Source organism: Passer domesticus, chromosome Z (genome assembly GCF_036417665.1).
Source record: "Passer domesticus isolate bPasDom1 chromosome Z, bPasDom1.hap1, whole genome shotgun sequence".
Lineage (NCBI taxonomy): Eukaryota > Metazoa > Chordata > Aves > Passeriformes > Passeridae > Passer > Passer domesticus.
Window position 1 is genome coordinate 13,547,263 of NC_087512.1, and position 139,469 is coordinate 13,686,731.

The 139,469-nt window shown below is 39.2% G+C and overlaps 5 protein-coding genes across 8 annotated transcripts; 2 read left to right on the forward strand and 3 right to left on the reverse strand.

The window, feature by feature from the left end:
• The first annotated feature begins 3,458 nt into the window (after positions 1-3,458).
• On the forward strand, positions 3,459-12,300 carry PTGER4 (prostaglandin E receptor 4). The gene is made up of 2 exons (XM_064404441.1): positions 3,459-4,424; positions 11,557-12,300. Exons 1-2 carry the CDS (start codon positions 3,594-3,596, stop codon positions 12,148-12,150), a joined length of 1,425 nt encoding a protein of 474 aa, XP_064260511.1. The 5' UTR covers positions 3,459-3,593; the 3' UTR covers positions 12,151-12,300.
• Positions 12,301-17,157: 4,857 nt separating this feature from the next.
• Positions 17,158-61,485, reverse strand: TTC33 (tetratricopeptide repeat domain 33). Of its 2 annotated transcripts, none has more exons than XM_064403510.1 (5): positions 61,337-61,485; positions 60,921-61,149; positions 37,105-37,186; positions 29,487-29,618; positions 17,158-20,464 (listed from the first exon to the last, which is right to left on the reverse strand). In XM_064403510.1, the coding sequence occupies exons 2-5, from the start codon at positions 61,139-61,141 to the stop codon at positions 20,120-20,122; spliced, it is 780 nt and encodes a 259-aa protein (XP_064259580.1). In that variant the 5' UTR covers positions 61,142-61,149; positions 61,337-61,485; the 3' UTR covers positions 17,158-20,119. The 2 variants fall into 2 exon arrangements, with proteins under 2 accessions (XP_064259580.1, XP_064259581.1); XM_064403511.1 differs by having other exon boundaries at positions 61,271-61,390.
• A 990-nt stretch (positions 61,486-62,475) lies between these two features.
• On the reverse strand, positions 62,476-88,463 carry PRKAA1 (protein kinase AMP-activated catalytic subunit alpha 1). Of its 3 annotated transcripts, none has more exons than XM_064402808.1 (9): positions 86,835-88,463; positions 78,427-78,568; positions 76,477-76,570; positions 74,644-74,788; positions 72,890-72,977; positions 71,789-72,013; positions 68,180-68,666; positions 67,687-67,813; positions 62,476-65,638 (listed from the first exon to the last, which is right to left on the reverse strand). In XM_064402808.1, exons 3-9 carry the CDS (start codon positions 76,534-76,536, stop codon positions 65,394-65,396), a joined length of 1,377 nt encoding a protein of 458 aa, XP_064258878.1. In that variant the 5' UTR covers positions 76,537-76,570; positions 78,427-78,568; positions 86,835-88,463; the 3' UTR covers positions 62,476-65,393. The 3 variants fall into 3 exon arrangements, with proteins under 3 accessions (XP_064258878.1, XP_064258876.1, XP_064258877.1); XM_064402806.1 differs by lacking the exon at positions 86,835-88,463 and adding an exon at positions 84,149-84,320; XM_064402807.1 differs by lacking the exon at positions 86,835-88,463 and adding an exon at positions 83,891-84,032.
• A 154-nt stretch (positions 88,464-88,617) lies between these two features.
• On the reverse strand, positions 88,618-90,997 carry RPL37 (ribosomal protein L37). Its single transcript, XM_064402809.1, has 4 exons — positions 90,861-90,997; positions 90,092-90,227; positions 89,707-89,791; positions 88,618-88,729 (listed from the first exon to the last, which is right to left on the reverse strand). The coding sequence occupies exons 1-4, from the start codon at positions 90,861-90,863 to the stop codon at positions 88,660-88,662; spliced, it is 294 nt and encodes a 97-aa protein (XP_064258879.1). The 5' UTR covers positions 90,864-90,997; the 3' UTR covers positions 88,618-88,659.
• Positions 90,998-106,719: 15,722 nt separating this feature from the next.
• On the forward strand, positions 106,720-129,907 carry C7 (complement C7). The gene is made up of 18 exons (XM_064403840.1): positions 106,720-106,922; positions 107,225-107,280; positions 107,949-108,021; positions 108,947-109,088; positions 109,886-110,027; positions 110,799-110,937; positions 111,587-111,709; positions 112,857-113,100; positions 113,812-113,925; positions 114,346-114,512; positions 115,482-115,710; positions 116,268-116,439; positions 116,806-116,893; positions 118,122-118,254; positions 118,821-119,012; positions 121,244-121,340; positions 126,310-126,494; positions 128,436-129,907. The coding sequence occupies exons 1-18, from the start codon at positions 106,917-106,919 to the stop codon at positions 128,621-128,623; spliced, it is 2,490 nt and encodes an 829-aa protein (XP_064259910.1). The 5' UTR covers positions 106,720-106,916; the 3' UTR covers positions 128,624-129,907.
• The last annotated feature ends 9,562 nt before the right edge of the window (positions 129,908-139,469 follow it).

Consider the following 139,469-nt stretch of genomic DNA (forward strand, 5'->3'; position numbering starts at 1 on the left):
GCACTGCCAGAAAATACCCATCAATTCAAATATCTACATGGGCATTTCAGTATTAAAATTTACTAACAAACAGCAGAAAGGCCTTTGCATAGTTGTTTTGGCTCTGTTCCAGCTGCCCCTGAGCAATGCAGGTAAGGTTTTGGAAGCCTCCACCAGCTAAAGGAGATACAAGGGATACCACATGGCAGCTGAGACATGCTGAATAAATATGTCATGGAAGAAAAGAAATGAAGTCAAATATTTTAATTAAAATCTCTCATCAAGCTAGATATATGACCACAGTTAGTTATACATCTCAACTGATCAAGCTACAGTAGTTGGTTGACTCATGTTTGTCACAACTAAATTTCTAAAAACTGGAGCATTATAATCAGAAAAAATTTACTGTGAGGCAATTATGAGTAAATCCTAAATATTTTGACTGTTCTAATATTTTCTAATCTAGGATATCTGAAATTCATGGAAGGGTTTTTTTCCATATATGATTACCCTTCAAAGCTTTTAATTTGTGGTACTCTGACTTCTCACGTAAGTGGTTTCCTCACAAACAGAAGTTCTTTGGTGGTTACTCAATGCCACAATGTGTGACATTTCTGCTGCGAGAGGATGACAACTCATGTTACAAGTGGAATTTCTTCATTTTTTCAGTTCCACTTCAGTACCACAGTGTCTGCTTTGCCCAGAAGACTAAGGATTTCACGTGATTATGCTTTTCATCTTGACTAGGAGTTCCATATATCAAAACCATTAGTTCAGTGGGAAACTCCCAAAAGTTACTGTATTTTTCTAATAACACTGAAAGCTAGACAATGGGTAGACACAGTAAGCTCACATCCCCAGAAACCCATCCCACAATTGTATGACTGATTTCTATCCTATTCTCTAATTAAAGAACTTACACTATTTCACAAAATTGAACAGCTTTGCACTCAAAGCTATACTTCTTTGTACAGTTACCTGGGTTGGGTTTTGGGTTTTTTTATGTTGTTTCCTCATTGATTTTCCTGACTTCCCTGCACTTTTTAGTTAGTTCTTCAGGTGTATCCATTTTAAGGCAGACCTTACAGGAAAAAAATACAGCATTCACTCTTTCACATCCACATTCATGTAAACACACACACACAGAAGGGCCGGGGCAACCTCTGCTGTAGACTGAGCCTTGTTAAGACACACCATCTGTTATGAGGTGGGCAAAATACCTCATAAGATGGGATGTGAAGATGAGAAAAATAAGTGAAAAAAAGGCACCAACAAAGAAACAAAAATAATTTCCTCTGCCTTTAGTCATGAAAAAGTTTTGCACTGCTTCAGGGAAGCAAGGAAGTTCTTTTTCCATGCTGGTAAATATTGCTGCACATGTGTTAAATGAATCCCAGTGCTAATGCCAGTGCTCCAAAATCCTGGTGTATGAAAAAGGGGCTGCTGAGAAAGCACGTGCAATTACACCTCCTGAATTCAGAGCTTGCTCTGCACCTGGGTCAGCTTCCCTGCAACAGTCAGAAAATTGTTTGAAAGCAAAAACAACCTTTGTGCTGCATTTACTTTGGAAATTCCTTTGAAGTGCTTCTAATTTGCTTCTGATAGGCAAATATAACTGGTCAACCTCTACTCCCACCTGTACCCATGTGCTTGTGACAGAATGACTTTCTAATTTTGTAAAAAATAAAGAGCCACCAATACCAGGAAAAGGAAGAGTATTGTTTGTTTTCTCTGAACAGATCAGATCACCACCACTGCTACAGTCTATTCATCCCTATATGTAATAAGTAAAAATCAAGGTTTTTTCTAAAACTGCAATTTAGTTTTCAATGTTATATAACAACACTAAATAAAAAGCTGATCAAATAAAAAGCAGCTTTTTTTCTTCATGTCTGCCTATATAGCACTGAAAACTGAAACTCCTAGTTCTCTTTCCCATAGTACAAACTTGTCCTCATATATTTTGTTCTGTCAGTACTTTTGTCATCAGCATATTATGATGTTATCATGACTTTACTGATAGCAAGTCCACAGGCATAATTTTCATAGGCTTAAAGGAAATAAAAGAGATGGAAGATGATAAGACTGACAAATAATAGACTTTCATAATACATTTTGCCTTTACACCAGAGAAGAGATTCTTCAAAGGATACTAATGTCATGTTTTGGGATGGAGGTTTTGTGCTCTTTGTAGCAACTAATGTCACCAAGTGTACAAGGGCAATAGACCAGCAGGTGTCAAATCCAGCATGTCAGTGTGAAGCTTCATCCCTGAGCCAGAAGCGATAGCACAGGTCACTAGCACAGAAACTCCTACGGACATACTTGTGGCTGTAGGTCTTGTGTGGACATTTTTGGAGTAGAGACTACATCACCACCATCACCGCTCGGGTGAAAGCTTCGCACAGGCACTGCATACAGTGACTGCTCTCCTTCCATCAGCCCTGATAAGACTGACTATAATCGTAGGGCTTAGCCACCAAGTGTAACCCTATTTCCCAATCACACACGACCGTCTCACAGTCAAGACCGAACAAATTCTCGGTACAGACATACAAAGGCATGCCTTGAACGCGCACACACGCTTCCTGCGCTCGGTACCCACACTAACAGAAACAGGCAGCACAGATCTTCCCCTCGGCGGCGGGACACGCCGCCCCGATGCCGGAGCATCGCCCGCCGGCCGTCCTGCGCGGTGTCCCCGTCGCACCCGCGCCCCTCCCCGCGCTGCGCGGCCCGGCGGAGCCACGGGCCGGGCCCGGCACACGGACAGCGGGACCGCTCCCCGGCAGCTTCGCTGGAGCACGGCGGGCCGGGCAAGCGACAGCCCAGCTCCGCGGCAAACGCCGTCCAGCGCCGCGGCCCTCGCGGTGCGAGCAGCCCGCGCTGCCGCCGCCCGCCCCCGAGGGGCACAGCGCACAGAGCACAGCGTACAGAGCACAGGTGCCCCCGCCGCCCCCGGCCCCCGCCCGCGCCCGCCCCGCGCAACCTGCCCTGCCCGCCGCGGCCAATGGGGCGAGAGGGCGGGGAGCGCCGGCGGAGCGGCCCCGGCCGCCCCCGCCCTCCGCGGCGAAACTCGGCGGGAGCGCCGCGGGAGCTGAGACGGTGCCCGCGCCCCGCACGGCCCGCACCGCTCGGCACAGCGCAGGGCAGCGCCGGTCGGCGGCGGGGGATGAGCCGCGGCCACCGCGCTCCGGCACCTTCTCACGCCGCCCCGAGGGCACCTGGAGCCGCCGCCCCAGCGCCGCGCTGAGCCTTCCCCGGCGTCGGTGCGAGAGGCGTGAGGCGGCTCCGCTCGGGCCGCCCCGATCCCCCTCCGGGCTGGGCGCGGAGCGCTGCGGCAGGAAGAGGCAGCCCCGGCTCCCTCGGCTGCGGTCGGTGGTTGACGGACGGCACCCCGGTTCGGCTTCATTTTAGGACATTTTTTCCTTTCTTTCTTTAACTGAAACGCACCACTTTTTTCTTTTTTTTTTCTTTTTTTTTTTTTTAATAACTTCTCGCGAATTTGAATTTTTACTTTCGCACTATACAACCCTCTCCCCTCCCTTCCTCGGCTTTTCCTTTTCGGACCCGATCTTGCCGTCTCTCAGCTCGCCAGCTGCAGCGTGGGTATCATGTCATTCGACCCCACCACCATGCCACCTGCGAACGGCTCCGCCAACGGGACCGCCAGCGGCGCCGAAGGCGGGAAGCCCCCCACCATCCCCACTGTCATGTTCATCTTCGGCGTGGTGGGCAACCTCATAGCCATCGTGGTGCTCTGCAAGTCCAGGAAGGAGCAGAAGGAGACCACTTTCTACACGCTGGTCTGTGGACTGGCGGTCACAGATCTCTTGGGGACCTGCCTGGTGAGTCCGGTCACAATTGCCACTTACCTGCAGAACCAATGGCCAGGAGGAGCTGCACTGTGTGAGTACAGCTCCTTCATCCTCCTCTTCTTTGGTCTCTCTGGCCTCAGCATTATCTGTGCCATGTCTATAGAGAGGTACCTGGCCATCAACCATGCCTATTTCTACAACCATTACGTAGACAAGAAGCTGGCAGGGCTCACGCTCTTTGCCATCTACGCTTCCAACGTGCTGTTCTGCGCTCTCCCCAGCATGGGGCTCGGCAAATCTACTTTGCAGTACCCTTACACTTGGTGTTTCATAGACTGGCGAACAAATGTGTCCACCCATGCAGCATATTCCTACATGTACGCGGGCTTCAGCTCCTTCCTGATCCTGGTGACTGTGATCTGCAACATCCTGGTGTGCGTGGCCCTCATTCGCATGCACCGCCAGTTCATGCGGCGCACGTCCTTGGGGACAGACACCACCTCCAGCCGTTTATCTGACTTTCGCAGACGCCGGAGCTTCCGTCGGATGGCTGGAGCAGAAATCCAGATGGTTATTCTGCTCATTGCCACTTCCCTGGTCGTGGTCATCTGCTCCATTCCTCTGGTGGTGAGTAACATCATGCAGCCTCTCTTCTGTTCCATCACCCTTTACTGCAGAATATTTTCTTCGCCTAGTCTGTGTTTGTCAAAGAGATTCCTGTTGGAATAGGTGCTTATTTGTGGCACCTGTAGCTGGTGTCACAAATTGTTGTAATAACTCAGTGGCTGCTAGCATACATGCGTGATAAGAGAAATTTGAGTACATTTACATTTACACAAAAAGAAACCTGCTTATCCCAAGTCTTGGAGTCCTTTACATGATTAAAATGGACTGCCAAAAATCTCAATAATTGTTCAGCTGGAATCCACATAGTAAAATCTTGAGTGCTGAAAGCACTTTAAAGTTCATGTGCAAAATTAATTTGTGATAAGTGAGGCTTGGGGCTGGCCTGCATTTCTGGCTGTTTGGTGTGTTTTCAAAATGTGCATGGTGTTGCTGTAGGGTGCAAGATTCCCTGAGGAATCTTGCAAAAGGAGGACAGAGTTGTGATCACTTGGCACTAGCAACATACAGAGTTTTTCATAACCAAAACCTAAGCTGAGCTTCCATTCCTCAGGGATTCATGCACCATCTCTGGGGTAGATGCCAGGCATCCTTGCAGGAGTTCCCCACACAGTGGGAGGAGTGAACTCAGTGGAACCACCTGTTGGTGTATTGCTCAGTGAAAATGAGAGTTGGAGGAATCTGGCCCACATAAACCTTGAGATCATGCTGAAATGTCAAACAACGTTACAACTAACTGTTTGCTCATTTTCTGAAAAGGCTGACACAATCAGTGTTATTAAATTGAACACACAGGATCCACTTTTTTCTATTCCTCCACCCTAACTTCAGGAAAGACAAAAAAATCCAAATCCACCAGCTAGAGGCAGAGTTCTTCCTTGCCAACAGCCATAATAAAGCTTGTCAAAAATCCTGTCCTACACTGGCTCAGAGACATTAAACAAATAGTTGGCTTGCCTTATTTGCCATCTTACAAAACACAGTGTAGGGACTAAAGCAGTGGCTATCAGACAGAAGGTGTTTTAAGAAGGACTGTTTTAAGGAGGCTTCTTGTCATTAGGGTGATCCCTCTGTCATAGCGAGGGGGTGCCTTGTCTGTCAAAAGAGCTGGCCAGCAGGAGATGCAGAGCAGTGTCTATCACTGTAAGGAAGGTGGGAGAAGTGCCTGTGAATAAGACTCACGTGTCAGCAAGTTTGTCCCCCTGCTCAGAGGAGCTGTAATGGCAAGGGGTGGTCAGAGCTGCCACATTCCTGACAAACAGGAGACGGTGAAGTGTGGCTGTGCTGTAGCACCAGGGTCCTGGCCATTACCAAAGGCCATCTCCTCTCCTTCAGCATTGTCACTCGCTGTGGTGGCAAGGTGTGAGCGAGCATGGTGCCATGTGTTCATTGCCTGACACCCAAAGGAGGCTGAGAGGTGCTGCCTGAGCTGCACACACGGTGTCCCCGGGAGGAGCACATGCCTTAGACAGAGGAACTGTGCCAGCCTGCCCTGCAGTCCAGCTCCAGGAACAGCAGGGGTAAGCTGACTCGCTGCACTGGGATGCATCAGGTGGCCAAAACCCCAACAGTACTGGTGGGTGACAGTACTTACCTTGATTAATCTAGCATCAAAACAGCTACTTCACAAGAGAACAATATTGCATTTTCAAAAGAAGTGCTTAGTAAATGCAGAGAATGAGTTCTCTGAATTAAATATAGTGTCATGATGTGATGGATTTAAGTAGCTTCAGAAAACAAGCCAAGCCTTATCCTGTAGCAAAGCAGCTAGAGGAGTGCTGAGAAGTCTGAATGTGAAAGGCAAAATTAAATAGTTTATATCCATTTGCACCTGGACAGTCTTTTAATAATACTTTAGGAAAAGGAGGGGGGGACAAGGAATCAAAAGGGGAGGGTTTACCAGAAAGTGAACTGGATTGTTGAGAGTTAAAATTAATGAACCTGGGTGGGGCAAAAGGTTTATTATTTAAACAGTAGCTAGTGAAAAACTTGCATATAGCAGAAGTATGTGAAGGTGCAGGTGATAAAAGTTGTATAGCTCTCCCAGACCTTGATTTCACTTCGTACAAAGGCAGAGTGTTACCTTGGGAATGTGCACGTAAGTTAGCTTTTACCTGGTAAAGCAGCATATATTTTCTCTATCTAAAATGACGTAGGAAACTCTCATTTCATTTAGATGGTTGACTAAAAATAAAAGGAAGTTTTCTCTAAAAAAACAAACCCAAATAACCACATATATACACATCATTACAGTGTCCAGTGTGGTTAAATTTCCTCATTGTTAAGTAGCTTTTTTAAGTCTTTTGCCTCCCTCTGAGGGAATAAAGCCACAGCCACTTCTGCTGCTTTGTGCCATGATGAACTGCCAGGTATGCTGCTGTGTTGAGCCCTCTGGATGCACGGACACTGAGGTTAAGAATGGGGAAACTCAGAGAAGTGACGCCTTTATAGTATAAATCCCTAGACAGAGCCACTAGGCGAAGTAGGTTGATAACTAATATAGACTAATATATACTAATAGACTTACATTTTCATGACTCGGAGGAGTTTTAAGGAGTCCTCAGGTCAGCCTGGCAGTCATCAAGAACCATAAAAGTGGTGCCAGCATGATTCAGATACACCAAGCAGGCTCAGAGGGTGCTTTGTGACTTAAGTTTTCTTTTGATGAGCTGACTTCCCACTGATGATTTCAGCTCAATAAACCATCAAGTAAATCAAAGAAAAGCAACTTCTGAAAGAAACACATAAACCTCTAACATTTTAGAGCAAACACTTTCTCCAAGATAGTAGGACAACAGATGGAGTCAGTCCAACAGGACCCACTTATTGTGGTTTGACAGAAAAAAATTTCAAGACCTGTAATATTAAACAGCAGGTTTTAATAATGAGATGCTTTAGCATATGATTTACACATAGGGTAGTTTAGAGTTTTTGTGATTATTCATAAAATCTGCAAAAGTTTAAAGTAATAAGTGCTGTAACAAAATTATGGGAGTTATCCAAAATGCTGAATGAACTTGAGAGAAGACTGATCAAATAGATCAAGGAAAAAAAGATGAATGAAAAATAGATTTGTGAAGGAAACTTCATATAAACTGGTGTGTTCTCAATGTGCAGAAGAGGATGTGAAAGACATGAATATGACAAGAGTTTAAAAATTAAGTAAGAAAAGCACATAACTTATGTGCTGATTTGTGTCTTGACTCCACACAGCTTATGTAATTTCTTACACTATTTTGAGCTTTTTAGAAATTAGAATTGCGTAGTGTAAAATGTAGGGAATGAGTTACATTAGGAGAGATTTTGTCAAGAACAGAGCAGAAAGTTTTATCTGGCCTTTCTGAAAACACCAAGCTGTTTCAAGAGTAAATACACACACTACTCAAAGTCTGGAATTCACTCCAGCAGTCTGTCAAATACTCTTAACATTTTCAAGTGTGTGATCTTCTTCTCATTCTAACCACTGAACATTATTGTTAAATTATGGTGATATGAAAAATAAAATGTAATGTTTCGGGGTGTACATCTTGTTGATTGCATTAAATTATTAGGATTTTCTAACTTGATGTTTAATTGATCTAATTTGCTTGGCTTGGCTGGTGTCAACTTTTCAGTATCAGGGACTGTCCATGACCAACTGGAAGGTGTCAGGCATGATTTTTTGGCAGTGGCATAGTCACCAAGCGGACAGTAAGACCTTGAAGGGCAAAGGTTATTGGCTTGTGGAGCTGCAAAACTTGTTCCTGCTTAATACCATATGGTTTTTTAATTCATATCAGCATGTGGGGAGATTTTGAGGGCAGGTGGAAGCTGTGGAAACAATTACAAGTGTGACTGTGACTATAAAAGTCACTTTATAGTGCTTCATAGGATTAGAAATTGTGACTTGCATCTGTAGTTAGTAAAAAGGAAAAGCTCAAACAGCACAAGGACTCTGATCCTACAAGTGCCTGTCTGGAGCATAAACTTGATGTACCTTCGAGCTGCATATTTCTTAATTGCAAATAAACTGCTAGTACTCTTAAGATATGTTGTCTGACTTATACAGCTGCAAACCTAATGTACCCTATTTTTTAGAGATCTGAATTGTTCTAGTTTGCTTCCTTTTTTAATTAGCATTTCAAATTGCACAAATCCAAGCAAATTTATTTAGCAGCGCATTCGGCTTACTTGGCACTTGCTTAGAAGATGACAGGCAATACCTTTTATCGTGTTACCTCCTGCAGCAGAGGACTTGTAGCCAAAAGAGGGTACATCTCTTGCTGTAATTTTAAGTGATCCTTTACTAAATGTTGTTTCACCAGTAAGTAAAGGAGGATAGAACGTATGGTCCTATGCAGATACATTAATCACAATAGAGTAAAAATGTAAGACAACAGTAGGTCTGAACTGATAAATGCATATGACGTTCTGGGGAATTCATTGTCTATGAGACTCTTCTGGGAAGTAGAAACAGTTTTGTACAATCAGAGTTTTCACTGACTACGTCCACTCTGTGAATCGTTAACCTCCACATGCTGCGTAGCTGTCAAAAGGAAATACAGCATGCAGAGATAGCACAAAACAAGCTGTTCTGTGCCATTAGCAATAATTCAGCCATCCTTTTCAGCTACAGAGTGAACACTGGGAGACATTTTTGTCTTTCCATAAAGTCTGCCAGGTAGCAGAAAGAGGTTGAATAGGTACCTCAATTTCACGTGCTGCTTATCAAAAGAACAATCCGACTATTAAATCACTGACGTGTAACTATAGCTCTGAGTTTAAAAAAAAAATGTAAGCTAGGTCTCCAAGCTGAACTGAACTGTGTTTTTGTTCAGCTGTCTTCAGAGCGTGTCTTCTGTTTTTTGTGTGGTCCGGGTGGATTTGTTATACGCATTAGGCATATACACACATATCTACATTTATACACGTACACACATACACATTGCACACATGTACACACACCTATTGTATGTATGCACACATTATACACATAAACACATACATATTGAGCATATGTACACATGCCCTTCACACATATATTCACATTATACATATACACAAAATATTTTTCAAAGATCCACACCCGCCACGGGGCAGCCGCGCCATCTAGCGGTGTTGCCTGGGAGCAACAACTTATTTATCAATAATTTATTTACACATCCTTTATTCACAGCATAAATAGGGAAAGCTGCTTACAGATCAAACAGTCAAAGTCGTAAATAATAAAATTACGATCTTATAAGTAAAATCGTAATGAAATTAGTTATAAATAAAATTAATAATGAAAAATAAAATTATGTCTGAAATAGTTTAAAATAAAGTCAAGTGTTTAAAAAAGGAGGAAAGTTTCTTAACAAAATTTTTTTCAAAAACCATAAAAATAAGTCCATCATGCATAGGAATACTCTTTGAAACACCTGAATGGCATGTTTGGCCTAACAGATAAGGCCAAGAAATTAGTAGTCAGAAAGACATCGGCAGTGTTATAAATCATTAGAAGAGTAACTGTGGATAAAATTGGCATCACTATATTGCTTTTTAAATTCAAGATTTTCCCATATCTTGAGTTCACTAGGTTACCCATAAACCTAGAGAAAAGTACTGAAAAAGGAAATACACTAAATCATCAGTTTGACAGTCCATTTGAGAGAGACTGTAGGCACAGAGGGACTCTGCATTATTCTAAGTTTACTACTGATAGCTTTGGAGAATATTCCATCTCTGAATACTGGCAAGGCTGAATGCCACCACATTGCCCTCCTGCAAGAAAATTTCTCAAGAATTGTGAAATTTTCCACCAGACCTGGATGGCTGCACATGGAGGAAAAATTGTAAAATTTTTGTAAAAAATCGTAAAAAAATTACTTGTGAAAGCTATCCTAATTTGGCTCATTTATTTTAATTTTTGCTTGCCTCAGTGACTGTAACCTCCTAGCTAGGCAGGCCTGGGTTAATTTCAGGAGCCAAGGATAAGATACTAAAAACCTCATAATTTTGCTACTAGATTTTTACTGTATCAGATAAAAATATAATTAAGGGATCTATTTTGACTTACCTGAAGAAAATAGAATCTTCCATTATTCACTTCTCAGTGGCTTTCCTAAGCCTTTCTCTAACTGGACACTGCTTAGGTCTTGCTAAAATGGAGAAGAGCTATTTGAAACTAATCAACACAACAAGCTCCTGTGATGCCATTGTGGACTGTGCTTTACAGCAGCATTTACAAAAGTGGCTTCTAAACATGGAGAAAGACTAGCTGAAGAAGAAACTAGCAGAGTGAGCTGAAGAATACATTTCTATGTAGAAGACAGGGCCCTTCAGTTTTAAAATCAGTGCATGATAAACTAGTCTCACTAATTAAATGGGTGCCTCACCCATCAACATCTTAAAGTCTTGACTACTTCATCGGTATTTTTGTAAGTAAAACCAAAATGCTGGCTGTATAGGAGAAAAGAGTACCCTAGTCCAGTGCTGAAATAATCTCATTATCTTGGCCTGTTAAAAATCTCCTTGCTGGGTGACCTGTCTTTTGAGGGGTTTTTTCCTCCTTTTCTTTTTTTACATTTCTGTTTTTCTAAACCATGCTGCAGCAAGCAAACACTTGTGGTTATATAAACAGTTCCAGTAAGGACAGGTGCCAGGAAAATACATTTCTAAACTTGGGAATCGACAACTCAGGACTTGCCTACAGAGTCTTGTGTACCTGGATTATCGTATGTGTTTCAGTTCATTTCTAAATAATTACTGCTAGAGGAACTGGTCAGGTCTCCCCAGTCAGTTACCTCTTTGCAGGTTGCATGAGACCTAAGGTATACCAGGGAAGCAGAATATGGGTCTACGTCTTTGTTCCTGGGAAATTGTAAAGATGCCAGCCAAAATTTGGAGGCTCAGGGATTAAATATGAGGTGTAAGGGAGAGAAAAAGCCTGTCTTTTTCTACATGTAACAAAGGTGTTACAATTTTCATCTGGTTTTAATTTGCTATTTCCATAAATGAATCCATGGCTGCCAATCTGAGATGCCTAACTTTGCCAGCCTGCTCTTCTGTCACAGCTTACATCTGTAAATCTACATCTCTGCTTTGAAGTGTAAGCTTTTCTATCCTGAAGCAGTTATGTAATGGTGTCTTCCTTTTCCCCCTTCCCCTTGGGTAGGTCCGTGTCTTTGTGAACCAGCTGTACCGGCCTGGATCAGTGGAAGATGTCAGGCAAAACCCTGACCTGCAAGCTATCCGCATTGCCTCGGTGAACCCCATTTTGGACCCGTGGATCTACATCCTCCTCCGCAAGACTGTGCTCAGCAAAGCCATCGAGAAGATCAAGTGCCTCTTCTGCCGCATTGGAGGGGCTCGGAGGCAGCACTCGGGGGGCAACTTCAACTGCGTGGATGGGCGCAGGACCTCGTCTGCCGTGTCCAGCCAGTCGCCCTCCTTCATCTCGCGCGAGCTGAGGGAGATCAGCAGCACCTCGCAGACGCTGCTGTACCCTCCGGAGCTGAGCGAGAGCAGCGCCGGGGGCCGCGTGCTGCTGCCGGGCCCCAGCGCCAGCTCCGCTCACTCCGACACCACGTCCGTAAGGACACTGCGGAGCTCCGACACCTCGGACTCCTCACAGGGACACGACTCCGAGAGCGTCTTCCTGGTGAGCGAAATCAGCTCTGGTGGCGGGGCCAGCTCTGCACCCAAGAGTGGCCCTCTCCAGGTCACCTTCCCCACAGAGACACTGAATTTGTCAGAAAAGTGCATATAGATAGCCGCGAAAGGCATCAACCCTGGGGATACTTCCTGGTACATTGGAAAAACTGGTGCAATAGATAGGTGTTCTGCCTATTCGTGGGAAGAGGGGTTCAGCTGTGCTTCAAAGGGCTGTTTTTCTCTTGCTGTGTGATGGGTACATTTCCTTTAGACTACTGAGGACTGTGTGGAACAGACATTGCACTTGGGCCCTGCATTGCAGATGGTACGAAGCAGGTCTGATGGGACTGGAAACATGAACTGCCTTGTCTTTATGTAGGACAGAGGAGAGCTACTGTGCCTCTGGAAATAGAAAGACCCCATCACTTGCTTTTTTTCTCTTTTTTTCTTTCCCTTTCCAAGTCTGGTAGAATTGTTCTTGCTCCTTCCCTGTGGCTGCTCAGCTATCAAGAGTTTGAGCTTCTGGTACTAGAGCTGAATATGAGGCAGCTGCTAGTAACTGGACACAGCCACTCTGAGAGCTGCCTGCAGTAGGATTTTAAAGTGTCTCACTAAAGCATGAAAATGTGAATTTTTATCATTGTATATATATCAGGATTGAAAATATTTAAAAGTGTATTCTTCTCTATGAGAAGTTTTGTTATGAATACAAGGTATATAGAAATGATTGCCAGCCTTCTCTTCCCACAGTATTTCCTGCTGATAAGGCATTCTTAGTTTAGATTTATTGTTCATGTTAGATTCACAGCTGATGAGATAATTCTTGAGCTGAGGATACATAAGCACTTTCTGAGTGAAATGGGAATATATGCCTTTCTGAGAGAGAAAAAGAAAACACATCTTTCCAGTTAAGAATATTAGTTTTCAGTATATGTATATACTAAAAAAATCCAATTTTATTTATGTTCTGAGAATGTTTTCCTGTGTAACACATGCACACCTCTCTGAGTACTTTGGCCTGCTGTCTGCACACCTTAGGCAGACACTTAACATTACCCATCAGAGTGGTCCCTCTGCTGCCAGGGAGACTCCTTACATGTAAAGTTAAGGACATATAGAAGTGCTTTCAATATCAGGGCCTGAAACTTTCAACTCCTGGTTAATAGTCTTAATATTCACTTTAGTTAAAGCATCACTGATGTAATAAAGGTATTGTTTCATAACATTTATCATTTTGCTTTAAATAGTAAATAGAATTTTATGACTGTGTAATCTATACTCCATCAAATAAATGTATGAAACCATGGAAGCAGAATCTTCATTTAAAGTATAGATTATATAGACCTATATTGCAGTCTTAAACACCTTGAAGAGCATTTGTTGCTAGAGTTTTGATGACAAACACATCACCAAAACCAGCTGTTAACCACTGACAAAAAGGAGTTTTGTGTTTTATGTTGTAAGGGTTAGATCTTGTTCCAGAAATACTGTGTATCAGAATAATTCTGTACAGATATTTGGGGGATGTTTTGTCAAATATAAAGCATGTTATGCTGCTTAAAGTGTTTTCATGTGAATGCTACATTGTAATGAAAATCTTGAGCCTTATGTTAATATGTTTAAGCAGTTGTACCGACCAAAGCAATTTTGGGGATCACAATTAAATGGAAATGTTCTGCTTGATCTCAGATGTCTACATGAGTCTGCCATTCAGTGCCAACTCCTTGCCTTAACAAGCCTCCCATCTTGGAATGCTTTGCACTCAGCTACTGCCAAAACATACTTTGTCCTGCAAGTTTCCAAAACACCACAGCCTGATCACCATCAGCAAGAAGCAGCTGTCTTCAAAACTATCCCCAGGAGCACTGACATAGAGCCACAAAAATCCTTTATTTGAACAAAGATGTTTTCCTTTGACAGGGGAGAAGTTGAGCTTGTGTGCCTTCATATATATAGAAAGTGAGGTTAAATCTCTACACAAGTATTTGCAGCAGCAACCACTTCACACCAATTAAGCTAGAGAACAGTATTACCCAAGCTCCTACTGCAGCTACAGATTTGATACAGATCTACAGATAAAAGATCTGCCTGAATTCCTTGCAATTAAACCGCCTCACTATGGTCAGTTGCTTATTAGTGACCAACAAATAGAACAGACTCACCATACTTCCCAAGGCAGGAAATAGCACCTGGCAGAGCAGGAAGGTGGGACTGCCACTGGCAGATAACACCACATGTACCAATATGGGACCACACCTTTGCAGCTGGCCCACAGCAGCACACCAGTATTATTGGTACTTTATGCAATGACAGTTGAATATCTACAGTGTGTAAATATTTAAATAAGCAAGGTCTTACTATTTTAAAAATTATTTCATTAATATGCTTTTATTACTCCTTGTCATCATTACTGATGAGAAGTACATGTGGTCTGCAAGAGCTTTAAGGAAGAATAGACCATCTTAAGTAGCTTCCCCTAGCAAACAGGATAGGCCTGAAGTCCTCCTGCCCCCAGCATTCACAACGTGTCAGTAGTGGACTAGACTCACTATCAACATGAACTCCCTCAGAAATGAACTCCTGATTCCCAAACAGCCCACAAAGTCTTCTGAGCAATACTGGAATCGCCTGCCACAGCTCCATGTAGCGCACAAAGGCAAAATCAGAGCACTTCTGTTGTCTAGCTGCAAACACAGATGAGTGTTCAGGAGCAGATGGGCAGAAGGACTGGGCAAGTGTGCCTTTTTTTAGTGTGACAGTAGTGATATCTTGTTCACCTGCCCCACAGTCTCAGGTTTCACACGTTCCTCCAATGCTGACCACAGACGCATTACTGAACTACATTCCGCAACCTCCCTGAGCTTAGCAAGGCTACAAGTTTGAAGAGTCTAATTTGCCACACGGAGGTTAAAAGGTTATTTTCTTGCTAGGTATTATGAGTACTTTCCATATGTACAAAAGGGTTTCCTTTCTTACACATCAATATCTATATTGATCTATATCTATATTCCCAAACCCCAGAGGTCCATATCCCCTCAGAATGGCCTTTCACATTACCATCCAGTGTGTGATGAAAATCCGTGTACACAGAAAATGTACTGATTCAAAAATTTCTCATACCAAACTTGTATCTCTCCAACTCCATCCACCCTGCTAGTGCTGTGTCTAGCAGTCCCCCTTCCTCACGTCCAGCAGTCTGTCCTGCCCATGCATCCCAGATCACCGCTTTGCTGAGCCCTTTACAGAGACACTGCTAGACCTCCAGCCCTGCAACCACACCCCAAACCCCAGCCCTAAGTCAATGTAAGCGCCTGTCCTGTGGCAGGGTTTGCAGGATCCACCCACCACAGACAGGATGAGAGCCACTGTCTGTACCAGACAGTGGTTTCTGTGAAGATCTGTAGATTAGTTTGAATCTCTGATCCATGGTAAGTTAGCCTTATGAACAGTTAAGGGTATAGGTTGTACTGTCAGAGGGCTTGGGCTGTTTTAAATCAGGCTCACACATTCCTGCTGTTGGGAACACCCATGCTGCCTGACCCAAACCGGCGCTACAGGCCCAGTGCCAATGCACTAACAGGGTCAGTGTAATCTGCTGGCTTCAAATGGCACAGCCAACATCCTAAGTCAGGAAGCTTTTGAGGTTTTAATTCTGCTGCCAGACACAACAGCAAACCTGGTCACTTAGCACTCCAGGCCCTCTTCTAGGCCTGCCAGCTTTACAGACCTAGAAACTCAGTGAATCCCTTGCTTTGTGAAACCAAAGGTAGCTCGATCCCCTCATCTAATCATTCCCTTTGATCTTTTATCCTTTACAACCCTTACAGCTTTGTGGCTCTTAGGAAATCAGCCCTGAAAGCCAGGCAGCACACGTGGCAGGATCCAGCAGTCACCCGTGTCCATCAGCCCCTCCTGCTCCAGAACCAGCCCCTCTGGAGAAACCACAGCCCAGGGACTCCAGCACATCTGGGAACACCATGTTAACTTGACAGTGACCAACAGTAAACACATAGCTCCTGCAACCTGCCAACAAACCAAGCACACATGCTTCTGCTTTCCTGTGCCGCAGCCCTAACTACAGTTATTATAGTTTTACAGCAATTCAGTGAACTCAAATTAAAGATAGCATCTCAATGCTAGTATTTTACTTCCTTTCTCTTGGTTTTAGGACTGGGAGGGAACTTACCTTGTGTGGGCAAGCAAGTTTCCAGTGCTACCTCTCTGACCTTGATGTCTAAACCCTGAGTAAACTGTTCCATTTGCTTTTTATCCCTCTCCATGACTACTTTTAAAATCCAGTATCTTATGGTATTATCAAGTAGGAGTCACTGTTACGTCATCTGATCATTATTCCTTTTTTACCCTCTAGTAATGTCGGAAAGGATTTCTTTCTTTCTCAGTACATTTAAGGATTTTAAAGATATTTATCTCCATCTATGACAGTGGAAGTCACATGCCTGGTTTCAGCATTTTAGCTTAACTGCCAGTCAGTCACCTTGAGCTTCCTTTGTAGCCACAGGAAATAATTAGGCACCTCAGGAGGCTGATTCAACTCATTCTGATACTTATCTACACAAGGCATATGAGTGGCCCTGCAAGGCTGTTATTTCTTTCCACTGGATACAAAGGGACTCAAAGGGAAAAATATATCTGAATGTTTAACTGTAGTTTTTTAAATAAAGCAAAATGAATCCATCTAACCCAGTGTTGCTCTTGAGCTTTCCTCTTGAAAGCAAGAGTTGAGCATTTTAGTATGTGATTCATATGGAAGGCAAACACATGAAAGCTGCTGCAGTTACAGCCACTAATGATGACAATAAAAATAATTTTCTAATTATTTTAGAAATAATAGAGGAAAAAGAGGAAGTGTATTTCCTGTACAATATCCTGTTTTGGGTAACATCTCCTTTTGCTCCATCTCATGTGGATATCCCTGAAAGATTTAAAAGCTCTGAGCATCACCTTTTGTTAAATATTTTTCACTGAGATTTCTTCTTTTCTTTTTTACTAAAACAAATTAACATGTTCACCAGAAACAAAAGCCAATTATTAAATGAGGAACATTCCAGAATGGGAAATAATACTTATTTTTGTTATAATCCAAAGAATAAACAGGCATCACTAAGCAGCAAAGTCAGTATTTTATTCAAACTGCAGACCGATCCAGGAAATTACACACATGCAAAACATGGCATTCTGTACAAAAACAATGTTGAAATCATCAATATTTGAACTCCTCTCCAGTTTGAAAAGAGTGTCCCAGGAACTTAACTGCTCTACAAAACACTACAGTTCTGACAATACATAGAATTCATAACCTAATCAGAAGGAAAACACAGTACATGAGATGGAAACCACCCCTCGAGCCTGGCGCAGCCTGATGGTGCAGATGCACACCCCTCCAGCAGTCTGGCCCTGCAGTGCTGAAGTCAATAGGAACTTTGTGAATCATTTCAGTGGAAACAGATTCTGTGATAACCCAGGCCTCTGAGAGAAGAGCAGCAGTCCTTTCTGTATGAGTAAAGACAGAACACTGACGCAAGTACAAAGTGCAAAGAAAGATGAAGTGGATACAGCCAAGCTCCTTCAAAATGGAAACGCACCCTAGAGCATCTCACACATCTCCTTTTCTAGCCAGAGAAGATGTCTTCTTTGAAGAAATCTGTCCAAATCCCTCTCATGCTAACTTTTCCTACGGCTGACTAGATTGTATTAAGTTGATAGGAGAAAGATTAAGAAATCCTTCAACTCTAATATTTAAACTATCAAATCATATCTTAATCAAGTGCCTATCCAGTAAGCATTTAAAATCATTCTGAACTTAATGAAGAAATAAAAATGTAGCATGGTGATGTTTTACATTTCTTAATATATTTAGGCCACTCCAATTCTAATTATTTTGAATACTCAGATGATAGTAAAATGTGTGATTTTGTCTGAATGTGTACTCATGCAAACACAGATCCAAAAATTCACAAATACAAAAAACATTTAGGGAGAATCTTGCAAAAATTAATGAAAACTTGAGTACAACAGGGCAATTAAATATTTTTTAAAAACTGTACGTATCCTCTTAAATAAAGATACTCTGATATCACATAAACAGAAAGTATGATTTGAGATAGTTTTTCTGCAATGCATTTTCCACTGCAAAGCCACTATACTTCTTAAGCAACATTATTTTCTTTTAAAATGCATTCTTTTGAAATTAGAAATCAAACTTGAAAGGTGCAACGATGACTGATGTCAGAAGTTCCAGTTGTCTACAAAAGTATCTATTATCATACAAAATTTTATCAAAATCAAGTAAAAATTACATGTTCCCAAACTGAATTGTTCAGGAATTCCTCAGCTGACTATTTTTTCCAGTACTGTTAGGATATGATCATCTCTACTATGTCTCCAAGACAATTAAATGAGAACAGTTTCAGCACAGAGCACATCAAAGAAACAGACTGATTTAATTTCTATTAACTGCCTGTGTGAGGAACCAATGCCACCTTCCCCAGAAAAAAAAAATCAACATTAAAAAAATTTCCTAGGGTATGCCTGCATCCAAAATTCAAAAAGAATAAAAAGGAAGACTCCAGCAGTGCTGTCCTGGAAAACTGGTTTTTTCCCTAAGAACATACTTTTAATGGCAGGTTGTAAGAATTGGAAAAAGAAAATTGATTCCCTTTATCAGATTAGCCTCACTAGGAAAGAAAAGCCCCAAATACAATACAATTCAGCCATATTTCCTACTCCCACCATTCTACTTTTGGTGATGTCTGTAGCACAGCACACAAGATAAGGAAAGACCAGTTTCAGTCACAGTGTTCTTTCTTCTGGTGAAACATTTAGCTGTAACTAAGCATTTAGGGCTTTGGTAGGTAAAGCATTTCCTTTTATCTAATCAGAAGTGTTTAACCCACTCACTGAGGAAAACAACATTAAGGTTTCTACTTGATTTGGCTACAAATCAGATCTGTCACACACAGACATACAAAATAATTATCCACCTCTGCTTCATAGGAAACTTACTCATAGAACAAGTAACCTTAATGAAAACAAAGACTGCCAATAACAGAAAACAGTTCACACTTTTACTGGAAGAAAAATAATGTTAATTAATAGTGACTGAAATAATTTTTAAATGTCCCTTTTTCTTTTTGTGCTGGTTTTAGCTGGTATAGAGTTACCTTTCTTCAGAGTTGCAAGTAGGGGGCTAGGTTTTGATTTTGTGCTGGCAAATATTGGTAACACACAGTTATTTATTTTAATTACTGCTGAGCAGTGCTTGCACAGGGCCAAGACCTTTTTCTGCTCCTCATCCCACCCCACCAGTGAGAAGATTGGGGGTGCACAAGAAGCCGGGAGAAGACAAGCCAGAACAGGTGACCCCAACTGACAACAGGGATATTCAATCTCACAGCACATCACACAGAACTGGGGAAAGAGGGAGGTAGGGGAAGGGAGGACATTCCGAGTGTCTTCCCAAGTCACACGTGATGTAGCCTTGCTTTCCTGGGGATGCCTGAATGCCTGCCTGCCCATGGGAACTGGTGGGTGAATCCCTTGTTTTGCTTTGCTTGCATGTGCAGCTTCTGCTTTCCCTATTAGGCTGTTTCCATCTCAGCCCACAAGTTCTTTCACTTTTACTCTTCCAATTCTCCCCAACATTCCACCAGGAAGCATTCAGCTGTGTGGGGCTGAGTTGCCAGCTGGGGATAAACCACAGCACTTTTACAGTTTCAATAAAACTTTCCTAATTACTGGGAAAATGTACACATTAACTTGTAAAATTATGAAATACACAAAGATGAAGCAGCTGTTAGAATGCAGTTAAGCATTTCAACATTATATTTGTTCATAAGAAATTAGAATTTTTAGAATCAAAACTTGGCTTTCTTTTTGACAAATATGGATGGAAAAACAACTCAGGTCATTGCTTTTTTAATTAAGGAAAGAAAAATAACTTCAATTCTTTAACTTTTGTAGGCTATCCTACCATTTAATAGAAAAAGAACAAACACAAAGCAAGCAAAATACAATAAATAACAGCAGTTCTTAAAACTATGAGTATGACAACTCATGAGGCTGCCCTACCGGGCCCTGATGAAAAGGGTTTCATCAGGAGTGGCAGGACAATTGTCCTGCTCAGTAACAGTCTCTACTGTGCCTGAAGCAGACACAATCACCATCGTTTTAGCTGCTGAAAGAGCCTTCTCCTTCTCTGCAATGGCAGCACAGACTGCCACGATTTCGTCACTTTCAAAGTCATAGTCTGGGATTGACTCTTGCTCGAGCTCTTTTCCCAGTGCTTGCACTGAGTCAGTCTTTGTGGCCTTCTGCTGTTCCTGTAGTTTTCTTGCCCAGGAAAGGTCTTCTTTCCATACTTCAGGGTTCATTGGAAAGATGTGTAAGGATACCTGGAAGCTTCGGATTGCCTATAATAGAACAAGGAAGAAACAAAGATGGGACATTTTAAAGCCTACCTTTTTTGTAAAAATTGACAACAACAAAAAAATTACATATATCATTTGAGCAAAGCCAAAAGTCATTTTACTCCTGTCTTTATTGGAGGAATCCTCCCTCATCTTGGTTCAATAGCAGCCTGAACCCCAAACAACTGTGTCTGAAAGGACAAAAATGCATGAATAAACTAGGTACCTGGCAACAAGGGCACAAACAGAGAGTTCATATATTAAAAACAATGTTGTTATTAAAAAAGTAAAAGGAAAAACAATTGTTTGATGGTTTCCTATTCCACTTTTCTCTCGTTATCAGAGGTACATGAAGGCAAAAGCAGACAGATATGGTTTAAAGAAATACAGAAAAGGGATGACTGGAATTTGGAGTACCACTGGTATTGCTGCCTTTAAATTTGAATGCATTGTTTCACATACAGACATCACACTACACTAAAACCAGCCACATGGTAAAGAGTTTCTGCAATAGGTATGTGGTTATAAAAACACCTAAATAAATGAATAGAAGGAGTCAAATGAATTACAAACTTAGAGCTGCTCCAAGAGAGAACTTCTATAATCTTATAAATAACATAATACCAGTAGAAGTAAGTGTAGTTAGTGATGCTTCTCCTTTCTTTCTGTTCAATTGGGAAAATACTCACAAATACAAATCCTCAACAGAGAAGCTGTGAAATTAAAAACAAAGAAATGTGACTATCTAAAATAAGAGGTTGCTACAGTACCAGAAAAAAGCTATGCCAAGAATTGCAACTGTATTGTCTTTTGGTTATCTTAACAGTGGTCAAGGCTGAACCTACCTCCTCAAACTTAGGTACATGTACGCAAAAGCAGGAGTGTATTTCACATTTATGACTGTGAAGTCAGTTATGAAAATGGATCACCTTAGTGACCAAACTCTTTTATGACATGTACAGAAGCCTTCCTGTAAGATGGGAAAACTGTGATGATATGCATTCAGATGATATTTGGGAAGAGTTCTGGCAACTTGAATATTAAAACTTTGAACATATATGGTAAACCACAGTTTACTTACTCTGTTGTAGTTTATAAATACTTAAAGCATGTCAATAATTTGGAAAATCACAGCTTTTCTTCTGCACTGACAGAAACTGATAGCTCATTCTTCTGATGGCACAGATGAATATATGGACTCCATGATAGGAACTCAGACGAAAGAAATACAAAATCAGATTTAAGAAATGCTGCCCATACTATCAATATTACTGCTGTTGTAAGAGGCAGCCTTTCAATTTCAGAAAGAAAAAAAAAGCTTGGTTATTGGTCCACAGCTAGCTCTGAAGTGCAGGAGCATGCTGAACTTCAAACAGAAGAAGAACTGAAGTTTAGTTCTTGTAAAATTGTCACTCTATTGAACTTTGCTAGCTTTTCATTTTGAGGGATACATGAACAACAAGTAAACACTAAATGCTCATTTTTGTATTTCTGTTGAAAACAAAATATAAACAAACACCACCTGCTTTTTAGAGGTCCCCTAATTAAAGCCTGTCTATATAGTTATGTTCATGCACAATAAATAACATTTGGTAAGCATCAAAGCTGCTTTGATGATTCATACAATACAGCATAAAAAGATCATCTTAGTGAATCTATTAGAAAATAGTTTTTGTGCTTGACATTTTTATATAGAAATAACAAAATATTAAGTAAATTTTAAGTGCTGCAAAAGATCAGAGGGATTAATTTTAAAGCAGTGATGTAAAACTGAAAAATACACACTTGTCATCCATTTGAAATTTTATGTTGCCACTGGAATAGTGCCCAAAGCCACTAATTTCTATTATGACAAAAGAAGAGTGGTACTTTTAATTCTTCCCCTAATGGAGATGTAAGTCTCCTTCTCCGATTTCCTGTCGCATTGTAGAAAAACTCAGTGACACTATATAATATCAATATTTCTAGCTTCATTTTAAAGAGGAGCTGTGATTTTAGAGATCCTTCATTTAAGGACTACAGGACTTTTTATCAGTCCAGTCATGTATCTGCTTTTGCTTCTGTAAGGAGGCAAAAGCAGATACAATGCAAGCAATGTAAAACCATCTGCAAGTCATTCTTCCTTGTGGAATTATGGTATTTGAAAAATCTGTACTTTTGAAGTATCTTACATTTTGTCTCACTAAATAGTATTCTGTAGCAAACAATCTTCCACAGTCCCATGGGTACAGTCTGCTCTGCTGGTTTGCACAGTCTTTAAGTGTAAATGGCAATTTTGATCAGACTGCATTTTTTTAAACACATGGACTTAGTAACTGTACTATATATAAAGCCTCCAAAAAGCCAGAATTTTAAGAGGTTGTGCCTGTTACTAAAGTACGTGGTAGATCTTTATGTTACACTAGGCAGACACTTTCTGACCTGTTCCAAAGGACATTTATCGGTGAACTAAGCAATCTTTTTCTGTGCTAGATGATCTTTAATATGGAAATTTTTTTGTGTGTTTTTACAGCACTCAGCATAGTCCTTGGGGGTGCTGATGATAAATGAAAAGCTGGACATGCCCCAGCCATGGCACTGCCAGCCCAGAGAGCCAAACGTGTCCTGGGCTGCATCCAGAGCCCCGTGGGCAGCAGGGCAGGGAGGGGATTCTGCCCCTCTGCTCTGCTCTGCTGAGACCCACCTGGAGCACTGCATCCAGAGCTGGGCTCCAGCACAGGAAGGACAGGGACCTGTTGCAGTAAGGCCAGAGAAGGGAACAAAGAGGATCAAGGGGCTGGAGCACGACTCCTATGAGGACACTTTGGGAGCATTTGGGCTGTTGAGCCTCGGGAGAGAAGGGTTCAGTGACACTTTACAGCAGCTCCCAGTACCTGTAAGGACCCACAAAAGACCTGGAGAAAGACATGCAGTGATAGAATAGGAGATAATGACTTTAAACTGAAAAGGGGAAGATTCAGGCTCAATGTAAGGAAGACACTGTTTACAGTGATTTACTGAGATGCTGCAACAGGTTGCCCAAAGAAATGGTTAATGCCCCATCCCTGGAAACATTTAAGGCCAGGCTGAACAGGGCTCTGAGCAACCTGGTCTAGCTGAAGATGTCTTGGCTGACTGCAGGAGGCTGGACTAGAGGACTTCTACAGGTCTCTTCCAAACCAAAGCTTTCCATGATAATATATTACTGGAATTTGAGTCTTATTTTTGTACTACTCACTATGAACATAAATAACTAATTTTTACAGAAGCATTTATCACAGTAATGTAGAAAATAGGGGAATAAGACACTTTAGTATATTTAAAGACTCCTCATGATATTTCTCCCCTTCAAACAAGGAAAAAAGTCCCATCCTTTCAGGTATTTTCATTCTAGTTTAATTGTTTCTATGGTATGATCTGAATGCAGATTTATTTTTATATTTTTTTACTTTAAACTGTCATCTTGAACTTTTCTGTGTAATTTTCTGTTCAGATTATTTCTGCTTTTCAGTAAAAAAACTTCTCTCTGAAAATTTCATCAGAACTAACTCTGGTGTCTTACAAAATCAGATGAGCACAATATTTGCACTTCTTATATTTCCAAAACCATTTTTACTCAAAGGTTCTGGAAGTCTCATGTTCGGGAGAAAGTACTTGAAATAGAGTAATTTTCCAGATGTGAAAGACTATTTTTGCCTTATGCTTATTGGGATTCAGTTAAATTCCAAAGGCATAAGAGTCTTTGTTTCCATCTGGTAGATGTATATGAGATATCCTCATTTTCACATCTTCCTTCTTCTGTTTTTGAAGAAGTTTGCATCCTTCTTATACCACTCCTGTACTTTCTTTTGCTCTGGTGACAGATTTCACAGATGTCATTTTGCACCAAGTAATTTCCTCGCAGCCCTCTTTCCTCATATTTGCCACCCTTCTGCCCTTACACCTCGGTGCACACCCCTGCAAGGCTGCTGCATGCTCTACTGAAGTCACTGCTTCAGGCTGCCTCCACCAGACAGACTCTTACACTGTGCTCCACCAGACACAAGGATATGATCCAGAAGGACCAAGGAAACAACAACCACAAAAATCAATCCCATCCTAGAAACTGACATAGTCTAAGAAAATAAAGCTTAAGTGTTACCAGTACTTCCATCTTGCAAATCAGGAAAATCCCAAAACACGTTTACTTCTTTATTACCAAATTATACTGACAAATTTATTACAGGAATTTTAAAGCAATGGTCAAATAAACTTTGTTCAACATCCCTGTTTGCCTTATTCTGTGCATTTTATTTAACTAAAGCTTTCAATTACAAGGTCTCAATGTTGAGAAATGCTCTCCTCGAAAGTCCTGAGGATCTGACAAAGAGATACCAGCTAAATCAACCACAATCACAAAAACTGAGTATACCTGGCAGAAATGTAGTTGAAAAGGGCATTTAAACTTCTGGAGACTTGTTTGCCCTTCAGCTTTCTTGACAGAAAATAAAAATTGCCTTTGAATAAAAGGTATTTTTGTGCATTAACAATCACTATCACAAAATATATTTACAACTTCCAACAGTGGTTAAAAAAGAAAAAAGGGATAGTCTATAGTAGATGGAAAAGGCAGGATTAATACAAGATCTTCCTGGGGAAGCTTATATTACTGATTATTACCTCAATAACTCAGTAGGACTGTTTAAAGCTGTTGAAAAGAATTTAACAGAATTTAAATGAAAAAGCATGGTACTTTCTCTCTTACTAACTTCCTGAATACTTTTGACTTTTCAGTGGAAGGCCAACCACCGATTTTCTTTTTATTACCAAAATACTCTATGTTTCTAAATGCTAACATTTGTAACATGTTGAAAAATTATCTCAAATTCAGATTAGTTATGTTAATTAGCTGCATTCCAATAAAACACAGGCATTCCTCTCTTTGGGAGTATAAAACTCCCATCGTTATCTAAAAGACCGAAAACTATTTCGGTCAAAACAAGAGAGATGAAAGGAAAGCTTATATTACTTATATGATCTGAGAATTCATACTGTCAAGGCATGACCCTTTGACAAAATGTTGTGTCACACTTAAAGACTGCTAAAGCATTAACTACTGGGGAGGAATACAGGAAACCACATCCTTCAAAAATCAAACAAAACCCATGCACAACTGGTGCATATTTACAGATCTACCCTCTCTACTCTGTGATCTCAGTGCTCCAGGTTTGCCAGCGACCCAGAATGGCATAAAGCTGAAGTCCCAGAACATAGGATGGATGAGGGTGGCCAGGAGCTTCTGGGGTCACCTGGGCCAAGCCCCTTCTCTAGCAGGGCCACCTGAGCTGGCTGCCCATGACCATGTCACAGGACTGATGAATTTCTCCATGGTGGGAGACTCAGTTCTTTCACCAAGTCCTTGATTTTCTTGTGATTAGTTTTGGTTTTTCTTTTTAATATTGCTTTTTTTCTTTTTTTTTTTTTTTCCCTTGATTAATCAAAGCATGGGGCTCACCCCGTCTCACAGGAGGAACTGTTGTAATGAAGCTATTAGTGCAAAATTGTTAACTAGTTAAGATGTTATCAGCAGTACAGGAAATTTAATTTGTAAAACCAAGTATTTGCAATGAAATGAGAGAAATATTGCAAGCCTGGCTATATTTCTACAGTTACTACATTCACATTGCAAGTTTACTCAGGTGTGCTCTCCACATTGATTTATAGAATTTATTATTTATTATTTATTATTTATTTATTATTTATATTATTCTCTGCCTTTACAGAAATAAAGTTTTCCTTGCTCACATTTAAGTATTACTGTTTAATTACCCTATTTAGTAAATTCAGGGGAAAAAAGAGCAAACAACTTTCATAAAAGCTAAATAAAAAGGACTAATTTAGCTCATTCTTTTTGTCACAAGTTTGACAAAAACTAAATCCAAGCAAATTTTTTTATTATTATTATTACACAGCTCATAATATACATAGATTTGTTTGGAAGCAGCATTTTAGTCCTGGGAAGCTTCAAATTAAAATACAGTAAATTGTTTTTTTCCCTAAGAAAAAAATGCATCATTCATTGTGAAGTAATAAAAGTATTCACAACAGACCATTTGGCAGGATGTGGGTAATGAAGACAGATGTTGATGGGGGAGAAATGAAACAAAGAAGCAGAAGAAGCAATTCTTGAGAAGGACAGTAATTCCCAAATCTCAAAAATAATTTACTAAAAAAGCCATGATATTTATGCTTTATTAACTTTTCTTTGTAAAATTATGATACAGGGAAAGATTAGAAAATCATGGCAATTAAAAACTAATGGGAAAAGGATAATTATGACTTAAGCCACTTGGTCTAGAAGACTCCAGAAGTTCAGTAACTATGAACTCATTTTTTACTTTGAAACTCCTTCAGTCTTAGCCTCTTAAGACTCCTTAAAAATCGCATAGTTCAAAAACAAACAGTGAACATAATTTACATTTTAGAAGAACTCCCCAACTTCTCTGTATGTGAAAACAAATTTATCAGAAGGCAATTCAACCTACAGACAGAAAGGCAATGAAGTATGAACACGCAGTACCACAGCACTGGGGACACCAACAGGAGCTTCCACACCTCAGGGTCTCTGCTCAGGGACAATCAAAAACTAAGAGGGCAACTACCTGTGATAACCTCCCTGTTGCTTAAACTCGGACCCCTTGGACGAGGACACGAGGCTTGACTCCATGTTGATCAGAAGGCTGATTTATTATGATATATATTATACTAAATACTACATTACAGCTATACTAAAAGAATAGAGAGAAGAAGATCAGAAGGCTACAAAGACAAGAATAGAACAAGAATGAATAACAAAAATCCTGTGACTGCTCACAGCCTTGGCACAGGTGGCTGTGATTGGTCACTGATAGAAAACAATCCACATGAACCAATGGAAGATTCACCTGTGGCACTCCACAGCAGCAGATAGTTATTGTTTACATTTCTTTCCTGAGGTTCTCAGCTCCTCAGGACGGGAAAAATCCTAGCAGAGGCTTTTTCACTAAAAATCCTGGCAACATCTCCCCTCCCCTCCCTCCCTCCCTCCCTCTTCATCACAGTAAGGTAAATTTAACAATTACAGGAGCACCTAGAGCAGTGTTTCAGATGAAGTGCCTTGATGCAAATCTCTGATTGTTCCCACTTAAAATGCTTTGCTTTGCATCACTGAATAGTCTCAGATACATAAATTAGATTCCTTTCTGATTAAGCTCAACAATGCACTCTAAGAGAGCACCTGAAGTGCTACCCTAAAGATAAAATTAATATAACATGAACACTAGGTCCCCAGCACTCAAGATATCCAGTCCCACTGGTGCTTCACAACTTGTCTATGTAGAAAAATCTTACAGGATCTGATGAATCAACCTGCTGGATATATTTATAACCGATATTAAAGCAACTGTACTATTTTTTACAGAATAAACAGCATCAGTTACTTAGGATCCTTGAAGGAAATAAAACTCTAATTTTCCTGAGACTAGTGCATTTAAAATTCTCAGGTACAATTTACAGTGACAGTGTCATACACATAAAAAGAAAAGATCCAGACAGACCAGACCATCAACCCTAGCCTTCTATACCACAAAAACCATGGAATGTCACCACTGCTGAAAGGCAGATATGCATGGATTTATATGAGATGTTTCATATTATGGTACTGCACCAACAAAGGATGCACACTGCACATCTGTAACACACAGGTTTTGTCTTAGGTTTTGTCTAACAGAACTGGAGCAGCTTCCCAGGGAGGATGGGTTGAGAAAGTTGGAGCTGTTCAGCCTGGAGAAGAGAAGGTTGTGTGGAGACCTCATGGCAACCTGCCCGTATCTGAAAGGGGAATACAGGGAAGCTGATGAGGGTCTCTTCATCAGGCATGGTAGTGACAGGGAGTTATAATAACCAACTGAAATGGGGGAAATTTAGGTGTTAGGAAGATATTCTTTACTGTGAAAGTGCTGAGAATCTGGAACGGGTTGCTCAGAGAAGATGTGGATGCCCCATCTCTGGGAATGTTTAAGGCCAGGCTGGATGGGGTTGGAATTAGATGACATTTAAGGTTCCCTCCAAGCCAAACCATTCTGTGATTCTAGGTGATTCACATAGCTTGCATTTGTTTTGGTTGGTTTGGGGTTTTTAACACTGCTTCTTACTACACTTTAAAAATCTGTTTTGTATGAATTGTTTACTTCCATCAAAAAAATCCTATCATTTTTTCAATTCTTGAAAATTTTCAGACTAAACATTGTAACTTTGCAAAACAACTCTAAATTACTAACAAAATTATTTGTATCAACACAGCATACAGCTACTTTTATTCAAAATACAACCAGTATCTTTTTTCATCTAAGAGCTCATGATGCACTGTTTTTCTAATGGACCTCTGGGAATGTGTCTGAATTTGCAAGTTCTCCTGCTCTGTTTTCACAGAAACTAGCAAAAAGCTGTTATATTTCAGAAAAAAAAAGATGCACTTCAGTTACTGCAGAGCAACCCTGGCTTTTTGCTCTCTTATTAAAGGAAGAAGCAACCTCAGCCACCATTTCAGGTCAGGGAGTCAGAGGAAAGCAAGAATGTGCACATGTTATTTGCTGCATAAGCATGACACAAGGAAAACAAGACACTAGAATTTTATCAGCAGGCATGTGTAAAAACTGAGCCCGAATAATCAGCTGATCCTTGGACTTCACATTACCTTCCTCTTTAAACTATGGTGAGCTGAACTGTAGCAGTACAATACACAGAATGTAATATGTGCAGTTATGTCAGCATAATTGTTCTATTGCATAAAGCCACCACATAAATATAGTATATGACACAAAACTCTTCGAGCTAGACTGGTCTTCCACAAGTCCAGCAACAAAACCACACAGGAAGCATTTGTGAAACACAATAAAGCAGAAGGAACACTGGAGATAAAAAATAACGATCATTTTCCTTGTATATGTTCAAGTTGCCATAAGGATATAAAGCAACCTTGGTATTTCTGTACTTTCCTTCTCACACACAATTAATTCTGTTATCCTACCAGCGCTATTTCTCCTAATCCAAGCTGGGCACGTCCCAAAGTCTGCCAGGCATCCCAGGAACGTGGGTTTCTCTGGACAGCCATTTCTGCTGCATGTACTGCTGGGAACATTTCATGTAAAGACATCAGGACCTGTATCAGAAATAGAAAAAGAAGAAAAATAAGCAAAACTGAAAATAAATTTAAGTTTTCTGGGATTACCCAGGCAACAACCACTGTTTCAATAACTAAGATTCATCTTACCTAGCTTTTTTTAGTTAAAAGTTACTTGTCTGACCTCAGATTGTCACCCAGACTCATTTCAATCCCCACAGAAACAGGCATGCTAGAGGACAATTCACCCAAACTATTTAAGCAATGCTATTACAAGTATATTAACTGCTTCTGAAGGTGTCTTTCCTTGTCAACAAACCCTACAACTTATAGAACAACAACAGAATAGTCAGAAGGACAAACACATGTAGAGTTAAACATAATAAATGTGCAAGTACTGTTGAAATACTCCTGGACTGTATTTATTTTTTTAATAGAGAGCAATCCACCAGAAACAGTGCAGTGCACATGACATAATTATAGAAACAAACCCTGTAACTCAGCATGTAAGGAAACAGACCTTAACAATGACTGTTGTATTTAGAGAACAAGCATTCTGCAGAGCCTAACTTAGACATGAAGTCACCTACATTAAGTAAGGAGAAAAGTGGTTTCTGAATGTGAAAATCTCTGTTACTCAGCAGTTACCACAGGATTATTCTCCTTGCATTGAATCTCCATAACTAAGGCAATAAATCACAGTTAGCAATACACAATGTGGCTCAAAGCTTGCCTTATGTTTCCAATACCACCATGAGATTGGCACATCACCTGAAGACCTGCATCACTCTGAGATCATTATTTCAGACACCCACATGCTATGGTGATAGAGACCGGTGTAAGAAACAAATGACAACTGCATTCCTGCAGTATGATGAGGATGTCAACCACAAGGGTTAGACTCATGTGTGGTCAGCCACTTTCATCCCAACTGACCACAACTACGATGAATAATATTAGAACATGCTAGGGCTATTGCTGAAGTTCAGAACAGATTTATTTAACCTTACTGTTCTATGATACATTAAGTAGATAAGTATGAGTGTGGAGTAAAGGAAGATTCAAATGTGATGATCTTAAGCATTTACTCTAATTAACAAATATATATATGCACAGCATAGAGGTGAGCAGTACACTAAACAAAAGAGGAAGAGGAAAAGGGGAAGACAAAGATTTACTACAGAAAACAACCCTGGACTGAAAAAAACAAGAAACGTGATAAGCATAGCTTCTGAATAACCACTTGGATTGATACTTCTACTGTTCTAGTATGGCTAAACGTTTCTAAAGACTAGTCTTATGGATTCACTTTAATTCCATTCAATGGACTGCACCTTAGAATTCAGAAGTGCCTAAAAAATCTTTAGAAAAAACAATCTACAGCAGTATATCATCTTCCCTCTTTTTCCTGCTCAACAGTTCTCAATGACTGCATTTTGTATCAAAGTCTATGATAATGTTATGTGTTTTTCCATAACTTTTAGATGAATTACATTTGTATGGGCAGTTTCCCCTGTCTGCAGCAGATGTGCGAAGTGAATAAAACTGTTACTAGTGGACAGGTGTACATTCCTACCAAGATGAAGGGATTCTGCATCTATCAGCTACCTTCTACATCAGTGCCTTAATGTATTTATTCTCGTAAGAGAAAATAAATCCAAGTATACATTCACAGGAACATTTTTATTCATCCCCAGTACTCTGTATTTCCTACCACTACTTTCTACTGCAAACTAATTACAAAACATCTGTGTAAGTGCTTAGGAAATCTTTTGTACTGCTTAATGAATTTTACTGGCTTGTTTACTGAATTATTACTTTACTAAAAAAGGCAGTTATTCCACTTTCATTTATTTATTACTATTGTCATAAATATATGCATCAGCATAAACAGTTGCTTTAAAAATGCTCTTCCAGATCATATAGTAATTGCTTTGCTCCTAATAACTTTGGCATTAGATTCTCAAAGTACATTCAAGCAAACATACGTTTGAATGTATATGCATTTTTATCCAACACAGGTAGGTTTTTTAGTTATTAATAAAATGACTCAGCTACACTTGTCAGTCAGTATAATGAATATGCTTATTAATGCACACTATTTTCCTACACTTTTTATTCAGGTGAAGAGGTCATCAAAATGAACCTTCAATGGCATACATGAATGTGTGCAGCCTTGTCTTGGGTTACTCTACCTGTATATCATTATCACTTTAATAAAAGACCTCTGTATTCTACCTGGACACTGAACCAGCAAAGCAGCTACCCCACACCAGAAAAACCACATTGAACAAGGAATAAAAAACACTGCCAGCACAAAGATTTCCTGTGCACAGACTTCACAAGTGGTACTCAGTCCTTCTGGGGTACAGACACATGGGCAAGACAAAGACAAACAGGAACCACATCTGCTGTAGCCCTCCTTGTCACACAGTGTACCTGTCACATGCTCAGCATGCAGCCACATCAGGTATGTCTATATACACATACACACGCACACTCATATATAGAGCGTACATGTAAAGTGATGTGTGTATCTATAGTGATACATCTGTATAGTATACTATACATACTCTTATTAGAAAACATTATCAAAACTAATCCAAAAATTAGGAAAAAAATTATGAAGACTCAAGACTCAAGACTCTCACTGCGCACACACACATACACACATGTATGTGTCAAAAGTGACTGGAGGAAAATGTCTTATAAAGATATTCAGTAAGGGGATTTTCAGGACTTGTTTTACTCAAAGAAATTTATCCTTATTACATGCTTTAAAACAAAAACATCCATGTCCTATAATAACTTAATTTAACAGATCTTTAAAAAAATTCATACACGAGAAATTAGAAGAATTAGAAGAACTCAGGGCAAAAAACCAATTAAACATAGCAACTCTCATCAGGACACTGACCAAGGATTAGAAATCCAGGCAGCAGAGTGACCCATCATGTTCTGCCCACAACATTTTGGAAGTGTTATGAATCTGAGTAAGTTCTGGTTTCAAATGAGCTCAGCAGATTGAGGCTGAATCACTATATATAGATACATTCCATGTCCAGTGAAAATGACCCAACTCCTTTTTCCATCCAGTAACCCATTTCAAAATACAGATTAATAAAATTCATTCTACCCATAAGTAGTTTAGATTTATCCTTGCTCTAAAACAATTGCACCATACAGAAATGCTTTACTGCAATTTAGATTTCTGGAGTTCACGCTAATTTTCCGACAGTTCACTCTTCTCTGTACACAGCCCAATTTAAGAAAAACAAATTTTAAATAATCAGCACTTACTAGCAGAGTCATTATAATCTAAACATGGGGTTCTAAGTCTGTTCATGTCTTAGAAACCTTGTAATTTCTTAAGTAGGAAGAGAGATAGAAGTTGATATTATTTCTTCACTGGGTTCAACATTAAGAAAGCCTCTAGAAGAGGAGATATTGAATGATTTGAAGATTATGGGTTTCATATATAAAAACAAAGAAGTGACATATATCTGAAAGCCTGGTCCTGGTTCAATGAATGCAAATTGAAGATGCAGCATTGAAGGAAAATAGATTCTCACACAGCTGATGACCAAACATTAAAAAAATTACAAAAAGGAACTTAACCTGATGGTTTGCATTTGAATTTACTTGTTTCTAAAAATACATATAAAAACCTGTATAGTTTACATTAAAAATTCTGTCATAGTTGCACAGTTATCTGAGATGTGAGGTACAAGTGTCACGAGATAAGCAACATGAACCAGGTGAATTCTCAGGAGTAGTACTGAATAGCAGCAAGTCTGGCTTTCAAGACAGTTTGTTATATAACATCACAATGTATCAAGTCCTTTGATATCCCCCTTTATCCAAAAATGTCCCACACGGTCGAGTCACCAAACATTAAGATAAAAAAATCAGAGAGTATGTCAAAGTCTGCTCCTCCAACTTTGTCATTCAAAGCAGTAACAAAATAATCCAGTCAATATTTCAGAAATTCAGCCCACAATTAATTTCAAGCAGTCTTAGGGGCTGCACTATTATATAGGCAGTATTTATATATTCCTTTGAATATACTTACAATATTACTTATATTAGGCTTCTGTTCTTGGGTCTTTTTTAAAGATTTATGTTTTTCAACAAAAATGCAGAAATGAACGTGCTTAAAATTTACTTTCCAGTCATTGTTCCTGCAATGGGGAAGCAGCTTCGGCTGGTGAAGAAGTATCAAGTATGTATACTGACAGATTTGCACGCAAAGAAAAGTGGACCCCTAACCTCTCAAAAGCCATAAAAATCTGCTTTTAAATGGATCAAAGAGTAGTCGAGAGCAACAGAAAAAAAATCTCATCAAATTCTATGTTTTTTGAAGCAACTGAACAATTCCACAGTTCCCATGTGATTTTCTGGAAATACACTTAGTTCAAATAACTTTGACAACTAGGAACTTTAAACACTATTTCTGCTCTTCCAAAGTACTGAAAGACATTTGTTCTAATCTGTTAAAATACAGATCTTCAAGAACTTACCACAAATATTTACAGATTCCTACAGTGCCATTATCATATTTATCTGAGCTGCATATTAAACAATGCAACATTGAAAATGTTATGTTTGCTGTTGAGAAAGGAAATACTAAAGAATTAAGAAGTTACTATGTAACCCAACGTAAGGTGATCCTAATAAATGTAAGGGTATAAGACAGATACTCAAGCCTGTGCAAAAAAACCCCACTTCATCCTCCAATGTTAATTCTCCAACAGATTTTCTTAATGAACAGACATTTTTCTCACTGATAGAAAATTAGTACAGTCCATAAAAAATCCTTGCATACAGCATAAAGCCATTCCTAACACGAATCTCCTCCTCTAGTATGTAACACATATATCAAGACAGGGGAATTTTTATAGACCCAGTGCTGGTCAAGGCCTTTCTGAAGCTGCCATACAGTTCCTCCAAAATATTTTCACTGAGCTACACTGTAATAGCGGCAGTATTTGTGCTGGTATGCTGGACTGGAATAACACAGTCAGCTCTGAGACAGTATCTCTTAAAATTGGCCACAATATTTTTTGAATGAATTACGTATTTTTACTTTGGCAAAAGTGGATTTCTACAGCTCACACCAGTGCTTTTAGAAGTACAAAGGTATCAAATTACACATTCTACTAAACAGCTTACAGTAAGCATAAGTCATACTGCAAAAAAACATCTGCAATAATTATTTGCATGTATCAAAGAGACGTTACCAATTTAAACATTATATGTTTTATTGAAAGATTCAAGCAATAGTTTTATAAATGTATATTTTGTACACAAGCTTTTCTTGTGTTCTCACTCACAGTGTAACAAGTGTTACTCAATACAAGAAAGTGAAATCAAAAAGAAATGGTGCAACTGCTGAGAACTGCTCTCTTTTCACAGAAAGAAAGCACAGGCATGACATAAGAGAGGCCTGGGCTTCTTCAGCATTTTTTTCAGCTTTCATTATTGTCCACTCGTATCATTAGACAAGAACAGATAATTCACAAGATGAATGAGAGTAACACAGCTGTTTCTCAGTTCCTCTTGGTCAGCAGAAAAGCTGTGTGTCTCTAACTCACCTTTGCCATTTTTCTGAAATACAGGGACTGGGGAGCCAAGTAACCAACAGCCCCTCAGTATTATTATCTGGAGCACAGATTAAAGCACATTGCAGTAAGCACCTCTTTGGATAATTCACTGCATCATAGCTCCAGTGCAGGTAAGCTTAGACACTTCACAGTTCTCCTGCTATTTTCAGTGTGAAAATACTTCCTTTTGGTGTAATTTCAATAAAATAGAATGCTTTTGGGGACCTATCTCAAATTCTTGCATTCACGTAAGACCATAATAAAAACAGTTACAAGGGAGCTGTTAACTAATTAACAGCTGAGCAGCAGAACTGACCTGAAATTTTTTTCACAGCTTTCTGTTTTATTCAAAGCAGAGTTAAATCTTTATGATAATAAAATTTACCAATACCATCTTCACATCTTAGCAGACGTGAAGACCTTCTTTACTTAACTTACATATCAATTCCTTTATAAAGGAATTGATATGTAAGTTAACATCCTTTACAGCAATCTGGAGTGCTGCTAATTAAAGCAGAATTTTATTATCCTGTTTTCCAATAATGCATACTCAGGATTTGAAATTCCTTAATACATAGCTCTGCAGATACCAGAAATTTACAAGGGAACAGAAAGCATTGAAACAAATTTGTTGAAGAAAAATATTTCAAGCACTTCTAAACACAGAGAAGTCCCAGGCCAAAATTTGTTGGAGCCTGGGGAAAGGATCAGGAGAGTAGTATTGCGACCTGCTCGTGCCACTTGTGCAACTCTTTTCCAGCCAGTCCACTAGGCTAGACAGATCTTTCACTTACACTAACACTTATGGAACGACAACAACACACTTCTCCCAAAACAATTTAAAGAAAAATCTTTAAGCCATAAGAATGTCTCAAACCAAATGCATAACCTGGTAAGATCTAAACCTTCTGCAGCTAAATAAAACAAAAGCATCCTTCAGTATTCATTGTCCTGAAATGAAGTCATGATTATTCTAGCAATTCTTTTGCAGAATGAAACTTTCTTCAACAGATAAGATGCCTGTAAGGAGCAAAGGTGGTAATATCCATTAGAAAAAGCAGCCACCACACCCTGGAAAAGCACCAGCACTGGTTCTTGGGGTTTGGGTTTTTTTGGCTTCTTTTCTGGGGAAGTAGGGGTGCTAGGGTCTTGACTGGGGCTTCTACACAACAAAAGAATTAGAGTAACAACAAAGATTTAAAAACTAAACAGTATAGCAAACTTCCTAAAAGTTACATAATATATTCAGCAATTTTTTTTTTCTCTTTTCCTCTCTTCGTCAAACAATTTCATTTTTCAAGATCACTTGCTGAAACTCAATAGGCACAGTTATACGGCCTGCTGAGATGCTTCCTAGAATCTGGAGGGTTCCTATGGGAGTCACAAGAAAGCTGGAGTGGGACTCTTTACAACGGCAGGTAGTGATAGGAAAGGGGGAACAGCTTCAAACTGAAAGAGAGCAGGTTTAGAGGAAATATTATGAAGTCTTTTTCATGACTGATTTATCTACGTAACACTTAATACAAAACCAGATTGAGGCAAACCATTTGCACACAGTACCCGTGTTTAATATTGACAGTAGATAGATTAAGCCAAATCTTTAGAAAGAGCAAGAAATTTTTAGTGGTCAGACTTGCTAATGTATCACACAAAGGCTCTCCTTGATCCCTCCAATATAATTTTTTTCTCCGCAATGTAGCATCCCAATTCCAACCCAACAAAGGTGTTTACTGTGACTTGCTGGGATAATAGCATTATTCCAATCTCTGTTAAAAGACACACTCTTAGTTGGTAAAAATGAAATAGCTAAATCATGTTGCTGTTCCTGTGCACAACAACTAAAAATGTTGCCCAGTACCTGTTCACAAGCACAATGTTTTCTTTTCCAATTTCTAAACTGGCAAAGAATTGTCATGCTTTACCTGTGATTTCATCTCATAAAGTGTAGCATCCTCTGGAGTTAACTGAAGTGCTTCATCCCACTTGACAAGAGCCTCTCTGTACCTGTAGTTAAAACAATATTACAAGGTCAACATATTTAAAGCGACTGGATATTTCTTTTTATAACCTGACATTGTCCTAAAGAAAGTACCATGGCATATGATTAGTATTAATTACTTTTCTAATTACTTGCCCATAAGAACTGTTTTCAGGAACTGGGTATTTTTGTTCTGATCCAACGGATGCTAAGTATTACTGCAGAACTGACCTCAAGTGAATTTACAAGGCAACATTGGAAAGCTGAGGCAAAGCTTAATGACTTAAAACTAGAAATTCTGAACTGAGTCCAATTTCCCTCACTGTCAAAATCACCCTTAGCCAGGCTTAAAAAAATATATTCTAAACTCAACATGCCATGATACAGTCATAATTTAAAACTTCTTTTCATTCCAAAAAGCCTACATTTCTGTACTGTAAGATAATGTAAGACTCTAAAGACATATAAACAACTCTGGTATACAACTATAAGAAGAAAGTGGAAAGTAAACAGCTATACTGAAATCACTCTTTGGGAAAGCATACACCATGCTGCTCTTTCCTAGGAGAATGAACAAAACAGAAGAGTTGACTAAAACCAATAAAAAGTAGTTTTTTGTCTTGAACAAAGAGGTAAAACTTGAACCACAATGAAGAACTGTAAAAGAATAGTGTGATGCAATTACAGTCTTTCAGCAATAAAGGTGGCCTTCCATCAACATTAATGAATTTGTGGGGTTATCACATGTTCTCTGAAACTTCAAAACCCACATTTGTTATGGAACTGTGTGGGAATGCCTGCATTTATAGTAACTACACTGCAAAAGAATGAAAACAGTTACTCTTGGGAGACAGGCTTCAATTTTAATATCGTATAGGTAAAACTACAGCAATTTGCACATGCCCTTCATATGAAACAGTTTTTATCTTCCTCTACTCCCCATTGTTCCTTCCCTTTCCTTTCCCCAGTTTTTAGTCCTCTGTGTTGTATTACAGCTGCAGGTTTGCCAGAGCAGTCACATAAAACTTCAGAAACTGAATCAATTCAGAACAGAAAAAGAGGCTGGAAAAGCAATGCAACTGAAGTCAAACTCTCACTATGATTCAGGTATTACTAGTTTGCAAATAACACTAAAAAGTGTGATATTTGAGTGCTAAGCAAATGATGTTTCAATAAATTTTCACATTTCCTCAAAGTTCAGGCACCAGCTGCACATTTTTCATCTCAGTTCATGCTCCATGGGCAGGTTTTCACCCTAAAGAAAATATCACAACATTTTCTACATGCTTCAGTAGAAGCGTTATGCTGCTATTTACTTAGTGGGGATCACTTTTTGGACAAAAGATTATAGTTTAGTTCAAGACTAACACAGATTTGCAAATAGAGCCTACATTAATAAGGGTCCTCAGCTCAGTTAGACAGTGTCCTGGCCATGCAGAAGGTGCGATACTGTGAGTACAGCAAAAAAGTTTAGTTAAAAAAAAGTTCTGGAGAACAGAGAAATTACAGTAATAACATCAGTAACCAGAGATGAAGGACCATCACTGGCATTCTGCATGTAAAAAGACGTAAGAAAAGAAGCTGCATTTCAGGAACCTTTCACTTTTACTTCTATGAAGGGAACAAAATTGCTCAAAGCACTAATGTGAATGTGATAAAAGTCAAAACAACAACGTGCTAACTCTGAAAGAAGGATCAAATATATGCTAATAACCCCCCAATCCTGCTGGGTTTTGCTGCTGGTTTGCCCACAGTCTGCCAAGAGAATAAAGATGGACAAGGGAGAAAAAGTAGTACATTCACAGAAATACTAAGCTATGTGCGTTCTGTGTGTGAACAGTAAATCATGTAACTCTGCCTGAGAGCCTCAGAAAGCGTGATCCAAGAGAAGGAACAACAGAATGCCAAAATTACTTCCCAGACTAAGAACACAACAGAAGAGGGCGGGTGAAGGGAAGGTTCCACCTACACAGGACTGCTGACTATCAGCTTACAGTCTGCAGGCACCCACAGGCCTGTGAAATTGTCTTCTCTTCAGTGCACTTACTTCCTTTAGAAGGTCTGATAAAACATGTCTGTTCTATTCTTTTAAATACTCAGGAAAAAATATATTTCTCCAGGAGGAACTAAGGATACTGTCCTTACTAAGCAAAAATGAGCCACTGCTGCTTGCTCTAGAAATGAAAATTTAGGAAAAATTCTTTATTAAAAGGTAGTCCATTACTCAAAGAATGTTCTACCTCATTCTTCTGAAGGAACAGATTATATGAAAGATTATATTAAATACTGACCACCATACTGAAAAAGATTCCTAGGGATATAAGCTAAGATTATAAAGTCAGTGTTCCAGTAACTGCTTTATGAAAACCATAAACCTTGACTGAAATAAGAAGGGAATTAACACGGGGGTAGTGTGGCAAAATAAATAATTTTAAAAATAGATCATTTTCCTGTTTCTCAGGAACTTTTTTGAACTTTTTTAAAACTATACAGCTTTACTACTGCACTTTAGCATTGTGAGGGGAAGTAGTTTTGAAAAGGAAAGCTGTCATATAAAATGACATCTCTTAGGGCTTGTAGCATCTGTCATATAAGGGGAGGCTAAGAGAAAGGAATGTGCAGCCTGGAGAAGGGAAGGCTCAAAGGAATCTTACAATGGTGCAAAATTACCCAATTGGAAGTGGGACAGGGAGTTTTGAAGGTGGAATCAGACTCTTAGTCATGCCCGCTGACAGGACAAGAAGCAATACAAACTGAAGCACAGAAAATTCTGTTTATCTCCATCACTGGAGAGACCCAAAACTCAACTCACAACATCCCGAGCAACTCACTGTAGTTGATCCTGCTTCAAGCAGGAGCCAGAGTAGAAAAATCTTGAGTTCACTAGGATTGTATGACACTAAGATATCAGCAAAAACCACTGATACATGATTTATGATATTATTATCGCTTGGCTAAATGAAAACCAATTTTAAACAAAATATATACTGACAAAAAAATAGATCCATTAATTTTTAGATCTCTGGAACAGCTATAAAAATTCATCTATTGTAGCACTAAAGTCACTGAATACTAATAATGGACATAACCTGTTTTTAATAGGTTATGAAAACAGTATTTCCAGAAAAATTAAAACTTTTATGTGTATGTTCATTACAACTAAGCACCTAAACAGTAATACATAGCATTTTTAAGGTAAGACTATAATATTTTGAAATGTAGAATTCTAGTTCTGTGAGTACACAGATACAGCATACTTATCTATCAACAGTGATTTCAGCCAAGTAGTATACTTCACTACAAAAAGTTATTATACAGTTACAATCAGAATTTAATTAGCATTTTCTCTTCTTCCCTGCAAAGTAAATAAATTATTGACAAATGGGTATATCTGGAATGGCTTCAGGACAAAAGAATTTTTAGACGTTTTTTATTTAACAGCCTACAAAATCACATGGCTCCTCTAAAGTACTGAAACTGCTCTCCTCAGATGTGCTCCTGACCTCCGGAAGCTGCAGAAACTTGGCACCTTTTTTTACAGCTTGCCAAACTTTTGAAACAAACATCTCGTGCTTACACTTCACTTTTCAACACCATTCCTGGGAAAACAGGATCTCTTGAACTCTTAAGTAAGATCATTAAAACAAATTTTAAAAAATGTTTGAGGCTTCTTGGTAAAAAACCTAATATTCAGATTACAAAGAGATCAATTTTGAATCACATACATAAAATGCTAAAAGCAGCACCACAGCTCATGCAGGACTTAGAGTTCTATATTTTTACTCTCAGAGTTGCTACAGGCTGATGTCTCAGGAACAGAGTGAAACAGGACATAATCAGAATGACACTGAAAATATCTGCAAATCCAGTATAAAGAGGAGATGGTATCAAATTCAGATAAAATGCGACACGTGCAGGGGAGAGGCAGAGGACAGGAGTACAGTGTCAGGAGAAGACATGAAGAAACATAAGTCATGGGATTTCTTTTAGACTTAGATGGATACTCCCACAACCAAATGTTACAGAATAATGAGGAAAAACACAGAAAAAGCTAAGAAAGGGACAGTGAATTTTAAAAAGAATATGCCTAATTGTCAAGGATTTCTATCACAGAGGGGGAATATGAACGGTCTGTGGCCACCAGCAACAGAACAATTTTAGCCTAGTGCAGCAGGGTCAAATTCTGAATTTGTTGGAAACCAGAGGAAAAGAACACTAGTCAGTAATTATACAGACCACATACAAAGAGAAATGAAAATTAAAGCAGAAGTTGATTACAGGAATGAACTTCCCTTTTTAAGCTGGGAGATGATGCAGGCCTAGACTCTGGGAGGAAAGATATAAACAACAGGTAAATGAAGAAACTAAGAGGGAAAAAGAAGAATGAATGTAACATGGATTTTTTGTTTAACATGTTTTAACACCTTCAGACTTCTCTAACACAGCCAGGTTTTCACAGTAAAGTACTTCTGCTGGGGGTGAGGAGGGAGATGCACAGCACTTAGTAGAAGCATTTACAGAAGAAAGTTCATAAATAAGCAACAAGAAGTTGTTTGCTTAAACACACACAGAAAATTGATGTCCACAGCACATATAGTCTGGTAACAGTTGTAGGATTGGTACACCTTACTATCTCACTTCATGTGTTTAAAATGCTCATCTGAATTTTTAGCAACTTCCCAATTTTTTGTCAGACAATTCTGACAACTATTGGTGAAACGTAATCACTGCAGCACAAAAATATGACTATTCTGTGGTAAAGTATCAAAGGTCACTTCTGATAATGTATGAAAAAAACAGCTGGTTTAATATCCACTAGACCTTTCAAGAAAATGTTTTAATTTAACAGTCTCAATTAGGTGTGGCTACACAAGAGGTGCATGGCAATTCCTCAGTGGCACCTGACCATACACGTGGGTCTTACCCCACAGTAAAGAAGACATAAACAAACTCAGTGCAGCCACCCTCTGAGAAGACAAACTCTTCTGAACTGACAGTGGGGCAAAACAGCATGAACATACCTGAGGTACATAATTTCAAATTTTACATATCAGTTACTATTCTTGCACATATTAGACCACTCAAAATCAGGACATTGACACTTGGACACTTGTAGTGCACAAAGTGAAAATACATCTGGTTTATACAGTGAACACACAGATCTGTTACATGCTAATCAGCTGAACATACCATAAAATTAAATAGCTGCACAAGTATTTCAAAGACACCCCTCTCCCAACAACTTCCACAGAAGAACAGATGGGAATTACCATTTCATCATGTGCCAAAAGTAACTACCATCTATCATGACAATGAACTACAAAACCAAATTTTTCATGTAAGCTCCACTCACCAGTTTCCTAATTTTAATTCCAGCCACAAATGTAAATATGGCTAGTTTCTGTCATTGTATCTATTAGGCAAATACAGTTTTGAAACCACATTTGTCAAAGAAAAACTATGAAATACAATACTGGAGAAAGATAAACAAGTTCAAATAGAAAATCAAGTATCCTAAAGCAAAAGCCAAAGAATTAGGATTCTGGTACCATCTCTGACAGACAGCCTCTCTCACAGGAATAACATTTAATTTCCTCACACATTATACGAAAAAGAATTAAAAAAAAAAAACTCACTACTTTTTCACAATCACCTTTTTTTGAGACACAGGAATGGAGTACATTGCAGTAAATAATTAAAAGCAACAAATACAGAGGAAATGGGGAGTGAGCAAACCTGTCTTTCACAAGTACATTTTATACTGAATTGTGAGCTGAAGGCTCTGCTGCCTTTGACTTACTTTACCCAATTCTTTATAACCTGTCAATCACTGTTTCATGTTCCACCCCACACAGATACCTCACTTATCTGTAAGCAGACAAGAAAATTTGCAACACAAATGCAAATTTTCATTCCTGGGCCATCAGTGTGTGCAATTTCAGGGCTCTGATCCCAAGGGAGGCTTTGGGAAGCACAGATGCATGTGCCTACACTTGTCTCTAGTCTTCAAAAATGATATCATTACTTAAGCTCTGACTGAAGAGAATTATAGAGTTGGTTAACAAGCAAGTTCAAAGCACATGTTTTTCTTTTAAAAAACCCTTTTTATTCAGGGAAACAGAACAACTAAGTTGCATATTACTGAACAAAATCTTAGTTAAAAGACACCAATCACACGCAAAATTCTAGATACTGGACATTCTGCAGCTTTGTTTCTGGCCTTGCTGCAGATCCTCTCTGGACTTGGCACTGCTACTTCATATTTTTCTCCAAAAATATGGCTTTAATAGAAAACTTATAAAACACAGAGGAATTTACTTACCTGCAACAAGATTACATCATGCTGACTGTCAGGAGGGCTAAAAATACACTGCTAATCATTTGCAGTAGTCCTGAGAACTCAGTATTGTGAAAATAATTTTTTAAGTGAGAATACCTAATATCTCAAGATCTTGCTACAAGCTGTTAACTCAGACACCAGAGCATTATTCAGATTGGAGGAAAGGAAATCCAAGAAATTACACTTCTTTCAGTTACATAGTGGTTTTGATGGCTTTGTTTTGTCATGGAAACCACAAGTTTTCCATCAGAAGTGACTACTGTCACTGAATGCATACCAGATTAACAATAGAAATATTAACAGACAGACTGCGGTGAGGAATATTTAGGTTTTTACCATGTAAAATTTGAAGGTGCAGTATGGATCAATGTTTGACCTTCAGAAAGAGTCAAAAGAAATAATCTATTTCTACCTGTATTCTATTAACACTAAACTGTCAATTACAAAATATAACACTAAGATGTGTCAAAATGCAGAATGAAATCTCTTAATCCACCAGATAGCAAGCAACATTTGAGAACTTCACTACAAACAGGCAAACCTTTTACCTGTATCTTGCCAGTATCTATAGCTGCAAGTCAGGTAACATACCTGTTTTCTATTTAGAAAGGCAGTGCTTGCCTTGCTGATACAGAGGAAACAACAGTTATATTCACATACTAGAACTCATATTAGAGTGCTTCAGAACAGCAATTGTCAAGACAATTCCACACCACTGAAAAATATTCTCACACAGAAGAACATTTAGTATGTTGTAAAAATAGTGTTCATTTACAAACATAAAAAAGGATAAATATTAATTACATTCATATAGTTAATATTCAGATTCAAATGATTTTATGTTCAACATTAGTATCAGATTAGACCACAACTAGTAAAAAATACAACACCTAAGAATCCCTCTACTGGGTCTAAAAGCTCCTTTGCAATCATCTACAAACATGTGGAGTGCTTTGTTTAAGACCAGACTTGTAATTTAATGTAATTAATATCGGGTTTTGATAGTCATTTTACAGGTGAGAGCTCTGTAGGAAGCCAAACAAACAGAGACAAACAGGAGCAGCATCAAAATACAAGAAGGAAATAAATTTTTATTACATCTCAGCCTGTTATTTTCATTATTTAAGCAGTAAGAACTGACTATTCTAACTCTGCAAGCTTCAAACGAGAATTAATCGTATTGTTTCAGTAAAATCAGTACACCATTTCAGTATTCTAAACAGAAGCTGCAAATTAATATAAATGAAGTATCAGACATTGAAAGAGCTGCAGTATTTTAGCTATTCACAGAGAAGTAACACATTTTTATTGCTGGAATGAAATTCTAAATAGAAAGCTTCAGTTCCTCAAAATATTTTCAACAGCAGTTCCTCTGAAAGCAGCAGAAGGAAAAAACTGTTATGCTGCCTTTGAAGCAATATTCTGCTCTTGAGCATCACTTGTTCAGATACCCTTTAGGCACACACCAGTAGAGGCCAAAATAATAGGTGTCAACTCTTTTGCTCTTAGCTGTGAAGACATTTATTTGTTTTAAGCTTTTAATTATTTGTCCACAGATAGCAGAGAGCTCTGTCTTACTTAACATCATGATCCTAACAGCTCTCAGAAATCTGGCATAGAAATTAAGGCTTTAAGTCAATAGAACAAAAGAATTCCTTAAATGTTGGGCTTTAAATACCAGCATTCCTCTATTTTTCTCAAAATTATTTACTGCCAAATTATGATGCTCAACAGTAGGGTATTAACATGACAAAACATTTTGGGAGAGATGATTCAAGAAAACAACAGTCTGCTCACATTGTATTCTGATCAATTCCATCTCATCTAGCTGACATGCTTTTGTTATCTGTGTAATTTTGCTTCATTTTCTTTCTTTCTATTACTTACAGCCTCTTTCCAATGTTTGCTGATGAATAATAATGACAAAAGTTATAGACAAAAACAGACAGAAAGACAAAGATGGGGAAATGTATACTTCTCTAATGCATTTTCATACTTGAAAGGCAATATTATTTTGTCATTAAAGTTCCATTAAGTTAAGTAGGCAGGTGCTCTACAAACCTCCCACGCAGCTGAAACTACTAGAAAGTATTTATTTCAAATGACTACAAAGTACTAGCCAGCAATAGTCATGAAGTCTCCTGAAATAAGTAAAATATATATGTCTAATAAACAGAACAATCTATCTGCAAGGACATGATATACATAGATATACAGACTGTATGAAGACTGGGTGTCACTACCTAGAATTAAGGATACTATCACAGTTCTAAATCTCACGATAACTAAGAACTCATCCATGTGAAAGTGGCAAGAAGGGCAGCAACTTTTCACTACCAGCGCTGCAGCAGCAAGGAGCAAAAATGTTCTACAAAGGGTCCAATGAGTCACATTTGTGCTTCAAGACCCATGACAGAGCTGACTAATCACTTACAATGCTGTTTCTACTGAAATGCAACCTTACAGGAACCATTCAAGCTGATGGTTTTGGCTGGCACTGTCATTTTGCACTGTCCAAAGACAAACAGCAAGAATTCTTGTAACTATCTATTTCAACATTTTTTCCATAGTGCAGCATGCAATGCAAAATAAAACATTAAAGATTCAACAGAAGATTAATATATCAGATGTTTTTATCTGCACTGACTACTGGACAGGAATACTTCACTGGCTTGTTCAGATTATCCCATGCTTCTGAATTCTAAAATTCATTCTCCCTCTTGGTCTTAATTTATGACTCAAATCCTATGCTACACCTAGCAGAAAACATCTACAAAGAATATTTTGAGTTCTGAAAGACAGTACCACAAATAGATTCACAAGACACTTTCAAGAAAGCAAACAGGGTAACAGACACAAGATTGTTGTGAAAATGCACAGGGCTGTAAAGCATCTATAAACTGGAAGATCTCTTCTGGGGGAAACAAGCCCACCAAAAGGAAGCAAAGCTTGATAGCCTCCTGCATTCTGGAGAACACACCTGTGTCTCAATTATAAAAATGCTCTTTAACATACACTCTTTGCTACCTTCTCTCTTTACACCTGAGGTCAATTACACTGATACAATGAACATACTTAAGTCTGACTTATAAAAGTCTGCCTCTACAATTTCTTTTCCTGAGTTTATGGCTCTACAAACTCTAATAGCACCCATGAATGTTCTTTAAACTTAGACATACAACTCTTCACCTTGGTGGTTTCTTCCCCGTTTTCCTCAATATTTATAATTTTTCTCTCTCAGTCTCAATTCATTATCAGAATATAAAGACCAAAAGTAAGTAACCTGGACAACCTCACAATCAGTTAAATAAAAAACAATAAATTATGCAGAAAAAAAGTGCCAGATTACAGATTTTTCATACTTACACAATGCTCAGTGTAATAATACCCTTAATTTGTATAAAAATTTCTTAGTTTTTATTACAGCAATTCTGTAAATTAATTAGGACATTTTAATTATTATCATTCAATTTTAGTATCAATTTCCTTTATTGTTTCGACCAACAGCACTTCTAAATTTTTTTCCAATATTGCTTGCAATTCCCTCCTCACTTCAAAAGTGAGAAAAATAGTCTCTCCTCTTTTGTCACAAAAGAAATCAGTTACAAAAATAAGTAATTTCTGAAACCTTATTTATTCAATTCCACACACAATATCAAGAAGTATCAGAATTCTGCCATATTTCTGAAAGGCAAGCGTCTTCCAACATCTCTGCAACCTTCTGGTAAGTTCTTAAAAGTTGTTCTGCACTCTTCTCACCTACCTCAGTTTACTTTCCTGTCCCTGCTTTGCACTAGTTTAAGTTTTTGCTCCTTGAAGCAAATCAACAGTTTGTTTTAAATACCAGGCAGCTCCCGGTGTAGTTCTCCATTTGGAGAACTACACTGGAATTACACAGGAGACTTACTTTACCAAACAAAACAGCTGTTGTTATAGTAATGAAACTCAATGCATTATAAAAAATGCATTTTAGCAAACAGCATCCTATCGCTTTCATACTCAGAGCTCTGCAAAAATCTTTCTAATCTGACAGAGACAGAAAGACGGTGTAGCGGGGACTGAATAAAACAAAAGTTTATTTTCTGGACTGGAAAATTTTCATTTCAATCTCAGCATGTGATCTTACCCCTAGTATGCTTTATGTACACCTTTTCTTTATCAAGCCCCCATTTAAGTCCTTTTTGAGGTCTCAGTAAATATTAATCAAATTTGAATCAGACATGCTCTTTGAGGACTGGAAGTTGAAACACTTAACTGAATGACAAATCTATTTTAAAATATCTAATACTTCAAATATATCCAGGAAAATAAATTATGTAAGCAACACCAGAAAAGGTTAACCTTCTGATAAACAGATGACTTTTACTCACAGCCTAGAATAAAATCCATATAAAAACATCTATGTCAACATCCAAATTCACTGAAGGTGAATTTATGGTCACAAGAGCCAATTCCCAGGAAAAGAAAAGTTTGTATTAAATCTTTCAGACAGCTTACTACAGAGAAGTCTAGGCTGCAGACTCCTTTCAGTAAGTTTATGCTATTCAACATATTTAACAGGTGTCTCCTATTTTTAACAGCAAAAACAGGACTGTGGAGCCAGCTGAATACAATCCATTATTCACTGCCAAGATCTCTTATCCAAAGACTGTAGCTGAAAAAAACCCACAAAGATGAACTGCATTTTGTTTAAATGTAATTTCCTAGTTTTTACAGAAGACAAAACACTTAAGCCATGCATGGTGTACTACATTGGATTTCTCTTCCCAGCTGACAGGTCAAAGACAAAATATTGCTTTAATACCTGTTATTTAGTTGCTAGAGCCAGTAAAACTCCAGAGACTGGCATGAAAATATATCCAATTTGTGATAAGAATGGTAGCCTGTAAAAAGTATTAATTAGTTTGAACTGACTGCAAAATAGCAAACTTCAGTTCTTCATAAAAACAACATTTCTGTGACTGTTTTTCAGAAGGCACAAAAAGAAAGAGAGGAGGCTTACATTACCTCTTTCACTGTAGGTTACAAGTGTTCTGGACAGCATTCATAGGTGGAAAGGTATGGTTCCTGTCTAAAACATCTAAATTTCAGTATTTAAACACAACAGTTTGAAACTGAGGATGATACCGTAAATACTGAGTCTTCTCTTTGAGATCAGGACAAATGTACTGGTCACCCAAATGACTACTAAGAAAAATAAACAATTGGTTTATCACCAATTTCATATGGGTCAGATGATTTACCAAAAGTACTTAACAACATATTTTAACATTTTTCTCGTGTTAAGACTCTCTCTGCACCCACCCCCATCAAAACACTGTACTTTCATTTGTACTGCAAAATTGTAGACAGTAACTGCTAGTAAAGTCCCTATGAACTATTTAGAAGTAGTTTGTTCACAGTCTAACAAGAGAAGTGAGACAAAAAGACTAATTTGAAAACAGATGAGTATTTTAAAAGTGTAACAACTACAAGTGCAAACAAATTCACAGATAACAATTTCAAATTTTATGTGCAATACAGTAACATAACACAGGCAACAACTAGACAACAACACAGCATAAATGAAAGAACTCCTCTTCCCCTGCTGTTTGGCCACTCACTCCCATTTTTTCTGGCTATTTTGTCAAAAGCATTTATGAACCAGATCTGAAGCAGCAACCAGAAAGAGACTATTTTCCAGCCAGGCTTCCTCTGCAGTGCTGTGACTAACTGGTACTTTGAGTTGGCTTCCCCCAGGGTAAAAACAAAACAAAAAAAAATGAGACCATGGCAAAGTAGTGGAAATTAAAGAGCAGGAGAACTGGGTCACATGGATGCCCAACTCAGACCAGTTTATCCACTGGCAGAACTGCAATTCTTGACCAGGTACTTCCAAACAACCACAGCTAGGGAAAATGTACACACCAGACCTAGCTTTCGGTTAACTCAGACCTGACATATTTTAACAACTGTCTACAAAATTACTGCATTGTTAACTGCCACATAAATAAATGGGACAAAAAAACAATAGAGGAAGTCAATATACATAATAAATTAAGTTCCTATAAATTTGATGACCACATGTTACTTTATAGGACCCTTCCAAGCAGTTATTCTTGTGGTAGTAGTTGATGTTATGAAGTCAACTCATTAACAATCATCAGTCCTACAATATCAAATATTTCTGCAATGTAAACTGAGAATTCACCACTCTCAATTTTCCCCATTTGCTGTTTGAGTTAACTCTTCAAAAGACTTGGCTGAACAAGACATTGACAAAGTTTTTATTCTAAGTCTTTACTGCCAAGCAGCGTTTTCAGTTTAAGGATACTTTCACAACATGCCACAGGATATGGAGGACACCACTTAGGGAGCTAGAAGACAAGCTGACATATATACAGGAACCAAGACCTTATAATGAAGTACTGCCATATCCTACTTCTGTAGAAAAACACTGAAGCAGATGGGCAATTACAATCCCTTAAAATCAGTACATTTTAATTTTTGAAGATACAGACAATGGGTACACATCATGTTCAGTGTGACTGGGCAAGAGATACTAAATTACTATTTCAAAATTAAATTCCATGAATGACAGAGACAATTAAAACAAAGGCAGTGAAGGGGGATATTATCTTTGTCAGCAACAATAACTACACTTGAAGAGCAAGTTATTAAATTAGGAAATCACTTGATTTTTTTCCTTACTGCTTCCCCTATGAAGAGAAATAATATAGAAAAAAATATTTCTAAATACAAAGGTGTCATTATTCAAGTAAAAGGAATTATGTGTACTTAATACTAGATCTGGGCAAAAAGCAAAACAACAAAACTGTCACTTAAAAAAAATATATATATGATCACATTTTACAGTACCCATGTTGTAATACGTGATATAATTAATACAGAGGACTCTATGAAGGATGTGGAAAAGGCCCCAGTTTGTATTTCTCTACAAAAACTACTTAGATTATTAATGCAAAGTACTAGGTTTTGCTAAATTGTATTATGCTAGGCATATAAATAATAGAACTGCCTACATTTAAAAGCTGCATCATTAGACTTCCTAACTGAATTTATAGGCAAAATCTCTAAGCTCAAGCATGTTCTTTAACCTGACAAGTAGACTTTTGCATCCAAGAATTCACATGAACCTCTAGTTGCCATCTACCAATACAGACCTGCTTGCAGAAATTGAGTTTTGTAGGACGGCAGTAGTGCTGGCTATACTGCCACCATGTCACCTGTTTTAAAAGACAATCCCTGTATCAGGCAGTTTATCACAGTAATATCCGGAAAAGAAAAGGAATGAAGTTTCAGAAATCAAGCCAACTGTGAGAGAAACTCACACTGAAGCACTTCACCTCAACACAGCACTGGGGAGGAGAAAAAAAAAATGCACCAGTAGCACTCTGCTAGGTGCACTCAACGGTCCCTGCTATGCAGCAGAATGTTGTACATGTTCATGTGGCAAAATATCTCAAAGACTGGCAGGTCTTTGCATATAAGCATCAGATTCAAGGAAAATCAGACTGCCAGAAAAATTAAGTAAGAAGTGGCAGAGTCAATTACTCCACCTTTGTATGCTTTAAAAGGCGAGAAATATGCCAGCCCATGTACTTTCACATATTTTAATTTTTCAAGCATAGCTATGATAGTGAGTGATAAAAATTAAATGCAAAATATTATCATAATGTAACAAAAATATAAGTAATGTGATATCAATATTTATATTTTTATGTTATTTATTTACAGTATAGTATATTATATAATTAAGAAGTACCACAGAGGTATTCTGGGATTAGATGAAACTGTCCTACTGGGTAATAAACGCAAGTTGTCTGGAAAGTATGATAGGAATGGGACAAAACAAGAGGACCAGCAAGTAATGTTAAACTCTAGAAACTATTGATTACTGCATATAAAAATCTGAGACAAGTATTCATTCATATAGAGGCAGGACAGAAAACAGGAACTGTAATGCATGAATACTCTACACAGAGACATTAACATATACATTAAAAATTAATACATACTGATGAAACACTTAAGAACTCTTTTTTTTAATTCTTCTTCAGTTCCAGTAACATTCTCTACATATTTAAATATTAAGGGAAATGTTAAGTAAACAGACATCTTTTTGAAGAGTCTACTTAAAAAAACACTGCATAGGACATATCCAGTGAAAAACACAGCACTTCATTCATAAAATTCTGTAAATTATATTTCATGCACAGAAGGAAGAGACCCTCTAGACATAAATACACAGGCAGGTAACACAAATTACCCTTCCTTCACCTCCAAAAAAGCACTGATAGGCCCAATTCCTCTCATGCCCTCACCTATGTTTAGATATCCCACCTGAGGTGTTTACAGGAGGAATGCAGCCACCCTGCAGTCACCTCACAGGCTGTGCCTCTTTCTCCTCACACTGTCAAGAGACCTTGAATGAATACTGATTCTAGAACTGACAACAACAACTGCCTAAATTATACAGGATGATACACAGGCACCAATTAAATTATGTTTTCTCTGAAGAAGAATATAAATATATCTATACACATATATAAATGATTCCACAATCTACAGCTGGCATATGAATATTCCTCCTTCTGCTTCTGTTTACAAATACATACATACAGAAATATGCACACATTCAGATACAGATGGCTCATATGGTGTCACATTTCAATATCCTCAAGGAACAACAATTCTAACCAAGAAATTCTCTCAAAACTATTCAAACTCTGGGTACAGCTTAAATAATCTACAATTCTTGCACTCACTCTCAGAAAAATCTGCACTAAATTAGTAACAATTTCATAACTGAACTCCTGCTTTGACAAATAATAACCAGCTGTTGGAAAAAAACATTTCCCAGAACGAAAAGAAAATAGCTAATTTAAAGATAAATTACAACTTAAACGAGAATAACTACTTAAGCAGTCTGCAAAGAACTTACTTCTCAATGCAAGGGGCGAGCTAGATGCTTCACCAGGAAGCAACTCTATTGGTAAGTGATGAACAAAATAAAGCTAGCAATAAAAATTAACTTAGACAAAATAATGAATGTTTTACTTTACACAACAGCTTACAGGAGGGTTTTAAACACTGCAAAACACTCTCTGCACTTTTTTAATTCTGTAGAAAGGTTATGAGGCCTGAAAAAAAAATCCATACATTCTGACTAATAAGAGAGAAGCTGTAACATGCTTTTTCCAAAAAACAAAGGGACAAAGTCCATACTTGCTCAGTCTTTTCTGTTTCAGCTCATGTGTTCTGCACCCAGGACTTCCAGCTTACACACCCTTTGTCTCTTTAGTGAGTGTATGATGTGTACAGCACTCCCAAGGAAGCGTAACAGTTCGGAGGTTTTACATAGGCACAGTACAGACAGTAATGCTAAACACTGAAAAACTTTAAAAAGTGATCAGGTACTTTGACTAGAACTCACGAGAGGTTTTAATCAAGTCCCTATTGGCAGTGTACAATTTTACTTACAGTGTGAAATCTACTTATGTTCTCTGCATTTTTGCATGACTGACCCAAGGAAACTCTCAATCAAATAACTACTGATGCTAAAACTTTTACTTTGTCTGCAGAATGCTGGTATTGATAATTCACTCTGAAGGACGTAAGCATTATATATAATAGCTAATTATAACTGGTATGCAAATTACATCCAAACTCATACTAAACAGTTATTTTCAGCCTACAAGGAACAGTAGGCGAGAGTACTTATTACATACTTCAGGTTTCATTATAAGCATTTTCCAGCAATTTCTCCTACACTTAATCATAAAAATCCAAACTCTGTAGGGTTTTTAGATTACTCTTATGAAAGAGTAAACATTGCCAATATACAGCTGCCTAATAGAAATTTAGACTTTATTCTTGAAGCCAGACACTAAAATTCATAGACTCTTAGATTATGTACTGAATCAATCCTTTTAATTATTTTTAATTTAAAACACATCTTTGCTTTAAATGAGATCAGTTAGAAGAGATGGTAAGAAGGCAATGCAGTTTTTTAAATTTGTTTCCCAACCTGAAGTATTCCACCAAACACAACTGTACTAGTGATTCAAAATCTTAAAAGGAACAGGAAATACCTTCTGTATTCTAAACATGCCTGAAGTTTTAATGGGATAGACATACAAAAAGGCCAAAACGGGAATGAAACTCTTAGAGATCATCTAGTCCAGTGAGCTGCTCAACGCAGGGTCAGCTAGAAAAGGTTGCTCAGACTCCGGTCCACAGTATCAATACGGATGGACAAACCACACCATTCCCCATCAGTATGTCAGCTCCCAGGAACTATGCCCTCTTTTCAAAACCTTTCAAGTGCAGTTGCAGATTTTTTGTGATGACATCAACCAGGTCCTGCAGCACTCTGAGACAGACCCCATCAGGTACCATGAACTTCTATACATCAGGTTTATCTAAACATTTTAGTCGGGCTCACAAAGGATAAGTCTTCCTTGAGCCAGACTTTCCCTGTGGTCAGTTGGACCTGGGGTTCCTGAAGGCAACACTTACAGTAAGGACCAAGGCAAACCAGACAGCAAGAGCTTGTTCTCTTTGTCACTAGATTCTCCACCCCATCCAGTAGAAGACCCGAATTTTTCCTTATTTTCCTTCTGTTGCTGATACACCTGTACAAGCTTTTCTTCTTGCTGCCCTTCACATCCCCCCCCAGATTCAACCCCACACAGACTTTGGCTTTGCTAACTTTATGCCTGTCCCTGCATACTCAAAGTCTCTGTGGTCTGACTGGGTCACACAACTCTGCCTTCACCTCTTGTAAATTTCCATTTTAGGTCTGGATTTGGTCAAGAGCTCCCCTACATATCCACACAGGACTCTTATTCACCTTTTCATGACTTCATCGGGAAAAACTACTATTGAGTTTAGGGGAGAAAACTTGAAACAAATGCTACCTGCTCTCCCTGGATCCCTCTTCTCTCTAACACAACCTGTTTTTTCTAGGCTATTTTACAATGCAGCTCAGCTGATTAAACTGATGAAAGGTTTTTGCCAAAGACAGCTGCTGAGATCTTCTGGGAAACCTCTTTATTAACACAATATTATGTAAGTAACATCAGTTTTATTGACTGAAACTTCAAAAGCAATTTCAACATGATGTCTATCCTTTGCCATCTTAGTTGCATCAAAATGTGTTACTAATATAATCTAAAAACAATTTTATCAATTCATAACTAATTTTTAATCAAGTACTTACCATAATCTAAATCTAAAACACACTGTTAAATGGAATAAATCCAACTGTTAAAATCTGCTCCACCTGATAGACATATTTTTTCAGTAAACACTTAACTTACCACTACACTAAGCATACTTTTTAAAGGTGTGTGCCTCATTGTCTGACAACCTACAATGTCTAGTGAGAAAAACTAGTGAGAAAAACAAACTCAATTACAGTGTATATAGCTAAAAAATCACTAACTACACATCTGGGAGTTATGCTGGCATTCACATCAGAGAAAAATGTCTCAGCTGCTAAAATGTGGAAAAAATGACCCTTCAGAAAAGTTCAGCTATTTTCAATAGATTAGAAAATTAAGCAATTCTAAAAAATTAATCCCTCTAGAAAAGTAAACAATTCCATGAAAATTGGCCTACTACCGCGTCTAGTCACTGCACTTTGACATGTCCTTGTTTAATTTCCTATTGCAAAAGCTAAGAGAAATAAAAAGCAAAATACTATTAATCAGTCTAATCTAGACACCAAGAGACAAAGTGAAAGATCTTTTTTTTTAACATAGAGGAACCTCTAATGTAGGAGTGTTCCAGCTGAAAACATGATCTTCCCAATCAAGATGGAAATTTTTACTCTTTCAGCGCAATAAACATCAGAAGCGAAAGCAGTATTAACTTGTATTTGGCAAAACTGAAAAAAAACCAAACCAACAAACCATTGAGAATTTAAACCCGACAGCGTCTACATCCAACAGAAATCCTTCAGCACTTCAGGGCATGTCGAGAAGAGCTCTATCGCCACTCACTGGGCAGCTACGGAAGTCTGAGGTTTGAAAACAGCAGAGGGATGGCCACAGAGCTACTGCACGGACAGGCAGCTCACTTACACTGAGGACACACGTCTGACAGATTTTTTTTCCTGCTTTTAGCACTCACATGCCGTGTATTTAAGGACATCATACTTCACTGTTTACCGGCACCTCAACCATTTCTTAACCCTGTGGCCAGAGCCAAAGGCTTTCCTCCCTCCCAGTCAAACAACATTGCAATTGCAAATGGCTGTGTTCAAAATACTAAGGCAGAACATGTGAACTTACACTGGATTTGAAACAGTGTAGGACTATCAACACAAAAAAACCCCTGGACTGGGGTTGCTGAGTTTTGGTATTGCTTTCAGTTGTCCTTTTTTTAACTCCAGTGTATGTGGGCACATCCATACTTGGTGAGCGAAGATGGATAATTCACCAGTATTTCAAGTTTCCTATAAGCAAAAAAATTGTCTTCTAGAATATTCTCCATACTTTCCACCACCAGACATTCTGTTGATTGAAATCACAGAATACTCTGAGCTGGAAGGGATCCACAGGGCTCATCAAAGGCCACATCCTTGCCCTGCACATGACAGCCTAAAGATTAGCACCATGTACCTGTTCTCAGAAGACTGTGTGTATGTTTGTATATATTTCTTCCCCTGCTCCTCCTCACAGATCAAAAGAGCATACAAATGTGATACTTCTACCACACATCTGCCTCTTCTTGCTGCTCTGACAAGGTCACCAATTTACAAGCCGTCTTCAACACTGCCTACTTATCAAATTTCTAGGTCAGAGTCTCCCTAACAGTGTTTTTCACAGCAACACCCCCACTGTGACAATCAACTTACTTTAACACATTTTTCTGGTAGACTCCTAATCTTTCTTCCCATCCCACAAAAAAATGCAAAATATGGATCAGAAACTGCCATCTTCATCACTGTTTTTCTTCTGTTTGTCTGTCTCAGCTTATCAGGTTCATGCACACACACATTACAGCAGGTACAAATATTCCTCAAACAGTTCCATGAAAGCTGAAAACCCACAGAGGGTTTTCACCACCTCCCAAACATTCCCCCGCTGCCATTTCCAACTTTGACAGCAAGCAAATAACACATGCTGCATAAATTCTGATGCCTGAGAAGCTCATTCATTATGCCCTCCCCAAGAGAAGCACTAAGACCCCACCTTACAAACACCAAACAGTGAGATCTCGCTTTTCCACACAGACAGGCTTACGGTGTACACAGAAGACTAACAAAACCATGCGGGGCCTGTAACACCATCACCCCCTTCCTTACCCAAAAAGTAAGCTGAGCAGACTAATAAAGCATAAATGTGGCAATGACTATTTTAGCTAAGTAACAGTGGGCCTGCTTGTAAAATTCATGATACTAATTTCTGCCATGCACATTACCTCAGAGTCTCTCTACCACAAGAAATTAATTTATTACTTCCATTCTTTCTTTTTTTTTTTTAGCCCCCTGCTTCTTCACAAGTTTAGGATCCCCTTCACTCCACAAGTAACACCAACCAAGAACCAGCCTTTGTTACTTGCTAGTGCTAGGTCTTTGCTTTTCTTCTAGAATGCTACACAATCCAACTCAGACAAACTGTTACCACACTTAGATATTTCAGGACACAATCCACCTTAACATACAATTATTTACATGAGTCTGCTTATGCTGTCCAAATGTGTATTTCAAGACATAGACCTATGTGGTCTAGGCCGGAACACAATCACAGCAACCACTTTCTGTCAGAAAGAGTAAAACCTATGTGAATATTTTTTTTAAGAGAAAATCTGTCTGAAAGTTCTGTACCCCAACAGCACCATACCACCACCACTGCCAGAACTGTAGAGTGTGCTGGAGTAACTGATAGAAACTGTAAGTTCAAGTGGGAACTTCTGTTGAGCCTCGTTCAGCACCCCTGTTATAAGCCATTCAGAGTTTCTCAGTAGCTCCCATAAGCACTTCCAATGAGAGACAGTTCTCCCTAAATCCACAAAAAATGCTTACATTGCTACTTATGGATGAGTGAAGTTTTTGCATTGTTTTTTCTAACTGACAGGCAATCGAGAACTCAGTCTCTAAGACCAAGTGAAGATATTAAAAGCATCAAAAATTACCTGCTGTTCAGTATGTCCCTGCCCTAAACCACAACTACAACAGAATATCTGCCACTCTCTGTCAAGAGACTTACCACACTTCAAAAAATACACCAAAAATCAAAAAAGAGCATAGAGAAAAGATATACAACATCCAAAGCAAAATACAAGGAAGGCATATGTATAACTGAAGACAGAAATAAATTTTAAAAAAATCAATCTGTTTAATATAGTACAGTATATAGATGTATTAAGGATACAAGATTAGATAAAAATATTCAGCAATCTCTGTATCCCTAAAAGAACAGAATGGATTTACCTTTCTGTAGATCAATCTATGATTTATTTCTGGTGTTAAAAACAGAGATGTTAATTGACTAATTTGTACATTCTGTGTTTTTAATTATTAATATTAATGTAACTCATTTATGCATTAATGTAACTCATTTATGCAACTACTGCATTAAATCTATTGATTAATACAATGGCAGGATGCTTAAAACTTATTAAGTTGAACTTGGTTTTAATTTAAACTCAACTTTAAAAGGCTTCAAAATTTTATTCAGTAATTACAGGCCTCAGGAACACAACAGTCACTCACTGAACACTGTCACTATTTGAGTGACCAGTTCAAAGAGGAAACTGTATTTAAATATTTGAAAATAAGCCTTTTCTCCAAGAGATTTTGTATTTATTGATTACTTTTTTTTTAAATCAGACCCAACCATACTCACAGTATGTTTATTATGATATATAAACTTGCCTGCATTAAACTTCCAAGTTGTTCTCTCTTCCACATTGCCCAAGGAACTCTTTTTTAGCATGATACTTCTTAAGACAAAAAGCTTAAGAGACAGGAGCACCTACTGATATCTTGGTGATATTTCTACCAGGAAAATAATACCTCTGATCTGGGACAATAAAGACGCTCTTAAAAGTTTAAAAAATGATAAAAAATTGCTTTGTCAAAGAATTCTAGAGATTTTAAAGGGACTACCCTGTCCCTTTAAACTGTTTCTTCCCCCTCCAGTGAAGATCTGGCCAAATTATGTAGTTAATATACAACTTATAGTCCACCTCTCCCTCTTCTAACACACCTTGACTCCAAAAGGACTTCCTGTTTGAAGCACAAGACAATGGAAGCACACCTGCAACATGCTTCCAGAACTGGCAAACTCCCAATACTCAGAGGGCACTCACAGCAGCTCCCTGTACCTGGCTTAACAAAGCACTAGGCAATTAACAGTGCACTAGCTGCTTAGCAGTATTTGCCTGGGCACTGTGCACAGGCAAACAGGCTCACTCTCAGTAAGGGAAAAAAGACACATTTTCAAGAGTGGCTAAAGTATTACTTATGGTATGGCTTATCACCCTGCATCCTATTTACCCTTTCATATCCAGTCAGTTTTTCATCTCTCAACTTCTGTAATCACAGAATCACTAGGTTGGAAGAGACCTTCAAGATCAAGAGTCCAACCCGTGCCCTAACACCTCAACTAAACCATGGCACCGAGTGCCACATCCAGTCTTTTCTTAAACACATCCAGGGGTAGTGACTCCACCACCTCCCCAGGCAGACCACTCCAGTACTTTACCACTCTTTTAATAAAAAAACCTTTTTCCTAATATCCAACCTACATTTATTTCCCTTGGCACAGCTTGAGACTGTGTCCTCTGGTTCTGTCAGTTGCTGCCTGGAGAAAGAGTCCAAGCCCCACCTGGCTACAACCACCTTTCAGGGAGCTGTAGAGAGTGATAAGGTGACCCCTGAGTCTCCTTTTCTCCAGGCCAGCTGGATGCAGCTCCATTCAGCAGCACTCTCTGGGCCTGGCCAGGCAGCCAGCTCTGAACCCAGCACAGAGTGCTCCTGTCCAAGCCATGGGCTGCCAGCTTTTCCAGGAGTGTGCTGTGGGAGACAGTGTCAAAGGCCTTGCTGAAGTCCAAATACACAATGTACCCAGCCTTTCCTGCATCCACCAGGCAGGTCATCACCTGGTCATAAAAGGAGACCAGGCTGGTCAAACACAACCTACTCCTCCTAAACCCGTGCTGGCTGGGTCTGATACCCTGGCCATCCTCTAGGTGCTGTATGATGACACTCCATACAAACTGTTCCATCACCTTACCAGGTACTGAGGTCAGGCTGACTGGTCTATAATTACCAGGATCCTCCTTCCAATCCTTTTTGTGAATGGGCATCACATTGGGCAGCTTCCAGTCCTCTGGAATCTCACCAGTGAGCCAGGACTGCTGGTAAATGATGGAGAGCAGCTTGGCAAGCTCATCTGCCAGCTCCCTCATCACCCTGGGATGGATCCCATCTGGTCCCATGGATTTATGAACATCCAAGCAGCTCAGCAGTTCTCTGACTGCCTCCTCCTGCATAACCATTCTGGTCCCTGACACCATATACCAACCCAGGACAGTTGTGCTGAAGACAAGCCATCTTCCCACTAAAGGATGAGGCAAGGAGGCGTTAAGAACCTCTGCCTTCTCCTCACCTGCAGTTACAAAGTTCCCTCCTATATCCAGCAGAGAACAAAGGATGGTCTTACCCTTCCTTTTTGCCAATAATGTATTTGTAAAAACTTTTTTTTATTATCCTTCACCAAAGTTGCCAAATTAAGTTCAAACTGAGCTTTGGCCTCCCTAGTTTGTTTTTTTTTCTACATGCACTAGTAACCCTCCTAAATACTTCCTGAGAGAGAGACCAGAACCTCCTTCCAAAGATGATAGATTGTCTTTCTATTCCTAAATTCCCATTCAGTCTGGATGTTTGCCTCCTTGACTCATCGTTGAGCACACAGGGACAGCCTTTTCCTGAGCCCTCAAGATCTCTGTTTTGAAGCACGCCCACCTCTCCTTTGTTTTCTTTTGCGGACTCCTTTGTTTTTAAGGGCTGTTCTTCCTAAGAAACTCTCTAAATAAGTCTCCTAAATAGGCCAAAGTCTGCCCTCTGGAAGTCCAATGTAATAGTCTTATTGATGTTCCTCCTGATTTCATCAAATATTGAGAACTCTAATTTCATGATCACTACACCCCACATGGCAACCTTTGTTGTTGTGAGAACATGCAAAAATAAGGTGGAATACATACTTTGTTTCCCTGACACCACCACCAAAGATGAAAACTTATTTAGTACCTGACAATAAAGGCGTAATGAAAGAAATTATTACTCTTCAAATTATGAAAACTATCAATGCAGATACTAGCAAATTACTAGTGTTTAGAGAAGAGATTAAAATACCATGCAGCAGTTTTCAGTCAATGAAAAAAGAGCAAGACAACATTAGTACCTCCTATTTTCAGCCAAATTTGCACCTTCGTCCTTGAGCGCCTTACTTTTCCTTACACAATCCTCTAAGAGAACTTCCTTTCTTCTCTTAGCTGCGAGCACCCAGTTAGCATCATCATCATCACCCAGATCCTCGTCATCCGCAGCTTCTGCTTCGAACTGCTGAGAAGTAGCTTTTGAGACCTTCTCGCCAATCTTCCTCTTCCACCCAAAAGAAGCCATCTGGAGAACTAGGAAGAAGGCATTTTAAATAGTTAGGTAATTTTGCTTTTGAGGACACAGCAGGACAATCACCCCTCGCTCATCACGAAGCCAAAGCAGTGACACAGAGCGGCACTCCCCCACACAGACTTTATGCGAGCGGCTGCACCGGCGCTGTCCCTCAGGCACGCACAGCCCGGACGCCCACGGCGCTACCTGGCGCTGCCGCCGGCCGCCTCTCCCGGCTGGAAGCGCCGCGGCAGGAAGCGGAAAGGCGGGGCGGCACGGCAGGAACCGGGCAGGAGCCGGAAGGAGCAGGGGCAGCGGCAGTGCCCGTGGCCCCGGCGGCGGCAGGGATAGCCGGGAGCCGTAGTTCGCCCGGGCGCGGGGCGGCAGGGCCGCCTGAAAGCCGTGAGGGGCCTGGCGGCCCCGGCCCTGCTCGTATGAGACAGCGGTGGAGAGCGGGGGCGGAGGGGACAAAACAGCTAATACTGGGAGTGCCACCGCCCGTGGTGCTCGAGTGTCACACGGGGAAAGGTCCGGGACGGAGGAATGTCCCCACCGTGTACCGACTGCGCCCTGGGACAGCGGCACCCACCACGGAGAGGCGGCTCCGGCCGGGAAGTCCCCTAAGGAGAAGTGACCCAGGCTCACAAGCACGGCTTTTTCTTCTACACTGAAAAAAACCACCACCACAACTAAAACAAAACAAAACAAACCCCCCCCCCCAAAAAAAAAAAAAAAACCCAACAAAAAAAACCAACCCAACCCAAACAAACCAACCAAAAAAAAAAAAGACAAAAAACCCCCCCAAAACCAAAAGAAAAACCACCACCCCCCAAGAAACCCCGAAAGCATTTTAAAAGGCCAACACAAAACAACAAAAAAACTCAAACCAAACAAAAAAACGTAACCCCTCCCCCCCCCCCCCAAAAAATCCAAATGAACACACAAACCAAACAAAAAAACTCAACAAAAAGAGAAGACAGGTTTTAAAACTGCAAGGCGGCAGTGTTTAAAACTGGTCCCTGCAAAGCCCCATCCGTGGTGTGAGGGAAAGGCTGAGTGAAGATGCGAGAGGAGGCACATCACCACAGGGGCTTAAAAGACGTGGTCAGGGTTTGTTCCGTCACAAATTCTTTTTCTGCAGCAAGAGTTTACAAGATGGACAGGGAAAGGGTCAGTCGGATCCGGCGAGCACAGCTGGTGCACCAGCCTGTCCAGCTGTCATTTTTGTCACGTTGCTGCTTTTTCTGTAATTATAACAGCTGTTGTTTTTGAAATGAGAGTAACAGTTCTTGTCCACTTACATATAGCACTAGAAAACAGCAAGCACACAGTTTCAAACAAGATGGTTCAGTATTTCATGTTTACTTAGTTTTTAAAGTTTAAAAAGTTATACAGGTAGAAACAAGCATTTTTGCCATTCAGCTTTGTCAAAAGAAATTAACAGGAAGTAGGCACATCTTTGTTAAAGAACAGGACTTTGTATCTTACACTGGTAATCAACTGGTAAAATAAAATTTAGCTTGAAGTTGGTATTAAACAGTTGTATCAAGACTAACATGAAAGAACTTTTTTTCTTCATATTGCACCACCAAAATGAATTTTTATCCATTACCTAGTGATTTATCTTGCACACGGACAGCCCAGGTTCTGAAAAAAATTACAACACAAAGACAAGGTAACTCATCATACTCCAACAGGAGTAAGTGGGGAATACAGAGTAACACGCTTTACCAGTTAGTGTATCTGCATAAGCTGCCTTACAACTCTGGCAGCTCTCTCAGTGAAGTTTCATTTCACAGCCTATTGCCAGCTTCAAGTGCAATCCTAAAGGTCTGCAAGATCAGTAGGAACATGTGAAGAAAGCAATTTCAACAGCAAGATCTACAAAGCATAGGAAAGTCACACAACAGGCAACTGGGTTCAACTTGGTTTTTAGTGCCCCTTTCTACCCCTCCCCCTCCCTATAAAAATCTCAGTTCAATCATAAAACCTTTGGCCATCAAAATTGATCTACCATAAAAATGCACTTTTATTTACAACTACATATATTGTACATTTCTTTCAGAAACTTGCTTTAACCTCCTGATACCAAAACCAAGGACAAAGCAGGGTTGTGTCTTAAAGGGCTGAAAAAGTATATAAAATAAAGAACTACTTTGCATCTTTAAACCTTGCATGTGTTGTCAACATTACAAGGAGAAGACAGCATTTATAAATAGTTCAATATATGCAAGTGATCCCAAACCAATTCCAGATGAGGAATTGCTACAATTTAAAAACCTGTGCGTTTGTAGTATTTATACAAGTGCAATATTTAATTCCAAAATAAAGGGTAACAAAAATGAACACATTGATTTATTCAGTACATTGGTACCAATTTGTACAAAACTAAAGACAGGACATCTTTGTAGGATTTGCAATTGGTCCCTCACATTGGCATCTTAAAGTTTTGGGTTTCAACTTCTGATACTAACTTCCACTTTGGAAAATCTTCCACTTTAAGGTACAGTGATACAGCTAACATCACTACAGGGACCATCTGTGACATATGAGGATAAAAAAAATGAAGTTGTAAACTTGTACCCACCTATGAGACAGACCTCACAATCACCCAGTTCAAAACACAGTTACAGCAGTTCAGGGGCTTCAAAACAGCCTTATGTTTCTTCAGATTCTGTGCATGTGAATTTCTAAGCTGCAGCCAGCTGGCCAGGATTTAAACTGTTCCTATATCTGTACCTAGCAGTTTCCCATGGATAAAATCTCAGCCATTGGCAAAAATTTTCATCCACGTGAAGAGTCCAGGTTTCACTGCTCATAATGCCTGGAGTACCAGCCTCTTCCTGGGGGAACAGCCTTTGAAACTATGTAGGTCATAATTATTATTTTTAAGCAAGCATTAAGACTTGAATGCAAAACTAAGTACTTTATGACTGTTTATATCTGCTAAGTGCCAGCTGAAAACGGAATCATGGCTAATTATATCCAATCAAAGAGACTAAAGGTTTTCATGCAAGTACTACCTGTGATTTTAACATACAAAGTTCAGGTTTTTTCCTGAAATGCTACAAAAACCATAAATGCAGGACTTTTATTATGGGTAATCGCAATCTACAGTTAAAAACTCTAGCACTCAAGTTGTCATGATCAGTTTTCAATGCTCAACTGAAAAGTTACACTATTTAATTCAATCACATTAAATAATTAAGTTTCCTATAGAGGTTGCCTGGGAAAAATTAGAAACCTGTGTATGTGGTTTTCACTTCATACTGAATACTATATAGTATAAGTTATCGTGATAACCAGCTGTATCAAAGTGTGAACATATATGTCAAAAGCCAGCTGTATCAAAGTGTGAACATATATGTCAAAAACCTGTAAATTTCAGATTCTGGAATAGCATGAAACAGCCCTCAGGCTCTGCTCTTAACTACAGGGACATGTTTCTACGGAAAAGCATTCTCGGTCTGCAATAGCAGTGCAGAGCTGCTGTGCTGCCACCACACTAAGATAACATGTACAGACAAGGAGGAGCTTCCTCACAGTTTCTCCACAAAGCAACATTTTGGTTTAGCCCATGGGATGCCACATCTTCTCAGCATTAAGTCTCCTATCACTGTTATGGACTCAGTCATTCTACTCACTGTCCACAGAATGTTGACTCTCAATTCATTACAGAGCAGCTACACATTTCCAACTGGCCAGCTTTGCATACCTTTAATAACACTTATTGTTAAAAGTAGTACATTGTAACACATCACAGCATTCTTTATTATTTTTTATCATATAAGGGGGAAGAAACATAGCAGTTTTAACACATTAACATCTGTTAGGAGATGCTGATAGGTGTGAGTCACAACTGCAGAGGGTGACCAAATCATACTGAGATCACAGAACTAGTACGTGTATGTTAACTTACAGTGCATCAGATACATGTGTAACTAGATAAAAAACAAGGAGGTCCATCTAGCTTAAATGTTATAGGCAGCCTATTTTGCACTCAAGGTAAAATGTTACAAACACTACCCAAAGGGCATGTTATTTCCTGTACCTGTTATGCTATTGGACAGCAGGCAACCAGAATTCACTCCAGCTTCAAAATAATACATAATAACTGCCTATAATAATTTTATCCCCATGCAAATTGCATTCTGTGGCTAGCTTTTTCAGCGCCTTAGTTAATTTCACTTGATTATAATTGGAAGCATCTGACTATGATTTAGGCATGCTTATTGCTCTAAAAGAAATAAGCCCATCTTCAAAATTACTGTGCAAGTATTTTAATAAGATTTGCACACATCTCAAAAAACTCAATGGTATGACTCCCTGGTCTTGGAGTTACGTCAGCTGTGGAAGAGTCAAGCGAAGAGTTCACTGATGAGGTAAGGGATGTATCTGCAGATTTCCCTTGAGCATCAGCATCTGAATCTTTTTGGCAAGATTTATAGTTGCTCACAGAACCTGATCTCTGTGGAGTAGCAGTCCCAGACTTCGCTTCAGCAATTTCATCTGGAACAAGGGAAGAGAAGAGGAAAATTTGGTACCAGAATCAAATAATTTCTGGGAAGAGCAAATATCTTCCCCTTCTCACACTTCAAAATCTTGGTTTTTAAAATCTTGATTGATAAATGAACAGCTTTTGCAAGCAGCATTTGATACAAAATAAAAGCTTGTATACATAGTAGCACAACAGCCAATGTTCTTACGCTAATTCTTTCTGTGCTCTGAACTATACTTCAAGACTGTTTACATTGAGTTCAGACTAATACTAATTGTATTTTTCATGAACTGATTTTCATCAGCCAATTGTTCAATTTAGGTTACTCAAAACAAAAACAGGTCAGCATCATAAGATTAAGTTCAATAGCAGTTTTCAGATGTTTTTTCTACAATCTACTTCATTTTTATACTATTTTTACTCTTTTGGGTATTTATATATTGTGATTATTTGTATTTTATGATAATTCATTACAACATTATACTTTCATTTATTTATCATTTATTCTCTTTTGAAAGTTTTTTTACCATACAATGTATATTCAGGCTGCAGCAACTTGTCTTTACCTTCAGTATGAAGAGAAAATAGTTTCATATTAATAGTATCTCTATTCTTATTTTAAATACTGAACATTAACTTGGCTCTAAGCTGGCTCCTGAAAAATTCTTTCAGGAGAAATTAGTGAAAAGCCAGTATCTCTTGTTCGCACAAAGTTACTTAAATTTACAAATTGTTAAGAGGAACAAAGAACCATTAACCATGACAGAGAGAAGGAATGTCAAATCAGTTTAACTACTGGAAGAGATACAACAAATCTGTGCCTTTGGGTCATATTTCCTCAAAAGTGGAAACCAGGATTGTAGCAGGCTGCCCTGCCACGGCTGCATGGCTCTAAGCAGCCAAAAAAAATTCCTTTTTTGCATGCAATGTATTCCTAGGTATGTCATCTACATCAGTGGCTGTAGGTCATTTTCTTTTAGCCTACTATGCCCATAAACAAGTGTTCAGTCTCTGTGAGCTCCTATGCTCACTTCACCTAACCAGGTTTTGTATACTGTGTTACTGTCACTCCATAAAATATATTTTTGTACACGTTAAACTATATACTTTCAAGATTTTAGTTCCTGCAAGCATAAAACTCCTACCTCAAATTTTAGCTACTAGTAGAACTGGTGGGTTAACTTTGCCTCGCAGCCGATATCTCAGCGCAAAGGGAAGAATATTGGAAGGGCAAATAAAGAATTTTAAGCGTGGTCTTGGGGTGGGGGGGAAGATGATTCAAAGGCAACCACTCACTATCTCCAAAGCAGACTGATGCCCAACCAGTGTCAAGGTTACCTTCCCCAAAAGCCCTTTCTTTTCTAGGCATAACATAATACAGCATTGAACATCCATCTCTTCAATATGGCTCAGCTCTGCAGAGCTGTTGCTCCCCTTCCAACATAGCAGTGTGGAAAAAGAAAGGCTGGATACTATGCCAGTGCTGCCAAGCAACACTCAGCAGAAGTGAGTGTTTATCAGTTAAACAGTTATCAATACTGTTTTCGTCACAGATCCAAAACAGCACCATGTAGGCTGCTAGGAAGAAAATTAATTCCATCTCAGTCAGACCCAGTACAGTGAGGCACAGTCCAAGTCAAATTTAAATGCCTAGATGTCATGTTTATCTTCACTAGAAAACACGGTTCACATGCTTACTTCAGATCTAAGTTAATGTTTAAATTTGGGGTGAGGCTCCAAAGGCAGCTTAAGTTGGTCCCAATCTCACCTCCAACAATCCAGTCCTCTTTTGCACTACTGGTATTAGTTCTGATGCAGACAAAAAATGGAGCTCCCCAGGAGCTGATATAGCAAAAAAGCAAATGGGATGCAGCAGCTAAGCACATGTCACAGGGACACTAATCCAGGAAGGAATAAGTAAACACTAATACGGGTTAGATTGGTTTAAAATAAAAAAAGGGCAACACTTATTTCACTTGTAAATAAGTAAATAAATACATCTTTGCAAGTAGAATGATTTCCCCAACAACTCAATTAACTTAAGTAATTCTTCACATACCATCAATACTACGGAAGTCCAGTAAGTATGTTCTGCTGTCCACCTGATACAACTGGAGACTCATTTTGGAATATGCACTTGTTACTGGATTCTTTCTCCGAACACGCAAATAATATGGATTTACAACCTAGTATGAAAGACATTTGACTCAGTTAACCAGAACTGCTTGAAAATCACTGCATATTTTTTTCGTCCTCTCAACTCACTAGTATTTATCAAGTGATTTCAGACTTCATTAGCTGTTGGATTTGAGGGTTATTGGGGTTTTTTTAGTCAAGAGAAATATATTCCTGCAGCTCCAAGAGAAAATTTTTTTTTTTCCTGCCAGCACGTACATTCTCTCCCCAAACCCCTTCTGGCACAGCAAACACAGCACAGGCACATGAGATTAATGCCAGAATATGAAAAGAGTTTCAGATGTCTGGGATATGTAACTACACCACTCAAACCAAAGTGCATTGCTGTTTGCTGTAAAGGTCCTCTATTTTGTTACCTTCCATTCATAATCCAGTTGTTTAATTGCTCGACAAACTTCAGCCATGATATCATTTGGTCGACTCTGACTCCGTATTCCCAAGTGCCATTTAGCTCGTCTTACACCTTGGTGTTTTGACTTCTGTGGATTCAGCTCATCAAGGGTGTGGCGAGGACGTGGTGCTTCAGCTACTAAAAATGGCACTCGTTCAGGGTGAGGGCGAGACAGGTGGTGATCATCCAGAAAAGAATCTGGTGGACTTGTGGCCAGGTAGAAGTCTTTGGCCTCATTCATTATTCTTCTGTTATCTATAATGAGGTGATAAGCAACAGCTAGAGGGTCCTGATGATTTCGGCTGTACAGACAACTTAGCACTTCCTCTTCTGTGCATTCAAACTTCTCACACACTTCTTTTAAGGCTTCATCATCAATCATGGTAGAGCTATATGATGGATCTTCAGGAAACAAGTATTTTGGAAGATCCTGCTTAAACCATTCATGTTCCCTAGATTCAAAAATAAAAAATTCTGAGTATATGTTAGTAAAGAAAACATTTATAACAGGAATTCCTTTAAAATATAAAGAGAATTTTAGTCTGTGCTGGAAGAAAGAATAATGGTTGCCAGTCCAAGACCCCTTGTAGCACAGACAATAAAACAGTACATAAAGTAATAACTGCCTGCACAAGATTTTACTAGACATTTTGCAGGAAACTGAAAAAAATGTTTTTTGTTATCTCACAAATTGCTTAGGGATAGGAATCAGGTGGTTACTTTCTCACTTAAAATTTCAGTACCTTCCTCCTCCTGTTCTTGTGACTGTTTTGCTGCAGAAAGAGCTGATCCTGCTGATTCCCTCTCCTGTTCCCTCCTAGAAGCTTCTTCATTCCTGACCAAACGAGATTACTTTTTCTTTGGTTGTTTATTTTTAGTTATAGGAGCAAGTGATATAGTTGAAAGCTGGGTTTCTCTCTTGGCTGAAGAGTCTGTTAATGTTTTTAGACCCAGAAATCCCCTCTGCTCCTTGATTAGTATTGAGCAGTGTTCAATAGGAGCAGGCCATGTCCCAGCATGGTGTTTATAAGCCAGGCCCCCTTGCAAAAGCATCTTTCTTTCAAACATTCTATTACTTCATGATAAAATGCCATTTCTATCTTGTCCTACCTGCACATTCTCTCCCATGTGCCTTACCACCCATAAGCACACTGCTATGAGGCCTAGGAGATGTTCCAAAATATCTTGTCAATTTTCCAAAAAGTCTAAACCATGCTCCTAAGAAATACCAGTAGAAATATCCAGCCCAAGGATTTTCAAGATACTGAAGTTATGGCAATGAGGGAGAAAACATCACAGAAGAATGTAGCAAAGGTGCCATTCTGTATTTGCTCCATGGAAAAGACATCTTGGACAAAGATATATAATTGTTAATTGTCTCCCTGAGATGGTATTCAAAGGACAGTCACAGCTTCAGTACAGAGCCCAAATACCAGATTAAGCTCAAGGCCAATGTTCTAATACAAAAAAAACGCCCCAAAAAACCCTCAAAAAAACCCAAAAAAAACCCCAACCCCCCCCCCCCCCAAAAAAAAAACAAACCAAAAACAAACCAAACAAAAAAATCCCAATGCCCCTGCCCCCCCAAAAAAGTCACTAAGCACTACATAGCCCAGCAAATTGCAAAAAAAACCCCAAATCTCCAACAAGTAAAGCAAAAAATGGAACATGGAAGAGATCAGATGAATCAATATTCAGGACAGAAAAATCAATATTCTGACAAACAACTATTATACAGAGAGAATGTATAATTATTTTATCTAATATACTCTGTTCAAATCTGTCTTCATCTCAACACCTTCAAGCCCCACACTGAGAATCAAACAGGATTGCTATGGTTTAACCCCTGCCAGCAACTAAGCACCACACAGCCACTTGCTTGGTCCTCTCCAGTGAGACAAGGGGCAGAATCAGAAAAGTAGAAGTGTAAAAAACTTGAGAGTTGAGATAGAAACAATTCGATAATTAGAATTGTATTTAAAAAATTCTAAGCAAAAAAAAAAAAAAAAAAAAAGCCACAAGAGAGGTGGCAAGGAAAACCAAGAAAGATAAGTAATGTAGACAAAAAAAACCTGCTCATCACGTAATGTCTGATGACCAGCAGACCAGCCCCATCAGCCTTCTTCTAATTTTTGCTGCAGAGTATGACCCCATATGTATGGAATATGCCTGTGCTCAGTTGGGGTCAGCTGCTCCAGCAGTATCCCTTTACAATTCTTGTGCATCCCCAGCCTGCTCTGATGGGACTGTGTAAGAAGCAGAAAAAACTTTGGCTCTGTTCAAGCCCTGCTCATCAGTAACTACAACATCCACCTGTTACCAAGACTATTTTCAGTATAAATTCAAAACGCAGTTACTGTGAAAAAATGCAACTCTATTCCAGTCCAAACCAGCACACTGCACTAAGCTCTACTCAAGTGTGATCCTGAGAACACTGTGCCTCAGCACAAATGTGCTGAGCAAAATACAGTTTAATCAGAAAAGCAGTTAATTTGGAAGCAGAAGAATATTTTCCCATATGACAACAAAGGCTCAGCCATAGTTGGGATGACTGACCCCAGAGGAATATTGTTACTGTTCATGGCACCAGGCCTTCTCCCTTGCATGCACATACATACAACCCCTAGAAGAATTAAGATATTCAATTAAACTCAGTTTGTCCTTTAAACTGAGAGATGACATGTCATATGGGGTATAGCACAGAGCTGTTTCAGATTCAAATTCCATCCATGTTCTGTAACCAACATTTTTCAACATCTGTATCACACCACTTCTTTTCCACACACTATTTATTTAACACAACTGAGGTTGCTCATTTCCTAACTTCCAACCCCGAAAGGAGCAGCATTTTCACTATCGTAGTATAGCAACATTCTTTCCTTAAGAGTTTCTTGCAAAGAAAATTAAGCTCCTGCATAAAGTGCATTTCTCTCAGCTACTTTTTTTTTAATTTGATCCAGCACACATTTGTCAACACAATCAACTTCTCCAGAATTACCTCGTGGAATCTGAAGCCCATGATACCTCTCTACCTACAAATTTTAACTTATCAGTACTTGGTGAAGTAATTACCATTCATATACAAATTCATGCCAGTGCTTTGAAGCTAGAAATTGTTGCCTTATATGTGACATTCACAGTCTTAACAAATAACTTTCCAGAGCCTAAAGAAATATGAATAAAAGCAGCAGTTATCAGATTAAAGAGACATTTACAGTAGAGAGCACTGGTTCCTAATAGCAAAGACAATTTTCTTCCCCCAGAGAAGTCTATAAATTGCAATTTTTGCAAACCATTATGCAAGTAAACAGCTTTGCTATGGCAGTCTTAAACCTAAAGTGTCTCAGAATTTCCATATATAATATAAATAATTTGTTTTACTATGATGTCCAACAGATACTTCATTGTCTACTATAGATCAGGACTATCAGACCTAAAACTAACCCATCACAAGCTGAATTTTTCACCTCAGTCTAGAAAACATCAACAAGCTGTATTAATAACTTCTTTGTTCTGCATATTTGTGCTATTGTAATTCCAGCATCTTGTGATCAGACATCAGCAAGTGTTTTACCTAATGTCTCTGATTGTTGCTCTTTTCATTGGATCCACTTGCAGCATGTGCTTCAAAAGACTAATTACAGATGGATTCAGGTACTGAGGGGTATAAAAGATACCATCACATATCTTCTTAAAAAGGGTTGGCACATGATCATCATCAAATGGAAGTGTTCCGCATAACAAAGCATAGAGAATAACCCCACTGCTCCAAATATCTACTTCTGGACCTGCATATAACCTGTGAAAAAAATAATTGTTAGTGACTTGTGTTTAATACATTTAAATGTTTTCTGTCATTTTCCCATTGTCTCACAGTAATTAAAAGCACGTGAACTCAGGACAACTGATTTTGCAAGCACTACACCATTTCAGTTCTATGCTGTGCCTCCCTTGAACTTCAGTATTCTTCCCCTTCTAATATATAACAGGGCTCAAGTAAGAGTTTTTCCTCTCTAATGTGTAACAATAATCTATACTGCAATTTCGCACTATGGCAAACTGAAAGAAACATGCATCTACTGCTATGAAAGCCCATGTTATATATTGTTATCAATGTTTTAGAGGAGTCTGTGCAAAGTCAGTTATCCCCCAAATTGTGGCTGAAAAGTTTAAGACAAGTCCATATAGCAGACCATGAAATGTACTCTGTGCCCCTGCCAGAGTAAAAGAGACATCTGGCCTCCAATCAACAAGAGGCAATAAATATTAGCGTAGGTAGCTGAAAGCAGATTTGACACAACCATGGTTTACAAAATGGGAAGTTACCTCCAAAATGAGTATCTACTCTGCAGCATGATACTCAACTTCACAGCAGACTCTGCCTGTAACTCTGCACCTCAGCTTCCAAGATCTGAGCTGTACATGAGATTTTTAAAGCAATTCAGGCAGAGTGTACACAATGCATTTGGGGCATTAGACATCACCTCTACCTTGCAGGAACTATTCAAAGCTAGTTCACAGAAGCTTTAAACATTTTAAAAATTATCAATACCACTAATAGCCCTCAGTTTCTCAGCATCAAGCTTGTCAACTGAACTAGTTGTGTACCCTTTAAAACCAAGCAGCAACATGACTGAAGTACATGCATACATGTATCCAATATAAAAGAAACTACCTTCCAGAAATTACTTCTGGTGCAGCATAGTTAGGGGAACCACAGCTTGTTCTTAAAAATTCTCCATCTGACATCATATTTGATAGACCTGGAAGTGTATAAGAGTAACTACTAAAAATTCAGGGAGCAAAATTATTTCACACTGCATATATCACCTACAACAAACCACTAGCAAATCAAATTAGAAAATTAACAAATTTACTCCAATTAAGTAATAGTATTGTTTGGAATTATGGAATTTTTAAATGAGCATGCCAAAAATCCTCCATATATTTTATCAGAAATCTGAGTAACATCAATCCATTACTGCCTGCAGCCTAGGGATATTTGAGAACATATTCATTCCTAGACTAGAACAGTTAAATCACAGGCATGACAGAGAACAAAGTTGCTCTAAGGAAGATGAAGCAGTATAGCAAGAAAGGATTTTAGTCATTAACAAGAAAGTACTAAAATTCCCATTTTGGCTTCTAAAATGACAAAGTGGGAAATGCTACCAGAGTTTAGACAGAAGAAGGGAACTGAGGAGTAAACATGACTTCACTACAGTTTACACCCCTACACTATGCACCTGGTTCCTGCATCTCTGCAGTTTAGTAGTTTGCTTTTCAGATACTCTGTGAGCAATGGAAGTATGCTTTAGAACCAGGCCAACTGCACTCACCAGCACTCAGTATAGACTAACAGCTGTAGAAAATTTCTTCTAGTTTCCTCAGTGAGGCTGCATGATCAAGACTACCATAAACCAAAGAACTCAGTCTCCAAGAAGGAATTATGCCCTTTTATGGGTCAGCAGGGAATGTGGCAGGGAAAGAGTAGAGCTTGCCTAGCTTTCATATTCTGACATACAAAAGCTTTTATTAAGCTGTTGTTTAATACACCACTCATGGAAAAAATGAGAGTTACAGTTTTGCTGACGCTAAGTTACAGGAAGATATTTTCTTAAGTTACTGTACTTAATTTCTTTACCATGTGAGCCATTTCACCCAAATAATTTTCTTCACCTGAGAAACCAACATGATTGCCAGGGCCTACACAGTTGAACACCATACTTTTAAAACATACTTCACATACTCAGCATTACCTAACACCTTTCACTGGAGTCTTACATAAGCAGGTATTATCCAGTATATCTACAAGATAGATATAGTCATGACACAGCAGTATGGATACCTTACTATGCTTATGTGGTAAGGTTTCCCGACTCAGATGGTTCCAAGACCTAGCTTCAATGCCTCTCTGCAGCTGTGTCATGAACAACTGGTATAAAAAAATCAGGAGGACTACTATTTTTCTATATTTTTTATATATATATATATTTTCTAGTCTTTTTCTATAGCACCGTAGCTTCTTAAAGATGATGAACTGCCATGCACTCCTCTTCCAAGAGAGCTAAGCATCTAAATTTTAAAGATGGTGAAACAGAAAAGGAGTGAGTTTTGAAGAAGAAAGGTCACAAACTAAGTCTACTTAGCACTTTAGATAAAATATTCTTAAGTGAAACCAAACGAATCAGTTCACAATTTCAGCCAGTCACAGAAAATACCTCAAGAGAAAGCAAGAAAGCTTCAGAGGAAAACAAGTCCAGTAAATACGCAAGAACATTATTTTGCTTTACATCTATTTTCTTCATATTCTTCTGTTGTATCCCACCACCACGATATTAAAGCATACATACTTCAATATTTCCTATTGTTATTAACGGGCTCTAACACCGGAAATGCAATCAGATAGAAAAATAAAGCAATACTTACCAAAGTCAGCTATTTTGGCATTCATGTGTGCATCAAGAAGCACATTTTCAGGCTTCAAATCTCTATGTACTACCATGTGCCTGTGACAGTAATCCACACCAGAAAGGATTTGCTGAAACAGACGCCTACTTTCCTTCTCATCAAGCTAAAACAGACAAATATTTTAAATAATTAAGAGACAGTGGAAGTTAACTTCTTTTTCGTTTTTACTAGCCAGAGGAAACTTTCCTATGACCTAAACTTATCAATTATACTTATCATCTGATACTTTATAAAGCAGATTATCAGAATTTATAGCAAGCAGCTTCATATCTTAAGTCATTTTGTTTGTACCACAGCTGTAAAGAGACTCAAACAAAACACACCCACTTACTCAGAAAGTCACTGGAAGTTCTTAATGACACTTTTGAAATTGGGTTTGGCAGATGTTACCTACTCACCAACTAGAAATATTAGCACTCAAACATTTCGCTTTGTATAACTGGTATTATTAGTTTGATATTTAAGCACAGTGCAATATTTAAGCTGGCCAAAGCTGCTGAAATGCAGCACAGAAATTATATATTTCAGATACTATTTATGCTATCAGCAGCTATCAGTCCCAAACAGCAGACTTAGGTGGGCATTTCCTACAAAGACCCATAATCCATATCAGTTTGTCACAGCAACTGAAGTATCCTATTTATCTAGTCTGCAAATAGGGATTTCAGATCTTTCACACAAGCTGTTCTAACAGTAGAAGACAGTAATAAGGGGACAATGGTAGCTTTCTAATAATGGAATATACTAAAGAAACAGTTTTCAGCTACTCCAACTGGGTACATATTCATCTGGTTTATTCCCATTGTAAATTAACAGATTAGTAGAAAGGAAGAATGCTATGACAAAATCACACATAAAGATCTGGAATGTGTTAACATATAACCATTTGTACTTTCAAAAAAAACCCCCACAGTTATAAAATATATTTTAATTGATAGCAGCCAAATTGAAACCGAATACAAGAAATCACACCCACATTTAACAAGGTGTTACCAGCACCCCTTGCTCCCAGCCCATGATAATGTGGTTAACTTAATTAATGCCACTTAGTGAGGCAAGCAGCCATTCTGTGACCAGGCAAGTTATGTGTTCATGTCCTCTGCCTCATTATCAGGCTCTGGAGGTCCTGTGAAGCAAATAAACCAGTTTTCTTCTCCCCCTCCCTACCAGCCTCAAGATTCCTGGGTGCCAGGCTGATTATCTGCTGCTTTATCAGCCTTTAGTTCTCAGGCACAGAGCCATGGATGACTGTCATGGCATACGGAACTGCAACAGCAGCCAGAGTTTGATGTCTTTAGCATCAATTATGAGTACTAAATGCAAATGAAACCTGGGACTTCTCAGTGGCCACAGACACCTCCAGCATCCTCTGCTTCCTCTGAGACGCAGTGACTTGTGTTCATCCCTATGACTTTCAAGGCTAGACTGTGATTGTTAAATGGATACAGCAAAATATGTATTAAGATTTGACCAGATCTACAGAGGGTCTAGGTGAAGAGATATCCCAAGTTAGGTTGTTTAAAAATTCTACTAAAAAGTACTACACCACTTATAAATTATAGCATATTCATTCTGCTCACAGGAATCCTGTGCCACTCTAATCATACATCCTGTGCTACACAAATTATAATATTCTTTTGAGAAATGAAAACTTTTTATTGTATCATTCTGACAAAGATACCCAAAAAGATACCCAAAAGTCTATCCCCTCAGTGTAGAGTGACATAGGAACATGACAAATGCAATAACAGAATGCAAGTCACCGATTTGCAGAGCTGGACTACTTCTTACCCTTCCATTTTTACAGATATAATCAAACAGTTCTCCTCCTGAAACATATTCCATCACCATGAAAATGTCAGTGGGTGTACTGATGACCTGGTACCTGATAAGAGAATGTATCTATTAGTCCACACACTCAGTAAAGCAGTTGTTACACTTAGTTAAAGCTGAAGTCATACAAATAATCAGATAAAAATATACTTTAAAATAGTTATCAGTCAATCTACAGCTACTGGAATGACAATATTTTTCAGAAGCTTTTTACTCTCCTTTTACTGTGATACCACCATTGCAAAGACTAGTAGAAAATTTGTAATCCCTATCAGGAATATCAGCCCTTGCTCTTTCAGAGGAAAAAGTGATTTCTTTAAGATTGTTTAAGACTATAAGACTGTGTAAGACAGTGCTGCCTCACCAACACCTTGATGCGGTGAAAAGGGACTTCAAAAGGACTAGTATTGCAAAAATACACTGTTTTCAACATTAACATGCAAAAAAATTAACTTGCCATAAATGAAAAGGTGTACTTCAAGACTAGGAAAAAATACCTCTTAATAATGATGAATATTAATATCTGGTTGTAATATTTTTATCATTCTACTTCAATTATATTTAAAAACATAGCTTTGAAGCTTTGAAATAACAAGTTTAAGGACAAAATCAAAATTTAAGAGATTTTGATTTTTTCTAATATCCTTACCTAAAAATTGTTTCATTTGTTCTCTTTACAGCATTTCACATGCAAAAGAAAAAATTTTCTCTGTGATTCCCTGAGAAAGAAACTGTCATCTCAAATCTGCTAAACTGTCTTCAGTTTAGCAACACCACAAGCACACATTCCTCTTTCACCCTGGTATGTCACTTGGTGCACTGACACTTCCTCTTCTGCTCTGGCTAAAGGTATGCCCTTTGGAACCATTCACAGATTAACTAAAAGCACTAGCAATTTTGCTGACAAGTCAGCTCAACAGCCTTCTGAAAACTCGCCTTCTGAAGAAGTGGGTGAGTTGACCTTAGACAAAGTAATTCAGCTTCAGTGTGACAGCTGTTGCTGAATTAAAGGGAGTGCAGAAACAGGGCATCTGCCAGTGGCAGTGGGGTCTTTAGACAAAATTCTACCAATAAAACAATCGCCCACATCATGACTAAGACAGTGGAAGTCACCCACACTCTGAAAGTGCAGATTATTTTAACAGGAAATTAGAGTCAACAAAAATCAACGTTACTTATGATTTATGACCATAGACGAGACATGAGGGCCTACTCTGGGACACAGCTTTACTCTGAAATCCACTGATGAACTATTGATCAACTAAGAGATGTAATCAGGCACATTTTAAATACCACATTTAGATAAAGGATAGTCACTACACTGAAGATTTCTGAAATAGCAATCAGATTTATCAAACTTTACATCCTTTATTCAGAAAAATCTTGCGGAGCATCACCTACACTGAAAAAACTTATATCATTGACCAGCACATCACTAAAAACACTTTGAAAAGATACAATAAACTTGCTATAGAAATGACCTTTACACTCTTGTTCTTAGTAACTCATTTTCCAAGCAGGAAAAAAAAAGAACAAACATAAACAGAAAAAGTAAAATGAAGTAGCCACTAAACTCAGAGATGACTGCTACCATAAGTACCTGTCATGAAACTACCTATCATACACCTGGCCAAAGAACGCCTAAGCAAAGATCTAATGGAAACTCTCCAGCCTGCAATAAAGCCCAGCTTGGTAAAAACACATCACAGAGGGCACAGCTGCACACTTTGAAGTTGGTTATTTTTCTGAGAAGATAAGTATACTTAAAATAATAAGTAATATTACTGTTTGTAGTATAACACTACTGTTTGTAGTATTATACTTTAATACTTTAAATGCATTCTAGACCAGTGAGAGCAAAAAGAGATTACTGCCTAAATAAGTTTGACTACAGTAAGCAAAACTTACAGCTTAATTATATGAGGATGCCTGAAGAGTTTGAGGTTCTGAATCTCCCTGCGGATTTTGCCTACAACATCAAGGCTGCGAATCTTCTGTCGATTCAGGATCTTCACAGCAACTTTATGCCCAGTTAGCTCATGTTTTCCAACTGCAAGAAACAAGGAAGTATTTAATCAAGGTTTTCAATTGCTCAGTTAAGACATTATTTCTCCTTTTTGAATGTAGCCAAGTAAAGACACTAGCATTCCACATATCCCCATGATCTTTTGGGAGGTTGAAAACCAGATGATATGGAATTTCTTCAGCCCTACTCCAATTTCTCCCACAATTCTATCATTAGAAGATGCATACACATAAGAAATTCCTTAAACCTAACCAGGAGAAGTCTTGCAGCATAACATTTTTGCAATAGTGCGTTAAAAAAAAAAAAAAAAGAAAAAAGCAAACCATATTCCCAAAGCCTGCTATCCTTGCTAATTAAGAGAGAGCATTCCCACTCACTGTGTAAGTCACTCCAAGCTTTTGGCTTGCTTGGCAATGCACTCAAACATGTTTTCCTGTACCTCTTCTACTTCATCTGCAATCACTCCTATCACTCCCCCAAGAAGCCTGCTTCAGCAATTGCTCTGAATTATGAGTGTAAGTACCTGATCAGTTTACTTATAAACTTGTATCTGTCCTTGGAGCAGTCTGGCAGCTCCACATTCTGTGCAGTTAACACCAGAGCTTTATTCTATTTAAATAAGTGGCAAATGCAATGAGAAATGCACAAAAAATAGAACAGAAACAAGGAAAAACAATGCAAACATGCAACCTAATGTGTTCCTAGAAGTGGAAAAGGAACTGAGGACAATTTCATTGTTCTTTAAACAGAGGAACTAAAAAGTATAAACTATTTCACAGTAAGTTACCTCTCTTAAAGACCTTAAATTTGCAAGTGCTATTGGGAGTAGTCACAGCAAAATCCATCAAAATATATTTCTTAAACCCAAAACACAGACGGAACACCAAGAAGCTAAGTATCTCTTTTACTAGAAGGCTTCCCTCTCTGCATGGCTGCCACAAGCAGTGCTTTTAATAATACCATTAATTTGCTACCCTGACTTCTACCTTCTGAAGATAAGCCAGATTCTCCAGACACATGCATGGCTCATCCTTGTCCACATGAATAGACATTTGCAACTGAACTGTGCTGAACACAATACGCACTCATTTGGGTGACTACCCTCACTTGAGAATTTAAGTAAGCCTTGAGCTTCAAGTTTTATTTAAACACATCCATGGCAAGCTGTGATTAAACAGTAGTGATCCACAAAAATCTTTCTGCATTGAACAGATAATCTGGATAACCAAACACCCATCAATCTGTAAATCTCATTCCAGCACAAAACACCTTTCTGCTGCCTTCTGCCTCTATATCGAGCTAAATACCAGTGCAAGTGAGAAGTTCTTAGCAGAGAGGCAGAAGATAATGATAAGCATCTGCATGCTTTTTGTTACAAGACAGCCACCTATAAAATTAAGCAGCCTGAATTCCTGTAGGGAACTAAGCAGTGGATTACCCAAGATCCAGAAACATCACAACACTGCACTGAGATATGGTCAGCACACGAAAAAACAAAAGAGCTCTGGCTAGGACTAAAAGACATCCCCTAATTCAGAGGGGCCATTACCTAACAATGGCCACAATAAACAAAGTACTGGGCAGGCATATTTGCACCACTGAGGAATGCAGGACAAAGCTGGAATCCATAGCAAGTTCTCGAGACCACAAAGCAGTGGCAGGTGAGTGCCTAGAAATGTATGAGAATTATTTGCTTTGAACCAGACCTACAATCAAAGCAATCACATTCCCTTTATTTTCTTCAAACGTGACTGCAGTTTAAAGGAGCCAAACAAATTATATCACCTACATTCAAACCCTCAGGAGTACAGAATAATCATAAAAAATGATAGAAACTAGAAAAGCAACTATTCTAATTGTAAAGTCTTTACCCATCCATAACGGGAACTGATGTACATCAGGATTATTTGGGAAAAAAAACCTAAAACCAACCAAACAAACAAACAAAAAAAAACCCTCACAACTTCAGTGAGTAAGTTAAAATGTAACATTTGTTTTTGTTAGTAAGAAACAACTTCTTAAAAAAAAAGCAAAAATCTTTTGGTCAAACACATAAATCCGCCATCTTCTTTTGCTGTACAAAATAAATTTAAGACGGCATTTAATACAGTAAGTAACATACATATTTGACCAAGTCTAAAGCTTAGGTATAAATAGACAGTTCTGATATGCACTGGGTTATAAAATCTCATTTTTAAGCTACTTTGTTTCATTTCTGATTTGTTAGAAATTAAAGACTGGAATTCCATTAGCACTCAAAAAAAACATTTTAAAGTAATTCATTAGCTACAATCTATGCTCAATATGCAAGGCACATAAGAAAAGAGCTTTTCAAAACAATTTTCTTTCAAAATAATTAAACAGTAACATTTGCAGTTGACTGAAACCAACTCTAGCTCTCACAGCCTTCAAGGCTGTGAGCCTCAAGCCTTAATTTTATTCACTGACTGGGAGAAAACGAGATTTTCTGCTTCTTCAATTTCACCAGCCCTGAATAAATTATTGTAATGAAAACATACTATGGTTCGATGCCGGTGCAGAGAGATCCCAAAAAGCCTATTCTCTTGTTTAAAACATTTCAAATTCAATCTCTAGATTTTTCAGAAAGGTTCGGCTTGCTGTAATTCAATTTGAAATTATAACAAATCTAGCCTTTTAAGATACAAGTAGCCTTTCCTGGATACAGTTCAAGGTATCTGTTACCAGTAAAACAGCAGATACCAACTGGTGACAGACTGCTGACACTTTTGAATTCAACATTAGGATAGAAGCGAAAGCTTCACAACAGATGATAACATCACCTAGAAACGTAAGCAGCCAGTGTTACCTTCCTGAAATCTATTTTGCATTACCACTTGATATAAATTTCATACATTAAATCTTCCTAATCCTCAACCAGCTATGAGTCCTTCAAAACAACCTATGCAAAAAAAATTAACAGACCTAGTATATTCCTATATTTCTTTTTTTTTCTGATAATACTAATTACCTTCCAACTTCATTGTGGCTTTGTATAGCATCAAGATTTTCATGACAGTGACAAAGTCTCAAAGCAGCAGTGACTTATTATTAACTGTAGAAGTTCAGGAAGAAGAGTTTCTATCTTGCTCAACAGTTCTTCAGTTGGAAAAAAACTGACTTTGAGGCCATGTCGACCAAATACAACATACTCATGAAATACACCAGTCATTAAGTTTTTAGAGGAAAAAAAATAATCTGAAGGCTAAATTGTATTTAATAAAACAATTTGCAGCAGGCCAAAAAGCCAATCCAAAGCTCAGAGGGAAGCATTCTTTAAGAGTATGAGCTAAACATGTTTTCACTAACATGGGAAAAAACCCTAAACAACAATAGTTTATGCTGTGCAAAGCCACCTTGCTGCACAACATTAGATACCATACTGACCTGCACTGTTCATTTCCAGGTGTTTTATTGCTGCCTTGAGCCAGACCACTTGCTGTCTATACAGAACAGTGTTGATACTCTAGAGAGCTGGAACAATTATTGTATATTTAGAGCCTTAAGTAACAGCCCTTATAGTCTCAGTATGGACCACTGGAAGCCCGAGTACTCCTCCTTTTATGAAAGGTAACTTTAAAAAAAAAGTATCAGGAAATAAGTTTGCATCTAGTTTCAGCAGAAAACATCAGCAGTGCTTAAAAAAGTTGATGGAAATAGGGATAGATGTTTTACACTGAATCCTAGTGAAGTCTGAACATGAATGTGCCTCATACAATTGGTTTAGATTCAGTATTCTTCCACCTCAGCTTTTCACTTTAGTGGCATTTTAGCTTTGTCTAGACGATGGCTAGGAACAGCCATTTCTGCGATTGCCCATCTGAGGCACAGGCAAGTAAACCAAGTCACTCAGAATTCTTTCAGAGTGGCACAGCCAGGTGAAAATGATGAACTGGACAGAATCACACCAGTGACAGCTACCAGCAGCATGAATTCATCTGAAAGTGACAGCAGGAGAGCTTTCACAATTACCAAATAAAACACTGATTTTCCAGTCCTATTTTTCCAGGCTGCCACCACTGTTAGAACAAAACATTCACTGAGCCTGACCCCCTACATGAGCTCAAGGTATAACCTAATTGAATTTTAAGAAGTGAACACATAATTCACCTTATGTCAATTCATGAAACCATATCACCAGAGAAGGAAATTATGAAAACAGGAAAACAACTGCAGATCTGGTATTAAATGAAGAAAATGTGTAGTCAAGAGGAAAATCATTGCATCATAGATAAAATGTTCATTATTAAGCACAGCTGAAGCAAGACAAAAGTAACACAGTACATCATATGGGGACAAGAAAAGCAGTACTGCAACAGTGCTCTCCTAGTACTCTCTCAGTACTAGAACATTGATGGTATGTCAACCCTAGTCTTCTGCAGTGTGCTGGGTAAAAAACCACAGAACAAACACAGCTTTGTCCCCTCCCCTCAAGCAGGCAGTCCTTCCATGAGGAAAGAGAACCCTGTGCTTGTCTGCTGCTTTACGTTTTTTTTTTCTCTCTCTCCTCAAGGAAGTAACCACATAAAAGTTCCCACTTTTAAAAAATGGTACCCCAGCTGCTAGATGGGGTGGCAGGGGGTCATCACTGATCCCAAATGGCTGCAGCTGTCTCTTTATAAGCTTCTCTTGAAAAAAAGACTTGAAGGGCTGTGCTTTCCAAATATTTTTTACTGCTTTCCTAGAGCAAAATATCATCCTACTTACTATACATAATTAATTTTTTTCAGTACATGTCAATAGCTAAAAAAGCTTGTGCAGAGCACATACAATAGATTATCTACACTGGGGGAAAAGCTGAGTTTTTTAGCACCTATTAAGTTAACAAAAAAAAAGAAAAAAAAATCCAAAAAAAACACCAAGCCCCCCCCCCAAAAAAAACCAAAAAAATCCCCCACAACTCTTATGGAGAATACAGCCTGAGCCTACTTCTACTCATTTGAGAAAGGATGTTTTTGATTTGCTTGCCCCAATATTTGAAGCTCTCACAAACAACGCGGCAGGAACAGTGTAAACTAATGCATAGTCCTGCCATCTGAGGTGAATGGTACTATGGGGAAGTTTAAATTCTACCTTATTTCTACTAGCCTTCAAACAAGCCGTACGGCATGCATAGCCCTACTGGAAAATTTTTTAAATGCGAGCTGAAAAGGAAAAAAAAAAAGAAAAAAAAAAAAAAAAACAACTTTGCTAAGCATTGGTCAAGCAGATTAAACATTAAGTTTTTCCGTATCTACACATCAGCTGGGTTACCAACTAATCCAACAGCCCCAGACCCATCTTTTTACGCTTATTTCTCTGTAGAGACAGAAATCTTGCCTTCCTTACAAGGGCGTCGAGAGCTCGTACTTGAGCATCAAAATGCAACATTCGAAGCTGGAGGATTCAGACTCCCTGCTTTGGTTACGCGCCCGGTGTTGTTCTAAGCAGCCGCAGCATTTCGCTCCCAGCGGTTGTTTCCGCAAGCACACAGGAGGAAGCTGCTCCTGCCCCGCCGCCGCTTCCCGCAGCGGGACCGCAAGTCCCAGCCCGCGCAAGCCCCGCTCGGAGCTGACGGGCAGCCGATCGCCCCGCGGCCCCGCTCACCCTTGACTTTCCCGAAGGTGCCGACGCCCAGCGTGTCCCCCAGGATGTAGTGCCCGATCTTCACCCGCCCGTGCTCGTGCTTCTGTTTATCCGCCACCGCCGCCATCTTGAGGCAAGGGCCGAGCCTGCGCATAGCGCCCGCCCGCGCCGGGCCAGAGCGCCGGCGGGGAGGAGCAACCACAGAGCGCCCGCCCGCACCCGAACCCGGAAGCGAACGGCGCACTGACCGCCCGTCCGCCCTGCCCCAGGACGAACCATTGCGGCTCGCGGGGGAGGCCGGGCTGGCCCACGGGCGCCCGGGGGAGAACGGGCTCTGCCTGGCTGCGGAGCGGGAAGATGGCGGCGCGTCCGGGGCTGCTTCTCAGCGGGGGCACCTTTGCAGCGAGGCGGCCCTCATAAAACGGACCTCCGAAACTTGTATTTCCAATAACTTTGTAAATTAAATCCGTTTGTTCTCCTCAGTTCCTCTTGTCACATCCAGACCCTATCAGGAATACGAAGAAAAGTAGGAGTCTCTTCTCCAACTACCTTGACTATGTATCCTGCCCCCTGGCTTGCCTTACCAACTCACGCCGCTCATTTACATTGCATTTAAGCCACTAACTTGCTTTCCATTCCATGCATTGCATGTTTTCTATACACCGAAGACCCTACTTCTTTTTATGTTCACTATAAGTGGATTAATTTTTTATTCACATTCCAACTCCGCATTTAAAGAAATACGTAAACCTGGAGAAGTGACTATTGGATGGGTATTTCCAAATGGAGAGATTGTAGACTGAAGAGGAAGGTTATAGGCAACTCCCATGTCTTTCTTTCCCTAATCCAGACTAAGTGAATGATTAAATCTAAAATAGTTCCTCTTGCCTACCCTACACACAGCCCCTGAATGTGTTTGCAAATAGATAAATACATCAGACAGCAAGAAAATTGGGACAATTTTATTCTAGTACTGGTCCTAAACCCAATTCAGAGAGCCTTCAATATTACTTATGCTATAGTCACTAATTTAGCAGTTGGAAACCAGAAATTCAGGTCTGCACAGAAAAATTATATATTTAAGAAACTCCTCTATGGTAATGGCATAAAAAATTCCATAGGGAAGTAACCTTGAGGGGTGTTCCCACTCAAGGGAGAAATCCTCATACGCTCACTCTGGAAAGGGAAGGGATGTGTCAGAAGTGTGTCCATTAAAAAATGGGACTGAAGTATACAACCACATACAGTACACAAACCACATATATATAGTGATCGTCAGCCAGGTGTTTCTAGGTCGCCTGTGTCAGCTCATCAGCCTTTAGCTCAGCAGCTTTACTTCAGTTATCTGCATCATCATTTGTGGGTTCCTTTCTCAGGAACTTGGCCACATCCTCATCAGTGCCAATTTCTCTCAGGAAATATTGTTTTTCACATCCTCAGGATGTTTAACTTTGAATAGTTGAGTCAGGGTGGTCTCAGCATTCTTCAACATCAAAAGCAGTGTGACACCCACCTTTGATAACTGTTGCTAACAAACTGCTAAAGTTTGAGCAGTTTTACCCAACTTAGAGCATCCTGCTGTATTACAATGGTAACATTACACTACACTACAATAGAATTGTACAAGCTTTGAAGTGTAATTATAAAAAGTATTTGGCCTGATGCTAGATCTTTGGTTATAAAATCTTGTACATCACAAGTAGTAAACACACACTAGCATAGTTCATGATCTGAGATTTTGGGGAAAAATATTTATTGTCAGGCTATCAAATTTCAGGGTGGGATTGGATTGCAATCTAACATCAGAAAAAGAAAAATTGGCAAGTTCTCTTTTGCAATGCAAAAAGCATTACTTTAACCTTTTGGAAACATTCATTGTAGTATGAGGAGAAAATTATGTGTTGAATATCACACTGGGGAAAAAGAAATGGATTAAGCTATAGCTAGCTGAAGAGGGAAAAATTATTTGGGATGTCTGCAGATCTTGTTACTGTCTTGATAATAAATGATTGCAAGCTATTTTTGGCTTTAACTCAAGCTGTTGTCCTGATCATGACAACACAATGAGAATTCAAAAAGTTCTACAGGTCTATACAAGAAAATTATATTATCTCATTAATTACTAAGTAATCTCTTAGATACCAGAACATTTTAGAAAATGAAAATAAATGAGCTGTTAAAGTCAGACAGGAACTAGACTGCAGAAGCCATTCATTATTTTTCTATTTGCAGACAAAAGTGAGTATTACCAAAATATTTAGTCCATTTGTACTGCAACTTTTATGCTTATATCACTGTATTCAATTTTACTCAGAGTTCTTTATCACACCTTGAGCATTAAATTGCTTTTAATAAAAGAATTAAAGCATAAAATCTACAATAGATAAAGTCTCCCAGGCTGAGTCAAATCAAGTATAATCTAGGCCAAACCTCATAGTAAGATCACAATGAATTAATATTTTAATATTTGATACTTATGTACAATACATATGAACCTACACAACTATTTGAACTTTACTTCGTGTGAAAGGTAGTGATAAACACTTTACAATACTGATCAGCAGCATTGCTTCCTCTCTCACCTTTTCCATGTTAGTCATATTAGAAGATTGGGCTTTTTTGGCCAACAGCACAACTTTAAATAATGTATTGTTAGCGTGTGGGGTGCAGGTTGTCCTCTTAGAATAGCTGTAGGAACAAAACATACCTGAGGAATTCCTCCATGAGTCTTTGAGGCCAACTTACTTTCTGCTAATCTCTCCATTCCACTATTTATCTTGAAAAGCCCGTGCACTACTTTAAAAAAACTTTTTGTTTATTCACATTGGGCATGCCTCTACTTTTAAGACAGAATTTTAAAACAAAAAATTAACTCAAAGCTGACTTAATTATTTGTGTCAATTATCTCCAATAATCTTGAGACAGAAAATTGTTGCTAAGTTACCCTAGTACAGTTTATTTCTTTTAAATGTAAATTGTTTCTATATTTTCAATAATTTATTCCCATATATGGGAAGACTCAGGGTCCTCTAGCATAAATAGAGCTGCTACTCTGTAAAAACACCCCCAGCACTGAGTTAGCCAGGGTGTTACAAGTGCCACCAGTGTGGAGACCCGGCCTGCGTGCCCTTTGTGACACACAGGGAGCCAGGGCTGCGTTCCAGGGATGCAGCAAGGCTTTCCTGACGCACGTCTGCCCAGACACTGCAATGCCATCAGGCCCCTGTACAGTTCAGGGCCAGCAAGACCAGGAGTGGTAGATGATGTAATAATTACAGAAGAAAACGAAGGATTGAAACAAAACAGAAAACATTCTCAGCTTTACTAACAATATGAAAGGGGGAATGTTACTGCGGGTTGTTTCTACTAGCTGGCATTAAGACTTTGCATCCTTGGTGCACTTCACAAACAGGCACATGCTTCTTGCCCTTTTCTCTTTGACTCCTGACTCTACACTACTGCTGAATGTACAGCCCATTTCTTCCACAAACACCCAGTACTATTTCCACTTTCCCTCTCCTCCCCCTAAAAGTGTATGTTTTGCCCAGCTCTAGGCTTTTCTCTCTTCTGCTATTTCTAGCTTCTAAGTTGAAGACACTGCAGAAATCACTCAATCACGGAATGGTTTGGGTTGGAAGGCACCTGTAAAGATCCTCTAATCCAACCTGCCCTGCAATCAGCCAGGACATCAGAAGCTTAAAGCATCACAAGTTTTTAAGTTTCTAGTATTGTCTTTGCAAGGCAATCTTGAAGTCCTGTAAACCCTCACAGTAACTACTGCAACTCCTCAAACTTTCTTAACAGTGACTTTATAATCACTTTCTTAGTGCAAGTTCAAATGCCAGGAACACACATTATAAGGTACAAATTAATTTATCTATCATTTTTATGTAGCTCCAACTGACTTACTGTGTGGTATTTATTAATTACACACAACAAAGTCAACTCAGATCTGTGTGTCAGCTTTCCACACCAACCCCATGCCACTCAGGCAATTTTGTTCCACCCACAGCTCTCCAATCCCCCTGTATCTGCAGTAGACAAGCTCCAGGCTTGGGAGTTTCTTTTTGCCCAAGAAGCAATGATCCACAGTACTACCTTTGCAGGCTTTCGAGTATCACAGAGCAGTGAAAAAAAGAACAGTATTGGAAATTCCTTTCACAAATGCCTCCCAAGACAGCACATTGAGCTATTATTATAGCTACTATCTTCAAAACAAAATTCTGGCTCTCTGTGCTATGGCACACTGAGATCACAGGCACACAGGGCAAATCCACAGTACCAATATTCCACTTCTCTAGCTGGAGACCTCCTTTGAGTAATACATACAAGCCTCTTTTTCAGTTCAGTTTTCAAGACAAAGGTACTACCAAATGAAGACTCAACAAAGGATTGTTTTAAATTAATCGGTTCAAAATTTGTGGTTTTAAGTATTTATGTATTTTCATGAATACTACATTTCAGTGAAGTATGTAAAAAAAGGTGACATATTTTCTGATTAAGACCATTTATTTTAACAAATAGATGAGTCTTTAAGATGAACTGGAAGCTGCAACAGCTGCTCTCTTGGGCTTCGGTGTGGTTCCCTCACGGAATCCATTCCTGCAAGTAGAAATATGGTTACCACTTTGAGACGTTGATTCCTGCTCCAGATTATTTTCTGACACTCAGGTTTTAGATGCTCACTAACTTTTTTCAATCTATCTTAGTAATGCACTGAAATCAATACAGAGTTCACCCATTCAGACCTTTTTAAAAAGAAACACATTATTAAAAATCTATCTACTGGAGCAACACTCAGTGGAAAGCAAGCTACAGCTGCACACTGGATGGTGTTTTATGGCTGCCACTGGAAAAGGATGAGCTAACCAAAACAAATTAATTGATCCCTCAACCACATCCATGACTGAGACTCTAACCTTTTGCTAATAAAGCTAATCTACATTTCTACGACAACACTCCTGAATTACATAGTATCTTTCATATAGCATTCTTGTGTGGTAGCCCAGAAGCTACAGAACCCCATCAGACTCATACAAAATGGGAATCATACCACACCCCCACTACATCCCAAGTACAACTCAAAGTTTTTAATAAGTCTTAGAAACTTCCAACTCAGGATCTGATGTAATACCTAATTAACACTGACTAAATAAAGAGAGGGACTACAAGTTGTTCCTATCCTGAACTTTCTTCTGAGTGAGCAAATGGGGACTCGAGTGCATTTTGAGACTTATCTCAATAAATTTTTAGTGTAATCATCTATTTAACTGAACCACAAATAAGCAAAATACCACACAAATAATTTTTAGATGTGACCTTCTTATTACGATAACATTTATGTTCTGTACTACCTTCATGTAGTATAAACATTGTAATTTTTTACACACCCTTTATCTTACCAGTAAGTTTTTTTTATCTTCAAAAAAGGATAAAATGCAGAAAACTATACAAAGGAAATTATTTTATTACATCATTAAGTGGTACTAAAAATTGAAATGCTGACTTAGAATGGTGAATTCTGTTATTAAGTGGTGTCTGTGCACGAATTCACAGCATGCTAGTTCTTAATGTTATACCTGAATCGACGGTAGACCTTTTTCAGGTGCCTCATGCGACCAGTACCAGTGGTGTTGCGTCTTTTAGCCTTTGCACTCCAGTTATCTACAATATGTAAGACACTGTTATCTACCCGCACCAAGTAATTTTGGTTGCGGGTTACATTTGCATGGTACAATTATTCAAGCCGACAAAAAAAATTTACTGCAATTGAAATCAGTTTTTATGCACGAATACTGCATATTACCTAGCATATAGTTAAAATGTCATTAATTTGGAAAAAGCTCCATACTGCAAAACGATACAACGAAAAGTTTTCCTCCTTGACTGGAAAACAAGTCAAACTACTGAAGAAAAAGTAACACGATTTTTTAAACTAGAGCCAATTAAAAGTTTGTTACTTACACTTTCTCTTACGCTTAGCAGGGTAACCACATTTCCCACAGGTCGACTTTTGCAGATGGTACGCCTTGGACCCACATCGACGACACAGGGTGTGTGTCTTATTTCGTCGCTTACCAAACGACGAGGTACCCTTCGTCTGAAAAACATTTCAAGACATGAAAATATCACTAACACTTGCAAATCGCAAAACTATAAGAACGAGCCTTAAAAAACCGAGTCCTAGAAACACGACAGAGGCACATTCAACTCTAAACCACAACTCAGTTTTAACTACGAGTAGCCTCCATTTTCAGGACCCGCTGCCGCCATTCCTTATGTGCCCCCGCCCCTGTGCTGAAGCGAAACGCGCTGCGCTGGAGCCACGGCGCGCTCACACCGCCGCCCCTCTCCCCACACCCATCACCCTAAAGCAGCAAACTGCTCTCTCCCGACGAAAAATAACTCCCCTCACACGCAGCAGCCACACACTCACCCTTGGCGACCGAAACCCCTCCTGCTACGTTACCGCCCGGCGGCTCGGCCACGGGGGCAGCAGGTACGATGTAGGAGTCCCCGGAGCGCCCGCGGCCCCACACCGCACCACGGCCTCCCTGCCCGGCCCGGCGCGGCGCCGCGCCCGCCGCCGGCCCCTGGCCTCAGCCCCGCCGTCCAGCCCGGCCGCGGCGCAGCGCGGGGCCTCTCCCCGCTGCCCGCCCTGCGCCCGCGGCGCCGCCGGCCCGGCGCGGCGGCGGATGGCGGCGGATGCCCCGCGAGCGAGCCCCGCACTCACCATCTTCGCCGGCCGCCAGCACCAAAGAGGCCGCGCCCCGCCCCGCTTCCGCCAAGGCCCCACGAGCGCTTCCGGGGGCGGCCGCTTGGGCGGGCCCGGGCCGGGCCCGCTGTGAGGGGCGGCCGGCGAGCGGGGACCGGGCCGGCCGTGAGGAGCGGCCGGCGAGGGAGGACCGGGCCCGCTGTGAGGGGCGGCCGGCGAGCGGGGACCGGGCCCGCTGTGGGGGACGGCCGGCGAGCCCGGGTCGAGTCCTGTGTGAGGGGGCGCCTGGCGGGGGCAGAGCCCGGCCGGGCACTGCGGGCACCTCAGGGGTGCAGCTCTACAGCAGTGCCCGCGGTGGGAGGCGAGTAGCTCAGCGCCAAGTCCTGATCCTGCTCACAGCGGCAGTCGAAGTTAGTTTTAGAGAATCACGGCATCACCAATTTTTGAAGAGATATACAAGACTATACAGTCCACCCGTCCAGCCAGCACTACCCCTGTAACCCTAAAACCCCTAAACCACGTTACCCAATGCCAAACACAGATGCCTGCTGAATACTTCCAGGGAGAGCGATTCTACCACCTTCCAGATAACTAATTTCTGCCCACCCGAGCAGTGACAACATCTTTAACGTGTTTCATCTCTCAGTTTCACACCATTTTCTATTCTGTCTGTAAGCACAGTAGAAGAGACCAGCCCTCACCTTACTACACCTTCCTTTCAGGTAATTGTAGAGACCAATAGGTCTAATGGGTGCATTTTTATGAGTGAAATTCAGGCACAGGGTACTCCTGCCTGTAATACACGACTTTCAAAGTAAGCTGCCTTGAGCAACAGGGTCTCCTGCACTCCTTTTGTCCATGTCCTCCCCCAGACCCCTCCACAGTGCTACACAGTCTGCCTGAGATCAAAAGCATTGCAATGGACATCATGGGCACAAAAAAGGGAAGTGGTCACAGCACCGAGCCTGAATCCAAGAAACGTTTGGACATTTGGCATCAGACTCATGGTGTGATTCTTGAGGCTGTCTTATGCAGGGTCAAGAATTGGTTGATGATCCCTTGTGGGTCCCTTGCAATTCAGAATGTTCTGTGATTCTCTGAAAATCTACTATTTAAATTCTCACATGCCTGCCTACTATGCATCTTCAGTAAGTTTACAATCTATATACAATTTTATCTTGAGAGAGTTCATTTCAGGGGAAATTGGAGAAATTTATGTATGCCTTATTACCAGATCATTACCTTGTCATCCCAAACAGAGCCAGAAATTTATGCTATAGCCACTTTATCTTTGATTGTAGAATTATGTATCTTGTCTTACAGTACTTGATGAAAACATGTCTTTGTCTGGTAGGCTAGATCTCAGTCCTTGTTTTCTGACTAAAAATGCAGCTTTTCACAAGTCCAGCTATCTGGGCCAACCAGAAGCCAACAAACTGTGAGCAACCCACCCACTATGAATCAGTTGAACCCCTGTGACATGGAGCTCATTGGTCAGAAAATGGGGTAGTTCCATGCCACAGTCCCCAAATTAGTAAAGCTGTGTCTGACCTGCTGCATTTTCACTCCTGGACAAATCATGTTCATATGGTTGTCTAAATATTAATTTGTCCTCAGTTCTTTTGGAGTGTAGCCTCCTGTTGAATTCTTTTGGTGCTAATTTATGTAGTGGGAGGCCTTTGACCTCTGCTAAGGTTGAGGGATGGAGGAAAAATCCATTTTGACTTTAGCAGCATGGCTTCCTCACCCAAAAAAGTGTGGCTCAGGCTATACACTCAGGTCTCTGGGGTTTTTTTGGGTGGCAATTTCTCTTTCTGAAATAACAGAAATCTTTGCCTGTATTAATTTTACCTCACATGAAGTCCAGACATTTACCCCATCTATCGTCCTGCAGTAGTCAAAAAGGAGAGATTGGGTCCAAATAGTAAATCATCCCATGTTAAATTAGATGTCTGAAGTAGGGTGAAGAAATGATCCTTGGGAGTAACCCTTGTTCCATGAGTTCTAAGAGAGGACTAGGCAGGCCTATTAGACTGGGCACATAGGTAGCTTAATTTAGGTAAAATTAATTTTACCCTGACTTGACTCAATGAATATATTTTACAGCAATTCTGTTTTCCTTGCCAGAAATCAGAAGAGAAATCGCAGTGTGCTATGGATGAAATAACATTCAGAAAAAAACCCAAAACAGATCACTTAACTCAAATGGTATGACTACATCCTACAGGCTGAACTGGAGTCATATTTCTCCCAGCAACCTTGCTATGTGCCTTTTATCTAGTGCATCCTTTGCTCGCTTTCTTTCTTTTCTTTCTTTCTTTCTTTCTTTCTTTCTTTCTTTCTTTCTTTCTTTCTTTCTTTCTTTCTTTCTTTCTTTCTTTCTTTCTTTCTTTCTTTCTTTCTTTCTTTCTTTCTTTCTTTCTTTCTTTCTTTCTTTCTTTTCTCACTAAATCTCAGAAATCTGGAAGATGGCATGGACGTTGGACAGGTGCCATGGCAACAGCCTCCAAAAGAAGCCCGTTGGTTTGGCTGCCTGCAAGAACATGCGGGAATTATTCCTGTCCTTTGTGGGATAAAAATAATCTTCTTCATCTACATGTCTTCAAACCTGTTCAGAAAGAAAGTTTGTTGCTATCATCATGCATTTCTCTTTAGTATTCAGGATTACTTTTGGGGTAGAGAATGGGCAGAGCTGTGGCTGAGCCAGTACCATTCCAAAAGGTCTTAGCCTGTGTGAAGCTCACAGGGGAGAAGAGTTCATCGCCCATTGCTCAGAACCCACAGGCTCATGTACTGGCAGCAGCTGAACAGCACCAGTCTCTTGTCTTGGCAAGGACCCCATGTGTGAGGACACAAGGATTCTATTTTGCTCAGAAAGCTGATTTATTATATTATATATTATATTAAAATACTACATTACAACTATACTAAAAAGAACAGAGAGAAAGATCAGAAGGCTACAAAGACAAGAATAGAATAGGAATGAATAACAAAAATCCTGTGACCGCTCACAGCCTTGGCACAGGTGGCTGTGATTGGTCACTGATTGAAAACAATCCCCATGGACCAATGGAAGATGCACCTGTTGCATTCCACAGCAGCAGATAGTGATTGTTTACATTTCTTTCCTGAGGCTCTCAGCTCCTCAGGACAGGAAAAATCCTAGCAGAGGATTTTTTCATAAAATATCATGGCTACACCAGTCTAAATTCAGCACTGACTAATTCACACTGCTTCTTTGTTGCATAGGAAGTAATCCGAAATTTAGAAGGTGACAAGCCTGGATTTCAGAACTGTCTTTTTGATGTAGGAAACAGGAGTCTGTCACTGAAGCTGATATCCCGTCACATCTTCCGTACAGCAATTTTGGTCCAGACAGGTTTGTTGATGGAAAAAAGTCCTTTGTTGTGCCAGCAAATAGTGATCCTATTAATCTTTTAAGCTAGGGTTTGTTGAATACCAGTTCCTCAGCCTGGCTGATTTGGTTGGAGTTAAAACACTGAAGTGAAAAAATAGATATGTCTTTAGAAATAAGCCTTAGAGTTACGTCTAGTTCAAGGACAGGGAGACCAGAACCAGGACTGGCTAGGGATTAGAGAGGAAGGGTTGTGTGAGCCACAAATAACCTCAGTGGCATTTGTTTTTCTCAGGTTTGATGTCATGCCACTACATCACACCATCACTAGGGTGCAGTACACCCATGCATACCTGTGGTGTGACAGAAAACAGAGGAGTTGAACTGGTTTTACTGAACTTGAGCTGCTGAAAGGACTAGTGTGTAAAAATGAGCAACTGATATCCAAGCAAGTTCTGTGTAATGTCATCATATGGTATCATTCGTTTGTGCACGTGCAGCACTCTTTGCTCAAGCAGGGACGACTTTAAGGGATGGGAATAAACCTTCATATATAAATGGTTTGAAGGTAGTCAGCACTAAATACTATCTTCAATTATCTTCAATGGTGCAGACAAACTGAAGTCTTTATTTCTTAGTGTGGTCTTGTAGATCAAAGGCATGCCTTTCGGTATCCTCCTGAATATCAAACACTTTAACATAGGTTACAGCATCTCAGGAATGCTACAGGAAAACTGAGGAATTCAAGGGCAACCCCTTAATGAGGGTTAGTTTGGTTGCCTTTGTGTCTGATTATCATCCTAATTTGCAGAGGTAAATATCTCAGTTGGAATTAGTGGGGAAGACACTGATTGTTTGCTACCTAGCAGGCAGAAGCAGCATAACTTCGTCTGTGTAATATCCAGATTCTTCAGTTTGAAAACGTTTGTATGTGAGTTTGAACCAGATACATTGGTCGCCACAAGATGACAGTAGAGTTCAAGTAAAACCTTTCTACTAAACAACTCAGTAAAAACTCTCAAACAGTAACAGTATGTTAGGTTAATAAATTGAAATATTAACGAATATTATCTGTACAGTTCTTACATCTTTATGACAATAACAGAAAATTTTAGCAAACAACAGTGCTTATGAATAAGACTGTTGCATCCTGCTAAGAAACTAATAAGCATAATAGAAAAGTGTTTCTGTTTGTTTAAGATGAAAATGAATACAAGAAAATTAAACAGCTGACATTAACTTCTGAAATTGATTGTTAAAATACAGTGGAAGTGATAAAAAAATTTTAACAACTCAATATTTTTAATTACAATTCTATGGCAGCCTGCCAGTACCTAAAGGGTGCTTACAAGTAGGATGAAGGGAGACTTTTTACAAGGGCATGTAGTGGTAGGACAAGGAGGAAAAAGCCTTAAGCTGAAGAAAGGCAAGTTAAGATTAGGTATTAGTAAGAAATTATTTACTGTCAGAGCAGAGAAGCTGTATGTGCCCCTTCCATGTAAGTGTTCAATACTGGGCTGGCCTAGTAGAACATGTCTCTGCCTGTGGCAGGGGAGGTGGAACAATACGACCTTTAAGGTCCCTTCCAACCCTAACCATTCTGTTATTCTATTGCCACTCCTCAGTGTTATAAATGAGAAGCTTAACTAGGCCAATATTCAAGCAGCAATCAATTTATTAATTAATTATGGTAAAGTATGAGCAATACAGCGGTGGGTACAGCGGGGAAATTTTCCCTCCAGCTGCACATCAATAATTGAGGCTTACAGGTATTTATAGGGGTACTCATAAGCTTTCTCAGAACTTTCTATTCCAAATTATTATGTCACAATTCTATGCACTATTGTGATTTAGTTTTTCTCAGGATGTATCCCATAAAGGAGTATCTCCAGATGGTGGGGTCCAGCTTCCGAAAGAAGAAAGAAGTCTCCCAGCTGGTGAGGTTCAAATTCCAGATGTGGGTCCACCTTTTAGCTGCAAGGACTATAAATCTCATAACAGTGATGTCCAGCTTCCCTTTGTTGAAGCTATCAATCCTTGAGTTGATGTTCATCTTCCTTTCTCAAGCTGCTTTTCACTGTTTTGTTAAGGCATGAAGATAAGCATGTTTCCTTTTTATATATTCTAAAGCTATAGTTTCAAAGATCCTTACTGCAAGCAATATTCTAAAATAATACTTCAAAAAGTTATTATTGCAAAACTCTTCAATGCTTAGCTAGAAGCAGAAAGATCCTGTCAAACAGCAACATCCTTAAAATTTTAATTCAAATGCTCCTAAATCAACTTAAGACTTATAAAAGTTAATTGCGAACAAAGGATAGGTTCAAAGGCCTTCTTCCATGCTTTATTCCCTCAGTTATTTTTTAGAATTCGTCTTCATAACTGTCCCATGGTCAGTTTCCACACATATTGCAAACACAAGCACACTCATTGCCTGCATGTACCTGACACGAAACACAGCTTGGTATTTCACATCAGCATTAGAGAGAGAGAGACTAGATAATAGCCTTCAGACCACCTTGGGAATAGCACTAATACTTGTAGATCATGGCAAAAGCATGACTGCCATCACAAACAAAGCAGGAAGGGCTCCCCACCCATTTCCTCTGCTGCCTTTAACCTTTATCTAAGAGTAGTTGCAGGGGGGATCCTGATTTCTTCCCCACTACAAAACACGCTAGAATCTTTCCTGTTCCATCTGTCTAGGGGAACAGGGAGTGCATATTTCTTCTTAGCAGAGGCAGGAACAAGCCTGGGACATGCTTGCTACACAGTGCAACAGAATTCAGAAAATTCAGAATTTATAATGATCCTATTTTTTGCTTGTTTGGTTTTTTTGCTTTTTTTCTGTTTAGTCTTGATTTTTTTTTTTTTTGCTTTCTGTTTAATGCTTATACTTAGATACAGTACAAAGTTGTGAAGCTTTGTTGCACCAAATTCTCAGTGGGGATTTCACTGTTTGCAGAGGAGGTTACATGGCAGTTTGGGCTGAGCAGCAAACAGGATGCATAGGAAAAAGCCACAAGTTCCTTTACAAGGTGACAGCCATTTACTTTCTCAGTTCTATAGAAACAAAATATTCTTGTTGCTATTATTTTGATTAAAAACAACCTTTCTTGATCTTGTCTTGTTTGACACTGTTGTCTTAAAACTTTGTTGTATTATTCATTCAAAAATGTATGCACACACAAGCCTGGAGCAAAGTTTTCATTGAGGAGGTACAAAAAGCATTTGAGCTGCCACCATCTGGTATTGTAGTCTGAATCACATTCCAGGTGGAAATGCCTAGCTTCTAACCACATGCCTCTTACATTGCAGCAGAAAATATTTTAGTGAGTTGTGAGGAAAATGTTTATTCCAGTACATACTGCAAAGTATGGGACTTAATTTTTCTTCAGATGGTTCTGGAATTTTTGAGAAATGGCTGGTCAAATGGTTGTCTGAAATGGCATCGATTTGGTGGATCTTTTAGTGGGAAGGAAAATAAGCTGGATGACCTTCTGAGGTTTCTTCCAGCTGTACTTTTGTCATGCTGTGATTTCATAAAGGCCACTAACTGTAGAGACATAACTGTATCTAATCTCTAAGGCTGTCATTTTCTCTGAAAAATGCATTTGACCAATTTTATACTTGGAAAAAAAAGGTCAGATCTTCATTAATTCTACTTTCAAATTTTGTCTACTTTTCTCATAGTGATGGCTTTTTTCTTGTGGTGGCTGGCCAAATAGGTGCTATGTCCCCTTTCTTACATGCCCACTGACAGGCCTTCATTTTAAACATCCATCCTTTCACTATGTTATGCAAGTCTCTGACTTGCATTTTTGGAGTTATTCTAAAGCACACTGAACCCAAACAATTTATTATTGAAAATAATTATATAACTGAAAAGCAAATATTACCTAGTCATGATCCTGAGATTAGCTCAGTAGGTCAGAGCATGGTGCTAATAACACCAAGGTTGTGGGTTTGATCCTTGTATGGGCCTGTATGGGATAAGAGCTGGCCTCGATCATCCTTGTGGATCCTTTCCAACTCAGAATATTCTGTGATACTTGTGTGTATCTTTCTGTGCAGACACATACACAGATGGTACACACTTAGCTGCTTTAAAAATGTTTTCTTTCTTTCTTTTGTACTAAAAAAATATTAAAATTTGCCTCACAGCTAGATACAGCCTATACGTAAGCCCAGGCATTATGGTTGAAATTTGCTATGGTTGCATTGGAAGCTGAATGTCTAAACATAACTTACAATGTCAATTCTTTTATACTTCCAAATGTTCTGTATAATGATACATAGGCATAATCCGGGAAAGTACAGTATCAACTGGTTGGGAAAAAAAACATCTCTTTCCTTCAGAAGTATTGGGAGTAAAAGTCTTTGGCAATTTTACCCTCTTTTTACATGGAATTAAATGCTTGGTTATGTATGTCTCCAGTACTACATTCCCTCTCAGCTATGCTATAAGTGAATATGTGAATGGCTATCTTACATAATAGACTGATTTTACTAAATGTGAATGATTTTACTTCTCACCACCCATTCCTTAGAACATGGGTTGATATTCTCTTCCTGGAAGTGCTGAAGAAATACAGAGAACATACCTTTTTGCACTGCTTTCTGTCTCCCAAGGTAAACAGGTAATTCAGTTTTACAGGACTCATCCAGGTCTGGCACCTGTTAGTGTTAAAAGAACTGCTACAGCATATACAAGTATCTACCTATGTGAGTAAATGTAAAGCTGTGCACAAAAATTTAAGGTATCTGATCTTCTTTTGGAAAAATCGATTTCTCACAAATATTTATTGCTTATAAGTTTCCGGTTTTACTTTAGATCTAATACTCAGGAAGAAGGATAAGTGTCTGCAGTAAAGCGGAAGGTCAAAGAATAGGGCATTGAAGAAAATTGGGGCACTCATGTTTGATCTGAAAAACAGCAAAATGAGCCTAAGATATTAGTTGTTTATATATGTATTTACTTTATCTTACATCTCACTTCAGGAGTCTTAAAGAATTTATGTTTTTCTTGCTCTAGGACTACTACAAATTATTGCTTTCCCTGGTCATCCTGTCCCTTCTTTAGAAATAAAATTATAAACCCACTTTGAAGTATAAAAACCTGTGATTTGCTTAACACTCTTTACCTTGTATGAATTTGTTGGGGTTGCTTTTCATTTTTGGGTATGAGACACAAGCTGTAAAAAAAAAAAAGACTTTGCAGTGGAACAGACAAATTTAAGTTTTATGTTTACTGAAGATAAAGGCTTATTCCTAAGTTCACTTTCCTTTTTCAAAATCACTGTTGCATTTTATTATTTTCACTGGCTGAGAACCTTCCCTAAGTACCAATGAATTGCTAACAAAGGTCAGCTCAACTTTGCAGTTACAAATGCTATCTTCTGTTTATTCTGGAATGTTTTCCCTGTATCAGGCATTTTCAGCTTTGCATTTACTGGAACTGAGGCATACTGGCTCCATCAGGGAATTCCCCTAACACCCATGTACAATTTCCCTCTTAACACTAATTCACTTTACCAAAAATAGAAGACAAAATAGTGCCTAACCTTATTAGTGTGTGTAAAGAGGACACAGAAAAGAAATGGAGCTTTTTGAACTTCTTTTTTGATCACAAAATGGAACTTACATTCCTGTGGCCGCAAGACCTAGATAAGACTAACACACCTAACATGGACAGTCTTCCAGATGATGCAGGGCAAACTCAACTTCTCCAGCAGATGGTGGAGAATATGCCAGTATGTACAGTTTCAGATTTGGGTTATCCCTTTGGTTAGTCCTTGTTAACTAATTGCACATTTTTGAGAAGAGCTTAAATATACGTTAGAAAGATAAGTAGCCAAAAAGCATCTGCTCAAAAAGGGAAAAATGTCTGAGAGAATGTTGCGCTGTGTAAAGGTCACAAAACTGTGACAAGTCTAAGCCTATTTACTGTGGCCCTCCCAGTAGCCATATTGGTAATTTACTTTTTCTGCTCTGTATCGACCATTTTAAAAGTTTATAATTGACCTCAATGCAAAACTGACCACCAACCTTTCTTAGGGTGCATTTTTCATGGATGACACATGCTTTTACATGGAAGTATTTCCCTGGTGTCCCAGCTTAAAGCCCAAATGGCAACTAAGCCCCATGCAGCTGCTTGCTCACCCCATACCACTGGGATTGAGGAGAGAATTGGAAGGGTAAAAGCCTGCAATCTCGTGGTCTAAGATACAGAGGGTTTAACTAGGGAAATGCTATGCAAACATGCAAAGCTAAATACGGAATTCTTTCACAGCTACACATGATCAGGTAGGTGTTCAGCCATCTCTGGGAGAGCAGAGCCCCATCATACATAATGGCTATGTCTTGTAAAGACAATCATCACTCCAAATGTCCCCCAGTACCACCTTCTTCTCCCCTCTTTATGTACTGAGCATGATGTCGTATGGTCTGGAATATCCCTCAGATCAGCTGTTGCAGCTGTGCCTCTTCCCAACCTCCCGCAAGCCCCAGCTACCTTGCCAGCATGGCAGTAGGAAAAGCAGAAAGGGCTTTGGCTGTATGCAATCCCTGCTCAGCAATAATAATAATAACATCTTTGTATTGTCAACCCTGTGTTCAGCACAAATCCAAAGCAGCTCTGTACCAGCCACTGTGAAAAAATTAAGTCTACCCCAGCAAAAAACAGCACACCTGTTTTCATTACTGTCTCAGAAGACCAAATATGTATTCACCCATAAATGAGCAGAATTGTTTACCTCTCTTGCCATGAAGGCTCACAAAGGATGAATCAGGAGGCTTCCTTGTCTGTTGCTATCACGAACTTTATATTTTACATTTTTTCTTTGGAATTATCAGTATTTATCTCTTTAAAACAAAAATTATAAAAATCTCAAAGTTATTTGCTAATTCTGAAAAGTTTGGAGATTGCTGTTTGCTGAATACTTTTTCCTAGTTATTAGAAGTTCTACAGAGCCTGCACCTATATTAGAAATACCATACATTAGATTACTTTCATGGTGGTCTTTCAACCAAATAACCACAGAATGGAATGTCTTCTCAGGCTAAGTGTGGACAAGTCCAATCTCCAGAAATGAAATTTCTTTCAGGGATGTTTAGTGATATGGTCTCCATTCTCAGATAAAGCATGTCCTATTTATGTAACTCAAACTAATCAAAACTTACATAAAAGTAACTGTATGGCTGGATAGGAAGAATTTTTCTGAGAATTTTATATCTGGAAATAAAAAAGTACATCATTAATATGGTCACAGTGACCCTGTGCTTCAGTCCTGCTCCTTTTAACTGAACTGCAAGTACAGACAGAAACCAGAATAACTCGCTGCGCTTATAAGCTTGTTGTCAAAAAAAATAGCAAATGTTGAGCACATCTAAACTTCTCTGGGCTCAGGTGAATCTCTGCAACTGCATTATCCCTTTCTTATTACTGGTACATGTTTTCAATTATCACAGTCTGATGGTGGTTATATGCAGACCCAGTCCAGAATGAGGGAGGGCCGGAGTCAAGGCTGTGTCGCGTCTGTTTCTACACAGTGTGCTGCATCTCTGTTGCCTCTATGAAAGTTTGCAAAACCTTACTTTATCTGTTGAACTTTGTTTCCAGATGGAAGATATCCACAAAAGCTTATTCCGGGAAGTTTCACAGTAGCAGTTAGGGTTAATTACTGACTTCTCAAGTAAGCTGAGAAAATGAAAATGAATTTCAGATGGTCCTAAAAATGCTGTAGTTCAAAAAGATATCCTAATAAGATCTGTTTCTTTGAAGTCCTGCCTTCCTTTTGTTCCCCAGCTCTCCTTTATAGGAAAGGAGACTTTGTTCTGCTTATTGGAAAACATTTTTAAGATTTTAATTTCAAGATACTTGGAAATTTTCAGAGGGAGACTAATGGACTTTGATGAAAGATTTTGTTGAAGGTTTGGTGCTTGAGGGATTTTATCTTTTCAGTGAGTTACAATAATAAGTCTAGAATATATTCACTGATTCAGAAAGAACCAGAAATATAAAAGAATGGCCAAGGTTCCTAATGGTTGATATTTGACATACTATTCACTCTGCAGTGAAATCAGAAAGAGATATTTTAAAAAGCACAAAGACCTCAGGCCAGAAGAGATCTGGATTATCAGTGTGAGATACTGCAGTCTCAGGCAGTCATATAAAGCACCTAATGAATTTATTAAACTGTAGGAATTAAACTTAGAGTAAACAATGTAGAAAAATACCAGAAAAAGTCAACAAAAACTGAAATAATTGGATTCTTTTGAAAAATTGGCTATCTTTGGGGCTGAGGAGTAATTGCTTAGAACAGAGTCTGCCGTTCTCCCTGTAGTTTAACCTCTAATACATACCTTTATATGCTGTGTGTCGTTCTGTGTCATTATTAGCACAAATGAAACATTACTTTCACTCCAGCCTGTTTCATGTGACTCTTCCTGTGTTAGCATATTTAAGTGCTAAAATCATGATACCAGCCCTCTAGTTCACTAAATTCACCTGTTTTATGTAGGTGTTGCTGTTGCTGGACACACAAGAGCACATAGCTCTGCGTAGACACAGTACCTCTGCTTCTGCACACAGCTGGCAGGTGAGCTCTCAGAAGAGCTTGTGCAGAAGCCCTTGACCCCTGTGAGCTCTGTGGACAAGATTTTCAAGCTGAGAAGGACTCAGAGTGGATCCAAGCTTGCTCCCAACCCTTGGTGATGAAGACCATTGGAAATCCCTCTCATGTTTACTAGCCATACTTTGTTTGCTGTCGTCTCCCCAGACAGATGGTCTGAATCTGAGCAATTTTTGTCAGCCTGAAGGTAGAATAGCTCAGAATACTGTTACTGATAATTGAGGCAATTATCAGTAACAGTAGCAATGAAAGATAAATATTCACCTTCAATGAACAGCTAAATCAGGCCTATCTGGGCAACTGATCGCTAGACAGTATGGTGCATTTGGATGCCACAGTCCTGTACAGGGGAGTCCTTGGAAGCAGTGAGCACTGTCTGCTAGTTTAGGATGAGTAGAAAACAGAAGAGTTTGTGAAGGGGGTGATTCACTGGCACTTGAGCGGATGCAGTGGCTAGCTGCATCTGCAAACAGAAAGTTCTCCTCTTGCCCTCCTTATTTTCCCACTTTCCACCTCTTTTGCCCATCTCTCGTTTCTGTGACTGTGTATGTTTTTACCCTCTCCATGGATCTGTTCTCGCTGGACCTTTCTGGGAGAAGACCTACCTCATAAAAACAGCTCAAACCCACCCAGATTTCTTTTCCCCTGGATTCATTTTCTGCTATTATGATAAATTAAACTGGCTCAGAGAGGACTGAAGTGTGCCAAAGCCAGCACCAGACATGCAGAAGAAGCAAGCACATGGTGGTTATTGCGAATAAAAGCAGGCAAAGATGTGGAAAAAACAGAACAGTAACTCAGCTCCGGGCAGATTCAAGCTGCAGAGTTTATTCACCATGTCTTTTGTTTTAAGATCAGAACAAAACTCTAAAGAGTAGTAATTATTTGTTTGCCCGGGGTGACCTTTGTGTACATACAGCCTGAAATGTCTGTGCTCTGGACAAGTCTCAGGTATTGCCAATATACCACTGAAGCTCTCTGAGTTTTGAATGCTAATAACTTGAGCTCTTTTGTTCTAACCCAGTTCTTTCAAACCAGAACCCGCACAGCCCTTGTTTGTTTGGTGTAGTTTGTGCAGCATACAAATTCCAGTATCTAAGACAATATCCTTCTACAAGGTCCCCTGAGAGAGAATCATTTGCATTAAAGTTAGCACAGCAGTAATGCTATTTGACATATTTCATGGAGACGCATCCCAAGGCATTGTCATTAATCCCTTGAACGCGGCAAATACATTAAAAGCAAAACAGGCAATTAAAAAGCTTTAAAAAAAGAAAGTGAGATTGCCTTAGCATACAGAAACAAATACAAAAATTCTCCCAAGTCAATTTCACAATTCAAAACCATAATAACAGGATGTTCTTTCTCCACTCAGTTGTCATTGAAACCTTGGCATTTGCAGTAGTCACAGAGCACAGACTGTCTTTAGGGCTGTAATACATAATGAACTTGGACAATGAAGACACGAGACTATTTAAAGCTTGGTAAACTATTGAGTAACCTTAGCATCAATCCTATGAAAGGCCAGAAGTCTACAGGGAAATATCATTGATATAATTATATTCTGGCTGACCTTAGTGTGAAGTGGAATACCGACAATACCATTTCAGGCTATCTGTAGACTAGGCAGGATATCATTAGCCCAGCAAATGAAGCATTGCATTAATCATTCCTGTGCTAGGACTATCATTTGATGCAAGACAAAAAGTGCCCTGGCTTATGGCTAACCCTTTGTGTCTCTTAAACTACTCCACTTTTAATCCCCTAAAACATATTTTTTTATTCTAAAGAATTTATTTATTTTATTAATTTTAAAGGTTTATTTATGAATACACAGTAGAAATGTTTAGCAAGAACCAGAAGTTGCTGATGAGACAGTAAAGTGGTTACTAGATTGTTGCCATTTTCACAAACAGTAAGGGAAAATCAGCTTCCACTTCTCTACTAGTTGCACTCTGACCTTTACTACTCTGCCATCAGGGAAAATTATTGGGAAGCTCCCCAATCGGGCCTTTTATTATAACTGATGTTATTGTAGAACCACATGTCAGTCAACCTGAGACTGTACTAGATGTTGCACAGCCACAAAATTCAAGGGGAAGTAGATGTTTATGCTACTGCATATTCCTTTAAGTGTCAATAACACACACAAAAAATTAGGAAACTATATAAATGGTTGAGAGCTTAAATGCTAAGTAGAAAAAAGCTGCTGTAAATATTCTATGAAATGAAATAAGAATCAGCCATTCCCAGTCCCGCTGCTGTAGAGGAGAGACTGAACACTCATCCACTGCAAAGCAGTGAAGTGCCATGGGGCCTGTGGATTTGCAGTCCTAAGAACTGCACAAATCCAGCTCTGCCCTCACTCTGGTTTGCACCATGTTGGTTCAGTTTCTTTGCTTTTGCTACTCTGAAGACAGGATCAGGAAAAAACAGGGTCCTGTTTCCAAAGAAAAGAAGATAAAATTGTTAGGTTGAAATACCTGAAAATGTGTGCTGAAAGGACTGTTATACAGCATCTGCCAGAGTAACATTTTTGTCTTGCTGAATACTTCTTGTAGGAAGACAGTCTATCAATACAAACTCATTTGAATATGATACCAGTACTGTTAATTGAGACCAGATCCCTACCAACACACACACTTTCTTTCCTAGCTGTACTTGTCCTTTGTTATATTTATTTGCATGTTTTGTTTGGGACCAAATTACAGTATATCTTGGTCTTGAATGTTATTATAGCTAATGATATACTTACAGAAAGTAAAATTGCTATCTAAGCCATTAAAACAGCTGACTGTAACATTAAGACATATGTCTGGATTGATAAAATATTCTTTGCAGTTCCTGTATTGTGGGTCAGCTATTAAAGGTCTTAGCTCAGTCTTAATAATTTCATTTGTAGGCAAATGATCACTGTCAGTGTTGCACAAATTGGTCATAAACTAAATAGGAGCATGAAGATTTTGACAAAAAGCAATAAAACGTACAGAAGTGTCGAAAGTCTGTGAATTACATTATCAAAGAGATTCGTAGTTGCTAAACTTGAAAAGTCCGAAAGACAGGCTCTGCTCATCAGTATTGGCTCTGAAGTGTGAACATAGGCATCTCTCACATGAATGGAGTAGTGTGACCCAAGCTCTAGGTGTGTTCTTAAGGAAAACAGAGTAGGGCTTAGAACTCACCATATTGTTATGCTATGATATGAAGCATTTGGTTTTCTGAGGACTGTGTAAGCAGTTCAAAATTGGTGCAGTAGCTGAGATCTAGTATATGAGGTATTTTCACATAGGGGTGCTACTTTTCCATGAGGGCTTTATCTGGGGTCCACTAGGATAAATTAAGGTAAATTTCCCCAGCATTTTCATTGGCATTTTCATGCTGTTACTGAAGTGGATGTGCTCTGAAAAGTGGGAAAAAAATCAAAATTAAAATAAGAGGACATGGCAGGATAAGGAAGGGAAATTAAGTGTTCTTATTTTTTATGAGTATATCCACAAAAAACATGAAGAACCAGACCAGTATTGATCAAAACCTGCATTCAGATCCATAAGCTGATTTTCACAGTGAAATCTGATACACAAAAATCAACATCACTTTGGAAGTGGAAGATGAATATTTGTGCTTAAAATGAAACCTTAGCAACATCAGGTTTATCCTAGAGCAGTTCTTCCTGCTGCAGCCTTGAATTCAGCAGTGGTGTAGTACATGAGACCTGGGATCTCTCAGAGGTCTTGTTCAGAGGAAAGAAACTATGAGAAGAAAAAGCAAAGAAGATTCTTCTTTCAGTAAGTGCTCATAATTTTCTGACAGCCCCAGTTAATATATCCAAGCCATGATTTATATGTCTTAAAAATACTGAGCAGCTCCCAAAGCTGGCTGAGTCCCTGGAGAGAACTAGATGGGTTAAGGTTAAAATTCCTTGGCAACGTTCAACCCTTTTAGGGAAAGAAAAGCAGAATAACAAGGCAGAATGAGAAGAGATGAACGGCAAAAGACAGACTGACTGACTCCTTTGGCTTCCAAATTGAAAATGCTAGAAGTGCATTTTCCCTGGTAATTGCTGTATATCTGAGTATTTTATCAAACATGAAGGTAAGAAAATTGCTTACTTAATCTGTACTGATGAAATGAATATGGAAAGTGCAATGAAATATTAATTTATATGGAGAAATAGTTAGCTGAAAAAAGTAATTGGACAGCATTGCAAGAAAGAAGAAAATTTAAAATCAAGCTTGCACAACAAAGCTGAGAAATCTATGTGACATTTTCCTTTTATTTCTTAAGCTGACTAGTGTATAAATTGCAGAAGTCTTGAACAACTGCATGACCTAAAAAAGGAAGGAAAAAGTAGAAAAGCAAAGTAAATTTGCTTTTACTTCATTTTTTCTTTTCAGGTGCTGAGGATTTTTCTGTTGCTGGAAATTTCAGGCTTCTTTCCCATTTTTTCCAGGTGACTATTTGTTTCATAAAATACGTGCTGAAAGTTAAGCATGTGTAATTGTGGTGCATGATGTGAGGCAGAGTTTCAAGGGGTGATCAGGTATATTTCCTGGGAGAAATACACACTGTTTGGTGTCAGCTCTGACAGCAGTGACAGCAACAGTGAGGCATTATGGTGTCCTTTAATTTCTACCCAGAGGAGTCAGCCATCCATGGGGAAGAGGGAACACAGTGATGGTGTGAGGCACAGCACAGCTTACCCCACGCCAGCCTCAGTCCCAGGGACAGCTTGCACACGCAAAACCTCCCATGGAAATTGGCAGTTTGTTTTGTTGCTGATCTTTAGGCTAGGTGAATGTGCCCAGTTTCTTATTTCCAATGGTCAGAAAGACCAAGCTGGGACTGAATTAATTCTTACACATGAAAAGCAAATCCTAGTGGTTTTATAGTAAACCTGGTCATACCCCTAATTATTATTGAAGGTTTGCTTTGCCTTTTAGTAAATTTTGTACTCATGCTTATGGATGGAAATCCCTGATGATTTTCCTCTCTCTTTATTTTTGTTTGTTTTGGTTTTTTTGGAGTGGGTGGGGTTTTTTATTGTTGTTTTTATTTTGTTGTGTTTTGTTTGGTTTTTGTTTGTTTGTTTGTTTAATGCAAAAACCAATACTGGAGCAGCCCTTCTCCAATCCATTGCCGCTGGAATTCTTTTGGCCCTTGGTCCGAGTGCAATGGCTGTACTCAAAAACAGGTATAGATGGACACATCTTTTCTGTATTCATAACCTCATTAGCGTATACTTTCCCCTCTAGTAATTAGGAAGCCACTCTAACATTAAACCCCCAAATCAGATTCTCAGACAAAATCTTCAGCAGAACAAGAAGGCCAAAAAGCAAAGAACTAAGAAGAAAAATCCTCAGGTCTGTCCCAATGTTTCTTTTCAAAGCTATGATGTTCATGTTGTAAAATAATTTGTGCTCTTTTTATTTTGGTGATAGTTTCAAAAAGCTCAGCTGAGCTGTCTGGTAAACATAGATATTCCTCCACTGATGCTGGTTTGTACCAATTCCACTGATTTTTCATTAGTGGCGTCATGTCAAAGGAAGAAAACTTGGTTGCAAAGTGTTACCTTCAATGAAAATAAGTTGATGATTTTTACACTGCAACTCTATAGATGTGCAAGACTCTTGCATTTGATTTTCCTTCTCATTTACTTTGATGTTTCACCAGTTAAGGAGGGATTAGTCAAAATTAAAGATGTGCAATGAGACAGTACTTACTTTTTTTAAAAACAAAAATTAGCCCACTGGATGTAAGATTTTATCATCTTCCTTAATGACGTTGTTTACCTTGAAAATTCATATCACGCATGGTTACTCCTATTAAAAATGTTAAAAAAAACCCACTTAAATTTCTTAGCAGCTTTCTCTTGACTTCAGTTGCATATTAGATTTTTGAAAAACCAAGCCAAGCTCATGCATCACGCTAAAGACATTAGAGACAAAAGTGTTGTCTTTCTATTAACTTGAGAGTTTGCTACCATATGGTCGTAATACCAGGTTGGCTCTTCCCAGAAAAAATAGTGAATGTCTAGACTAGTAGCACTGTCTTCACAGTAGCAAACTATTCTGTCTTTGCATTTGTATTTCCTAAGATATCCTTTGATTTGCATTCAGATTAGGAGACGGACAGTGGCAGTGTATGGCCAGTATGGAGGAAACCCCTGCTCTGGGCATACCTTTGAAACAAGACCATGCACCCCCACAAGGGGATGCCCAACAGAGGATGGCTGTGGTGATCGGTTCAGATGTTTCTCAGGTACCATCCACAACCATTTTCAATATTTTCTACTCATGAAGTTAAGAAAATAACCTTGTTATCTTTCAATTTCAGTAAATGGGCAATGTATTTGTTCTTGATCTACAGATGAATTTGACTTAGGTGAATGTTTCCTTTGTTTCCAGCCTCGACTATGTATGCTTTTAATTTAATCTGGAGTATTGCAGAGCATTGAAGATAATATGCTGTAGCCCAGTACCCTCTCTAACTCATTCTGCCTTACTTGCTTGCCCTAGAGAACAGATTATTTCATTATAAAGAAGTAGTTAAGAAATGCAAACTTACACTGATGTCTTGCAGCTGTTCTAGGCTATTTCCAAATATGAAATGACCTGTATCATGGAAACTAATGCTCCATAAAATGTATCCAAGCGTCTCCCATTACCTTCACAGAGGAGCACATTATCTCGTAGGTAGATATTTATCACAGAGGACCGTGATAAACATGTTTTGGTGCTACTAGGGAGACAAACACAGTTAATCACCAAAGGGATTTGGGTCAAAGGGTGAAAGCTTAGGAAGCAGATCTAGAAGTGAACTGTTTCACTGATATATCATAAGCCTTGAATGGCTATGGCTGTCTTGAGTGTGCTATGCACTATTTCTTTATGTCTACATTTAATGCTTCCCAAGTCCTCATGGGCACAGTCTGTTCATCATGGGAGTGAATATGCTTATTAATGTAGTAAATTAATAGGACTTCTGCTTTGATTTTAGGTGATCTATTTTTAAACCAACAAACACTTCTTTCTCCATGTATGTTTGTCCTGATTTAGGTCAGTGCATTAGCAGATCCCTAGTGTGCAATGGTGATCAGGACTGTGAGGATGATGGTGCAGATGAAGATCGATGTGAAGAGAGGAAGACTGTATGTGATATTGACAAAACACCTCTGAATTCAGAACTTACAGGAGCAGGGTAATGCTCTGTGCCAGGCTCAGTAGTACTGGTACCAAATGCATTTACATTTTGATGTATTTGCAAGCTCTGGGTGTACAGATAGGTTTTCTGGGCTTATGGTAAAATATTTAATATGTAAAAATGTTCAGTACCACTGTTTCCACCATGCCAGCGGTTCAGTGCAGGATGTACAGGTCCTTTGACCTGAAGCACTGCCATTGAAAGACAGCTACTAGATATTAAATCAAATTTCCACTAGTAACACATGATCTTCAGCATGGAAAAAATGAGACAGCAGTGTTTATTCTTTTTGTTCATTGCTGTTGAATTTAGCACTCTAGATTCAAATGGATTTCTGTTTCTACATCTGAACTGCAACCTGGCAAAATAATTGTTTTAAGTTTCTTTGGTGTTGATTTATCACTTGTTATGCTACACCTCAAATATAATAACCCCCCCCCAATTTTGGAATGAATTCCCTGTTGTTCCTGTGTTGCAGTAATTGTATACAAGCAATAAAACTTAAAATGAGTTGAGATAGATATAATGTCTTAATCTATAGAGATAATGACGTGTTAATTTTTAAATTGTTGACAAATCAAGACCAACATTTCCCTTTCAACGCTGTAACGTGCTATGCATACTGTAGTTCTGCATGTATAAAAGTCTATCAGGTGATAGCCCTGTGGTTAAATCCGCCTGTGATCATGATTTGCAGGTACAGCACTGGGTTATAATGGCACTGTAATTTTTGTCTCTGTCTTAATGACATTTTTTTTCTTCTTGTAGCTTTGATATTATTACTGGTGAGACTAAAGGAAAAGTCATTCATACAAAAAGCTTTGGAGGGCAATGCAGAAAGGTCTTTAGCGGTGATAGGAGAGAATACTACAGGCTGAGTGAAAGTGTTCTTGCTTATAATTTTCAGGTATGTTTCCATTAAGAATAGCTTTGTATTTACAGTCAGGATTAAAACTGGGAGAATGATGCAAAGCTTGCAGGAGCCTTTGGCAGCTACGCTTCCCTAAACACAGCTCACTGACACCTGTAGCCTCTCTGCAGTTGCTTATTATTTTGAAATATAAATTGGTGTGTATCTTGTTAAAATAAAAGGAAAAAATTATTAATTTTTTAGATGTGTTTTCTAAATCTCTCACAGTTAGACTGAATGTAAAGCTAATCTCCTTAGCATAAGCAGTGACCTGAATCACCCTAAGAAATGTTTTTAGAAGGTGAAATGTAGGGATTTGGCATGCTTTGTGTAGATCTTCCAGAAATGTTTTGTTTGAAGTTAGTCTCAATGATTTGGTTTGTCTCACGTGTATCAGCAGGCCAAACAATTCATACTGCATAGCGTAAATACTTGAGATAGATAGATAGATAGATAGATACAGAATTCATGCATTTCCATGCTTTTCCAATAGTGTGCAGTAGTTTTTATGAAATCTAGAATGGATTCAGCCTGAAAAACACATCAGCCTATTTTGCATCGGAAAGGCCTTGCTCTACTCTATACATTACAGTATTTAAATCCTACATGAAGTTCTTTATACAGATGTCTATCTTTTACCTTCTAGGTTAAAGTTCAAAATGATTTTAGTTACGAGTTTTTCAACAGTACCTGGTCTTATATGAAACACGTAGAGCGGTATGAAAATTCAAACAAATACAAGCAGACAGAGAATAAAAATCTGCAAAAGGTATGTATAACTTGTCCCTGTAGCTTAGTATTTTGCATATGTATATTCATTATTTTATTCATGTGTTTTTGTAGAGAGATGAAAATACTTTTTTTATAAAGATATTTTTGTCAGAAAGTGCATGACAGTAAATATCCCATAAAACCTCTAGAAAGAGATCACTGATTTGCTTATCAATCCAGAGGAGCTGGCTGTTCTTTCTACTTCCTATGTATTACCTATTTAGTAGTAATTTATTTATCTACTATGTGTTTTTCTCCCTATTTAAGGAAGAAATCATTGGCTTCTTCTTATAATTGATTTATTTTTTTCTTTTTTTCAAGTGGTTTATTGTCCCCTTTTTTCTGTGACATCTTGGTCAGTATAGTGGAGCAAAAAGATTTAAATAATTTGTGGTTAAAATTAACTTATTTTATAATGCATTTTCCATTAGTAGAATTCCATTAAGAGCAAAATCTGGTGTCTTTAACAGCCAGAAGGTCACAGTGCTTATGCCTTTAACTATTTTAAAAGGAGCATTAGATAAATAATTTGAGAGTAATTTTCAGTTATGAAGTACAATCTCTATCTTAGAGAAAATAAAATCAAGTAACAAATGTATGCATCTTATGGTCCCCAAGCTGACAATAGCAATGACATATTTTGTGACTCATCGCAACCAAGTTCAAAAGCAGCTTTGAGAGTCTAAAGTGGACAGTATTGTACAGGCATATTGGATTTTATAATTAAGCAGCATCCGCCAAATTGCTAGAGACCCTTACAACAAAAGCCTTACCTAGTCAAAACAGAGTGCAAAGAACAACTGTACTGCCTGTGGTTTGCTTTCAGATAAAGTTTGTTAACCTTATTCTGCCAGGCTTCTGATTCTGGAAGCCATCATTATTTTTGAAGAGTGAGATCTCACTTGTCCTTATCCTAGTTTTCAAGTACACAGGAGGAAAAAGATGTTGCAGCAATTATAAATAAAGACCTAACCATATTTCATTACTTCAGGGTGTTCTTTTTGTATTTACTGTGTTGCTTAGATATATCTAACAGCTCTATAAAGCTGTTGGTTAGTTGCCAATAGAATGTGTGTGCCATCTGGCTATTAGAAGCCACTCTGATAGTCACATGGAGCATGACTGATGGCTTTTCCTTCCCCCAGAGTAAGCAGCTGATGGTTGTTGAGAACACCGTGGAAGTTGCTCAGTTTATTAACAACCGCCCAGACTTTCTCACCCTTGCGGAGTCTTTCTGGAAGGAACTGTTCAACCTTCCAGTTGTCTACGAGTACAGCGTCTACCGAAGACTTATTGAACATTTTGGGACACACTTCTTACACTCTGGGTCTCTAGGAGGACACTACAAAGTTATTTTTTATATAGATACTGACAAAATGAAAGCAGAAGGTAGAGTACTAGAGTGTTTGTAATCAGTAATCAAGAATAAAAAATTATATGTATGTTTTTCCAGCTAATGTCTAAAATCAAGTAACAGACTTCTACAAGTTACTACATTCTCTTCATGGTCAAAAGAAAGAAGACTAAAAGATGTGCTCAAGCCACAACATTTAGTTCTAGATCCATGTTTGTGACCTGCAGTGCTCTGGGCATATATATAAAAAAATTATAGTCAGTTTAGGACCTCCTCAGGCTGAACTTGAATATAACTCTCAAACAAGGTTAAAGTTTAAAGGTTATATGAAGATCAAGGTTGGGTAAAACTGTGTACAGCAGAAAAAATTACAGAGCAAACACCAGAATGGCACCTATAATGAAAATCAGTTGGAGCTGAGGTGAGAAAATAAATGATACTGTAATCTCTTCCCAGATACACCTCACACCTCTCAGCATTCATCCATAAGCTTTAGCAATGTGTGGATCTTCCTGCAGCACACAAATGCTAGTTAGTAACCTCCTAGTTTAAGTGTAGTAAACAAGGAGGTAACCAGCTAGCATTTGTGTTAGTGGGAAGATCCACACACTGCTAAAGCTTACGGATGATAAGCTTTGTGATCTCTTATAAAGAGAGATCATGACCTCTCCAGCCGGTGGAAAACTCGGAAATTAATCCAATACACTTTCTGTGTAGAGTATTGTTAATGGATGGATTATCTGCAGGTGTCAGCATAACAGACTTTTACAAGTGTACCTCATCAGGCTGGAATGCACTCATTGTGAAAAAGAAGAAGAAGGAATGCACCAAACTGGATGAACTGCTACTGACTTCTTCAGGTGAATGTTCAGTGGTGACTCACACAGTTGTCATGTGTCCATCTCTCATCTCATCCTAAATAGCTGTCAAAATGAGGAACAGGTGTTGATAACTGATAAATTCTGTCCTAATACGCTAAACCTAGACATCAAGTGTCTGGTTTAAAAAGCTCTCTGGCACTTGTCAATTATTGCTAATGCTTTCCCAGAAAATAGCATTTTTCTGAACATCCTAAGTTAGAGCTGCCAAGACACCTGGAAAAACAGACACCACCTATATCTGATCAGTGTAGGAGCTCTTGATCCAGGCACAGGTGGTTGAACTGCACCAGTGAGCCCTTTCACTACTTGCTAGCAGAGTTTCTGTACATATTGTTTCTATTCCCATTTGTAAACATAGCAATGCCTACATTTTATGTATTTCCCATCCTGAATCTGCAGGAAGCAGTGGCAATAGAATTAAAGGAGACCCTTACATAGAAGGAGGAAGCCCAGGTGCTGTTGCTGGCCTTAGTTATCTAGACCTGGATAATCCTGCTGGGAACAGTCGGATGTACACCTTGTGGGCTGCATCAGTGACAGACTATCCCACAGTAATTAAAAAAAAGGTAAGATTATTTTCCTGAAGCAGAGGTGAGCAGATGGGATCACCTCAAGGGGAGAAATTAGTAAGCTACAGCTGGTGCCATGATCTACATTTGTTTTGTTTTCAGATCACTTTTGTAAAAAAGGAAAGTGCTCAGGAAGAAAATGCTGTGAAGCTAATATGATCAGGTGCAACACAAATTTAAGTCTATTGGCAGTTCAATACCAGAATAGAGGGTCATGTTAGCATTGGAGAAAGACCCAGTTTGAGATAGCCCCTTTCCCAAAATACATATGGGCTTTGTCTGTGTGGCTTCCACTTCACTTGCCAACTTCTGCATATCCCTTTTACTACTCCTCCTTGACTTTGAATCCAGAAGTTTAGCATAACTGGAGATTCTCCAAGTCAGACACTTCAGAGCTGGGCATGGTGGCCCTATTCCCTGCTACATTGTCTATGACCTTTTTGGAAACCGCCCACTCAAGAATGGTATAATCCCCAAATATTTCTGTTGAGAAGATTTTGGCTAAATGTAAAAGCATGTAATATCATAAAGTAATCAAAAGGCAAAATAGTTTCAGTTTCTGTTACCTTTGATCACTGTTCAATGAAATGCCATAGTGGGCTCTCTAAATGTCTTTATTTTTTTATGCTGGGAATGTCTGGGTGAGAATTCAAGAATTCAAGTTCTTTGATGGTCTGTGTTGTACTTTTATATCATCTGCATTCTCATAGCTCAAATATGTTTAAACATGACTGATGTACCAGTAGCTTTAAAGGATGCTTTTAAGCAGGACTGGCTTTTCGTAAAAAGGCTAGTATTAAATACTAACATAAGATTTTAGCTAATTAGCAAATTAGAGCACCTAATGTGCTAACTTCCATGTGCAGAAGCATATGTCACAAATTATTTTGCATAATGAAATGTGCTTATAAACTCTTATATTACAGTAATAACTATTTAATATGCATGTTTTCCTACTGCATGTAGCTAACTCCATTATATGAGCTGGTAAAGGAAGTGCCCTGCTCCTCAGTCAAAAAGCACTACCTAAAACAAGCCATTGAAGAATATATGGCTGAAAATGATCCCTGCAAATGTCAGCCTTGCCAGAATGGTGGTGAGGCAGCCGTGGAAGGAACACAGTGTGTGTGTTACTGCAAGCCTTACACCTTTGGAGTGGCTTGTGAGCTGGGAACTCTCGTGCAAGATCAGCCAGGTCAGCACCCTTTAAACCTGTGAGAATTTAGAAGTGGCAAAATGTGCTCTCCTGCTTCCAGAGTCTCTCTGTCCCACTGCACACCCATGCAGTGGCTGCTGGGCTGAGACATCACAGCAAACAAACAGCATGGGGAGGGTCATGCCAAGCCTGAGTCTTTGTGAGCTGGTTTTATTATTAGTGTTAAATACAGTAGACAATACTAACTGCTCAATGCAACCACCTATAAGTAAGTACATATCCTGAACTAACTATCAATGACTTAAAAAAATATTTCTTTTTTATTTTACACTTGGTAGTAGCTGGTAGCTGGTTTTATATTCTCTCAAATGCTGGTAATACATAGTGTCTGTGGAATTATACCTATGTCAAAGCTGGGTAAAGATGGCAGATTAGATTATTACAATCTGTAATTTTCTGTAAGGGCTCAGTTGGAGCCATCACTACCTTTGAGCAGCCTGTGCCATTAAAATCTCTCAGAGAGAATGATTTAAAGAGAGAATGGTTTAAAGAGGGTAGTTATCACATTAAACCAAATATTCCCAAATGTTGCACAGGTGTTGTTGATGGACACTGGAGCTGCTGGTCTTCCTGGAGTCCTTGTTCAGGGGGAAGGAAATCAAGGAGTAGAACCTGCAACAATCCCTCCCCACGTGGTGGTGGGAAGGCTTGCCTGGGAGAGCAGCATGAAAGCAAAGCATGCGAAGATGAAGAGTTGCAGCATCTTCGGTAAGTAGTAAAAAATACTTGGAGACAACTGCTGAAAGATTTTAAAATTTGTTTCAGAGTGGTGCATAAACTATGGAATTCAAGAAGATCACTTACTGAGCTTTAATATTTAAATTGAAAGAAAATTAAATTCAGAAGCTGTAAATGTCATAGAAGATAAGGCTAGAAAATGGGGTAAGAGCCAGTAAACTTGACAGCATTCTATTTACCACTCTCTTGGACAGCCTAGAAATGTCTGATTTCAATATAATCATGATGTAAATGTAGGCATAAGAGTCTTGAAAATGGGCTTCACTGAAGAGTGTAGCACTTTGAAAGGAAAGAAAACTAAATTAAAACTAAACTGTACTTTTGTTTGTTTCGTAGCTTGATTGAACCACACTGTTTTGATTTATCCATACATCCTACAGAATTTTGTTCACCTCCTCCTCTCTTAGAAAATGGATTTGTTCAAGTGAGTTATTTCTATTGCTCTGTTATCTGTTCTATCCCAGCCTGCAAGCCTTATCTACAGTTAATATAGATGTTCACTTGCAAATTTGTATTTCTCTTGGCAAGCTTAGTATCTGACCTAATGAATAGTCACTCTTGCAGCATTTTTCACTGTCTGAAGTTTACATGACAGTATCCAAAACTATTCAAACTAAAAGTTAGATAAAAACAAAAAAACTCCACCCTCAAAACCAGAGCAAGACCTTTGCCTTTCTGGACCATAGTAACTACACAGAAAAGTCATCCACTTGTCCTTTATTCCATATATGTATTAAAAATTTACTGAGCCATGTGGATTACATATAAAATCACAACAAACTAAAGAGAAAAATGCTCAGTCATTTAGGAAGTCTATAATGAATTCCTAAACAGATTTTAGGAATCTTCCTTCTGTAACTCACTATTCTGCTTTTTCTGGTGATGAAAAATGAAATTAAGACCTGGCAAGGTACTTGGCTCACCATAGCTTAGGCCTATTTGACAACGGGACTAATTCCACTCTTGGAGGAATGGATTATGCCTTCTTCTTGTTATCAGGCTGTCATAAGTCTCTCTGCTCAATAAATAGATAAAAGGATTAGTTTAAAATTCATTAGTTGCCTCTGCACAACTGCAGCTTACAGCAAGATCCAAAATCTTGCCCTCCTCCTTTTGCTAGTGATTTTTTTTTTTTGCAATCAATAGTTGTCTCCTACATTGATATTTTTGGTTCACAAACTAAAGGTAAGTCCCTGCAATTCATGGAGTAGTCTCAACTTTTCGTAAGATCTCTCCTTAGAAGACAGTGTAATATAAAATGAGAAAAAAACCTGTGTCTTCAAGTCCCTGTTAACATTTAGAAAGCTGATAACATTCCATCCTAAAAATTGGCAAAACCACGTAGTTTCCACTGATCTCCCCCTAGGCCAAGACTGTTCAAGATCTTATCCTGCCCCGCTAATGTTTGATAACAGTCATATTTGCAGTTTGTTTACACACCATCAGGAGAGCACTGTTCCACATCCCTTTTGATCACATTTAGAGACTTGATAACCAGGATTGTACCAAGTATTCCAGACTCTGTCATCACTCTGTTGTAGAGTAACAATACTACTTCTCACTGTCCTCAGCTTCTGCATTCCAGAATCAAAGAGTGCTGCCGGTAGTTCTTGTATTTTAAATCCAAAATATCACTGTTCATTTTCTTTCAGAATGCTGAAAACTCATACCCAGTTGGCAAAAACATTGTTTATGCATGCAAACATGGATATTCTCTTGTTGGTGATCCTGTTGCTAAGTGTCGCAGTAATTTACAGTGGCAAGTTGGAGAGAGATATTGCCAGGGTATGTCTAACTGATTCTTGTTTTGAACTACAGCTCCATTTCTGAATTCCAGTGGAACATCTCAGAGCATCTGCTTTCCAGCTACAATGGGGGGAAAAGACACACCTGTATTTCCCAATTCCCTAGATGTAATCAGGTCTAAATTGACTTGTGTGAATCTAGATATTGTAATGCTGGATTAGAAACACACACATAAAATCTAGTTTTAAGGCCATCCCTCTGTGTACCAGGACATGTTCTTCCAGGGTCCCATATGTGTGATATCCCTCTACTAGGAAGCTGTTGCCTAGTGGGAACTGTCAACAGAAACATGGGTCCTAAGGAAAGGGAAGCCCTCATACAGCTAGGGCTGCACCTGCAGGCAGTAGAATACATTGTCCATGTGTCCCTATTTTTTCATGTTTGACTGGTGTGATGAGTTAATATCCTGACTGATAGGTTTCTACAGGAAAGTCAGCTAGCCTCACCATTCAATTTTTAAAGGAATTTTTGTGAAAATAAAATACATGACTGCTTTATACAATCCACGGAATTACTGTGGCTGTCTCAAATGCCTCCATCCACAGAAACTGCTTGTCTCCTGCCTGAGCTGGAGGGGGGTTTGCAAGGAGAGCCATGGAAACCTGTGTACGAGATTGGTGAGAGAATAACTCTGTCTTGTCCACACGGCATGCACTTGGAAGGGGCACACTCCATTTTGTGTGAGCCCAGCCTCAAGTGGTCTCCTGATGTGAAGACTATCCAGTGCAAGAGACCAGGTAAGCCACTGCAGTCCTCAAGTACAATTCAGGAGTTTCTTTCCAGCTAAGCTTTATGTAGTTTAGATATATACAGAGCTATTGCTGAGATAGTGATAGAGAAGCCATACTTACATTACCAGCAAGAAGCACAGAAAACATGGGGGTGTGTTTTCTGTGGTCTATTCAAACAAGATGCCTGAAGGCATTTCATTGAAGTTTCGTTAAGGCTTTTTGCTTCCCACTCCCCTCTTGCTATCGAGTGTTGTCACTAACTATTTTAAGAGATTGCCTGGGATTTATGCTGTCTATTTTGCCACCCAAATACGTTTCATTTTTCACACATTGTATAACACTTCCACCATATGAACTACACCTTAGAGTTTTTCTATCTGGAAGCTGTTCAGTGCACCAGAGCCTCTTGTGAAAGAGGAAGACAGGGCTGCTTTTGTTGATCTGGCAGTCAGACAGCTGATACGAAATAAATATCCAGGAACTGGAAGCAATGGGAAAATGCTGCTTTAAGTTTATTCTCTAGTTTGATATGGGCAGGCAGTGGCAGAAAGGGAAATAGGCTATAGCTTCAAGCAGCTCTAAGTCATCTTTTCCAGCTGTGGAAGACAGACAAGAATTTCTCTTGAGCACTGCTGTGATGCTGATCAGTGACACCGAGGCACCCAAGCAGCTTGTGCTTTAAGCGTGCCACATCTTCACCTGAGATCACAGATATTCACCTGGGGAGACCCCTGACTGGGGACAACAGGCACTGCTGCAGGAGACTAGGCACATGTACATTTTTTTCTGTCCTCTCCTTATCAGCCAATGCTGCTGACGTTGCCTCAACTGCAGAAAGAGGAAGGTGACAGTCAGGCTTAGACTTCAAAAGGCAGCAGTCCTGTGGGATTCCTGGTGTAAGTCATCTGCTGTCATAAACACATCAACAGGAAGTGTAGTGATTTCTGAAGGAATAGCATAGCTGTACATAAATGACTTGCTGCTGCTAAAGTGTCAGAGCAGCAGTGCTGAACTGCTGTTACCAGTTCCTTAGGCTTAGCCTCAGTGACTGATTTTCATTTGGTTTTTGGTTTTTTGCTAACATCATGTTCTCAAATTCCAGCAATAATTGGAAAGTTTCAAATGCTTCCATCAGAAAGAAAAATAGCTTGTGTTTGGCTGTATGGAAGCATTATATTATATAAAAGCTAAAAAAATAAAGAAGAACAATTAGATTAATAGCAGTTAAAAACTCAAGAAGTATGAGATAAAAAGGGTAAAAATTATTAAGATAAGCATTCACACAGTGACATACATCTGTTTGGATGGGAATGCTTAGTCACTATGCAACCAGCTACCCAGGGGATAAAGAAAATGCAGTCATTTTTGGTGAAAATTTCCTCTCTGCAGGAAGACAGGGTTATGCTTGCTGTCTGTATTATAATGCACTGAAATTCTTACTTTTTCTTTTTTTTTTTTCTTCTTCTCTGGTAATTTGTCTGTTTTGCTTAGCAAGTCAACCTGTAAGGGAGGTATTTTTTTAGGAAAGGCAATCTGTAGTACTAAATTTTCATGTTAGCAGACACGCAATCTGAAAAAAAATCAGGGTAAAACCTCCTTGGAAATTGTGTCTATATGGATTTAGCAAAGTCTTGTTGTTAACACGCTTCAGAAACCTACAAAGAAATGTTAGCAGAATTTGGAGTACAACTCTCTACTTAAAATATAGTACACCTGTGATCGTGAAAATTCCCTAATAATTACTAATATTTTTATTTTAAAAGTTGGTACAAACTGAGGACTGATGATGGAACTTGTAATTTTCATTGCCATCAGTGTATAAAGGTATTTGGGTTCACATGGGGTTTTGGATCCTTAGCTTTTCTAGTGACAACAGTGAAGTCAATAATTCTGAAACCCAATGACAAAACTGTTCCCAGCTATGATTCAGCAGTGCTAAATTTAGCAGAAACAAATAACTGCTGCAGAAATGAGATGAATGTTTAAGTTTTAACATAGTACCTCTCTCTTTCCATCTGGCTGGTGACCCACAGATAAATTACTGAACAGTAACTCTGCAAAGTGTATCATATCTTTTTAATACTGTTGATTACCTCCCTGTAGTAGATACTTTAAATCACCATGTAGGATGTGACTTTATGTCATGATTATAATAATTGAGTGCCTAACTCAACCGATAATTTCACAGCAGATCTTGTTTTTCTGACCCTTAATATCTGTGTGTTCTTCTACTTCAGTGCCCACTGTGAAAACAGAAGTGACAGAGCCTAAATGTCAGCCATGGGAGAAAGTATATCAGTCACAATGTGTGTGCAAAATGCCCTATGAGTGTGGGTAAGTCCAGGCTCAATTTGGCAATAAGATTCTCATTTATTCAAGACCAATTACATTTGTTAAGTTTTCAGTCTATGACAGAGGAGAAAATCACTTACATGAGGAAGAGACATGCTTGGTTTGCTTTATACCTCAATCAATGTCCTCTTCATCACTTACCTGCCTTGTCAGAACTGTAAGTGGGTTTTAGCAGTGCTGGAATTTGGTTGGATGACAGAAAGTTAAGGCATAATTTTGCTTGATCTGTGAAGCAGATGAAAAAAAATAAAATTCTATTTTCAAGATTTAGAGGATTGAGGAAAAGTTAGAACAGAGGCCCTTGGGATAAAAGCCATCAAAGCAATAAGCTAGTGGAATAAAGCATATTTCTTTTCACTGCTGAGAGACTAGGAGGTTATGAAAGGCGCAGTAATCTAATTTCATCTCACATTTACACAGCAGTTTTCACAGACCAGTCATGTGACTTTTCCTGACTTCATAACTTGCAGATTAGTGTTTGCTGTTTCCTGTTTAATCTAAGCCTATATTCTGCAATAAGCAATGCAGAAGAAATAATGTAAGGAAATTAGTAAGTCTCTCAGTTCTTTGAGAGACACAAAAGGGAGAGAACAAAAATGGAGGAATAAGAAGAAGACACCTGAGACCAAATGGCTCTGATGAACAGATGTGCAGTTGAGTTTAGCATTCCAACATCTGGGATGGTTTGCATAGACTGGATGACGTCTCCTATCAAATCACTCCTATAAAGTGGGTGCAGGCTCTAAATATGAAATCTGGCCAGATTTATGTGACTGAGTTGAGTATTTTGGAAGCTTCATGACAACAGACCAAATATGTCTTACCCATGTGTAGTAGGAGGAAGAAACTGTGAAGATGTTTCAAGTGATTTCAAGGTAGAACTTTCAGCAGAGCATGGGTACTTCCCATCAGGCACATAGACCAAGAGTGCTCTGCATGATGGCTCTGATTTTAAGACAAGATTAACACTCTGAACATCTCAAAATTAAAATTGGTGAGCTTAGTTCAGATGCAGATCCACTGGGTAGTTCGCTAGGGTCAGAGGCCATTGTCCTGTGTGCAAAGGTAATTGCCAGGTTTGCAATAACTCTGCAATCTAATGCTATTCCTATGCTTAAAACCTAAATGCTTCAAGTAATCTGGTCCTGCTCTTTTCTCTCAACAGTTATTTAAAAGGATCAGCAACTCCTTTTCTGGTTTAAGTATGTGTTGAGGTCAGTTACACAGAGCACAGGGGAGCCAGAGCTAGGGAAGGCCTTGGGCAGAGTCACTGTAACCTTGGCGGGTAAATGAATTACATTTAGCTATGCTTTGAAGCTTCATTTGTAATTAATCTACTATTTGCCTGTTTCTATTTTTTATAATTATGTTAAAATGGCAAGAATATAGATAATAGTAATTTTTGTTACTTCATGCCATCATTTCACTGTCTTGAAATAATGCATCTAATGATAGGGAGATAAATAATCAGCTGTCAAAGCAGACTAATCTTCCAGTCTGTTATAAGGCCGTAGGAGTAAAGCATGTAAGCAGATCTTGGTCCAATCTTTCCTCAGAGATCAGAATTAACTTGCTGTGTTTTGGCAGTGACTTTCAGCAGTAGCCTCTTCTCTGAAGAGTGTTTGGAGCAAGAAGAGTTTATGTGGTAATTCAGGAACACCGTACTTTCAGACATCTCCTTCATTTCCAAGAGACTAGCTACAGAGACTGCCCATAACAGCCCAGGAACCCTAGAACAGGCTGGTAATTTGTCCTTCGTGGTAGAGTGCCTTAGGCTACATCTGTCCTCATCAGTGAGAGCAAGGGAATGATCCCTAGGTAATAGAGCAGCTAAATTGCTATAGCAGTTCTTGGTAGACCTTTGACAAGGGTCAGTTCCTGTATAATTCCCAGGCACAGCTCAGGAGTGACCAGGATGAGAGACCATTCCAGTTCTGATGTAGTCCCCATCTTCTGGGGCAAAGAGGGACACCAGCTACTCTGAAAATTGTCCCTAACATATGGAAGGGTCCAGAGCATGGTGTGTTAATACAGATGGAACCTCAGCCGCCCATATCTCGGAGCTATCTCCACAGTGAAACATGAGATTTGATAATTTTTAAGTACTATCCCCTCATTTTTTTTTCTTCAAATTTGTTTGCAAAACATCCATGTCTCTCCTGAGAGTTCTTGGACTGTGTTACATTAAAATTTCTCATGTCAAATGTAATTCCAGGAAGTTAAAATCATTCCCAGCATGATAAATTTTTCACCAAAAGTTTCCTACCTCTTATTGTCTTATTGCAGGTGAAAGGTAGCGAAGGTATTTATGGACTTAACAGATATTATTTATTTTCTCACAATATGTGCTTTAGTAAAATATTGTTCTTATCCTTAACCTTATTTTTTTCAGGTAAAAAGTATTGAATTTCTCACATTCACTTTACTCAAGGAATATTCCTTGCCTCTAAAAATTTTTATTGCAATGATGTAATATTCCCAGCCTTGGGAAATATCTTTTCTCAGCAATGAGTGCAAATTATTAATTTCTCTTATGAGTGAAGATTCTCCATTCTTTTTCTTATGCATCTTAATATGTTGATTGCCACTGTCTTTCTTCTGCTGACCCAGCTGTAGCACATATGTAAATCACTCTCAAGACAGTATGAGGCATTGAACTCTAAGTGAGAGTTTGGCAACATGGTCCCTGAACTCCTGGGTTCAAACTTTAGCAGCTGGTTAAATCAGCTCCCTTTCATCCTGTGGGTGTTTCTGAAGAGGTACAAAGCAGACAGATTAGTGCAGAGGTCTGTTCTTAATATTTTTAGGTAAATTAAGCTGTCTTCTCTTAAGATCTGATTTTGATCTTAAGACTCAAATATTGAGATTTATCATTTAGGCAAGTAAAGAAGATATCTGAAAAATTTAAAATATAATGAAAATTTTAATTACAGATTAAATACAATTGCTTCCCCTGGAACACACTTTGTTCTTTAAGATGATTTATAAACAGGGAGTTTTATTTATAATTCTGTCTGTAAAGATAACTTTCACATAAAAATCAGGGCTCCACTATCTTAGAGACTGTGCAGCCAGATGACCAAACAGTACAATGCATACAAGTGCACCTGTTTCCTTTATCAGGTGCCTGCTGCTATATATCCCTTCGTCTGTTCTCTTGTGCCTCAGAACAAAAGTGTTAACCTCATTCTTTATATTAACAAAAGATTAAGGAAAATTCATGCAACAAACTTTACTGAGGATTTAGTAGCTGTCATTTTGACCCAGCACAGCAGTTAAGGGACCTCAGCCTGTGGTTGAGCATGCTAACCTAAGTAGAAGCTATAATACAGTTCATAAAAATACTTGGTCACAGGCAGATGCACCAAACTTTTCAGGCTCAGCTAATGAACCCCATGCTATATTTGAAGTATCTTAAAGATGCACTGTGCTACAGGTATTTTAAAATTTTTGTAAAGCCAGCTCTTCTACAAGCCTTCAAAGTCATCTTCTTAAGAACCATTCCCAAAGCTTGGAGAAGGCTCTTTTCCTTAGTGCCTTATTTATAGATCAAAATCCACTTCCTAATGCACAGGGGAAAAAAAAAAAAAAAGAAAAGTTACCTTAATGCCTGACCATTAAGTCAGCAAGTTTTGCATTCTGGCATTCTTACTAAACGTTTCTCTTCCCTCCTCCTACAGGCATTCACTCCCCTTCCCTTCAGTAAGCCTCATGAAGATTATTAGGGCCATTTGCCTGTTCCTCATTAGGGCCATTTACCTGTACCTCATCAGTCTATTCTCCCCACCAAGCACTTGTTTAGCTGAGCTTGGTGTTCAGAACTGGCCTGTTAGATACCAAAAGTTTCAATGGAATTGTTTGTGAGCTTAAAATGAGGAGCTGTGCTGAAAAATAGGCATTGGGTCTGAATTTCAAAGTTCTCCATCCCCTGGGAGCCCATCTCTGCTCTCTGGTACCCTGTGAAGTCCCTTAGCCGTGGCTGTAAAGTGCATCCAGGAGAGCACAGGCATGCTCTGCTCTGGGTAGCCACTCTTTTGTTCATTTCACACAAATACTGCTGATTGCATTGAGAACAAGTGGAGAAGCTAGGAGTTCAAGATTAAAACTTAGGAGTAATGGAAAGGGGTTTTTTTCCTCCCTTCCTACACTTGGAACATGAAACACAAATAATGACAACTTCCTGGAATTGAAGTAATGGAAGGGTTTTTTACTCTCCTCCTACACTTGGAGCATGAAACACAAATGGTGGCAGCTTCCTGGAACTGTCCCCAAAGCAAACACCATTTAAGGTTACCCAAGAATTGTTATTACCAGTTTTAAAAGCTCATTTATGTGGGTGTTAAAGCTCTACCCACATTTCAAGAAGTAAGCAATTTTTCTGAGTAATTTTTTTTCTTAACATTTCTGTGGAGATGTATGTGTATTTCCAGAAATATCTTTGGTTTCTTGTGGTCGATTACAATGTATTATGTAGCAAAAGCTGAGCATTTTAAAAGACAGAGGAATAAAAATCTTAAAGTATATTAAAATTAAGAAATATTTATAAAATATTGTATGTGCATGTTTGTATATGTCATATAAGAAATGTTTTCTGTATGTGTACTTATGTTCATGCATGTGTCATAAATTAAAGAATAATTGAGATCTGAAATATTTTTAACTAAACTCTTTCTCTTACTGCTGCTGAGGTCAATGGCTAAAAGATGGTAATATCCCTGTCCTTCAGATGGGACAGATCTTGACTCTGCTGAGGTACAGCAGGCTGTGGGAAAGGAGGAGGTCTGGACTGTCTGTATGTCTGTCTTGAGTTCTTTGCTGCACTCTTAGGAGGTACTTACGTGAACAAAGAAGTTGTAACTAGACTCTGAAGGTTTTCCAGTCCCTCAGCTCTTTTTATGAGTTACCAAGATAAAGCACATTTAAACAGTGCAATTCCTGCTTTTGTTTTCAGTCCTTCCCTGGACACTTGTGCTACAGATCAAAGAACCAAGAGAAACACACCTTTAACTGTTTGCAAGATGCATGCCCTGGAGTGCATGGGCAGAAAATACTCTCTGACTAATGTAGAAAACTGCAAAGTACCCCAGGCAGCTGAAATACCCTGTGGATCATGCCGTTCATGGGAAAAATGCAATGGTAAGAGATTCTTCAGAACTGTAAGCAAAATTGTTCATATGACTGAAAGGAAATCTTTATTCTCATTTACCCATTAGTAGTTGGGAAGTTGGTCTGTCCTGGTACACCATCTGCAGTCCCTCCCAGAAGCACCAGGCACTGCTAAGGTGGCTCAAACTATTAGCCAACTATTTGGTATCCAAACAGGGCAGGAGTCTTCCAGCACAGAAAGAGAACCCTGAAGGATATTGTAACAAAATGTACTATGTACAGGAAAAGTTTATTCCTAGTCCCTGTTAAGTGAATCATCCTTTTGGTCCACGTTCTCCTCTGGGTGAAACATCTGCCATACTCTTTTTCACTGTATCTACCTGCTCAGATTCCTTAAAACAGTAATTGCTGGAATCCTTACTCCCCATGGGAGTAACTAATCCTCTCCTGAAATTTGCCAAGCAGTCTCCCCAGCAGGATCTTGTGGTTAGGAATCAAAAATCTTATTGCATGCTAGCTGGGAAAGCCAGTTACTGTTGTAGGTTTGTATAGTTTGCTCACTGTCTATCCCCAATTTCTTGTAAAATGATTAAAGGTGAGGTCTCTTCCCTCAGAGGAAATACTTCCTGGTTTTTGTAATCAGTCTGCAGTGGAAATTTTTCAGATCCGTGATTTATTTTCCCTGAGTGTCCTACGCTACATTGCATTTAATGAAGTGTTGCCAGGAATGGAAATATGAACTAATAAATGCCCCAGCTAGAGGCATGATTATTGTCATAATTTGAAAAGAAAAAGGATTACTAGATAAGAGTTAATCTGTTTTGTCTATCAGGGTTGAACGGACAAAAATAATAACAACAACAAAGCCAAAACTGTCTGGAGCTTCAGCAAAGACAAACACAGGCAAAAAAAAAAAAAAAAAAAAGACTCAGCTATGAAAAATAAATATCGGGTGGAATCTTCTTACCTAAATGCTAAATGTCACTGATACAACTACACACATTTATTTATAGGAGTAGATCCTTTGATCTTCATGAAACTGTCTGTATGAAAATATAGATACCAGTGGTAAGGGTTTGCATGATCAGTTTATTAGTGTCCAAAGACAGATCTCTCATCTTACAAGTTATCTGAGCTCTAGAGTAGTAGATACATGGACCAGTTCAAGAAGTAACATCAGAGAAAGCTTTGAGTACAGCATCTGAGATGCCTTGAGTAAATTTTTCCCAGAAGCATGGTCAGCCTCTCCAAGCAGAGGAAGCCCCAGCAGTGAACAATTTGTTTCCACATTTGGTTTTTTCACTGAGCCTGAGTATCAGCTAATGTTACTGAAAGAACTAGGGAAGTAGGTTAAGAAAAGAATGACAAGAAACTTTGGGTTGGAAGGGACCTGTGTAGATCCTCTAGTCCAACCCCTTTGCAATCCAATCACCCAGGATCTCTTCAACTAGACCAGACTGCTTAGAGCCCTGTCCAACATGGTCTTGAATGTTTCCAGGGATGGGCCTTAACCATCTCTCTGGCCAATTTGATCCTGTGTTTTACCACCTTCATCCTAAAGAAATTCTTCTTCATATCTAGTCTGAATGTGGTCTCCTTTAGATTAAAACCATTATCCCTTGCCCTAGAATTGCAGTCCCTATTAAAATGTCTATCCCTATCTTTCTTATAAGCCCCCTTTAGGTACTGGAAGGTGCTATAAGGTCTCCCCAAAGCCCTCTCTTCTCCAGGCTGAACAATGGCAACCAGCCAGTCTGTGTAGGAGAGGTGCTCCAGCCCTCTGATAATTTTTGTGGTTTCCTCTGATCCTGCTCCAACAGGTCCATGTCTTTCTTGTGAAAGCTGGCCACCCTCCAAAAAATTGCTTTCAGTCTTATGGATTTCCTAGAAATGTTTTAGTCAGGGTTTTTTGTTTTTATTTTAGTGACTTGCTTGCTACCCTGAGTGTTTTTCCTCTGTGCTTTTGCTTAGTGCCATCCAACACCTGTGTTTGTGATGAAGATGGGCTGTGTGAGGAGGGAGGTGCCCAGGTCTGCGCGGAAGTGAGCGGCTCTGCTGCCCGTCGGACCATGACCGAGTGCGAGGTTGGGCTGCTCAGGTGCCGGGGGGAGACTGTCACCCTTGTCAGCATAGGGCCCTGTGACACGCAGAGTAAATAAGATATGTTACGCTTTATTTTGCTTATTGCTGGAGGATATGTCAAAATGTTTCAGCTCTTGGTCAGGACATACTTTGAACCTTGCTCTGCCAAATGTAAGCTCTGCTGTGAAATCCATCACAGCTGATGAGACAGTGCATCTGGTCAGCTCTGAATCAAGGCCTGAGGCTCTTGGTTAGACCGAGATGCACTTGCCACGGCTGCTCACAACAGAGCTCTTGCTTAGGCACCAGCCTTACCACTGGAAGTTGTACTTCATATTTCCATCAGAATTAAAAAGTACTGCTGAAGTGTGTGATTGCCAAAGTAGTTATTATAGTGATGGATTACCATGTCTAACATTGACAATATGTTTTTCTTAAAGCTACACAAACATATGCTTGCACTGAGTAGATTTAGATTAGCAAAACATACAGACTAAGCTTTACAGAGTAAGAGGTATGATCCTTCTCTTTTAATAAAGCAGCTTCTTTCCACCATGTGCTACTCAGCTGAGCAAACAGTCTGCACAGAACTGAATGTTTTGTTGAGCCTCATGCACTCAAACATCAAAACAATGTGCATTAATAGTATAGCCACAAAAATGAGAATACATCTATGCTTGCAGCTTCTTATACACAGAACCACTTCACAAAAAATCACCATTTTACATTGTCATTATTATTATTGTAATGAGCTACACTTGTAAGCACAGGTAACTCAGTTCCATTTGTCACATGCATTTATGTTCATGCCAAGGCTGGCTTCCATACTGATGATTGCACAGAGACCTGCCTTAGCAAAACTTTCTCAAAGGCAACCATTAGGGAAAGCACATCTTTACAGCACTGAAGACATTCTGCATGCAATTCCCTTGGAGATACCACTGGATAATCTTCAAAGACTATTCCTGAATAAAAGAAGTCACCCAGTCTCTTTCCTTACAGAGCTAAGCATTCTCTCTAGCATAGCTGGACCATGACAACTTTGCTTACATATTTCAAGTCCATTTAGGTACCCGTAATGACAGTCCTATTCCTTCTGACTATTCTTGGCTGCAAACAAGGACAAAGAGCTGGATAGAACGTGGATATTCAACCAAGTGCAGTACTATCAGCATGTGTGATATGTATGTGCGCTTTCAAAGCAATGCATTTTATTTCTTACTATCAGTAATATAGTAAGATTGAACACCTCTCTTGTTTATTGTGTTTCCACCAGTAGTTTCCTTGCATAAACCTTACCCTCAGCTGGATAAAGCTTTGCTTTCTTTAATGCTCACAATAAAGAGTAAGCCAGAAAAGGAGTGGCTTTCCTTGGAGACTCTTTTGTTACTCATACTGGAGGGGAAGGTTGCACTAACTGAAAGGACTTCCTGACCTTTATAACCTTTTCCTGCTGTCTGGAAAATAATATCAGGTTGTGGGTTTTGGTTGTTTTTTCTTCATGAGCAAATAATAAATTTTTGTGAATAGCATAGAGATGAAAATAAGTAGAATAAAATCCAAATAAATTTAGTCAGCTCTTTTGTCTTTATAATTTGCTCTGGAGTAGTAAATAGTAGTTTGTAGAACACCCAGATGTTTGCTTACTTGATTACTCTCAAGTCTCTTGTCCACAATTTCTAACCTTTTTCTTGTGGCATTTAGCACAACATGTGATTGGACCATGAGTCTGCTGGGTAGCAATAGCTTCCATATCTGCTCAAGACACGAAAAAAAATTACCTGGAAATTTCCTGATAGATAGCACAGAGATATAATGACTTGGTGATTCATGTCTTCAAACACAGGGAAATGTGGAAAACCAGCACAGAGCCTCAAGAAACATTGAGAATGCCTGTTTCAAAAAACAATAAAGTTGCCAGATAATCATCTCAATACATCAGCAGGAGCAGCTCTCCATGTCTATAAAATAAATTAGTCTGAGATAAGGCAGCCAAAATATTAATGAAGGCTGTCTTTCAGGTGCTTTATGTGGTCCCTGACATCTCACTGTTTATCTGACCCATCTGAATACTTTTTCTCTCTCCTTTTTCTTTCTAATTACCCACTCCATCTTTTCCCCCCCTACTTCTAAGCCCAGTCAGCTCCTTCTCTGTGGGCTCCTCACAGACACATTCTCTTCTGCTGCTAGACTGAAGGTGTCCAGCAAGGATCCTCTCCTTCCTACTGTGATACCACATTCCTTTCCCTGCCTGACTTGTGACTTCCCTGCCACATCAGGGGCGTTTCAGTTCCATCACTCCTCCTGAAAACCTGAGTACATCTTACAACATTTTAGAATAGACATTATGGGCTTTTATTAGTTTGTTTTTTAACCAACTAGCTGGCTGCCTGATGCTCATGAGAGGAAAAGTCAGGTCAATAGGTTGAAATTTTCTTCAAAGGAATATGACTATTCATTGAAAGAAAAACAGGTTCATGTAGGACCAGTGTCAGGGATGACACTGTCCAGGCACACAGTCTGTCCAGTCACAAAGTCACTCCTATGGTATTCATGTCTGCTGGCCACACTTTGTCCCTTTCAGTACAGAAGCATCTCCATTCACTGTGGTCCACCATACTGATATTAAACTGACAAATAAACACAGGATTTTTTTTTCTCAGTATGAAACCAAAATCAGATGAATGAATGTCAGATGAGGGGAACAACAGGGGTACCATCATTCCATGGAATCAATAAACTAAGCAAAATTACCTGGCAGAGAGTGGTAAACCCCTTTGCTTTACCTGAATTAAATGACCATGCATTTTCCCTATGACCACGTATCAGGATACTTGAGGAGTTTCATATTAGATCACCTGAGCTCTGAACAGCTGTGAAAGATTAAATTTAACTCAGATCAAGGTAAGCTAACAGATCTAGGTATATAGGATAAGCTTGTTATCCACACTGCTAAGATCACCTGAGGCCAGTGACTTGGAAGACATCACAAACTGCCCAGGAAAAAGGCTTGCCTGTTGCACAGCAGTAAGTACAAGAACAGAATGGAGGGATCTCTATAAAACAGGAATGCTTAAAAAATTCCTCCTAGTTGACAGTATTCAGTAAACATTTACAGAATGTGGTGTGAAATTCAGCCTTTGTTGTTTCCTTGCAAAAAAAGTGATCTGCTAAGCAGCAGCACTATTAAAATTTGGTTTCCTAGGAATTTCTTTTTGGTGTAGATAATCAGAATAACAAGAAGTAAGTCTGCATTATGTCTGTCCCCTTGAGGCAGACATAGGAGAGATCTTCCTCTCCCCACCTGCCTATTTTCATGAAAGGTAATGAAGAATCCATTCCTTTCAGATCTAATAATGCATTACATGTTTTTAAAAGACAAACTACAGGTTCATATACTATTGAAGAGAACACAAAACTAGACTTCTGCTCAAATAACCATGTGACAGACTCCCTTTGTGAAAAGTGACAAGCAGGAAAAAGAAGGAGATGCCCTAGAAGTAGAGGTGGGAAGGATACAGCAGGACTATCACAAAGCAGTGGTGTCTGCAGGTTAAGCATAAGATGTGGGATATCTCCAGGCAGAACAGCCAAAATGCTAATAGAAACCTAGGAAGGAATAAAACTCTTCTGATATACTTTTTCCTAACCTGGGAGCAGAAAATTAACATCTGCAGAGCGATAGGAAATTTTTCCATCTATACAGTGATGTGAGAGAATCTTCCCAAACACCTGCCATATGGGAGTCCACCTGTGTAGACAAGATTTGGGACCTGTGTGTATCTGGGGACAAACTGAATGATAGCAAGTTATGTCTACCAACCTGCTGTTGTGAAAGTAGTAATAGTAGCACTAGTAGAGTGAGATATCCTTTGCAAATCTCTTTTTCACTGGAGACTTTATTTCCCTTGTGCTTCTCATGGCTCCCTGAGCTCAACCCCTGAGACCTGTAAGCATCCTTTACCTTACAGAATGAGAGACACATGAAGCAAGATGCTGTGATTCCCAAAGCACTCTCTGATTTGCAGCCCTGGGCAAGACCCTCCCAGGTGAAAACAGATCAGGAGTTTAGTGCCCTGCCAAAAGCAAAACACCATTAACAGAAATAAAAATGTTTTGAGGTAGAACATAACTTGAAAACATGAAAAAGCTGTCAAAAATAACATTTAAAAGCTATATTTTTCCCCACCATTGAGAAGTTCCTTTTCTCCCTCTTCTCTTAATGTCTTCTTTAGACAGCTTTGGCCAGTGCACTTTCACTCTTCCATCTCTTCTTGCAGGGCTTAAGTTGCTGTTTCCCCTTGCTTGCCAGTCATAACCTGACAAAACACTATCACAATTTCTTTACACTTGACAATTTTGCCAATTGCTTTCAGTCTGAGAGCCGTTGCATCTCTTCTTTGTTCATTCTCTCTCTGGCCCAAATAGAATCTTATTCAGTAACCTCCTGCCCTGGTCCTTCTACCACCTAAAGCCATTGTATCACTACGTTCGTAACACTATTACAGATCACCTCCTTTTCCACCATGCTGTGGCTCTGCTACATTGCTCACTATGATGAGCTGCCACTGTAAGAAACAGCAGAGGCATTACTGTATATGACAGGGGGCACAGGAATATAAACTGCTATTGATTTCTTTCTCTCTCTACTGCAAAACACAAAGGAGTTGTTTCTGACCAGCAGAAGGATGCTGTTGGCACATGGGATCTTCTGGCTTAACTGAGGAGACATGCTAATTGCTCAGAGCTCAGCTTCTGAGACCTCTCCTGCACGTGTTCCTTAGGTGGCTCTTTTCACTTCTTGTGGTCAGGGGCCAATGAGCAGAGTTCTATGCCACAGCATGCAAAACAAAACTATCAACTCACTTTAGCACTTCTCTAAATGGATTTTTATTATGCAGCCTCAAAGAACTGTAGTGTGTGAATATGCAAAATAAACGTTAGCAAGAAATAAGCAGTGGCAAACAGTTGCCAGCCCTGCTTTGGGTCAGTGATTGTTTAACAAGACTTGATCAGTAGCTTCTGGTAAAGCAAAGCCATGGTTTTTTAATTTACTATTGGCATCAATTATACTGAGAATTTTAAAGTGATTTTATTATTCACTTTCTGAATAATTATGCTATTTATGTTGATAACTGAACTTGCTCATACTACAGGCATTATTGATCCCAACAGACAGCTAACCAAGACAAGGTATGTTCTTTTATATCAGGAGCTATTACTCTGGTTATCAACTCTTATGATGAGGAGAGCTGTGTAAGTACTGGGACATACATGAAGCTGGTTATAGCATTCTACTTGTGCAGTTAGTCTAGGCACATGTAGAAGCAAAGGCTGCTGCAAATCCTCTCCAAATAGAAAAGAGATGCGAAAGCTGGCATTCCTTGAGTGAGAGTGAATTTATTTACATCATTTCCCAGGACACATGCATGTTGATACAGACCTGAAAACAGGATTGTCATCTTTATTTCACTATATACCATTGTTCCCAGAACACACATACTGGATATTGTCTTTCTCAGTATGCAAAGCTCCTACCAAGATACAATCAAACTTCTCCTGGTCCTTCAAACACTGGTTGTAACAAGAGGGAGAGGTATTTTGTCTCTCAGACGTAAAATTTGGGAACATTATCTACAGAATAATTGGGCTTTTATTCTTTTTCTCTCACTACATTGTTTCTTCAGATTTTATGGAAACTCACCAATAGACAGTTCTGAGACAACTGGATCTGTGTGAGTCCCAAAGATGGTTTTAGGCTATGTATACCAACTCTTCCTGCTCTTTAAGCTGTCTAGACACAAGACAGCCTGGTCTGGAGACCATGTAGCTGCATGGGGGAAATACACTGGCTAGCTAATAAGCATTGAGGAGGTTAGAATGCATTAACATGAACACCAGGCAGTGCATTGAGACTTTAGCCATCTTTAAGGCTCTTAAGAGGTGTCACAAATAAAGAGCTGGGGCCAGCAGTGCTAGCCCCAACTGCAAGGACTAACAAGGACTGACTGCTTGTGCTGTTTTGCTGCTGGACTCAAGGTTTTTCTCAGGTCTTCTTTATTTTAGGACGTATATCATAAGGCTAAAAACTAAGCCAAGACACTAAGACATGTTACTGGTGTTGGCCAGCGCTAAAGCATTTCCAGTCCCTCCAGTAAATGTGTAGTTTTGCACTGTGGGCACACACATATCTGCACACACCCCCCAGGCACACCCATCAAGCCAGTAAGGAATGCAACCATTACCCAGATGTTTTTAGCAGGGCCCTGCAAGCTGTGTCTGCCAAGAAAAAATTTACATTTACGGGAAAACTCACTGCTGGTCTCACCCTGTTACATAGCAAATAAAAGCATTGCACAACAAATGTTGACACAGTAACTCTCAGAGGAATTTCACAGACAAAACAACCATGTGTTCACAATGCTAATCCAATAACCCAGGATATCACATGTATGTATTAATAAACTATTCCCTAGCAAACAAAACCAAGGATATGAGGTGATTATAATGTAATGCCATCAGGTATTGTAGCATGCAGGTTTTACTTAAAAGAGCTTGAAGACACATAGGGAATATTACTTGAGGATTTGCTCAATACTGAGAAGACATCTTGGTTTTAGATGTCTCAGATGACTGAAACACTATGTCATGTTTCATTTTTACTCCAAAAACTGGAACATTTCTCTGGCCCTGAGCTCTGACCTTTTGGACTGTTGTTTGTCCCTAATGGACTGTTGTCCATCCTTAATGCATGCTAGGGAGTTTCATAACAGATATGGGCATGTGAATAAAGTAAATCAAGTCTAGGAATTCCTGGGAAAGAGCAAATAACAGTGATTGTAACAGTAAATAAATTTGGACAGGCCTCATTTTGCAGTCCCAGAGGCAAAGGGATGTAGGTCAGTTCACATCCAGCCAGCAAACCCCACAAAAACAGTTGTCTTGCTGGAAACAGTCCTGGCCCATGTGAGTGGTTTAGTAGGCCTCAAGTGCTCTTTTGGGAAAGAACCAGCTAGTACAGACCAAAATCATATTAAATAATTCAACAGGAAGGATAATCACGTGCACTTTATGACCCCATGCCCTGGTCCTCTTTCATTTTAGCAGCACAGATACTACCAGGCTGCTTGACAGAGGAGAGAAATGGCTGCAATGTTATGGTGACCCTTCACTGCGGCTTCTGGGAACACATCACAAAAACCACTTCTCTTTAAAAGTATCCTGAACTTAAACAAGCAATAAAGTCTTAAATGCTACTGCTCTATAAAGTAACTGTTTTGAAATACTTCCAGGAAATTAGGCCATTGCTGAAGTCCAGCTCTGAAGTGCTATTTATTTTCTAAATACTTTTTTAGCTCCCAAAATGATTTCATGAGAGGTTCTTATTTGTCAGGCTCATTTCTACCTTTCAAACCTTTGCAAATGAAATCAGCAGGTCGTTACATGCAGTACAAAGTTTTGTAACTAGAAATCATAGAACTTTTGTTAATCCAAGGACTGGCCATCAAATTTAGCATTGAAAATGTGGACCTAAATCAAGGCATTTGATAGTTACACAGAATCTATTTCCCAGTGGTAGCCGGTCTCAGTCCAATCCTCACTAAGACTTTCTCTTTTCAATAGTCTATTCATGCCAATGTCACAATTACAGGGACCAAGATGGAGAAAGAGAGGTTGTGGGTCATTGAGACATTTTCAATCAAGTACTGGGCACGTGGCTTCATTATCTTCTATTCTACAGCTCTGACAAGGACACAAGTGTCTCTAGAGCTCTGTACCCCCACAAACCTGAGAGAAGACCAGTTTACTTTCACCTTCTAAAATCTGAAGAATGCCTGTTGAATACAGCAACCTGGCTGGTGTGTGTCATGGTTCTTTGTCCCTGTAGTCCTTGGACAAGATGTGTTTTTCTAATAGATATTTTTCCTGGTAAACCAAGATCACCACCTTTCTGTAATCTTATCTAGCTGTGCTGGGGGAAACATTGATGGGCTTCAATGAGGTCAGAGCCTTCCTCAGTCCTGCACCCCCCAGGGTGGCTGATGGTGTGTTCAGTGACTCATTTCTGGAAAGAGGCTTTGACAGTGACACATATGCCACCTCCTTAATATAACCTGGATCTTCCTGATTTGATGTGCCTCATAAACAGCAATTGTGGAAATTGAGAAAAACAAAAAATTAAGTGCTTTCAACTGGTCATGGTTGATTCTGCTATAAGTTTCAATTGCCTCTAGCTGAGCTGATTTCCAGGAACAGATCTCATTTCTGCTTTACTGTTTATTGCAGCTCTCTCTTGGGACTGGTAATATGAAGCTACAGATCGGCTGCTTTACAGTACTGTGTCAGAAAGCCTTGCTGAGATACACATAAACAGCCAGTGAACTGAAGAAACTGCAGATAATCAGCTTTATTTTCTCCCTGAGTGGGTTTTAACACATGGGTCACATTGACTTTAACACATGGGCCTGAAATTCACACTTGGTGCCCAGTTACCCACAATCACTTGTGTGATGATTTTTTGTAGTTGATGTGCCTGAAAAGTAAGGTATCACGTAAAAGCTAAGGCTCTTCTATCAGCTGCACAATTACACTATACTTACAGAAGAATCTAATAAAAGAGGAAGATTGATTCTATTATTTAGCAAGGTCTCAGCAGTAGAGAACATGAGAGGGAGAAAGTCCCTGGTTACCAGGTTATGTGCCCAGTAAAGAAACTATCATTGTAAGTTTGCACTTGCTGACATGTTTTTGATGTACAGATAAATGTGCACTTCTTCATCTTGCTGCGTGCCATAGGGGCCGTGTCTCCCTAGGGACCCCCAGGGCAGCAAGCAATATCTGGTAGCTCAAACCAATCATGAAATCATAAAATGCTCGTGGTTGAAAGGCCCTTTAAAGATCTTTTAATCCAATCCCCATTCCATAGCAAGGATATCTTTCACTAGACCAGGCTGCTCAAAGTCCTATCCAGCCTGAGGCATCCACAATCTCTCCAGGCAACCTGTTCCATTGCCCCACCACATTCACAGTAAAGAATGTCTTCCTAACATCTAATCTAAATCTGCCCTCTTTCAACTTGAAGTCATTTCCCCTTGTCCTATCACTACATGCTCTTGTAAAAAGTCCCTCTCCAGTTCTCCTGTGGGCCCCATTTAGATACTGGAAGGTGCTATAAAGTCTCCCAGGAGTCTTCTCCTTGCTGAACAGCCCCATCTCTGTCAGTGTTTCCTCATAGGAAAGATATTCCAGGACCTGATCATCTTTGTGGACTCCTCTGGGTTCCTTCCAACAGGTCCAGTCCCCACCCCACACCCAGACTGCCAGGCAGTCCCAGCCCTGGGCACCTTCCTGAGGATAGGGACAAGCCAAGACCAGCCTGGTTTATTGGTCCATGGGCAGGGATCCCAACCAGCAAAGTCAATGACCAGGAGGAGCAGGGCCTGATGGCCTTGAGAGGTTGAAACAGTTTCCTGGGCCATGGATAGATGGGGAATTCCCATGAGAAGCTGGTCTGGACCATAAGTGTGTCTGCACCCCTCATGCCCTAATGCTTGAGATACCATATGTGCTCTGGGTAAATTATTTCCCCAGATAAGGATGAAAGGGTCTGCTACCCCACACATTATGGAAGTAACAGCTCCAAAGATAAAATGGGAATTTTAGCAACAAGGCTTAACTAAAAAAATGAACAGAGGTTGAGTTGATATCAAGTTCTGTCTGCTCTGGGTTTGGTTATTGCAGGTCCAGGAACAACTGGGCTCTGCATAATGAACTGGGCAGGATGCACAGCAGCCACTCGTCCCCCATCCCTGTTCTGCTCATGGCTGGCTGTGTCTCATACAGACACCTTCATCTCTTCTACCCATGTGCAAATAACTCTGGCTGGTTTCTGGCTGACAGAACATGCAATGGGAAAGGATGCACAGGCACCTCGTTTGGTGCTCAGCAAACGAGCCTTAAGGTATCACAGTGCTGAACCCCACAACAGCTTTGGTCTTTTGTGGATGGAGTCAGTTATTCCTGAAAAGAAGTGATAATACAAATAGTGCTGATCTGGAAGACAAATAATTTGGTGCTGGAAATTAAGTATAAATTAAATATCTTAAACGTATTCTCTTTCAGAAACAGAAGTAGGAAAGTTTTATCCAGTTTTGGAAATCTATAGTATAAATATTTGTATTTGTCCTAGTCAACCCCCATCTTCCTTCAAAGTCAGCACAGGAAGACAGGCACCTTTAGGACATGACTCACCCAGCCTGAGATGTCTAAGACAGAAATTCTGTCTTCTAAGAGTCTGTTTCCCTCCTCTACTGACTATAAGGACAGCCAAAGATGATTAACTTGGGTGCCCCTTTGGGGGCATCTCATTTGTGACAATCAAGGAATGAAGAACAGCTTGCTCAGTCCTATCTGTGTTGGAAAGCTTCACATCAACCCACATATGAACACACAGCTGTTCGAAGACCCCTCCTTGTAGTAAGATTGACATCTATGAGCACGAGTTTCATTAATTTAGTCAAGTTTTGCTTTTAAAAAACATGTTATTTGTCACATCTTTATTCCATAACCCTTCATCAATGAAAATGAATTTTTACTGTTACAGATACAGTTGAAGCTTTACTGAAAAAAATAGTCAAAGCCCACTGCTCAAGGACATCGGGGTGAGGAGAAATGTGATAGACTTTTGCTCCCCCTGAATATACAACTGAAAATGTTGAGCTGGAGCTATCATGAATGCCACAATTTATATTGCTGCTGGAGTTGCATCCCTACCCTTTCTGGAGTACAGACTTGAGAGTGCAGTGGACAGTAATGGGCTCTGCCAGAACTTACTGGCAAAACACTGGCTGACATGGTCTCTGTTTTATCATTCACTGGGAAAGTGTTACTAGCAAAACCACCTATTTTCTACTGTGTTTACAC

Excerpts from the sequence above, each read along its gene's own strand:
- PTGER4 (XM_064404441.1), top strand. The coding sequence starts at position 3,594 with ATGTCATTCGACCCCACCACCATGCCACCTGCGAACGGCTCCGCCAAC. Across the intron at positions 4,425-11,556 it reads TCTGCTCCATTCCTCTGGTG|GTCCGTGTCTTTGTGAACCA; the intron begins GTGAGTAACATC and ends CCCCTTGGGTAG.
- RPL37 (XM_064402809.1), bottom strand. Across the intron at positions 89,792-90,091 it reads TGCTAAGCGTAAGAGAAAGT|ATAACTGGAGTGCAAAGGCT; the intron begins GTAAGTAACAAA and ends TACATATTGTAG. Across the intron at positions 88,730-89,706 it reads AAGGTCTACCGTCGATTCAG|GAATGGATTCCGTGAGGGAA; the intron begins GTATAACATTAA and ends TTCTACTTGCAG.
- TTC33 (XM_064403510.1), bottom strand. The coding sequence starts at position 61,141 with ATGGCTTCTTTTGGGTGGAAGAGGAAGATTGGCGAGAAGGTCTCAAAA. Across the intron at positions 29,619-37,104 it reads TTTATGAGATGAAATCACAG|GTCCTGATGTCTTTACATGA; the intron begins GTAAAGCATGAC and ends TTTCTGATACAG. Across the intron at positions 20,465-29,486 it reads GATTAGGAGAAATAGCGCTG|GCAATCCGAAGCTTCCAGGT; the intron begins GTAGGATAACAG and ends GTTCTATTATAG.
- C7 (XM_064403840.1), top strand. Across the intron at positions 110,028-110,798 it reads TCAGAACTTACAGGAGCAGG|CTTTGATATTATTACTGGTG; the intron begins GTAATGCTCTGT and ends TTCTTCTTGTAG. Across the intron at positions 113,926-114,345 it reads ACTGCTACTGACTTCTTCAG|GAAGCAGTGGCAATAGAATT; the intron begins GTGAATGTTCAG and ends CTGAATCTGCAG.
- PRKAA1 (XM_064402806.1), bottom strand. The coding sequence starts at position 84,281 with ATGCGCAGGCTCGGCCCTTGCCTCAAGATGGCGGCGGTGGCGGATAAA. Across the intron at positions 72,014-72,889 it reads CCAGAAGTAATTTCTGGAAG|GTTATATGCAGGTCCAGAAG; the intron begins GTAGTTTCTTTT and ends TTTTTTTCACAG. Across the intron at positions 68,667-71,788 it reads GCAACAATCAGAGACATTAG|GGAACATGAATGGTTTAAGC; the intron begins GTAAAACACTTG and ends TTTTGAATCTAG.